At 40.9% G+C, this 122,622-nt stretch overlaps 2 protein-coding genes across 4 annotated transcripts; both read left to right on the top strand.

The window, feature by feature from the left end:
* The first annotated feature begins 7,069 nt into the window (after positions 1-7,069).
* Positions 7,070-8,335, top strand: LOC128369072 (gastrotropin-like). Its single transcript, XM_053330033.1, has 4 exons — positions 7,070-7,284; positions 7,413-7,588; positions 7,718-7,807; positions 8,193-8,335. Exons 1-4 carry the CDS (start codon positions 7,218-7,220, stop codon positions 8,241-8,243), a joined length of 384 nt encoding a protein of 127 aa, XP_053186008.1. The 5' UTR covers positions 7,070-7,217; the 3' UTR covers positions 8,244-8,335.
* Positions 8,336-55,967: 47,632 nt separating this feature from the next.
* On the top strand, positions 55,968-119,996 carry zswim5 (zinc finger, SWIM-type containing 5). Of its 3 annotated transcripts, XM_053329772.1 has the most exons (17): positions 55,968-56,496; positions 103,803-103,990; positions 104,984-105,152; positions 106,626-106,774; positions 108,169-108,319; positions 109,555-109,731; positions 109,887-110,063; positions 110,764-110,910; positions 111,014-111,151; positions 112,068-112,073; positions 114,836-114,984; positions 115,648-115,750; positions 115,876-116,011; positions 116,686-116,843; positions 116,977-117,140; positions 117,736-117,817; positions 118,845-119,996. In XM_053329772.1, exons 1-17 carry the CDS (start codon positions 55,968-55,970, stop codon positions 119,705-119,707), a joined length of 3,486 nt encoding a protein of 1,161 aa, XP_053185747.1. In that variant the 3' UTR covers positions 119,708-119,996. The 3 variants fall into 3 exon arrangements, with proteins under 3 accessions (XP_053185747.1, XP_053185745.1, XP_053185746.1); XM_053329770.1 differs by lacking the exon at positions 112,068-112,073 and having other exon boundaries at positions 114,833-114,984; XM_053329771.1 differs by lacking the exon at positions 112,068-112,073.
* Positions 119,997-122,622: the final 2,626 nt, after the last annotated feature.

A 122,622-nucleotide genomic window follows, 5' to 3' on the forward strand; every position in this document is an offset into this window, starting at 1 on the left:
TTATTTCAAGGAGGATGTTTCTGCTGCATCTGTTCATTCTGCCCCTTCCTTTTCTTCATTAGCTACATTTCCATGCAAATTTGACGTAAATTTTAACCAAATGTCCCGCATATTGGTAAAAGAACAAAACGTAATTGATTTCCACTCACTGCCATTTTGCAAGAGTCGGTTCATCAAAATGCACAGCTGGTGGCGCTATTTTTTCTGTCGAGACCATTCAACCATTTTAGAAGAAGCAGGCACAGCAAAATTGTGTGATTAATAAGCGCCAGTCAAACCACAAACTGTGAAAAATAACAAACATGATGGAAATGTGACATCTCTGTCGGTTTCACGGTTTGATGAATTTATATTAAAATCTCTCACGTTTTTGTCTTAAGCTGCTCTTTGTGTCTTGAGTGGAGAGAAAACCTAAGTGAACATCTAAGTCACATGCTTCATGTACTTCATGATTTAATCCCTCTCATTTTCCACTGCGCTGCTTTTTCCTTCATCAATACACCAGTGTTTCCACGTCAGCCGAGTGTAAAAACTACAAAATTCTGATATATTTTATTTGCAATTACACTCAACTTTTTGTAATGTGCAAATTGAAAATATTAAACAGGTGGGTGGAAATGCACCTATTGTTTCTTTTTTTCTTCTTTCTCCAAGCATTGTGGAGTAAAGCAGATGATGCGCAATGTAAAATGCATGTGAAAAGCAGTGTAGCAGTCAGCACAAGAAGCTAACCTTCTCTTGTCCATCTGACAAAGTCTAAGAGACCAGATCAAAACAATTTCTTGGGTAATTGTACAGTTGTTTTGTTGGGGGACAGGGTAACTAAGTGCATGTACACTACGTTAGTGTTTCCATTTACTGCTATACTACATATCTGATGGGAATATTGTTCTTTTGTTCGACTTTTACCAGTTTCTTTGCAGATACAGGTGGTATAACACCAACATTCACCCTCCTTTTAGCTTTATTTTGGTCTCCACCAACTCCTAAGATGAAATGCTGCACTATATTCTCCTGTTACAGTGTAAAGTGAGTTTATCAGAGTGTTTTCCCAAAAGAAGCTGTTGCAGCTAAAAACAACGGTGAGGAGGGCGGTAAGACTTACTAAACAGTAAAGCTGTGGGCTGAAAAAAAACAATACAATGTGCTTACAGAAGCTGAAACCCTCTGTCAAGCTGAGTGGAAGATAATTTTCTGGGTGACACCTCTTATGTTACATTTGGTCATTTTTTCACTGATATGTGCAGCTTTCCTGCAAGTTCCTTACTTTTTATTTCCATTTAGTGCCATGTCAGCTACACTTTAGAAATAATCATTGTACTACTCCACCACAATCACCTACTTTGGAAATTGGGCAAATTCACTTACAAAAATATGAAATATGGTCCATTGTCATAGAATAGACTACACAGTGGTGTATGAAATTCTGATTACAAATCAATGCATAATAATCCAATAACATATACAAATAAAGATAACACTCTGAAAGGGGACATTGTTTAAAGTAATGCATTACTAACGACTTACTTTTGATATGGAAGTACATTTTGCAGCTAGTTATACAATTACTTGAAGTAGGGCTAGCAAAGTAGCTATTTAGTGAACTTTGTGAACTCAATTCCAAAAGCTTTCTGTATGTTAGCTGCACAGAGATGCACCACTGTGCAGAATATAATGAGATGGTACTTTAGGACACAAATCTTCACTTCAGCCATATCTACTAAAGAGATTTTACAAAAGCAGAAAAGGAAAAGCTATTGCCATTACTTGAGCAAGGACACTCTACAATATTCCTGAAAAGATAAGTGCAAAGTCAATCACGTGTTAGAATATGCACTTCTTAAAGCCTCTTTATGTGCTTTAACCCTGTAGATGCCACCTTGAGCTGAGTCTCTGTCTCTATGTCCCTCATATTATAATCATTTTGAGTTATTATAATGTACCTAATCAGACCAAGTGAGGCATCAATATCTGTTTGTGTGTGTGCGTGTATTTGTGTGTGTGTGTGTGTGTGTGTGTGTGTGTGTGAGCATACACTGCTGTTTGTCTAAAGCGCCATTCATCATACCATTACTAATGCGTTCATCAAAACGAAGTATGTGCACACACATACACAACACCACTTTTTTCCCAGGGGCACAAGCTCTCTGCACCCTCTGTTTTGCTCTCTTACTATCTCTCCTCTTACACACACACACACATACACACACACAGACACTTGTGTCGGGTGACAACAGTACGCACACGCAGACAAGGTCACAATTTGTCTCCCACATGTTTAATTCTCTATATAGAATTTTCTTCCTTTCACACGCTCACACACATAAACTCAGACGCACACATTCTCTCTCTCTCTCTCGCGCACACACATACACTCTTACACACCCACACATAGGCTACAGTTGCATCACTGGTGAATTATCATACCGTTCCGCGTTATTAAACATGACACTCGGCCCAGATAATGGAGCCTTTCTTCATCTCAATTTGGAAGGCTAATCTTATTGCTTTGATTAGCAGCAGCCTCATTTGCATATCAAGGCCTCCCCTCCTTTAATTCCTCCATCGCAAATCCCCTCTTTATAGCTGTAGATAAAAGGAATCTATCTATATGTATCTTTCTTTAGAATCTTTTCTTCCTTCCCCCTCTTCTCTTGTTCTTCGTTAACTCCTTGTTCACTTGTTCATATTCTTGTTGATTCTTTTCTTGTGTTTTTTTTTCTTGTATTCATCGTCAGCTCTTTGTCATCTTCATATCTTTTCTTCCCTCTCTGTGTACGTTGAAAGATGCCTATCATAAAACAAGAAGGGAGACGAAAGTAAAGCATGACTTCATCGACGTGTTAAAAGAAATTCTAGTTACTTATTGTTCAGAGAGGGGGAAAAAGGGAATGTTTCAGCAAAAGTTTCAATTACAGCCTACTATTAAAGTGTAACCACTAGGTTACAACATCGACAATAAAGTGACAACTGTACTTTGCACACTACTAAATGGTTCGATGGGGTTTAACCTTGAAATAAACGAGAGCCTGTATAAAACTACATTTTGATGGCTGCAGATAGATTACAAGTACATAAAAACACATCATTAATTAACAAGCATGCCAAGACATTCGGTGGCATATACAGAGAATATCGTCCTCTCATTATGTCAGATTACACTAAATTACCACACTTTTTACTCAACTTTATGCATGTTATTTCTGCATTACAAGTTATTTAAACTGAACGTAAATGGTTTAATAAAGATGATTCCAATGTGAGACACCACACGATGATCTAAGATGCATATAAGGAGTTCACAGGATGATTCAAGGCATAAATCAAACTAATCTGTTACAATTGATTTTTCCCAAAATGTTTCCACAGTGCTTTTTCTTGTGAAATACATCTTCAGCCTTCTAAAAAAACCCCACCTCATTCCTTAATTTTGAGGTGTAACACGTTAAAAAAAAGTGATAATTACATTATACACACCTTTCTAATGAGAAAAGAGGTAATTACCAAGGCTAACAGGGCCGGGCTACACCAGAAGACAAAATTGTTCATGGCTGTTCCCAAAAGCCACACTTGAAGGCAAGGTGAAAATCTGTCACGTAGCAAAGTAAGATATACTAATCATTGAAATACTGGGATAATGTCTCATATTTTCATCTGTCCTTTAAGGTATTCATAGTGGTGCACTTATTTGTACATCACATGTGACATAAATAGTGTAAAGAATAAAAAAGAGAGCTAGAAAGAGAAGTTCAAACCCTGCTCCACCATCCAATGAGCACTTCTGATGTAGCATACAATGACAATGCTGACATATAGATGTTTAGCAGATATAATATTCAGCTTGCTGGCATAACATGTTAACATGCTAACGTTTGATAATTAGCAGTAAACACAAAGTACTGCAGAGACCAACGTAACCATCCTTATTCTAATCCTAATTCGATCCATTCCTAGTTTTTAATTATTTTGTAATTTCGTGTGTTTGCTGTCCATTTTTCAGCACTTGCAGTAACTTATTATGCTCAACCTGGCTGAATTGTCTAAGAAGAGACTTGTGCCGTGCCTCAAATCACATACTTCTGTTAGTACTCTTATGTGTAGTACACTGTGTACACTACAGTATGTCCTTATTTGTGTAGTGCGCAAATTTCAATAGGTTAGTGTCTCAAATCAAACACAGTCAATCATGCACTTACTAGAAATTATGTTAGCTAGTTAGCAAGCTGGCATTAGCAAGCTAGTATTACCGTTAGCATTCTAGTTTGTAGTAAATCATTACAGATCGCTAAATTAAACCAAGAAATCTACTAATGGCTTATATGTGATATATAAGCTAGTATAGTGGTGCTTGACTGTTGAGAGCAAGAAGTGTCCATACTTTTTGACTGTTTTGAGTGCACCATCCAGGTTCTCCAAATGCACTGTTTTTTTCCATACTTCTCAGTACGAATGCACTTATGCACTCAAAATATTAAGTTTAAGTATAGAAGTATGAGATTTGAGACACAGCATTGTTCTAATCAAGATGAGTGACATGTTGTATAAAGGCAAGATATGAATAAAAATATGCTTCATCATTTATATGTAAATATAGTATATCAACTATTCATTTATAGCAAAGTATGACGGACAGAAAACTGTCAGACTCCTCAAATTAGTGTAACAATATCTGTGGAATGAGCAAGAGGAAACTTGCAGAACAAAGTCTGCATCATACAGTAACATGGACATTTTGCACTAAACGCTGCAATCGACCTCCAGAGTGTGTACTCTGCAAGGGGGTTAAAAGTCAAACTGAAATGTTGTACAACACAATTCACCCAGCTGAAGTTAAACAAACATAAATTGGAGGTTAGTGGAGGGTGTTTTCTTTTTTTTTTCAAACTGCATTTATGCCCTTCAGAACACTGACCTCCTGCGCGTGTGAGAAAGAGAGAGAGAGAGGGAGTAAAAAGAGAGATAGAGATAGTGGGTGTCTTTTATAGGATGTTGGCCAATATGATGTTTTATGTATCTATAAAGAGCTCCAAGGCCATGTTGACTTTTCATGGTTTAGAAACACTATCAGTGGTCTGTGAAAATGCTTGTATTGTGTGAGATCGAATTTAAGTGCAGCATCAAAAGCTTTTACCTATTCACAGTTTGTCAGAATTGAAAGCCTGGGGTGCTTCAGTCATGTAGTCACCTTAATGGACAATTTTCAGCCACCAATGTGTACAAGCAACATTATACTGTAATTCTGTTATGTGTGCCAGTGCTACAGTGTTTTCCTTCAAAAAGATTTAAGAAGGAGAGGGTTTTTTCCCATTTGTTTGTACTTTCACATATCCAGTGTTAGAGTTCCTTTACTTATCTGTGGGGTTAATCTATATGGTGGAGGAAATGGTTTATAAAACACAAGAAAGAACAATAAAATATCAGTAAAGTGAGGAAAATAGGAGAAATATCTAAACCACAAGCCATGAAATTGATATTAACACAGTAGTAAAACATGACCATATACAATTCATGGCACCAGGCCAGCAGAGTATACCATTAGTTCAGGCAGGCCAGTGAAAATGCTGTTTGTTGTTAGTTGATAGCATCAGCTGTTTCACTCATGCTTCAACATTATTGACAAGTAGCATCCAGTCATATTCATGAGCATTTGCAACTGACACTCATCAATACTATGTTGCTGTTACCTTCATGCTCGTGTTGTTTGCTGCCACAGCTCCCTACATCAGCATCATGTTCATCATAATGTTCATGTATGTTCTAGTTAGAAAAGTAAGGACTGATCCATCAAGCTTTCGAAACAATATGAATGCAACACACGTAACATGATCTGAAAGGAACTGATGTTTTTCTCATGATTTTGTGCCTCTGCTGCTTCACTCAAATGATTAATTAGGGCCTATCTATGGTTAGTACACATGGTTTGATGACTATTGAGTGTGGACTTATGGTGTATATTTTTTTAAATATGCGCACTTCTCAGGATATTCATATATTATATACTTGGTGTGTGTCTGTTGTATATCATACCTTTGTGTTTAATTGAGCCGTGTATGACCACATGAATTTCCCCTCGTGGGATAATAAAGTTAACCTTGACCTTTATTCCCTTTTAGAGTACTTGACACAACCTGTTGTACTTGTAGACTCTTAATTTGAGCTGTTCATTTTTGACTGTGAAATACAGTTAAAGTTCCAAAAAGCAAGTAAGTGGACCTTTGAGTTGCATACATACTGTGATTTTTGAACACAGCATTGCAGATTTTATGATTCAAATGGTCAAATTTTGAGTTAAGAGTGACAGTATATGTTCTTTCAAAGTGATGATTAGTTGTGGCAACTTTTAAGCCTTTTTTTTTTTTTTTTTTTACAAAAAAAGTATATATCCATGACCTGCTTTTATTGTTTATGCCCACAGTAGAAACAAATGGGTTTGGGATCGAAAACTATAGACAGGGTGACTATAGACAGGTTTTTTTCTGGTCTTTATGGGATTCAGAGACAACAGAAATATATAGCGTTTTTATTAAAACACAACATTATTTAGGAATACATACCATGTGAACACTATAAACACTACGTAATTAAAGTTTTAGAATTCGATTATTTTCCAAGGCAAATAATAATTTACCCCAAACTAGTAAAAATTACTATCGTTTTTATAATTATCATATAATGGCTCATGTTGTAGAGTACTCATAAAATACTGTAAGTGAATCTGATACGTTTTAGATGCTAGTCTACAATAAAAACCTTGAATAAGTATGCAGTGATCTCATTTACACACTAGAACAACTTCCTTTATAGAGATAACAATCTACTTCAAATAGATAGATTGTATGTGAAAACAAAGCCTTTCTTTGATTTTAGAATCCACTGTAGTAAAAGTAGAATGCGTGATCATAAAGCCATTGCAGGAGAGTTCGTTGACCTGAAGGTGAAATACCAGCTTGCCCTGGTGAGCAGTCAGCGTTTTACCTGCTGCTTGGGGACTCTATAAACCTTTCATTTATGTGGGTTATTGCCCCTCTTCCCCCTTGCCTGTTGTAGTCATCATCTTCAGCTGTGATTGCACTCTTGTGACATCACATGCAAATGAGGCAGGTGGCGAGAGGTGTTAAGTATATAAGCAGGGAAGCGTCTTGGTCTCAGCACCTTGCTCTTCCTTCAGCTTGCCTCAGCATCTCTGCTCTCACACCTCCACCTGCAACACCACCACAATGGCATTCGCTGGAAAATGGGAAACTGAAACCCAGGAGGGATACGACGATTTCTGCAAGGTTCTCGGTGAGACTAAAAAAAAAAAATTAAATAAAACATGCAGTTTACTTCCATATTACTTCATCTTTGAATGGCTAAACTGGAATTGATCTCTCATAAACACCTTTCTCTAATCACCTTTTTTCCCACTCCAGGTATCCCCGCTGACATCATTGAGAAGGGCCGTGACTACAAGCTGATCACAGAGGTGACCCAGGATGGTGATAACTTCACCTGGACCCAGATCTACCCCACAAACGCCAAGGTCTCCAACTCATTCACCATCGGCAAGGAGTGCGACATGGAGACCATCGGAGGAAAGAAATTCAAGGTAGGAGGGAAGGAGTCCAAAACTGTATGAAACGTGAAGGTGCTTACAAATCCAGCAGAAAGTAAGAGAGACATAGATGGATCCATGCTCCTTGCTACCTTGACTGATTTATAACTTGTGTGTTTTCAGGCCACAGTGAAGATGGACGGAGGCAAGCTGACCACAACCTTCCCCAACTACGAACACATCACTGAGATCAGCGGAGGCAAGCTCGTCGAGGTAAAAATGTTTACTCACTTTAGCTTTTAGCGCTGAGACCCAGACGCAATGACAGCAGTTATTACACGCAACACCCTGCAGGGATCATTACACTCATTAATGTTATATTTCTGTAGCCGGGGATAAGCATTTTCTTATAAGACGTAACTCTCACACAGAGTAGTGAAAAAGAGGCTGATCTTTACAAGCAATTCAGTCACATATTAATGTCATTTATAAATACCAGATAGTGGGAACTATTATAGTCACCATTTACATTTGACTCACACTGTTATGTAATATAGGATTTCACTTAGGAGAATAAATATATTTTGATTGACATATTACATTGTTGTATAACAAAGCACTGGAATAATGTATTTCCTTTGTTTAAATCTCTCTTTAGACCTCCAAAGCCGGGTCTGCAGTGCTGAAGAGAACCAGCAAGAAGCTCTAACTGCTGACTGACTATAAACATCTTTAACAGTTACAATGGAGACCTCAGAACTACAGCTACTGCAAAAAAAATAAATGAATACTATAATTCTACATGAACCATTGTGTGCCTGTGTGTATCTTATTGTGGTGCAATACTTTAAAGGATCATGTGTGATTTTTAGATATAAACCAGCCACCTGATTTTAAACAATATGAGTTTATGCAGGGAAAGACAGTTGATTAGTACCAAAGCTTAAAGGGAGTCAGGCGATCCAGTCTTGCAGGGACTGGCAACAGGAGTACTTATATAGTCTAAACATTTAGATTATATAAAATGAAGTCTGCTGTACTAATTAGCAACAAAATGTACATGTAAAGTGTCTAAAGTAGAACAAATAGGCAGTATTCACATGGAAATAAACCTTTCCCATGTAGACAACAACAGGAGTTTAAATAGTAACATACAGGAGATCGAACTGAGGGAAAAATGAGACAAGCTGTCTATTGTCATTTGTAATAGACACAAGAGAAAAAGAGGGATCATCAAATGTATTTTGTCGGCAATGGACCATGATTCAAGGCCATCATACAAGGTCAGGTTCTTGTTGCTTTCAGCCATCTGAGCAATTGCAGATAGGGAAACGTGATGTCATGGTGGTGTACAGTAGCAAAATAACATTCATTAACTCAAACCTAGAGAGGTGTTTTCCAATAAAATGTATACAAACCATGTAGAAAATCAAAAGGTAGCACATGATTTCTTCCTCACTAGAGTGGTGCTTAGCTGCAGTGCTGCCACTGCCCTGACTGAAATATATCAACAAATGTTGGATGGATGCCATGAAATTGACATTCATGGTGTCCAGCAGGCCCTGTACTAGAGGAAATCAATAGGCTGGGCATTTGATTTTCATGAGAGGACACACAAAATCACCCATAATAATAATAATAATAATCATAATAATAGATTCAAGCAACCCCCTGAAACCCTGAACAGGAAACAGCAGCAACCTGCAGCAGACATGATGAATATTAAACTAGTTCTCTCACCCTCGATGTTGCTCCTTAAGCCTAATATAGCTGGAGATGGTGTTTGCCTGCAGAATTGAACCCTCAGCAAAATAGTCTTGACTAGTACAGATGTTTTTCAATGCTTCTCACATATGGCAGAGGTGGCCCTACATTTTTAAGCAGATTTAAGTGCTATTAAGACACTTGGCATTGCCTTGAGTGTTTTCATGTGTGTGTAGAGAAACTGTCAGGCAACAGCATATTCAGCATCCTCAGGTTTGATGCTGGTCAACTCCAATAGAGATCTCAGTGAATTGAAGAGCACACTGGCCATTACTCCGAACACCATAAAACAGTCTCTGTTGCTCGGTGGTATGTAGTCGTTCCCACTGATTATTGAATAACATACTCTTGAATATGCGTGGTAGTTGTTGTGCATCTTTTTTTGCTTTGAGAACTGTCAGCATCAGCACTGATCCCATAGCTCGCTAAACACTGTGTCACTTTGGGGACGCTAAACACATTCTGAGGCAGAATGCACCAGTTTGACGGCTGTCAGGGGATCCATGTCCTGGGACTACAGCAGTCTGTTAGGTGGCTCAAGTAACAACAAAGTCTTGTTCACCAGCAGTGCAATAAACCTGAAACTAGGTTTTGAAATAGCACACTGCAATCCCACGGCATCTACCATCACATCTGCTGGAAATGAGCCCGATCGTTCAACCTGACTCAGCAGTTCAGATGTGTCGTGATGAAATTTCATTACAACCTGCACAGTGGCCAAGTGCCCAGTTCAGCGTAGGTCATGCAGATGTTTTAGTGTTTCCCCTTTATAATGAACTGCAACCACATGCTTTCTTATGAACAGCCCAGTCTGGCCCACCCCCAATGTTGGTTCTAGTGCCTAGAAGATGATTAGCAATAACCTTGGTGATCCCCTGAGCTTTCCTCTAGTGCCACCATGAGGTTGATGTGTATGATTTTGAAAGAAATGTCTCAACAACAGTAAGATGGATTGCATTACATTCAGCCCCAATACTGATATTGCTTGACAAATAATGAGACCGTGTAATATGTAGATGCTGGCCTTGAAGTTATGGACTAATCTTTTTTTCTTTTTCTTAACACATCTTCTTCTCATTTCTCTTTTGTACCTTCCTCATTTCTCTCCTTTCACTTGTGTTTACTCCCATTCTCCTCTGTCCTTTCACTTCATGTCCGCTCTTTTCCTCTCCTTCTTGTCTCTCTCTACATCTATCCTATTTCTCTCTGGCTTCCAGCCAAGCAAACAATCAGTTAATTAACCAGCTCAGTCCCAGGATCATTGTAGAAGCTCTCAGAGGAGCACTGTAAAGGCTCTCATGTCTCTAAATTTACAGCTTCATTAAGTGGACTGGAGTAAGGTACAAATCTTTTGAATAAAATTGCCAGACTACAGCGTCGTTTTGTGTGTGCGTGTGTGTGTGTGTATGTGTGTGTGCTGGCCTTGACTTGAGAGATGGTGACTCAATAGCTCCCTAATGAAAACAAAATCTCTGTTTTTGCCTCTGAGGTGGCGATTGTTTTGGTGTAATAATGAGACGTCCTCTGTTGCCAGCGCCGATGCAATCAAGATCTCACACTCCTGGAAAATTAGGGTTGGAAGGCAACAAGCAAAGGTGCCATTTTTGTGTATCTCAGTGCTGGTGCAATCACTCGGCAATATCACTTCCTTTGTCCTCACAGACAAACAAGCGTAATTGGCTATTTCCAAGGCTACTGTTTGTGATTGGCCATTCTGCCACTTTCTGATTGGTTTCCATCGAGGCAACCAGGAGTGGAGACAAAATGGCTTGTTAACATCTCTATATATATTTCTGCCCCTTCAAACAGACTTTGGTCCAAAGCAAAGATATTGCATTTCCCAGAAACCTACTACTAAAATAAATGATGTGTCTGCTGTTACTCACAGTGGTCCGAACCACTATTGTATTTCTATCTTTCATTTTAGTAACATCCCTTTAGTAACTCTACTTTTGCAAACACTGTATTTTCTCATTTAAGGCCAGCACAGCATTGCAGTGGGTAGCAGTGTCACATCACAGCAGGGAGGTCCTGGGTTAAATTTGTTGACTTGACACTATGGCTGCCTTCTTTTCCTCTGGATGCTCCAGTCCACCCCCCACCCCCAGTAGTAGTCCAGATACATTTGTTGAATAAGTTTGTTTACTTTGATTTGTACTTGCTACAGATCTGAACACAGCAATTATACTTTGGTGCAGACCAAAACAACTGCACTGAGACACTTTGAGGAGTCTGGTCACCAATAATTTCTGGATCATTTGTGATGGAATGTGATCCAACTTCAATCTGACTCATCCACGGATTTAAACCATTGGCTGTCTATACTGTATATATGTTACTGTGTATGTTACATGCAAAGTTAATAGAAAGACAAATTGACACAAAGATGTGTCTACACGTGTTGAACATTTTGTGCAAAAAGGTGTGCATATCCCAGGGCTTTATGGACTTACCTTATAAATGTATACCACAAAAAGTAAACGAAGAGACTGCAGGAATATAACAGAAAGAACTGGGCGGTCTAGTTCTGAATTCAGTCAGAGGCTGAGCTGAACACACTGCCACACTCCAGTAGACATGGTAGGTGTGTCTGATACTACTTAATCTACAACTAAAATACAGTTGGTATTTTAGCTGTTTGTTGGGGTAAATAAACACAATAAACTGTCCAGCAGTGAAATACACACACATAGGGCTCGACATCATCAAATGCAAATGCATACCAATTATTTTACATGATTATTTTATTTAACATAAATTACTTTTGAGAGTTGTAACATTTACTGTTTCACTGCTGTGCCATGAAATTTGTCTTGCAGCCTGGTAAAATATAGGACACGCAGATATAAAACATGTATACAGTTTAAAATCTAGAGTCTGTTTAGCCATCGCCATTCAATCAGACACCTGCTGCAGATCTGATCATTTCCTGTTATGCAGCATGTGTGGAAACTACATATGTTCAGTTGGCGGAAGTCTTGTGGTCATGGTTAAGGTAGTACACACACACATACACATACCTCAACTTCCTCTGTAAGAACATCACACTACTTTATATGCTGGCCGTGACTGACAACAAAGCTTGTTCTGAATTGTTTCAACAAATGATCGATTTCTGGAGAGGAGAATATCACATGTCAAAATTAGGCGTTTTAGTTTTATTGGCTAAGTAACTGGCTAGTCATGCTAATTACATATCATCTCCACATATCACCACTATACTGTATATATTTTTTACTACAATAAGCACACGTTTCCTGCCTGTTTTGACACTGGACTGAAAGATTCATAAAAATGTGATGCTTTACACATTTGACTACAAATCAAGATGTAGCAACGTTGTAAAGTGGACCCAGGAATTATCATGTTTTTGAAAAAAAGAAAGGAAAAAAAGATGTTCTATTTTTCTATTTGTTACCATTAAGTACATCCATCTACCCCAAAATCCAGTTTCAATCACAGCAGCTCAAATAACAGTGCTTTGGAAAATGCTTTGGACTAAAGCACTAAGACAAAAAAAAGAAAGAGATTCATTGGGGATGAGTGAGGGATTGAGACAATAATAAAAACTAGACATGGCAAGGGAGAGAAAATACTCTGAGTCTGATAATGAAGGGGTGATGCACAACAGTGTGATTGGCATGTTAGGCATTAATAACCTGGAATTACCTGTAATAACCATGGTAACACTGGCAATTTGCTTGAAGTTCTACTGTCTTAGTGAAAGGTGGTTGGTCCTGCTGGATGGAGAAGAAAACCTGGGAGATGTGTCTGCACAGCTCAACTTAGTATTAAGTGTGCGCATTGTCAGCTTATAGCCATAGCCTGTGACAAAAGAACCACCAGCCGCTATCTCATCTCACTATGGCTCCATTGTTTTATGGAAGCTGCTCCCCCACTATCATTTTCTCTGCCTCTTTCTCTTAGTTTCTTTTCTAAATCACTCTTTCGGATGCCCATAAACTCTAAAAGTGTATATTTATGCCCACTTCTGAGAGATTGTTCCCCTTTTCCCTTACGTACACAGTTTTCCACACGTAATGTACTGGGCCAAAGCAAACATGAAAGTTTAGCAAATCAGCAGGTAAGAAAGAACAAAGGAAAAAAAAATCTCTGGCTTTTATTAAGTCAGCTACAATTTGGAATATTAAAAGCACTACAGAACACTATGAAAGTGGATTAACTTCATAAATTAACTTCATAGACATTAACTAAGTGAACTAAATGAATACATTTTCATGAGGACTAAATTACCATATCTCATCTAACAGTGGCCTTTATCAGAAGTAAGCTTATATAAGGGAAAGGCCTCTATTTCTAATTCCCTCTGTTTGATAAGCCTCCTTGTTTTCTGATCTGATCTTGTTTTCTTAAGACATGGAAGATGGAACTGTGTCTTGAGACTGGGACGTTTGTGTTGTGGTTTGGGTTTCAGTTTCAGAACCATACACTTCTATCAGTGTTCATTTCTTAAAGGTTGCTTCCAAAGTCAAGTCCACACAAATGTATTGGAAAGAACAGTTAATGGTGCGCCTATCTCTAAGGAATAGGAATAAGGTCTTGGAGTACAGGAGTTTCAACAGGTGTGTGGAATAGAAGCACTCTTCATTCATGTTAATAGAAGTTAGTTGATATGTTCAGATATCTGATCAGGATGCCACCCTGTGGAGGTGTTCGAGGCATGCCAAAGTGGGAGGCATGTCTAGCTCCCACTTCGACCTTTAAGTCACAACTTTATGTCTTTTTGCTTTGATATTCATGTAAGAAGAGTCAGCAACAGACTACTGCTAGCTGGGTGAATTTTTACATGGCAGACTTCAACAAAACAGAAAAAGGGCCATTGGGGCATCCAGGTGATCGAACAATAGTGTGTCAGGGTGGTAAGATGAAGACTGAGATGGCTGAGAACTACACCAGGCTGGTCAGCTCACTCAACTGGGCTGATCATCAATTTTTCACTACGCCATCGGCACAATTGCCATAGCAACCCACTGGGAAAAGTCTTTGTACCATCCTCGGATACAGTTCTTCGCCCTACTCACAGTGTATGGCTTTTAAGTTGGCAATGTCAGTCCACTTTAAAAACCCAACAATTATTTCATTGATTGCCACTAAAAAATTCAGACATTTATGGTCCTCAGAGGATAAATGATTCTGACTTCAGTGATAGCCTGGCTTTCATTCAGCAGCACAACATTTTCACTTACCCAGTGCAATATCTCAACATTGTTGCAAAGTTTTGTACAGACACTCATGGTCCCACAAGGATCAATCCCACCAACTTTGATGTTCCTTTGCCTTTTCCTCTATTTCCACCTTGAGGATGGCATTTGTGGTTTTGAGTGAAACATGGAACCAAAGAGAAGAATACTCTCGTCTACTCTTGTTCCTCTTTTGGACTAAAAAAGGACATTTTGGCAGGAAATATGGTTGAGCGGATGCATATCTTTTAAAAGGCCAGGGGCATCTAATTCCCTGGTTGGCTAAGTTCATTTTATTCTTGTGTAAAACATATTTGGTTTCGTAACATTGCAGGCCAAAGTCAGTCAAGTCATCACAGGGCAATAATACCGAAGGTCAGTGTTTTTAAAAAGTTCTATTTTGTCAGTAAAAGACACAAGACTGTTTTCAAAAAGATTTTATTTGCTGTAGGTGGAAGGCCAAAATGGGGAAATAGGATAAAATTATTTTGGATATGATTCACCACAATCTAAAACTCACTCCCTCAACCTACGCAACCCACCTTCAACACAACTGCTTTTAACCCCACCAACCCAGTCCACATCTCTGAGGTGGTCTGACCCAGAGCTGTTGGCTATAAAGGACATTTAACTATTGCTGTCAAGGGTGCTGGATTTAGAACAGCCTATCTCTTAACATCAGATTAGCCCCAAGAATTGAAATCTGAGTTGAAACTTCCCCCACTGAAAACAAATTCCTGATATGTCACACCATGTTTTCTGTATCTGTGTATCTTGTACTTGCACATCTGAGTTTATAACCTTTCATTCAAGATTGTTAAAGCACTTTGGCAGCTTGTGTTGCTTTTAAATTGACTTTTTAAAATGAAATGACTTGACCTGACTTGACTGACAACCTGTACCTGCAACCCTTAACAGGATAAGCATTTTAGAAATTCAATGGGCACACGATTTCAATGTATTTTACAGTGTTACAAACAATACTTTTCTTAAAGAACATTTGACATTTCGGTACATTAAATGTACCGAAATGTGTGTTTACACAATTGTGTGACTGAATGCAGGGCTGAAAGCATGACGATTAATGCGGGGCTGTACTGTATGGAGGACTGAATGTAGGAGTGAATGCAGAACTGAAAGCTCGAGTGAATGTACAACTCAATGTAAGGTTGAATGCTGCAGAAGTGAATGCAGGGCTGAATAGCACAATTGTGCCAACACACTTACTGTCAGTTTGACAGTACACTCCTTTATTCTGGAAACACCCACCACCCTTGCTGCCAGCACACTCTTCTTTACCATACTGCTGTGCTTGTAAAAGGCATCTGAATTTTTATGATTAATTCTGATTATTAAGGTATTATGCAACAGGGAAAATGGAAAGAGGTATGCAGAGTGGGATAAATGAAATACAAATATATGAGTGGTGGCAATGGTTTATGGAGGCAAAGTAACTGTGGAGGTTGAAATAACTCCTGATTTCATCTAGAGTTTATTAGAAACTGGTAAGATCAACATTTGTGACTATTCATGCTGACAGAAGCTGAGATGAAAGTAGATAATAACAGTAAAAGAGGAAAAACTTCTCTGCATAAGCCAGGACATTTTAAAAGGATGTAAAATGGGCCAATTAGTCCTTTTCTTGGGGCTCCTTTTTACTTGATTGAGCAATCAAAATGGTATTGGTCAACTTGTGATAATTTGTTGTACCATTTTGGTGTTTTTTCTCCAACAAAAGTTAGGTAATTTTTGTGAATTGGTCCCTCCTTTTCTCCAATTAGTAAAAACATCATTGAAATTTACAGGTCAACTGTGAGTTTAATAGGGTTGACATGCAGTGACTAATTTGACAGACAAAACCAAGTAAGTTTTGTTTTATAATGAGGAAGACACTGTCATGCAAATACTTTTGTAGAGTCTTTTGTCTCACTCAGAACCCACCCAACATGTTCTGTGGCTGAATACAAAGACTAAATAACATCCTCCCAATTGAAATACATTAGTTTGAAAGATGTGCCATAAGAGTGTCCATACAAAAATGGAAAATTAATGTCCATGTCTAAACTATAGATTACATTTTGTGACTATTTCATGAATGCAGAAAGCAGCTTGACAGTGTTTGCCTGATAAGATGCCAACTGCACCTAATGGGGTCCACCAACATTGACTCAATAAAATAAATCGGTGATAACTTCCTGAACCTACAAGTAGACCAGTAGACCCATACTAGCCCATTAGAGACAAATGTGTGATGATAGCACAATAGGCAATCGACAGGCTGATAATAGTCTAATCAGTCTAACCAATCCGATCCAAGTCCTTTAAGAGGAATTTCTATTAGGAGGGAGGAGGCGGAGGGGGGACAGATAACAGATTTAGCACTATAGGAGACTAGAAAATGTATTCTGCCAATCAGTGTCAGACCTTGGAGTCACTCACAGAGGTGTGCCCAAATAATTTTCCACACTGTCACATCACTAGTATATGCAGTGAAATGCTCAGACTGTGAGCTGTTGTAAAGGAGAACAGCACTGCAACACTAGCAGGCAGAGGTGATAAAACACAACAGAATACAGATAGAGATGATTGGTTTTTGAGCTGGTTTATTTTAGCTGAGCCCTATCAATTAAAACATGCCCGGGTCTGCCCTGATACTTAGATAAACAGCTCTCCATTGCTGCTAAACTAATGTAATAGTTAGTCACAGACTGACAGGACTTGATGTACCCTTTCAGATGTATTAACATGTAGTGTAATTGAGTGTTTCTTGACCATTGTTTACTAGCATTAATTGATAGGTCAATACATGGTTACTACCAGTCAAGAACAATCTTATCATTTTAAATAAAATGTTGGCACTCTTTTTTAAAGGGCTATTTACTTAACTGTATCTCTTTTATTGCATATTGATTATTCAAAGCACCATCAGATGCTGAGCCACACTCAAGCTGATTATTAAAGATCTTCAATCTGACAGAGCTTTTAGTAATGGCATGTGTGCAAAGACACAAGACGGAAATGTTCCTGAATGTATCTGCATGTGTGAATAGTGAAAATCACAAGTGGTGCCTGAAATGTTGGCTGAGTAATTTACCGGGAACTGAGTGTGAAAGAGACTTAGCAGTTAATGTTAATATGATAATTTATGAAAAGACAGATTGATTGTGGTGTTTTTTAAACACCACAATAGACATTCTTTTTAAATACCAAATTATATTTAATGACACAAGTGTATTTTCTTTTCTTTCTTATCCACATGTAATTTGGCTGACTCTGAGTTAACATGAGCTGCAGCTAATTAAATCTAAAACAGCATTGATCCTGCCCTTGATTTTATGAAGGACAGTTGGGGGCAGGGATGTCACCCTTATAAGACATTTTATATTTTATGAGGGTCACTGTTACAATGGCGCACTCTGATGCATTTGGTTTAAGCACGTCCATCCTCTGTGCACATGAAAGATTCATTTAAGATACTCATTGATTTAAAAGAGATTCTGCAAGTTTCAATTAACTACTTGAAAATACTCAAGTATGTACATGGTTTAGTCTGCTTACTAATCAGCCAGAAAGCCAGTTCTATTAATCCATCTATCCATCCATCCAGAAAGGCTGACTCCTCGTGCCCTTTAGCCCAGGACAGGGCCTCTCTCCAGGGGACAGTGGCTGGCTTTGTTCGCATCTCATGCCTCGCATTCCCCAGACCTGCCCCGGTTTCCTTACATGCCTGCTCTGTGGGCAAGAAGGCCAACCAGGCTGCGAGCCGGGAACCAGCATCCATCCATCCAGACAGCCAGTCAGACATCCATCCATCCATTCTTACAAGGAGCGACTGACTTCTTGTACCACCCTGGCCCAGAACAAGGCCTCTCTCTAGGGGACAGTAGTCAGCTTTGTTCCCCCCCAACCCTCCCCTCCATGCCTCACATTCCCCAGACCTGCCCTGGGTCCCCCCTCAAGGCACAGGGCACTGGGAGAGACGCAGGCCTCTATACGCCCCCATTTCCTTTTCTTTTTCTGATATTATCGCTCTTTTTAAACCCCCATTGCACCATCACACCCACCAAATCTCCTCTCCTTTTTCTGAGCCTTTTCTCTCTTCAGCTTTTACTGATGCCCTTTCTTGCTCTTTCTCTTTTTTTCCCTGCTTGGCCATAAAACTGACAGTTAACAACCTTGTCTCTCCTCTCTCAATCCCTTACATCCTTCCTATCTGTTTCACTCCCACACACACACACTTACACACACACACTCACACACACACACATACACACACTATCAATCCACTTTCCTATAAATCCTCTCTTTTTGGATTCAGTTTAATTGGTAGAACTCTGGTAGGGTGAGAAAAAATAAACTATCTAGAGAATATTGCACATGACTCTGATAGTTTTACTCAACACACAGTAAGAATAACCTTGCATAATTATGATCTGGGCAAGTAAATATTTACCAAAATCAAACCTACATATCATACCTCGACACTTTCTTCCCTTAGGCCCATTTTCCACGTTTTCTTTCTCTCTCTAACACTCTTAATATCCAAGTTGCCAAACCTCAGATCAGCTATTTAAGCCACTCTAAGAGGCTACCTGAACCTCTGAGCTGGTCCAGGATCAGCACCACCCACCCGCTCACCTCTTTTTAGCAGCTCTCTCAACACAAAACACCAAAACCTGATCCAGCGCCAGTGGCTGTCTGTACCTACAGCCCACTTCTATTCAGCAATGAGAAGGGTGGGGGCGTAGGCCATAATTAAAGATGGCGGCATTGCCGTCACACAATGGCTCTGCACAGAGAGGGCTTTTATTGCATGTATTTTTCCCAACAGGAGAGTGGGCAGTCTACCCTCTGTGAGCATTTAATTGGTTTAACAGCTGGAGAGGAGGAGGACGAGGAGGAGGAAGAGGAGAGGGAGGGGAAGAATCCAACAGGAGAAAGGGAAACAAAGACACAGGAGAAAAAAGTGTGAATCACTGGGATTTCAAATTTGTTGTGTCTGATGTTGATAAATTTATCAGCGGCAGACTTTAGCTATTGTGCATCAGAGTGGAAATTAATAATTTGCAGCCCTCACCTCCCATCTGCATGCACCACTCATTAGCATGCATCCTAATTCTGATTAGTGTTGCAGTTGCCTGAGCAGAAACATGCCAGGCGTGGGCTCTTTGGCAGGTAGTATTTTCCCTGTAGCACCATGGATATTATTATTATTTTAAAAAATACACTGAGATTAAGAAGAGACTGGCAGTGTTTTTTGTTTCAGGATTTTTTTAAACATATTCTACCACCCACCCACTTGTGAGGCTCTGTGTGTGAGTGTGTGCATGTGTGTGTGTGCGTGTGAGTGTGTGTACGCTTGGTTGGATGTGGATGCTGACAAGTGTCTTTGTCTGGCCTCTGCCAATAAACGAAAACTGGAGCAGAGCCTTGGGGCAAGGTGAGGCCTCGACGTTCCTCTGGAGGTTTCAACTAATGGAGATCCACTGTTGGGTTGCAGGACCAGCCCTCGGGGGCAGCGTTGGGGATTAAAAATGTAATCCGTTGCACATTACAACGTATAGGCTTGAAATTGCAATCTGGGGTGTAAGTGGCTGCATATCTGTGCCATATTCCGATGCCTTCGACCCCAAAGTTTCTTTCAGTTTTGATTAGACTTTTCCATTCTCTGTTGAAATGATGGTAAATCAAAAGTGAACATTTTAGACAATGTTGCTATCTGTACAATTGAAATTTTGTGTATGATCTATTAAACACTACATATTTTCATCACAGAGTAGATATGGCTTTATAGAAAGAAACTGTGTTTAGTACCAGATGATACTAGTGGATTAAGGTCCAGAACCAGAATTAGTTAACACACTAATTATTCAAGAGTAAAATGCAGGACATTCATACAATGTTTCAGTTTTAAGAATATGCTATATTTCTGTCTAATTTCTACTATACTCAATGTTCAGTACTCTTTTTACGAGGAAGGTAATGAAACATTTTTGCAACACTTAAGTCATTGTTCAGCAGCTGATTTCAAAAGGCTCTAAAAAATCCCCTGCTATGCTATCTGCTCAGCATCAAACAGCCCACATACACAGCTAAAGAGCTAGATAATTCCCTCAGGAGTTGTGAGAGACCAAAAGCAGAGCTAAAAGAAAGCAAATGTTGGACCTACAGTTGTTATGTTGCAAGAAACATGACTCCATATGAATGATAATGTTGGTCTGTAACAGCTAGGTGTGTAAATAAGTAGTTGTTTGCTAACATATAAGCTAGGACTGCAGTGGAGGCTAAAAACACCTAAACACCGTTTACCCTCCTCTCAAATTCTCAAGTGGCGTTTATGATTTTCCATCGCTTTACAGCTGTTAGCTCAGACTGGCATCTTAACGTGGTCTCTGTTGCAGATTCCAGGAATGATTTTTGATAAACCACTGTCTACCTATGCTACGTGGGTACTGAAACAATTGACCTCCATGCTGAAGCTAGCAGACAGAGGGCCGCTTTCATAGGAAAAATGAAAGAGTTAAGAGGATTATTTATTTTAACTGATGTGCAACATTAAATAATAATGTCAGACAAAAGACCACAAAGTAAGTTAGAAAAGTTCTTCAATGAAGTTAGAGTTTTTTAAATTGACTTTCCGTTTGGTTTATCTGGTGCTACTGCTTTACACTAGCCTAATGTAATGTTAGCTTGATAGTTTGGATAGTTTGACTGCTGATGTATTCCTACTGTGTGTCGCTTGTCCACAATTACTGTAATTAACACCATACAAGTTAAAGTTCTGCGTCATGCTCACCCACACTTTTAAAAGGAAGGCTTTTTACATTTCTAATGAGTGAATGAAGGAATTGGAAGAGAGGAGACAGAAGAAAGGAATAATTACAGGATGTAATGGTGAATGGTAACTGTTGAAGGAAAAATGAGGAGGAAGTAAAGAACTGATTCAAGAATGAAAGAAAAAGAAACAGCCCAGGCATCAGGTGATGGAGAGACATGTGCAAATTCAAATCAGGAGGTAGAGAAAATGGTTATTTACAGCTGTATATAGATGAATTACTGTTCTGGTGAATATTTTAAAGGCACAATCTATTATTCAAATGTAAACTGAAGGACATTCTAACAAACAAAAGTCAAAGTACTAGATTGAAGCCTGCTATACAAGGACTTACAGAGCTGTCAATACAGATACTATCACTACTCTCTATTAACTCTATTCACATTTTCCTAAGCTGTTAAAATGTTTACCTCAATAACTTGTAAACACAGTACAAAAATTAACATTTTCAGTTATTATAAAACACAAAATGCTGACTAACTTATAAGTCAAACTGTTGTCTTTATTTGGCTTTAAGTTCAAGCAAATTAATTCCCCAGTCAGTCAGTTTCATTTTGTTAAATTCCAAACATGTATCTATGTTAATATAGGCAGTGCAAGAATAGAGATTTGTTTTTAAGATGGAAACTGTTTGGTCCATCTAGCCATCAATGAGACCTGGCAACTGCAATAGAGAAGCTGAGGTAAGGCAGGGTTTACCTAAGCTTTTATTTACCACTATAGCTCTGCTGTCAACTATTTCAACTGAAAAAGGTCATAACATGTCAAAGTTCACAGTCAAAAAACAGTGTTGAAATCTCACATCTTTGAAATCAACAAGAGACCTTATTGAAAACAATACAAGTTGATAAATACTGCCGATACATATGATATGGAGTGTAGCTATGATATAATGTTTCCTTTTTTTTGTAGCCATTCCAAATATAAAATACAGTATGAAAGGTCTGTGTAATGACAGCAATTCACAACAGTGATCATTTCCAACACCTGTTCTTGGATAAGACATTTTACTCAACACTAATGTGCTATAGTCCAAGGATACGACTCTCACCATCCGTTTAAAAGTGAAATATAAGATACTTCCATTGAAGCAGAGTGTGTCCTTTTTTGTGTAGCATCAGTTACATACTCACACACTCCGATCAAGCTCTTGGAACGGGTCAGGATCATTTTCTCAGGCAATTAAAGATGTTTCTGCAGTAAAAACGCCAACAAACTCTTTCTACTTGTTTTCACTCATCAGTAATTTCCTCTTTGGCAAGAAAACACATTACACGAGGGTAGTAAAAAAAACACTAACTCACTAACTGTAAAAGACACTATCACTTGAAGTAACTCGCTGTAGCCTAGCAACATTAAGGCTACAATCAACCCATAGCGCAACAACCTCTGTAGGACCTGATGTTACAACATTATTCCTGATGTTGTGAATACATTAATGTCAAGTCTTGGTATATAACACCACCCCTGTAATTTTCCCAGGTATTTTCAGAACAGGTTTTATTCAGGCCAACAGGGAAAGAAGTCAATTTACGACTGATGCTGACAACAGTGAGAGCTCATGGGAAGAAGCTGTTGGGGTCTTTACAGAAAGAACAATACTTTCTTTTGTCTTCTTCATCTACTTGCTATAATGTATTCAACAGCCAATCATCTGTGGCCATTTGGAATTTAAGCTGCTACAAGAATGTTAAGATGCTGTTAATTACCAATTACTGAAGCGAGACCAGGGTGTGTCATTGTTAAGTTATTGGTTCAGGTATCACATCGCATCCACGCAACTTTCTTTCCCAACATGAGTAGTGGGCAATTCAAATATTTCATGGAAATCACTGTCTTCTATGTAACTGCATTCCCTTGTGCTGCTATGTCAAATTGAATTGAATCCCATACAGGTGGTCAGTATCATATCGTATCATGTATTGTTTTGTATCGTATCGTACCGTACCGTATCGTATCGTACCGTATCGTATCGTACCGTACCGTACCGTATCGTATCGTATCGTATCGTATCGTATCGTGTCGTACCGTATCGTATCGTACCGTACCGTACCGTACCGTACCGTATCGTATCGTATCGTATCGTGTCGTACCGTATCGTATCGTACCGTACCGTACCGTACCGTATCGTATCGTATCGTATCGTATCGTATCGTGTCGTACCGTATCGTATCGTACCGTATCATATATATGATATCTTATCCTATCTTTAGGGCTAACCCATGTCCTCTCTTCAAGGCCTTATCAGCAGATTACTGGTATACTAAAACAAGGGGGTTTATGTAGCCTTTCCCCGCTTCTCATTGGCAGTATATCCATCACATGGAGTACCCACTTTATCACCATCAAATGTTTGCTTTAGCGAAAACCTAATGGGCAATGTGGGAGGCTATAGAGCTGGAGGGATAGATGGTAAACATGTGTGATGTGTTGAGGAGGGATTTCCCACAGCTCCACTCCAGAGAGACAGAGGAGCTTATTTCACACTTCATTTCATTCTAATATCTACAACTGTATGTGAGAACACAAACACACTCACACACATCTGCTTAATATACGCCAACTGAGGAAATGCACACAGAAGCACTCAAACCAGATTTTTCTATATGAACATGGATATATGCACACATTTTTCATCACCCACACACTTAATAATATACAGGGATTAGAAGATAGAAGGAAAGAACGGTAGTAAACATTGGAAGTATCTGATCATGGCACTTATCAAGGTGTGTGTGTGTGTGTGTGTGTGTGTCAGAGATTCTGTGTTTAGCTAATCTCTGAATAAAAGTATTTGCGTGGGCTAAAAAATCAAGGCAGCAAAACTTGTAAATGGATTCATACTGAATTCCACAAAGATGAACATGTATGTGTGTGTGTGTGTGTGTGTGTGTGTGTGTGTGTGTGAGACACCTTGAATACTTCATGTTAGTAGTCATTAGTGAGAGTGCAGTGGATTATGAGAGTTGAAACCCCACTACACACACACACACACACACACACACACAATAAATCCACCCCTGTCAGTCACATTTCATTCATCCATCCGTTGCTGACAAGAGAAAAGGGTCCTATTTAAATACAATTTCACAGCTGGGCCTGATTGGATATTGTTTGTTTATTAGTTCGGTCTCACATATCACATGGCTGTAAACACACAGCTGAGAATAAATCAAAGGGTCAAATTATGTGCAAACCCACAAACGTAGAGAGAAACTATAATATGGAGAGAAAAAGCAGTCTATTTGTGCAACAATTTTAAACTAAAATTGATGTATCAAAAGTTAAAGTTTTGATCTAAAACCCTCTCAAATGTAAGTGTAATAACTACTAAAACTATAACTTTAAGTAAAATGTTTATCTTCAAATGTAAATTCGATATAATATATAAACATGAAGACTTTCATTAGTGTCAAGCCTTTGAATAAATTATTCATTTTTATTTTCGAATTCCCTTCATTTTATATTTCTTCCTAATTAAAATCTGTTATCCCAATTAGATAGATATACTGTAATTAGAAACTTTTGCTTAGAAACTGACTTCAGGTGAGAAGGCTGGCATTGATAAAGAGAGGTGATTGCAGCCACTGATGCTATGGATTTGACTGTATAGGGTAAAGGTCATGAGGTCATTGAAATGCCTGGCTTTTATTAGAAAAATACAGTAAGAAGGTAGGTCTTTTTCTATTTGCACCTTGAAGACCTAGAGCTTGGGCATCAGTGGTGTACGCAACAACAACGTCTATGGATTAAGACCCTTGTTCCACATCACCCTCCTCTCAGTCACCATAGTGGTTGGTAAAAAACAAACACGGTGTACACAAGGATCGAAAGAGTGACATTCATTCATTAAAAATCAATAATCATCCATCCTATGTGGGAAGCAGCAGTGACATACTTGAAGATGGATAAATCTTCACATCTGTATGTTTTAATTCAATCTTGTTTGAAATTTCAACGTATCATATCTGTCTGTGTCTACACAAAAGTTGATGACTCTGACCACCAGAAATCAAAGTAAGTGTGAAGTTGTAACAAAAAAACCCTGCAATCCCTACTGACATGAGATAATCCATATGATTTATCAGTGGTGATGGGAATTATGGCTCTTCAGTAAGAAGAGTCGGCTCTTTCAGCTTCCAGGCGGCTATTCATTAACTACTACTGCTGGCTTTTAAAATTCAGTCAAATGTAACAATGTTCTCACCTATGACTTCAATAATTTCCAGATTACCATTATTTTACATTATGTTTAGTATAAAAATATTAATGTTAAACACCAGACACTATTACAAGTGTATTCAACAATTTATTTATATTAAATGTTGTGAATTAGATTTTAAAAAACTATCCAAAACAAATACCACTACAAACAAATCACACTATAAATGGAACGTATAACAAAGAAAAATACATTTCAGTGTGTAACTGTTATAGCGCTGAAGCAGTGTTAGATTGTCTTTAGGGTAGACTGACATTAAGAAAGACTAGAACTAAGACCTAAGACTAGTTTCTATTTGTGGTACTCTTACAACCAATCTCAACACTGTGTGCATTGCAAGGGTACGCTGTGGTCTCATGAAGCCCTGCTATTTTGCACTTTAAGTTCTAATTGCCTCGCCTCAGTATATGCCGGCATCCGTACTCTTTACCAGTAAGTGTCATACACACATTATACCATTCACTACAAATGCTGAAAGTGCCAACCAAATAACCTTTATTTCTTTTTTTGCAAGTGGCCATCAAGCATGTTCCCAAAGATAGAGTGAGGCGCACACGTGATTTGATCTAATGTCAAACACAAATTGTTGACATTAGAAGTGTAACCTGAATGTTGAACATTTCTTGTTCTGCTGTGGATGAGCAAACCCCATGCACAGACAAGCTACCTGTTCAGTTCTGTCATTTGCATATACATTTTATAGGTAACCAAGTGCTGCCTGGATTACTTCTTTTAACAGCATAACAAGAAACTGCTTCAATTTAACCTCATTTACCATTCAACATGTATACATTTCTTTCTTTAGGTTTGCAATGGGAAGGTATTTAACATCTTTCTCTAGGTGGCCCGCCTCCTGAAGACTGAAGGTCTACCAGGACCAGTTGGACAATCTGCCGCAATATTCCCTTAGGACTGGTACACTCTGGAGCATGAGTTAATCCTGGTGGTGGAAAGACCAGCCCTCTCCCAGGACCTCTATGATTACCTCAAAAACAAGAGAAGCTACTTATCATAATGTGAGGCTAAGGTACTGAAGCTGTGTGGAGAATGTTTCTGTGTTTTTTTGTGTGGCTCATAATATTAATTTAGACACTTTTCCACTCTAAGAATCTGGAGAAAATACAGCCTTACTGGCCCTCTCAACTACTGTATGTCTACATCTCCCACTATCTCAGATGATCCTGAAGCAGATAGCGGATGCTGTTGTTGACATGCGCACCAAGGGTGTCTTTCACCAGGACATCAAGCTGGAAAACACCCTTATTCAACAGTATTCAACTAGTGCCCCAAAGTCAGGGTGATTGATTTTGGCTGTGGCAGCTTCTCAACAGAGACACCTTTCAATTCCTTCTGTGGTATGATCTCCATTAACATTTTTTTTTTTTTTTTAATAATGACTTTTCATGTTTAAAGGAAGCTTTCTATCTGTGTCTTCCTCAACACTAGTCCCTTGGGTCATGGACTATTTAACCTGCAGATCACAGTATGTGCCTACAGCACAGGGGCTCCAGGAGGCATTGTTCTGTCCCATTCCTGTTTACCCTGTACACATCAGACTTCTAGTATAACACTGACAACTGCTTTCTTTAGAAGTTCTCAGATGATTCAGCAGTTGTTGGTCTTATCAAGGGACGAGGTGAGGGGAAATACAAGGATACTGTTGGGAATTAAGTAGAATGGTGCAACCACAACCATCAACAGCTCAAAGATGGTTGTGAACTTTGGGAAGAAGATGCCCAAACCAGTCCCAGTTGCTATTCAGGTCACTGAGGTTGAACTGGTATCCACCTACAGATACCTTGGAGTGCATCTTGACCACAAGCTGGAGTGGAAATTCCACACAGAGACACTGTACAAGGGTCAAATCCAACCTGTTCTTTATAAGTAAGCAGAGATCCTTTAATATCTGCAGGCCTCTTCTGTGCACAGTCTACCAGACTGTTGTGGCCAGTGCTCTCTTCTTTGGTATTGTATGCTGAATTGATTAAAGACAAACTCCATCATTGGTACTGAACTGGACGTGATTCAGCAGGTGGCAGAGAGGAGAATGCTCTCAAAGCTGAACTCTATTATGAACAATCCAACTCACCCACTCCATGCCGTGGAAGTGGTTCAGCAGAGCACCTCCAGTCACAGGCTGATTACACTGAGGTGTTGGACTGAACGCTGCAGGAAGTCTTTACTGCTTATCTGCCATCAGCCTGTTTAATGTGCTGAAGTAATGTTTTATTTTAAACTGTGTGCAGTGTAAACAGGTTTTTTTTTTTAGATGTAATATCTTTTGGATATTTTTTAAATACTGCTGTGCATTTTTACTGGCACTTTTTGCACACTGAGTATTTTATTATTCATATATATGTGTGTGTGTGTGTGCGCGCGTGTGTGTGTGTGTGTGTGTGTGTGTGTGTGTGTGTGTGTACACATACACTTGTTTTATTAGTACAACTTTTGGGTACTTTTAGTAAAAGTGTTTTAGTTTTAGTAAACCAAGCAATTTCCTGTGAATGATCAATAAAGTATCTATCTATCTAAAAAAAGTACAAAAATATTACAGTAGACCTATCTGTGCTCCCAGTCCTGAAAAATATGTGCTGCAGGTACAAAATGTACTTCCTATTGAAATATATTGGTGTGAAAACTGAGTGACACAGCAAAATAGTCCCCGTTTGAACTAATTGAAGAAAGCAAGGAGTCGAAAAAAGCTCTGTGTGTCTCACCAACAAATAAATAACTCGATTTGAAAATCAACTTGAAAATCCAATTTTAAAAACAGAAACAAACTCAAAATTAATGAAGACAGGTAATTAAAATTCCCTTTTCCACTTCCTTTTCCATTTCATTGCTGCTTCTCCTTCTCCTGTATGCTAATTGTTTTGCGGAGTCATTTAGCTTCTCCATTTATCCTCTCCATTTCCATTTTAAAACATGTGAGCTAGACGTTAGCTTGCTAATGCTAACGTTAGCTGAATCTGCCCGTTAGCCCAGCTGTTAGCATTGCCCCAGTGTAACTTTACGTTACTCAGATAACTTTAATATCTGGCTGAAGTCAGGCTGTAATGAGAAGTTTGTCAATGTCATTGTCATATTTGGATTCATTTCAAGATTATCAAACTGAAGAAGTTTGTTTAGTTTTTATTGTTGCTGTGTGTTTGAGTCACCACAGTGGTCTGTGGAGTTATATGATCAGCTCAGAGTTATAGTGAACCGTCATGTGTTTTCATTTGTTCTTTTTTATTTTTTTATTATTTTACACTTGTTACACTTGTTTGTCTCTCACATCATATACCCATTTTAGCCATATCGTACAAATTTAAAAATTGTATTGTGCTAGTTCAATACAATTTTAAGAGACTGTGTGTGAACAGTTACATTTAAACAGCTTTTTAAGAATGTTCTGCGTGAAGTGTTTGCATTAAAATCTAATGTAAACAAGTATGAAATGGTGTGAAAATGTTTTAACGTAATTTCTCAATCTAGTCTTTTCAGTCTTTAGTGACCTACTTTTGTGGAAAATACTGTACATTTATGGGACTGATCATGGAGAGGCACTTTGTGTTCCAAAATATTTTTTTCAAGTAAATAAATGATTGAATGAACTGACCCTGTTCTCTATCACGGCTGTGATGTTAATGTTTGTGTGATATTTTTTCAGTCTACCCTGACACGGACATGAACATCGATCCCCAGAGGAGAACTCCTTTCTCAGGTCCCTCGTCATGGTGCTTCTCACCTATGAATCAGAGGAGGAAGAAGACCACTAGTTTAAGATCCTGTTAATTTATGTTTTACAATTTTGTTTTCATTTGTTTATCTTTTAATTACAGCTTTGGTTCTCTTTAAAATCATTTTCTTCAGCCACAAAGTAACAGCTAAACTCAGCAGGGTTTTAACTGCTTGAAGTATGGAAACATGATCAATTTAATCTCAAGAATATGCGTTAAATATTGTTTCAAAAACTGTTTTAATCACGTTATGACCCCTCATAGAGTTGTTAAGACTATACACAGTGGCACTCTCCAAGGTGCTGATCCTCCCCCCACAAACACAGACAGTAGTGGAAGGCTCATCCTCATTTAATCCATTATTACTGCGATTAGTAAATTTTGCTAAATATTTTGACTGTCCATTATGACATGTATTTTTCTAAAATATGTTGATGTAATCCTTTTATTTCTGCATTTTTGCATGTTTGTGTGCTGCGGCACGTATAATAAAATAGTATTAAAATCTGTTATTCTAGATATGTATACTTGAATTAAAATGTTTGCTTAGAAACTGACTTTTTTTTAGAACAAGACAGTAAGAAGGTGAGTATGTTTCCATTTGCCTGGTTTCATGCACATAATTTCAGAAATGTGAAAAAAGCTGGAATTCTGCATAAAGGTTTGGGAGTGGTGGAGAAGTTGCTACGCAGTAACATGGGCATAAGTGGTGTCTGGCACAACAACGTCCACAGATTAGGACCCTCATCCCCCTCCTCTCAGTCACCATAGTGGTCAGTAAAAACAACCACAGTGTAAGGATCGGAAGAGTGACATTCATACATTGAATCACCCATCCTATGTGGGAAGCAGCAGTCACATACCATGATATATCCAATCTTGTCACATCTGTTATTTATATTCTCATAAAGGGAGTTGATGGAAACAAAATCCATCATTTGTCTCTGAGAAATTCACCTAAAACACACACCTCAGTTGTAAGCTGGGAGGTGATGGTGTTAAATACACACATTTTTCAGAAAATATGTTGAAGGGGCATTTTAGGGATTTTTTGTAGGGATTTGCTCTCAGATAAGACCAAATATTAATACCAGTGGCAAATTGGAACTGTAGTGACTGTGCTAGGAAGAAACACACTCCAAATAGGATGAGATTAACCACCCGAATTCAAATAAAAATATAGAACTTTTGCTACATGTGTGCATTTGATCAGATTCTAATGCATTATGATGTCAGAGGCTTGAAGACGTAACATTCCAAATCTACTGCCTTCATTACAAGAATCCAAGATACACTGATGAGTACACACTCTTCAGATATCTGCAGGAGTTTGTATTGTTAAGTCTTAGAAAAACTTCAACAACTTCATATCTACAATGTCTACTCAAGAATTGATTACTCTGACCACCGAAAATCAAAGTAAGTTGCCCAAACATTAATTTTCAAGGAACAGGTCTGAGAGGCGTTGACATCTTGTATTTGCTTATTTACTTTTCTCTTGCACCTCTTGTTCATTACTGATATAATTATTAACCTCCATCACTTTAATGAGTTGCAAGTCCAATATATTTTTCTCATGTCAAATTACACAAAATATTTGTTCACAAGGTTTTTGTCATTTGTAGAAATGAACATTGAGATGGATATCAATGTGAGGAGGAGAAAGAGAGAGGACATCGATGTTCCACAGCCACCCACAAAGAAGATCAGGAGTTGCAACGTCTCAACTGAACCCAACAACAGGGTTCAGGAGGATGTCAGTGGGAGAAAGAGGAAGGCTGATAGTGAAAATGCCAGGACATCAGCGAAAAGGATGAGGTGTAGCAGCAGCACCTGCATCACTGTGTCCAGCACCACTCAATCAAGTGCTAAGGAAATCAACTCTACTCAACTCTACAGTAAATTCAGCAGTGTGGAATTCAGTGATGGAAGACATGAAGACAAGAAGGATGATGCCATCAGTGATACCATTAACAAAACCTCACAGGACGAGGAGAAAATCTTTGAGATCTCCTGCTATGGAAACACAAGCAAAGGTGGGCAGATAGTGTGAAAGAAAGAATAGTCTGTGTACTGCTATTGCTGTGTAAGCTAAGTGAAGGCACTCTGCCTGCACTTTCTACAAGAGATTACTTGTAGCCTGAGCTTTGTATTCAGGGTTATGGTTAAGAATAGATTCAGGACTGGTTAGGAGAATGCTTGGTAGTAAAAATACAAATGTCAGAAGTAAAACAAATCTCCTCTGTGTGTTTGTGTGTAGTTGAATTTGAGCAAAAGTATCTTCAGCAACAATGTATCGGTGAGGGAGGCTTCGGTTCAGTATACGCCGGAATCCGTAAAGAAGACTCTTTACCAGTAAGTATCATATTCATACACACATTATACCATTCACTGTAAACTAGTGCCAACCAAATAACCTTTATTTATTTTCTTGCAGGTGGCCATCAAGCATATTCCCAAAGATGGTGTGAGGCGCAAACAAGTGGTAAGTGATTTGATCTGATGTCAAACACAAACTGTTGAGTGTTACCTAAATGTTCAACATTTCTTTCTCAACTGTGAATTCTCACAAAACACACGCAAAACTCAGACAAGCTGTCTGTCAGTTGCAGCATAACAAGACACTGCTTCAATTGAACCTAATTTTGCAGTCAACATCGATACATTTGTTTCTTTAGGTTTGCAATGGGAGGGTGTATAATGTCCTTCTTGAGGTGGCCCTCATGCTCAAGGCTGCAGGTCTACCAGGATCAGTGGGACACTCTGCCATGATATCCCTTCTGGACTGGTGCATTCTAGAGGATGAATTAATCCTGGTTTTGGAAAGGCCAGCCAACTCCCAGGACCTCTTTGATTACCTCCAAATCAGAGGCCACCTGTCAGAACATGAGGCTCAGGTACTTAAACTGTGTGGAGGATGTTTCTGTGTGTTTGTGGCCACACGTATTCACAGCTAGCCCAATTCTCAATTCAGTTCTCCTTAAAGACAATTGAGACTGATAGTTCAGTCATAGATATATAGTTCTGAAAATTCTTGGTCCATAATGTTATTTTAGAAAGAATCTGGAGGAAATTCTGCCTTGCAGTACCTCTCAACTACCATGTCTCTCTCTATCTTAGAATATCCTGAAGCAGATGGTTGATGCTGCAATTGATATGCATGCCAAGGGTGTCTTTCACCGGGACATCAAGCTGGAAAACACCCTGATTCAGCACTCTTCAACTGATGCCCCAAGAGTAAGGGTGATTGATTTTGGCTGTGGCAGCTTCTCAACAGAGACACCTTTCAATTCCTTCTGTGGTATGATCTCCATTATCCAGTTTTTAAAATGACGACTTTTCATGTTTAAAGGAACCTTGGCTCTCTTCTTATTCTTGCTCACTTTCTGTCTTTGTCTGCCACCATTGCTATACTGTCATGTGTTCTAGGTACCCTTGTACACGCCCCTCCAGAGTGGTTTGATGATCAATCCCAATCAGCGTGTCCCACCACAGTTTGGCAGTTGGGTGCACTCTTCTTTAATTTGCTGCATGAAAAGGACTTTTCGACTATGGCGTTCATGAAGAACCACATTCACTTTAGCAGGGCACTGTCCCAAGGTAAGAGTCTCATACCAGACAGTATCTCCTTCTAAAAACCATATTTTTCCCTTCACAAAAAACAGTAGCTGTCCCCTCAAACTTTGATCTGCTTTCACTCTTACTTTTTAGACACCAAGACTTTGTTGAACATGTGCCTGGCCAGAGACCCAAAGAATCGTGCCACATTAGAGGAGCTACAGCGCTGCCTCAACTCTAATACGCCACCATCTGCCCTCCACCCACCAAAGGTCCCGTAAGTTCTCCCATAAAGCCTTCTGGTATGTTCCTCCCTCCATCCCACATTGTCACAGTCAGGGCAGCATCACACACAATCGCTACAGTTACCATAGAAGTGTCATTTATCCCTTGCTTTCTTTGCATGGTTTCTCTTTCTTCCGAGATGTGCTGGAGCCCACCTGTCCTGCATTGCTGTCTGCCATGTGCCCTGCTGGATCCATGGAAATGGAACATCAATACGAGGGAGGAACCTGGAAAAAGCACAGCTACAGCAATCAAAATGGACCCTGTAGAACACCCAGCCATCCGTGTAGAGGGGATCTCTCCTTGAATTGCCTCTTCCGAGGTTTCTTCCCAAAGTTCAGAAACAGACTAAGAGTTTTGGGAAGTTTTTCCTCGTCTTCTTGGAGAGCTTGGGCTGGGTCAGGAACTGTAGCTGATGTTTAATCTACAAATAAATCCATCTTTACTTGATGTAGTGATGTTAATTTCTTGAGTATAGGCTCATTGTACTCACGTAGAAACAATAGTGCATCACGACCACTTATGGTTAAGCACATCTTGTCTAGAAAAAAGTCACACTTTATGTTTTTTAAACAAATCACAATGGCAAACGATATTGTTGGAATCACTTTCAGAGGAATTTCATGAACCATAATGTACAACAGAATCTCCATCCTGCTGGACATTTCCCGTAAAACTTAAAAACCTGCATATGTCAGCTTCATTATGGAAACTGGCAGATGACTTTATTTATGATAAGGTGGCTTTGCTCCTCTCTCACCACTGACTGATAAACTGTAAATTGGAGCAGAATGACACCCAGAGGTCATCCTAAGTTTCTTTTGACCGAATGCGCAGAACAAAGTTGTACTATAGTTTGTTGTACAACTCAGTTATACTATATGCTGACCACAACCCACTCCACTTTTTGAACTGCCTGCAGAAATCAGAGGCTCATGTGCTTCTCTGGGTTTTTTCAGCCATACAACTTGGACATCTGACACAAAAGGGAGTCCACACATGAAATAAAGAATCAAAATTATTAGCAAATTATTTTAACTTGAAAGTAAATAATGGTTAAATCATTTAAGTAGAAATTAGGTCACACTAAACAGATAAAAAGGTAAACTTAGATAAAAATAAACCAAAAGTATGTATGAAATGTAATGTTCAGGGTAAGTCATGTATGCAGTATATGGATGAGTGGAGTATGTTGTGAAGTGTTGAATGCAGGAGGAAATAATACTAAGGCTACATTCACACCGCAGTTAAAAGTGACCTGAATCCGATTTGTTCGCTCAAATGTGAACCATATCTGATTTGTTTCATACTGTGCTGAAGCATGAATGTCCCCCCTCCCCTGTCCCCACTATACCTCAAACCCAAGTGTACTCAAGCACGGTTGCCTCCGAACACATACGTTGCAAAAAAACATATAGACAGTTTACTCTCATAAAACACGTACAGGTGTATGTTCGCGTGCTGTGCGCCGGTAAAACACAACACAGCTGATTAATTAACACAATGCACTATGATTAAAAAGTGCAAGCATGTTCTTCTGAGTCATGCCTGTGTAGTATGCAGTACTACAGATACTTGTGTAAAAAAGACTCCAGTAAAAGCAGACGTACTGATTCAACTCTTTACTCCAGTAAAAGTAAGACTTAGTTTAATGACTTAGAAGTCACCAAATGACTTACTTTAACGAATTTCGTCGAAGCTTGATAAGCGCAGTTTCAGGAGCGGGAACACACACCAATTACACCCCTTCCGGCTCCTATATAAACAGACCTAACAGCTTCCCCCTCATTCATTCTCGCTTTCGAGTTTCCCTCCCCCCCGCCCTCTCTTCTGTTCTTCTCTCCTCTCTTATAGGTTCCTGGGGGTTCGTCACTGCCCGGGCGCAGCGGCGGATCCTTCGTCCGACCTCCCCACACCGCATCAAGAATCACCGTATAAAGAATCGTTCCGCATCAAGAATACACAATTCATTCAAATTCTGTCAATAAAGCTGTTAAAACGTATCTCGTTGGTGATGTGTTCCTTGCTCGTGAATTAGTTTATATAATGCAGATTTGTAAAATATTACTTTTATGAGGGTCACAGACAATGAACTTAGCATTTCATAATTGTGGTAGCAGCAGTGCAGCAGATGTAACGAAGTCCACGCAGCATGCTGCGTGCAAACTAATTAAGCCTATAGCCTATTCATTATAATGTCCATGGACATAAATTGAGTTATTTTGCCTTAATAATGATAAAATAATACACAAAAAATTATCGGATTGGGAACCCATATGCATAATGTCTCTGCGTAGCATTTAGTGTTGCTTGAAATGACCAGGGCTCAGCTAATGTTGTCTTTTAAAAATCATCGATTTCCTTTTCCCGGGATTTAAAATGTCTTATTTTCGGGAAAAATATGAATCCCTAGCACAAGCATACCTCTTCCAAGCGTACCGTGCCAGGGCAATGTACCATACTCAAGCACGGTACACTTGCACTCACACTAGACAAATAATCCAGACTTTAGGGGGCAAACATGCTTGGGCACGGTACAATTGCCTAGTGTGAGTGCGCCCTCAGTCTGGAGGCAGCAAGAGAGACAACAAATGGTTAGACAGCCCTTAAATCCCCAGTTCCCCATACATCCACAGGTGAGGCAAATTGGCCCGATGACCTGTCCCAACCTCCACCCAGGGAAGTCACACAGCCAATGAGCAGACAGAGGGGCAGGCCATCACACCCTTTCTCTTGAATTGCTCTCACTTCTCGAGTGTTTAGGCCAAGCACTTCTTGTCCTTAAACTGTAAGTGTCCGTTTTGTTTATAAAATAATTATTGCAGTAAAAAAGTTGTAGTGGTTAAGGTCGATGGTATGAGCCCTGTCTTATGGAGGAAATTGTAATAGTCTCAGATTTGACTCCATCTTGTCTTCCCTTTTTGGCTTTTCCCTTTGTTTCGGGAGGTTGATGGGTGGTGCTGAGACCTTGTCAGAGATGCCACACACCTGAGTAGGCTGGGCTCAGAAGTCTATAAATCAGACCTGCAAGATCCTCTTTAAACCTGTCACAGTCTGAAATGAGTGTATAGAGGCCCTGCAAGCAAATAGCATAAGGTTGGAACAGTATTTTCCTGTTGAACACACTGCTTCCCTCAATAAAAGCATGTTTAGTGTTTCTATTCCAACTTTCAACCAGAACAAGTATACATTTGTTTATATTGGTTTAACCTTTCAGAGCAAACACAGCAGACAGACCACCACACATGAACACAGTGCCACACTGAATCTATGATTTGCTGCACAGTACAATCTATACACACACACACACACACACACACACACACACACACACACACACACACACACACAAGGCCTCCTATTTAGGGTCGCAGAGATACCTCCCCAGATCAAGTGCTAGCCATCTGGTGCTACACTTACCACACCATGGACTCATATGGAGCAGGCGTGTTTGTACATATGTGTGTGTATGTGTGTTTGTTTGTATAGTAGGTGGGGCATAGAGAATGTGGCCCCACCCAGGGTTACTTTGTTGTGTGCAGTGGTCTGGAACCTATGGATCACCACATTTACACCCCACCTCCCAGTCACACACACACACACACACACACACACACACACTGAAGGGACAAGTCAAGATCCCTTTCAGAGTGTGTGATGGTTAGCTGCATTAACAGCACAGTGAGGGGGAGTGGGGGAAGTATGGGAGGACACTGGGTGGGGATGATGGAGTGCATCGAGTGAGGTGGAGCAGAGGGAGACAGAGTAAAGTGATGGCTCAGAGCAATGAAGATGGAAGTGGTGGCTGAGGTGAAGAAGAGAGCGCAGCCAGGCGATGATGCAGAGTTTAAAGCTGGATTTTCACCTTTATGACATGCTCGACAACCTCTGAAACGTGAGCTGCGTTTCATCAGCTCAAATCATTTTACTTAGTTCAGCTTCTTCTTGCGATGGCTTACTTAACAAAACACTCAACAAAGACGGTAAACTGAAAGTAGATTTTGTTTTTTTATTGCTAATGTTATGTAATATGGGGTGTATTGTCAAGAGATTTGTATGATATTTTGTTTTCTGTGTGTTCTATTCATAGACAACTACAGTCTAAGGTCAAGCTCACAAGGGGGGGGAAATAGATTCAAGACATTTGGCGGTGATTTTCCCTGCTTAAAAGAAACAAACTTTTTATTTTTGGGAGCTTTTTTTTGGCTTGTATGCCTTTTTCCCATCCTTTAACAAGCCTGTGGGTGCTATCAAACTGCTTCAGCATGAACTTTTCTCTAGATTATGATTATGGTTATTATCAAGACACTGAGAAGAGATATCTTGTGTGTCAAATTCCATTCTTGCATGATATTTTCATGTAAGCACCAGTAGGCATTTAAGATATTTTCTATTTGATGTTGAACTTCATTTTTTTGAAGATCATGTAGTGATAAGGCAAGAGAAAAGAGGGTGTGTGTAAGATAATAAGATAGATAATGTGTTATCAGCATGACTATTTACAGCAGGTGTCCATGACCTACTGAGGTGGACACACAAACACTGTCTTCTCATGCAAGCAGATGCAACTACGCGTTTATGCAGTACACAGAGAAGCACCCATGCACACATTTTCTCTGCTTGTCAGATTTCATTGTCCAGATGGCAAAACAGGAAGCATAAATTTCACGGCTCTGATTTGTTAATTACTTTCTGTTTATATGTGTTCATTTGTCTGTCATTAGAAATCCCCACATTACCTTGAGGCAAAATGACAGTCCACTGACCTGCACTGAGATGTCACAATGCTGCTGGAAGTTTGTTCTGCCAGTTTCATAGCTATGGATGAGAATGAGTAATTGTCTTAAAAGAGAATGTCACCAATTTTACACAGAAGCCCTTTTCAGACTTAAAATACATAACACTGCTGGCTTCATCTGTCCGTTAAAGTCATGGCTTTTTGTCATTTAAACAGAGGTGTGTTTTACATTAACAGTCCTTAACGCTTTATTCAGACATGACAGGATATTTTGGAAAAGAGTCAACACTCTCCTGGTGCAGAAGAAGGAGCAGTGAAAGATAGAATGGTAAGATAAAAAAATACCTTGATGAGGAGGAGACAACTAGATGAAACCCCCCCAAAAAAATTCCCTCACTAAACGAATGAGGGTATTGGGAACAGGTGATTAGACACAAGTGCAAGCTGGAAGCAATTGGCTGGGAAAGACAGAGCAGAGCTAACCATGAAGATGCAGGGTAGTGTGGAGGGGAAAGTAGAATGAAGACAGACACACCCACACCAAAAAACAGTAAGACACAGGACAGATCAACCAATAAAAGGCAACCAAAGTAACACTTCAGTCCCTCCAAAAAGTGTTACTCAATATAAGCCCTCTCCTACACAGCAAGCAAAGACAACCTCAAGAGTCAGATAGAACCATGACAGCTTATTCAGACATGACACTGACTCATTAAGTTGTCATCAGATTAATGTAAAGGGGTGCATGTCTGAAAAGGGGCTCTAACAGTCAGTTATCTCTTTTTTTAGTTTGGAAGCACAGTACTTAATGTGTGACGTACCCTCTATATGACTATTTAGTGATTCCACAGTCGATTTGCACACAAAACGTCATGGAAAAAGGTTAGCAGTGAAAATGGCTTTGGGGCTAGACATATGCTTTATATTATTTATTTGACAAAAGATTAGTTAGCCTCATTATTAACTTTAATCACCATCATCAGAAGCATAAAAACAAAAGTAGCTCAAGCTGACTGATCATAGCTTTCATGGTCTCCACATGGTACCATATATTCATAGATGAAGCCATGCTACATTTTTTGAGAAAGGGCCCATCAGCTCAACTAGTGCCTCGAGCTACCAATACCTTGATGTCCAGCTTCAGTTTGGTCACATGTATACATATAAATACACACACACACACACACACACACACACACACACACACACACACACACACACACACAAGGTCCTTCAGTGACACAACAAAGACGTTAAATGGCTGACAGCTAGCTTCCCTTCTCTTCGTTATCTAATCTGCAATGCTAATCTACCGTATTTGTCTCCTGTCAAAGAACTGTTTATTGCCGAATCTCTCAATACACTTTATCCTGTTTGAATATGCAAATTAGAGATTGACAAGCAACACAGACATATACACATATAAATTATCACAACATACACACACAAACAGAACAGAAGGATGCATTCATGTAAACAGCACGACCACTAATGTGAAGATTGTACTGCACACTCATACACACTGAGTGCAAGGAGAACAATGTCTTCGACTCACACAAGCCATTTGGCCAATATGGTGGCTGATGAGACCATAAGGCTGCTGGGTGTGAAATCAACTCCTAATGCACACACACACACACAGTTCAAATCACCCCCCTAGCACCATTAGAGACATCACAGAAACACACACAAACACACTCCAATCAGGGCCCAATGAGCCCATACAGAGCGAGAAATGGGCAGAGGAGGAACACGTTGGTGGTTGGAAGAAAGAAAAACAAGATAGAAGACAGACGGTTTGATTTCTGTAGCTTTGAAGTAATGTCCACAATTTCAAATATAACTGTGATTTGATGGGAGTCCATTTTGTTTGAGTGAAAAGAAGCGAGCACAGGGCTGGAATCGGACATAAAAAATATGCTTGGTGTGATGTTTTATGTTCTCCTTCAGCTTTTATACCTTTTGGTTTCACGTCTCCTTTTTATCTCTGCAATATTGTCTCGTCAGTTGATTTACCATGACGCTGGCTTTAATGCCTTTGTGACTGGAGTAATTACAGGGCCTCTTCAGTAATCGTAGCTACTCATTGTGGCCACTTCTATCTGCAGTGTCACTCGTCTGGTCACTACTGAAAAAAAATGGAAATTTTTGTTGCAACCAAATGAAATGAGTTTCCTGTGCAGGGTGTCTGCAGTACCATTTACAGTCCTTTCATGATAGTAAGGGCTATTTATATTATAATGAGGAATACAATGCAATGAAATTACAATTTTAAAAGCACAACATGTAATTACTGCCACTAGGGGTCTCTCAATGGAAACGAGAACAAAAGACGGAGTTTGATGACATTGTGAAGTAGCGTTAGAAGTTTGTATCATTTGAAACTATAGAAGTATCCATTCTTCTTTTGAGGCAACAATTATGTAACCATGGAACCACATTGTCAGACATAATTGGACAATTCTACAAAACGTAGTATCGCTCAACAGGAATTAAAGGGAGGCAAGAGGAAAATCCAGCCAGTGGTGATGTAACACTAAAAGCAGACTACTCAACATTGTATCAACATATGAAAGCCAAAGTATTGCAGCAAGATGTTTTGATGCCTCGTATCACCACGCCCAGAAATCAGGTGACGACCCCAAATGCCTCATTATGTCACACTTGTATCAGTGAGGTGTGGCGTTGGTTGGAGTCTACTTCTTAAACTGCTACAATATCTAAAAACAGTTTTACAGTTGTAGAGTCTGTTTTAAAGTGTTCTGTTGTAATAATATAGACTTTATTGAAAATATTGAAAATAAAGAAAGTATTAATACCACTTATAATCTCACTAACTGTTTCATCCCAGTCTCAGATTCATCTAAAGTAGCACAATATCAAAAGTTGCCCAGCAGATGTTGGGATTTTGACTGTATCATAAGCTTCAAGACAGTGAACCATTTCCAACTGCTTTATATTGTTTCAGTGCTTCAGAAAGTTTAATTTCCCCATCACTACCAATCTGCTCTTTTATACTACTGCCACCTCTGTAATGTGTATGCAGTTTCTTGAAGAGGTTAGGTAAATTGTCCAGAAACTCTCTCTGCTCTCCTCCACACATCTCAAAGGTGTTCCTCATTATCCCACTTCCCCTTCCTTCTAGAAGGAAAAGGACACTGCTGCTCTTTTGTCCTTAAACCCTTTCTACCACAAAACATTACATTCATTGATTTTTTTTTGGTTCACTTGGGGGCAACATAACAAACGGTAAACACACCATTGATATATTGTCACCATATGTCTACATGGCACGTAGAATATAGACATAAAGTTGTCATGGTGAGCCTGAAAGCAAACAAAGTTACCTATTAACTCAGTCACAGAGCCAAGTTTGCCTTCTTTTAGAGATGTGGCATATATTTTATTTTAGCTCCATTTTGCTTTCTAACAACTCCTGAACAAAACATATGTGCCCCATGATGTTTACTAACCAGCTGCTAACTTTGCCTGTCATATGTTGCCGGGCAGGGAGCGTATAGTGGGTTTATCAGAGTTTCTTTGCAGAGTTAAGAGACACAAAGGATTCATCACTATAATTGACTGCTTTCACATCTCTCTATAAACTAAAGCACTTGCTATATATTACCTACTCATCATGGTTCCAGTCTCCTGCTTGTAGTTCTACATACCCATATGTTCCACACTTCTACATAAGGGACACTGAGCCTTTGGTTATGAGTATGAATAGAATTAACGGGGGGGGGGACTGGACTGAACCATGGCATAACACCTGTCTTTTCATTGACCTTTTTGAGCTCAGCCAGATGCCCAGGAGGCCACTTTGTATTTTACCACACTGACATTTCATGGTATTTATAGTTTACCTCTTTGCTTATACATCCATACAATTCATAAAATTCAATGAGTCCACACTTGGCACTTTCCCAGCTAACATGCTGGACTCTATAAGGGGTAAATGATGCCTAGGAACAGGCTAAAACTGGATTCACAGTGTGATGTCCATATGGGTCCAACAACATGAATTCGACGTGGCGTGTAGACACGAGCTGACTGTATGGGCCCCTTATGGCATATCTTGTTGGCAATGGAAAATTCAGCTAAAGGATGCTTTCAATAGCTTATTGGAACCATAGTTAATCAAGTTGGACTTCTTAAACAGAAGCAGCATGTAAGTAATGGGTATAATATATACCTCAAATCAAACAATTTAATCAAATTTGTATTTCTTTGTAAAGAAAAGAAAAAGCTAAAGTATAATTCTAGCAGGAACTACCAGGTTATGAGCCAACATGTCCACCTGGGCAGTTTGTCTTTCTCATGGTACTCTCTTCCATCCCTCTTTTCTTACCACTCCTTTCCTCCTTCTCTCCTTAAATTCTTTTCCTTTTCTTCCCCCTCCCTCCCTCGCCCCAGAGTTTGTTTTGCAGCTCTTTCTCCTGCTGGATGTCCCACTGGGGCCTGAGAGCCTCCACAAAGCCCTGACACCCAGAGTGAAGGAGAAAAGGGCTGCGAAAAGAGAAAAGGGGAGAGAGAAAGGCAAAGGGAAAATAGAGGGTGAGAGGTCGTAGAGAAGGAGAGGAGGTAGAAGAAGAAGAGCGCTGTAAAGAGAACAGAGAATAGGGGACAGAGAAAGAGCGAGGGGAAGACTTAAGAAGACGAAGGATATTGAGAAAAGGACGCGGAGAAAAGGGGGGAGTGAGAGAGACGGTCTGCGGTGAAAGAGATAGAACAAGAGGAGAAAAGAGGCAGGAGAGAGGATAATGGTAAAAAGACAAAGATCCAAGGACGAGCAGAGAGAGAGAGAGATAGAAGCTAGGGAGGGAAAGAGGGATTGGATTTGACACAAACAAGAGTATCCAGCAGAGTAGAAAGGTGGAGATGAGAAAAGGGGAAGAGACAGACTTGATGAAAAGAAATTGAGCTTTGAATAAGGAGGGAGGCAGAGTGTCCGTTGCCTGGAGCCTGTGTGTGAGTGTGTATTGTAGGGGATGGAGGGTCATAAGTAGCTGCTAAAAGGCTTGTGCCACCTCTGCTAAGGAGGAACCCTTCAGAAAACATCTCATCTGCTGAATGTGTGTGTGTGTGTGTGTGTGTGTGTGTGTGTGTGTGTGTGTCAGCGTGCAATTTGGAGAGGAAGTGTTGTCAGGCGCAAACAGCATGCTCATGAGTTTGCCATAGGTTAGGTGATTGCACACCTCCCCTCCCCTTTGACACACAGGCAAATACACATACACACACACTGTCTGGCCAATCCACAGCCTGTTGACACCTCAGTCTTAATCATCACCTCAGTGTCAGGCTGACAAAATGTTCTGCTCTGATCTGGCTCTGTCACACACTCACTGCGTTTACATGCACTTAAAGAAATCTGATTATTCTCGGCTCTCGGCAGTAACCTAATTTCAGAAATGCCATGTAAATGAGAAATCTGGTTTCCTTAACAAGGTTAAGAGATTAAGGGATTAACAGAGGTAGGTTTCAGCAGTAAAAACATGGTTATTTGTTCATGTCTACCCTTAACTGCTGGCTACTAAAAGTTTCGTACCATTAATGCATCTCCATGACAGGTAAACAAGTAATCAAGTTGTGAATGCAAATAATTTAGTTATTTGTACTTGTACAGCTTAATTTGTGCTAACGCCATGAAAAAGTGTCAAGCTAACATAGCAGTATCGCCTGAAGTTGTGTGGTCAGCTAGGGGGGAGCAGCTAGTAAAATAGTAGCTGTGTGACGAAAACACAAAAATTAGTTGATTTGTCAATTTGTTCATCAACAGAAAATTATAGGGATACATTTTATTTAAAGTAGTTTATCAGGCCTTTAGCTATGTTAGCTATTGGCTGCAGTCATACTGTGCACTAATCAACATGCTAACATGCTCACAATGCGTAACATTTACTTGCACCCAAGAAACCAGGTTACTTAACTGAGCTAGCACACTTGTAAGAAAGGTCTATGTGTTGAATTTGTTAGCTTACAAAGCTCCATTATGACCTGGTTGATCGGTTGATTCTGAAAATGAGTCTGGGCCACCTGAATCAGCTGTCTGATTATGCTTTGAATCTGTAGTTCTGTGTTTGTGTTATGCTGAGAACATTTTTTGCAAAATCAGCTCTGAGAGGACAGTAGGCTAATTGTTGTTTTCTGATTAGGGCTGGGTTGTGGTCCTTGATACCTTTAAGGTATCGGCCGAAATAAATTGATACCAAGTAGTATCAAAAAATCTCCTGTCATCTAGTACCTGCAATCAATCCTTTTTGCACCCAGAGCTAGAAAATATGACTATTTGTATGGACTTGCTCACAGCCAACTAATGCAAGCGTTTTTAATTTAATACGACATGTGATTGGCCCACTGCCACAGCAGCTACATCCCATCTGTGGTGGTGAAGTCGCAATTTAATGCTCAATTGGTGTCAGTATCACTTTATGGGTACTTGGATTGGAACTGGTATCATTTTTTAAATGATACCCAGCCCTATTTCTGAGCCATTGTGAAGCAACCATGTAGATTATATGTTTCCATACATACCACAACTTTCAGCTTTTCCTCTATCTAGTTTTAAGCTATTTCCTGTCGTGGATTGGACTAATTGGACTGTGTCCCTTCCATGTGTGTTGAGCCTTTCTCAACTTTCCCCTGTTGCTTGGCGCTTTTTGAATCACTTTAGCTCAGTAGAGCGCTTCAAAACCAGGTCTCATTCACAATGAATAGTAGCCCAACACTGTCACAGCTTTTCAGTCCATGTGTGAACAGCCTGTTAAGCAGGTAGTATCATTATGTAACAGTTTTTTTACCTCATCCAATACAAGGACCCAACTATGGATTGTCTGTATGTAAATAGACCAGTTTGTGTTTTTGTCGGGAGTGTAATAACTGCAATGTTAATGCTACAGAAAACTCAAACTTGTTATCACTAAAGAGGTGTTAACTTGCTATCAGCTCTAAACAATGTTGACAGTTCCTCTTTTCTGTTCCATTACTGTATTTTTTGGGGTTAAAAGTTCAATAATCAATTTTCCAAATATAAAATACTTAAACAGACGTCCCTTTTTCAATTGACAGAAGATACATCTGAAACACCAGCTTCTGAAGCAACATTTCAAGGACATGGACAAAGGCTGCATTGCTTTTAATAAAGATGTGGCGAAAGAAATCAGTTCCATTAACACAGTAGGATGTAAGGAGCCAGTGTAACATGAAAGACAACTTTGAAGTTGTGACAAAATTGGATGTCAAGAAAAATCTGTATATTATTGAAAAAGATAAGCCTACAGCAGATAACACAGTGTTCTTCACACATGTAGTACCTGCATGATAAGAACTCCCTAAGAAAAAGATGTTGAAATTTGTTGACTTTAGATCTTTCTCATAGTGAATTTAACAAGTTGGAACATTTGATGCTATTCAGTGGTTTCAGATTTCTCTATTGAGAATAATGTCTGAGTTTTCTATTTGTATTTTTCACACAGAACTTTGATGGTTGAATTCAGCACTGCCAAAATCTTGCCACACAGCAGTAGTTTCAACTAATTCCTGCAAATACCTCTGTCCACCTTAACATGCTGAAAAGGTTAATTCCCTTACTGCTGGTCAGGCACAGAGAGATAGAAAAGCAAGCAAAAGCCAGCAAAGAAGAACGAAATACTATTCCTATTTATGCTGTAGCTTTCTAACATTTCGTTTATTGCAAGCAGATCACACAAATGTCAGCAAGAGAAAGGTGGTGGTATGTAGGTATGTGGTAGAACAATACTTCACATGAAGCCAACCGCCATTGTTCTTGTTATTATTCGTGTTTCTTCTCCTTCTTCTTCTAATTAAATGCCAATGAAGAAGAAGGAAACACTGTGCTACTATCACCATCTCTTTTGTCACTGATACAAAACTCAATTTTCCCCATACACACTACATCACCAAGTCTGCGTTTTCAGATTTACACAAAAAATGCTCGCTTTTCAGGGGAGTCTGGACGGAAGGCCAAAAAAGAGAGAAAAAGATGCATGGCTTAGTGTGAACATGGTCTGACCAGAGTGACAAAAGTCTGCTGTCATAACATCCTCATAGCCTGAATTTGTTGTCTGTAATGTAGTCTCAACACAACAAACCGTACCGGTCAAGATAAGGGAGCACACTTTCAAGCACAATGTCCTTGGAGGCATTCATGGTGCACTTGGTTGTACTCACAAAGAGCAATTGCTATTGCACCTCTGTACACCTCACCAGTCACCACATGAAGTGGGCATGCTTTTGGAATTGTGTCTTGCTTTCTTTATTGAATGGCACATACAAGTGTATGTGGTGGGAGGATTCAGACCCCGTAGTAGTGGAGGGAAGTCAAATCATACTACAAAATTGTACTCCATTGATTTGGCATTGCACCCATTTCACCTCTTTAACAGTCATACTTATAATGGGAAGTAAAAAAAAAGATACAGCAGAACCAGGGCTATCATCTTTTCAATCCCACGCATTCTTCTTCATTGTCAAAACGGGGTGCCTACATTATCCACGGTGCAACTTGCCCACAGTATCCTTAAGCAGAGATGAAGAATGGGCTATAGAAATCTGGCAACCTCACTTCTTCCCAACTTCACAACCCCATTTTTCTTCATTTTTAAACTTTGTAGTCCTCTATTCATGATGAAATGTAAGGTAGTGCTTACAATACAAAGCAGCTGGATTCGCAAGATCATGACATATTCATGTGAGAACCCATCTTGTCAGGCTTCAAGTTATGGGCTTTTGTTTGGTTCAGACCAATGAGCGTCCTATGGAGATTCTTGCATGATCTTACAGGTCCAGCTGCCTCGCAAGGTAAGATGGTGATAGATAGTTTATCCAATCACATGACAAGTAACTTTTGAAAGTGCCTGCCCTTTTCCAAACAATTTCAAAGGACGACTTCTAAGATGGTTAACCCTAGCCCTAACCCTGACTCTAACCCTTACACACCGTATAACAAACCATCTAGCACATCAGGTTAAGGTGGTCCAGGAAACCTCAGTCTAGATTTTCTGCATTGATGATGCTTGCCATTTGAACTCTGTTATATACAATAATAAGCAATAGAATTAACACAATATATTTTAGTGGTTTTGACACAGGTCCAGGTCAAAGTCAAGTCCAACATTCACTGGGCTTTTATTTAAAATCCAGTCAGTAGTTTATGGGACCTTGCATGTGACCAACACCCCAACATGCAGACACAGATCTATTCTCCCTGCTGCCACTTAATCTGAAGCCTTTATATCAATGAACAATGAAGCAGTCGAGCTAAGAAGGACAAAACTGCTGTAGGAAATAAATTGAAGTGATTATAGCCATCGGTGCGGGGAAAGAGAGAGAAAAGACAGACAAAAGGAGAGGAAGAAAGGTGGATATTTTTGCTCTATTGTCCCCCAATGATGAACCGCTCAAGTGGAGTGTTTACGGTGTGGAAAGGTCCGGAGCTGTCAGCCCTTTGGTTAGCAAGACTTTGTGAAACAAAAGGTGTGTATGCGTGTGGTTGTGTGTCAAGGCCAATAAACACACACACACACACACAAACACACACACACACACACACACACACACACACACACACACTCACTCACACATTGTATGTCTATTGAGGTTCGTTTTTCTTCCTGCTTTCACTGGACACAAAGAGATCTATTTCTATTTCTCTCTCACTCTTCAGGACATGACTTGTATTCCTGGAGGAGTGAGTGTGTGTGTGAGTGTGTGTGTGTGTGTGTGTGTGTGTGTGTGTGTGTGTGTGTGTGTGTGTGTGTGTGTGGGTAGGAATGTGTGTGAATGGTACTTGGATATTGTGCAGTATTGTACAGCTTCTCTTTTTGTGTTTGTTCAAACATAAGAAAAATGTATGACTAAAATTAAAAGATGAATTATGTAACAGTTAACAAAATTCAACCATTTAGCTTGAATTGCATAGCTCTCTTTCCTTTTTTGTTTCCTTATATCTGAAAATATTAAAGCAATTTGTAAAAAAATCTACATAAAGTTAATAATGTATAAAAAGGGGCAACTTACAAATTGCGATGGGAGGGTTTTTGCATTCAAGTTCCATTTGAGAAAATACTATCATAGTGTAAATGTCTGTTATAGTAGACTAGACATTATGACTTGTCAAAATAAGGAGGGCACAGGTGTTACTTATAACATTAACAATGGCTCTTTTCTATTTAGGTGTCCCAGTAAGCCATCAATGACAGGGTGACTATGATCCAGCATGAACAATAGCAGGACCTTGAAACTGAAGCAGCTAAATGGAATTCAGCCATCGTTCATTGTATGATTTACGCCTCTGCTTTTCCTACTGTGACATGTCAAATTGTCTGCTGTGAAATGGGCCTATTGTCCAACATAGAGGTTGTTATCAAGCCTCAATACTTTATTGGAACCAAAATTGCCACCTTGAGTTTCCACCACTCGTCACTTCTGCTTTAAGCAAAAATCCAAATTTGAACACTTTTTGCTGCCTCAAATGACAAAAGGCTGGCTTACCAAACAGACCATCACAGTTTTTGTCTACACTCATCTGCATGCAGACTCTTTCTTCAATTTTTCACATATAGTTTGCACATAGTTCTCACATGAATGAATATGTTTTAGTAGTGATGTCATTTAGCAGTTACAGTTAATTTGGTTTAATTTGCTATCATTTTTAGCCTTAATTAACTCCTTAATTGCCTAATCAGTATAGAGCACACTGTATGGTCACTATTTTATGTTAGTTATTTGTTTGTTTTGTTAGTGGTTGGCCTTAAACCATTGTATCATGAGCAGAAAGATGCAGTGACATAATCTCAGCATTCATGAAGAGAGTTTTATGGAAGTAATGATAATAATGGTTGCTTGTGATTTAGGCAACAGTTAATAGCCTTTTCCTTTGAATGTCATCATCATTCATGTTTATAGTGGGATTTCATATCATATATTATCTTCTCTTTTATAGATCACACACACACACACACACACACACACACACACACACACACACACACACACACACACACACACACACACACACACACACACATATACAGGTACATCAAAATATAGATCCTGCAACGTGCGACTTAAATAAAATCCCTTCGCCTGAGGATCCTCTCTTCTGCCCTGATTCTTTGATCAGAATCATATCCATATCTGTCAACCCAAACCAGTCAAATCTTCTCAATGCCCCAGCCTTTATTATACCGAAAACTGACCCTCAGGGGTTTCAAAGGCCCCAGGTTCACTGCACTGCAATTAGTTCACAGTAATTGGATTAATGGATTAATAGTAACTGAAATGGAAATTTTTAATGAAAAAAAAATGTAATTGACAATGTGTTTAATCAAACTAAGTTAGGGAACATGGGGGGCTCAATAGTGGCCCATAACTCTTTTTTTTTACCCTGAGCCTATTAGCAGGTAAATCTGACCCTGGTGTGACATTTCACCCATCCATGAGCTAATCTAACATTTACACATAGACTGTATTTAAAGTCTGTTTTATTAACTATACAGAGACTAAACATTCTCACAATTATCAACGTTTCCATGCTTCATGTTCATCTCTTTCCTCATATGTGCTTCCTGAGCCGCCCTGCACCAAACACAGTGAACAAATTTTGGCAGCTGAACCGACACGATGCAGCAAACTGGGAGTTGGTTGCCTTGCTCAAGGGCGGGCTGATAGTGGCGGTTAACGGACAGATTCAAATTTTCATCCTTCTCAACTAGAATTTTTATATAATCTAGCCTCTGGATCCTTACCTGTGACTTTCTAATCACAAACCAGCCTCTGTAACCTCAAGGCTCCTCCACAACCTGAAAACACATCAATACAGACACACTGCGTATTTACGTCCCATGGACACTGCCTGCGTGTGTGTGTGTGTGTGTGTGTGTGTGTGTGTGTGTGTGTGTGTGTGTGTGTGTGTGTGTGTGTGTGTGTGTGTGTGTGTGTGTCTCAGTGCCTCACACAGGGGTACCTCTACCCTTTATTGCACCTCCTCTCACCAAGTGATAATGAGAGGAATTATACACAATGGATCCACTTTTTGCTTTGGAGTCAGGTGAGGGAACTAGTGTGGAGGGGAGACAGAGAGAAAACAGGATATGGGCGGGAATAGGGGCTAATACAAGGGAAAAGAAAGAGAGAAGAGGGAGTTACTGCAAGAGCAGGAGGGAGTGATTGCCTATTGACTTGATGAGAGAAAGGATGCATCATTATATAATTGTAAATCCCAGAAAGATAGGATGTAATAGGGCTTTCTCTCCTCCCACTGCTGCTCTAGTAATTTATCCCTCTCTCCTTCCCATCCCTTTCTATCTCTCTCTTTCACCCTGTCACCCATCAATCTTTTTCCAATTACCTGCTCTGTCTATCCACAAATCCATCATAATCATTTCCATGGAAACGAGTTGCATCCTCCATTGGCTTTGGCCTATTGTTTGGTATAATTGCATGCCAAAAAGCAGTCTTTAGAAGAGGGAAGGGGATACACAGAGACAGGGATCTGGATATTGTCTCCGTGTTCAGCCACTAATGTTTCTCCCATGTCTCCAAAAGAGTCAACTTCAGAGGAGAGAGTCAGCTTAATTTCAACCGTAGCGTCCATTCATCAGACGTTTTAGTAGCCATTATGAGTAGATTGGCTTTGTCCCAGGCTGATGAAACATAGTCTCCGCCCGCACAATTGTCAATTATTGTGAAAATGAAAAAGCATAGCTGCCCATACGAGGTCAGCGAAGATCAAAAATGATATGTATTTGTCAGGAATCAATGGGAGCCAACGCATTACGAAAATCTATTTAGGTGGTTTTATTTTATTTGGCCGGTTATAATTGTGAGTTAATGGATACGCCCCGGGTCTCACTCTATTCCACATAATTCCCAGAGCGGCCTTTTTTTCACCTTTAAAGACCAGCAGGTTATTGGTCCATTGACTTGGTACCAATTATCCAGATAGTTCACTTGCTCTCTCAATGCACACACACACAGACATCATATGCTAAGTGGTAGTAGGTGCACTATGCAAAGTAAAGAGTATTTTTATGTTTGTTTGTTTGTTCATTCTCTGTTTCAGTTTTGACAGAATGGTAAAATAGCAATGTACAGTTATTATTTTGTTCTAAACCAATACATACTCCAAATTAAATAACCAATTACATTGTTTCTAACTGACCTTTAGAACAACACATAGAAGCGTTTTCTTATCTGATGCTCCTAGAAAGTGACAATGCTAAGGTCTGGTTAGGTTTATTGGTACTTTATTAGGGAGGGATTGTTGTTAAAGCAGGTTTAGTTGTGATATTCAAGGTCTTTTATGAAAGAGAAAAAAAAATCCAAAAAAGACAGTTGGAGGTCAAGCTGGTTGGTTGGATGCTCTGATTTTGATTTGTGAGGCATCTTTGTACTTTCTGTGTACTGCTGACACTCATGGTCATTGCTTTTAACCATGAGGGTAATCATTCCCTCATCTTAACCATGTGTTTATTATTGTAGCCATGACAACGAAGGTTCCACAACTTTAACACAGTTGTAATTTTACCTCAAACCAAGATCTTTCCCTATTCTACAAATGTATCAATCCTCTGTAACTCCTTGTGTTTTGTGAACAGCTGTCCAAATGACACAAAATCTGTTTGTTGAGAACTTATTAGCTGTGTATAATAATGGAATGAAGCCACCGGTTTCACTGTGGTGGGCCGTAGGCAAAGATACAAGAGTTAATAAATTAAAACAATGCTCTTTTCTTCCTGTATACTTCTCATAGAGCCGACTTGAAACTGTTATGTCTACTGAATTTCTCATTTTACACCCGGCCGAGGGAGGTTTGTCCAGCTGCAGGCGAATAATACTGCTGAACACTTAATGCTGCTGCTGTGTTCTGTCTAGTGTGTACTTGAGGTTTGTAGGATACAACATAGTGTGTTAGAAAATACAACTGGTGCCAACAATCAAACTGGAAAATCATGAGTTTTATGCATGAAAGCTCCACAGCTAACTCTGATGCCGGTGGAGATTGTTGATAGCAAAGACAACATGGAGAAAATTGAAGAAAGTCTCATTTATATCTCATTAGTAACATCACACATATGTTGTGATCAAGTAAAACAATGTTTGCTGGTCACATTGTTCTCTGTAAAGTGAATAAAAGGAATCTGGTTTAGTCTGGCTGCTTTAAAGATGACATGAAAATAGTTCCATCTGTACCTTAATAGTTAGCTGGACAAGGCGAAGGTTCTTATTGTCATGCTGCATGATAACATGAATAAAATGACATGTTATTGTGTGAATGGAAAACCAAAAAAAAAAAGATTTCAAATGTAATGCATTAGGTTGGACACGACCTCAGACAGACATCATTATATACAGTAGGGTTTTTTTTCCCCCAACAGCACACTCTGAACTCAGAACATGAGATGAGATGATCAAATCACATCACAGTGTGGTGCACAGGCTTTAAAACATCTTGTCCAGCTGTAAATTACCTCCTGTACCTATCTATCTATCTATCAATCACTCTTTATTAGCTCTTCATTGCTGAGCTACTTGATCAGTTTGATAACCTCACAAAAAAGCCTGTACTCTTTGGTGTTGGAGGCCAAGAAGCACAACAGTCAGTGCATTAGTGCTACTATTACATGTACACTATGTATGTTAATGTTAATATAAGATATTCCTTTATTTGTCCCACAGTATGAAATGTAGAGTATTGCAGCAGCAAGTGCATAGCAAAACTAGAAAGAGCATCAATAAAAAAAGAATAAATAATAATAACACAGTACACAAGCAAACAACAACAATATCAATCAAACTTTATTTATATAGCACCTTTCATACAGGTTAATGTAGTTCAAGGTGCTTTACAGTTGGCTGATAAACTGACAATAAGACAGAGCAGAGCAAGTGAAGACATAAAGAACAGGAATAAAAACTATGAGAGAATAAAAACAAAGAACAAATTAAAAGACCTAAATGGTAGTAAAGAATATAGTAACATTGGTTTCTTTTGTGTCTGATCATACATGTTTGAATTAGTAAGCTCAAGATAATTTACAATTTAATTAAAGAGGGATTCAGTCTCTATAAATACACACAAACACTGGTACATACATTACAAATAACCGTTACACATGTTACCATTTATAATTAATTTTAGGGTTTTCAACATCCAACAGTGTAGACTGAGCATATTGTTCTGTGAAATAAGCCTTTAGCCTGAGTACTAAAGTTGCTGGTTGGGCTCTGAACTCACTGTGTCCTGCTGTGGAGAAACAGACAGAAGTGTGTGCTGCACCCATTCAAATGAATGTGTATTTACTGACCTGGAGTAATTGATATGTATAGGGCACATAATGGTGTGAATTTAATTTGCAAAACAGTAACTTTGTTATTCATGGGGATGAGCTGAGATCGTTATCTGCCTCAATGTAAAATGCGCACATGTCAAGGACTTTGCTGCCATGTCAGAAGGAAGAGCACAGGAGTGAGAAAGTGATTTGATTGGGTTTTTAAGAACAGCTAATGATCTTAAAATACATTTTACAGCATTAACAAATTACAGGAAAATTACAATAGGACTATTGTATGTATGTAAGCAATATATCCCATTTTTTCATTTTCACTGTTACTCATTCGCCTTGTTTTCACCTTGTTTTTGTGCACCGTGTCATCTGATTGTTTGTGCATCAATGGCTAGTATGCTTTCACATAAATAATATAGCATTGTTTGAACGTAAGAGAGCTGGGATGTCACGCTGATCAGAGACTGGAGGGTTTTGTTATTGTGTGGGTTAGTGATGTGTAACATCTTCCACCTCCTATCAATCTTCTCTCTCTCTCTCTCTGTCTCTCTCTGCTGCTCTCTCTTCCTGTTCAGCTGCATCAAGGCACACAATCATATAGCAGAAGAGACAGGAAATTAACACATTTGGTTTTTAAAATAAAAGACTCAACATTACCATAAGTGTTTTTCCACAGACTGAGTACACGGCACCAACGGATGGCTGCACATTTTAGACATTGTGTAAATGAGATAGTTTCAGTATGTATAAAATACATTTGTCAGTTTAACATCAGCTACCACTTGGGACCACGTTTGTCTTTAAAAATGCTTTTATCCTCAGCCAGACTGTCTGTAGGGACACAGTGAAGCTTTCCTGAGGGCTCCTGAGTACAAGAAGTCTATTGTGATAATAGCAGCAGAAAAAGACATTGCTGCCATTTTCTTAAAGGCCCAAATGGACTTTGAGGAAGAAAATGGCAGCTATAGTTTCTGCAGCTGGAAAATCAGGCTGTGGGGACACAGGGAGATGAAGCTAGAAGGAGATGAGCCAGAACAGGCCCACACTAGAATGATGAAATATCTGCGGCAGTGTGTGGAGCTCACAGGCCTCGGAGGAACAACTGGTAGCACCATTAAAGAGCGAAGTGGCCACAGAGGCTGAAAAGGATCAAGACGCGACTGAATCCGACCTTATTGTTGACTTTTCATTCTGCGCGTCATCTCCGAAGCGTCGTCTGATTTCTGCAACAGAGGGGAAAGAGGAGAAACACAAGGGGAAAGGCAAGCACTTGAAGTAGCAATGAAATATTCAAGAGTTTGTTTTTTTCCATTAAAGAAATGACAGTGGCAGGAATAAAGAAATATGAAGCTGATTGTGTATCAGCAACGTCCAACTACAGCATGTCACTAAAATATGATGTTCATTTTCAGTAAACATGTCAAATGTATTAGTATAGAACATTTAAAACCACCACAAACCAACAAAGAACAATAAACAATAATAATAATAAATACACACATACACATACATGTACATACGTACATGCATACAAACGCATACAAGGTCACAGATGAATAGAGGTCACAAAAGCTGAACTCTTGAACGTTATATATCAACACTGCATCATACACCATGCTCTTTGTATATATTTCCTCCCTTGAGGCTGAATAAAGAAGCACAGCAAGAGACAGATGAAAGATTGATAGAAAAGAAAGAAAGACACAGAGGAGGATTATTGTTAATGTTTGTGGGTTTTGCTACAGTTTGAAAATGATGTTTTGCATCGTTTTTTAACTACTTATTGTGGCATTAACCAAAGAAAGAGGAGTTCAATCTTTATTCTGGCCTAAATTACCAACAAAATTATGTTTATGATTTAAATCAATTTCTAGGAAGCATGCTTGAGGATCTGTCATTAAATAAAGTGGCTTTAAGTTGTAACTGTATCCTTTTTAAGTAAGGGCAGCAGCTGCAGCCCATGCTTATTAAACTCCTACATCTACTATAACCATGAGTAAACTAGCAAAGTGTGAGTGCTGCTGCTCTTGTTAACACTACGCTGTATACAACAGATATTATATCATATTTTAATATCATCTTCAAATGTATTTTATTCAATTAACAGGTAAATTAATTCTGAAATAAAAAATAGTGTGATAGTCAGTGTGAATGAGGTTGTTTATTCACATCTAGTTCAACAAACTTATACATCAGATATTTAGAAGTGTGATCAAAGTGTATTGGTGAAATAAAAAAATACTGAGAATATACCAAAGTAGGTATTTGAATTAACACTCATATTTATAATGCACAAGTAATATGAATGTGAGGTATAAAAACATATGAATTACAGAATTATGCATGCAGTGCAGAACCGACTTATTACAAAGTCACTTTCAAGTGAGATTTCAGATTTCAGACATCTTCTTCTGGTAGACTTGTTAATGCAATTTCTTCAAACAGCAAACAAACAACATTCATCCTTTCCTCACATGAAGCAAACAAACAGATAATTGTGAACGAGGCTTCTTGCTTCTGGATATTTGGCCTCAGTTTTCCAGTCTTATGTCAGTCACACTCTTACTAGTAGCCATCAGCAGTTTACACGATTGCAAATAACCGATTTAATTTTGAAATCTGTGATCGGAAGTCTAGCCTGAGATCCTGTCTGCTTTGACACTGGCTTCTCAATGTGTGTGTGTGTGTGTGTATTTGTGTGTGTGTAAGTGTGTGTGTGTGTGTGTGTGTGTGTAGTCGGCTTCCTGCTGCTGCTCGGTGTCCGCACACCGTCCGTGTAGTCAGTGTTGATCGGCTCGCCATGGCGGAAGGACGCAGAGAACAGCCGCATCCTCTCCTCTCCTTACCACCGGCCAGCAAGCGACCCTGCCTGCGCCCTGCTCCCCGTGGTCCCGGCCCGGGGCCCGGCCACGGCAGTGGGTTGCCCAGCTCCCGGTATCGTTCCCCGGAGTCCCTTCTGGACTGCGCCGCTAAGGCAGTAGCGGAAAAGTGGGCCTTCGAGAGAGTGGAGGAGCGCTTCGAGCGGATCCCGGAGCCTGTCCAACGCCGCATCGTCTACTGGTCTTTTCCCCGCAACGAAAAGGAGATATGCATGTACTCTTCGTTTCAGTGCCGAGTGGCCGGCGAGGAGGGTCCGTCGGCGGCTACCGGCGGGGCTGGAGGTACGGGGTCCGGAGCTACAACCACCGGTGGTGGCGGAGGATCTACCGCCGGTACGGCTGCTGCTACCGCGGGGGCAGCCGGAGCGGTGGGAACGGGAGACGGACTGCCTTTCCGCCGCGGTATCAGGCTGCTGGAGACCGGCTGTGTGGAAAACGTTTTACAAGTCGGTAAGTGGAATAAAAGAGAAAAAACACTATCAAAGCAGTTTGTACTTGAACCAGGTGGACTGTTTGAGAGTGTCGCTGCTGCTGCTGGAGCTTCACTCAGATGATTGATGGAAGTTTTCTCTGCTATCGTGGAAAGTATGCAAAGCATCTGTCTTCGGTTTATTTATGACAACACTCGGGTGTCTGCTTGTGTGTGCGTGTTTTTTTGTAGTTGTGTGAGCTCAGAAGGAAACATTTGTCACATTTTTTTTAGCTTCCACTAGCCTTGCCCTGGTAAAGGGGAAGCAAAGAGAAGGTCGCTCTCTATTAGTAGAGCGGCTGCTGTTTAAAAATTAAAGGGCTATTCTGTTCTGGGTAGCTCTACCGCTGGGTACTGCGTCTTTGCACAGTTTTTTTCCTCTTATTGAAGCCTTAACTCATTGTCTACGGGGTTGTAAAACACAGGAAGCCGCGTTTGAGCGACTATCAGCACTTTTCTCCCTCTCCGGAGCTCTTCGTCGACGGCCGGAGCTGGCTGTAGCCGTAGCCCGGAGAGAGGCAGGGGGAGGCGGGGAGGAGGAGGGCTGACAGACGCGGGTACAATAGGAGCCAGCGTTACAAGCGCAGGGGCTTTATTTTTGTTTGTGCGAATTCCCCCGTTGCAAAAGTCGTTTTTTTCCGAACTCGCCATCGGTTGGGGGTGGCTTAGGCAAAGAACAAAGGCGGTTATTGGGTCTCTTATTATGATTAATCCAACGTTAATCCGGAAAAAAATCCCCCACAGCTTTTTGTTTATTTGCTGCTGCTGGTCGGACCGGACAAAGAGCGCAGTCGCCACCAACGTGGAAAATACATGTTGGTAGTGTGCGTTTGTGTTGTGTGTTGTGTTTTTCTACTATTAAAGTGAGTCGCATACAACATTTAAATCGCCTTTTATGTGTGCGTTTTGCCCGCAGCCTCTCAGTCGCTTGCAAACACAAAAGGCTTCCAGTTTGAAATGATCGATAAGCGTCTCGCGTTTCCAGCGCTGCAGAGAGGCTGTTTCCAAACAAAGGGCCATTCCGCAAAAGCTCCATCTCCACTCACATTCTCATTAGCTTCATACCCCCGGCTCCGCACGGCCGCAAATTGAGCTCAGACATCAGGGAAATTGATGAGATGAAACCGATGGATAGTCCCCCAAAAAAAGAAAAAGAAAAAGCCTTTTATGGTGACTGGGGGGATTTTTCTCAGGCCATATGGTGTAAGAGCCACTGGAGCTTGTCTGGGGTTTCATGTTGCTCCAAGGTATCTAGGGGGGTTGGGGGGGTTGCAAACTGTGGCTAGTGCATTTCTGTGAGGCTGCTGTATCTAATTGCATCTTATAAATGCCCATCGATTCCACCCCCATAACTAAATGAAATGTGAGACGCATGATTACGAAAGTGAGATTTGTTGCAGTCTGGGCTTGATAAGTTTGCGTCTGTCTCAGAGAGTTGATGTATTAAAGCTGAAGTCAGAATAAGTCTTTGATTGTAGTTTTGTTGAAGGTTGTTAAAGGCCTTAAATTATGCATCATATTCAAGGATTGTTTGTAAAACTTAATTTGAGGGAGTGATGACCTACTTTTAACACTTCCTGTCATTACAAACACATCAACTTGGTACTTTTGTATAAACGGATATTAAAAAAAAAAGAAGATTTTGTAACAGGTCTGCCACGTAACAGAGGCGTATAGATGAATAATACGTGATTAAACAAGCTGCATCCCGTCAGGTATAAACTAGTTGGAAATATAAACGGTCAAAGCCTGCAAGCAAACACTTCCAGTCTTACCTGCCTCACCAGCGAATCATTTCCATTTCCCCTCCACCCCTCTCTTCAAGGTCAGTCACAGCAGACAGGCACATGGTTTTGTCTTTCTGTCAACAAAACACAAGACAGGCTTAAATAGCTGTGTGACAATCAAGATAAGATTTGGCTTGTTCTTCAGTTTGCGGGCTCTGGGAACCGGTTGCTGTGGAAGGTTTACCGACTGACTTAACAGAACAATTGTTCAGTTGGGAGTTTTTTTTTCACGGTTGGATTTAGAGCGACTACACTCACGCACAATGCATTCATTATGGATCTTGTTACACACCTGTAAATGATAGTCTTAGGATTGCTTTCACCTGACTTGACATAATATAATCAGCCCTTTAAAGTAGTGGCAGTGCTTGTTTGTAAGGCGGCGAGATGGACATGCCTCATGTACTTTGTAATAGGAATTTGCAGGGGAGCGATTAGTAAGGAGACGAGGCTGCGTGCTGACACATGAGCGGTTTGAAATATGGTCTTTATCTCAGGGTATGGCACTGTGGAAAAGTGCTGTTAAACGTGATATAAATTGTTATAGTCAGGGCTGGAAGCTACATTTATACACCAGAACAAACTTCCCTTTTTTCGGTGTAAATATACCTTTTTTATTGCTTTGTAGCCCAGATAGCCCTCATCCATCTGCTTCAGTGTAAAGTTGAGGTGAGTGCTGTTGTAGTTTCAGCCAGCTCTTAACCATGACTGTGACTTTTAGGGAAATAACACATTTCTATCTTTAAGGTTAACCAGTTGGACAAATCAGGCACTTAAATTACACAACCGTGATATAAAAAAGAACACAGAAAACACTAAAGTGATGAATTCACAAGCCAGGATATCATGAGATTACTTTTTTTGTGTGTTTTTCCTCACAGCTATCACAAGCACAGCAGGAGCTCCTGTTTCTATAAACTCATGCTCATCTTTAGACTCATATCAGTCCTGGTTTCTCTGAATTGTTGTGCCTAGAGCGAGCGAGATCAGGAATTGCGTCTGGTTTTTTTGTTTTGTTCCTCTCAGGTAATTACTAATGGGATCTGGTGTTAGGGAAGGGAGATTTGTGATCTACTTTGCTACTCTGCGGGATTTCACAAATTCAGTGTCCGGGTCACAGAAAGTTTAAGGCCAGACTAGGAGAGGAGGATGAGGATGAGGAGGAGGAGGACAACCGTTGCCGTCTGTTGCAACAACGAAAAAAACATGAATGTGACCAACCCAAGGGTCTCGCCTACCATAAAAGTGGTTGGATAAATGCGTCATTTGAGTTTTTTCTAATGAGTAAAAAGGTTGAGGAAGTTGCATCAGCGCTGATACTTTAAATACAGAATCATCTTCTATGCAGGGAATATTTGAATTTTAGACAGTGGTCTATGGTCGGGGTCCAAGCAGTCAGAGCGAAAATTGCAACATTTAACATTAGTTTTCAATTTGACCAACCTGAACACCATTTGAAACATATGATATCTAGTAACATCACACCTTGGCACCAGACTGGATTCGAACCAGTGACCGTCCGGTTACAGGACCTGTTTTTAGACCACTAGACGATCAGGACAACACAAGTCAACACTAAACATTAACTTCGTTGTGCATACGATAAGTGATGTACTGCACTGAAGTCAATGAGAGTGAATAACTTAATGATCTGTAACATTTAACCATGATTAGATATTTTGCTGTTGATCAATTTTGTAAAATGGTGGGTTATTTTAGCAGCCTCCGATGGCTTTAACTCCCAGGGTACAGCAGGGGACCTAACCAGCTACGGGTAGTTTTCTGACACCCTCTTGAACCCTGGCCACTGACTCCTGAGTTGTACATACAGTACAAATTACATCACTACAGACTCAAAGTCATTTTTGTACTGAACGCCAAATTGATAATGCAGAAGTGTTTTTTTAATGAGTCAACTGGTTTGTCCCATATATGCCCCCCCCCCCCCCCAACCCGCCCTCTCCCCTTGTCCATTACAAGTAAAGGCCTTTGTCTGTCCGCCACCCTTAACGGTAACACTGACGGATTGGAAGGACGTGAGCTCATCAGCAACTCATCAGCCCATGTGTTCATAATAATCTACTTCTAGCTCCAAGTCATAATTAGAATAATCAAAGCTAAGCGTGCTTGTATTTGTAACCCCCTCCCCTCCCCATAAACACACCACACACACACACACACACACACAAGCAAACCAAAAGCCCCCTTATAAAGTCCTCAGAGAGCGGGAGGAAGGGATATAAGTGGAGGGAGGGAAGAGGGGGTGTTATTTAGTTTTGAGTCAAGCTTTGGGATTATTGGGTCATGCTTTGTTACCCAGCTGTAGAAAACCCCTTGTTCACAGAAAGGGGGGTGGTGGAGAGGGTGGTGGGGGGGTGCATACACATGTATGTGTGTGTGTGCGAGCGCGTGCGTTCCGTGCACGCCCCTGTCTCCGCGACGTTACATAAAGCTGTAATGGGTCCCCGACGCCTTTTGAAGCACTGGTGACTCTGACAAAGCGAGGCAGCAGAGTTGAACAGGATTAAACAGTGTGGGACAGCCAGTCAGCGGGCTGAAAACACTGTGGGGCGTCTTCACTCCAAACGTTTGAGGCCCCCAAGATGTCTAAAAGATCCTAAAACAGGTCCTTTTAGTAAGAGCTAGGTATCGGAGGCGGGCGCTTTTTTTGATGGCAACGTTTTGAAACGTGACGAAAATGGAAATATCAAACACCTGGTCAGTTTCGTATTCATTCTATGATCAGACACTAACAGATTTGAATCAAAAATTTGCCAATGTTAGACATTTTTATAGCCAAACTCAGTTAAAGTTTAAAAAAGTATAATAATATAATGTCCAGTCCCCCTTTTAATGACCATATAGTGACGGTTCATGTTCAGTGTGTAACTTCAATACAGATTAACATGTTTTGTGTCAATGCTGAACAGGATTTCCCTTGTAAATGACCAGGAAACCAAGCAGAGACCAAACAAACCATTACATCATTGCACATTTTCTATTTAGGGCTGCAACTACTGATTACCGTTGATTACTTATTAATCAGTTTATTGTTGTTTCCATTCATAGATCAAACTTTTAGTCAGTAAAACAAGGGGGTTACAAGTTTCCAGAGGTGGCGGTGAAGCCTTTTTAAATGACTAATTTTGTCCAACCATAACCTGTAAGCTATTTGATTGTTTATTTTGATTCCCCGTTACGTAAAACCGTTATAGGTTGGCGTTTCTGAGGAGTTCCTACTTGTTTAGTTCATTGCTGTGTATTTACTCCGTTCCAGTTCATTTATAGTTGTCAGTTTTGACTCAGAGAATGTTTGTATGAGTGTGTGTGGAGGGAGGTGTTTTGCCAGTACTTTCTCAGATGTAATTTCCTGGCAGTGTGGCCGTGGGGGTTCCTCGTTGTGGAAAAGCTCACGAGCCTCTGGTGTAAATCTTCGGTTGCTCAAGAGCGTTGCGATAAAAGACAGAAGAAGGCGGTGAGCTCATCCTCGCCTTGCTTCATCTCCCGTCTTTCTTTCTTTCTTTCTTCCTCGCCTGGCTCTCAGGAGCGGGTCGCACTGACGCAGATCTGTATTTCGTCTTCACTTCTCCATCCCGTCCTTACCTTTTCGTCCCCTTTGTGTTTTCTTATCTAATATCTTTATCTCCTTTTCACTCAGCTTAGACGCAAGTCCTACATCTGCTTTCTATCTTTCATGCTCTTTTAAGTTCTCCACTCACACACTCCCTCCCTCCCTCTCTCTCTCTCTCTCTCTCTCCGTTTCTGTAACTTGCATCATTAAAAGATGACTTGCTCTTTAATCATATTCTGTCTGTAGGCTCTCGTATGGTAAAGGGCTGTTAGTCGGCCAAAGCGAGATCTTAAAAGTTTTTTATTTCTACCTCCCTCCTTCCCTTCTGCCTCCTCCAGGGTTGGTGTGAGAGGCTGCTGCCGGTTGAGGAAGTGTTAGTGGTTTTGACAGTCGGAGTTGGTGGTGGTTTGGAGGGAGTGGGGGGGAGGGGGCTGGCGAAGCTGGAAAGAGTCAGTCACGATGGTGTTGAGTGACAAAGAGGTCAGACAGTAGACGGCGACGCTTTGGGCACACGCGCCTCTCTGCTGCTGCTGCTGTTTCCACTCTAACGGGATGTTGTCTCATGTACTTCTGGGTAAACCATGAGTAATTTTACAGAGTTCAGACCCCTGTGTGAGGTAGATGATGGTGTGTGTGTGTGTGTGTGTGTGTGTGTGTGTGTGTGTGTGTGTGTGTGTGTGTGTGTGTACAGAGGAGAGATGATGTGTATGTGAGGGTTTAATTGTTGGCCCTCAGAAACGGAAAAGTATCCTCTGGGTCACAGTTTTTCTCTGTTTTTTTATTCATGATGATGTACTATGTAAGTATGTATGTAACATGTAAACAATAACCTGTAATATGAAACGTATTGCTTGTAGTAACAGAATTTTTACCGGACAGCTTTTTTAGTGTCTTTCAGCTCTTTGTTTTGGTTGTGTGGCCTGCAGCTGTACTGTTTTGCTTCACTCTCACCACTCTCATCTTTCCCAGCAGCAGCCAGCAGGTGTTTGTACACTAGCTGCCAGGTCATGAATGCTAATGTTGCTCCAACATACCAACAAGCTTGATATGTGTTTCTCTTGCACTTTTTCAATGATACAACGGCTCCAGTGATGTGATTTAGAGATTTTTTTGGATGAACACTCATCTCTGTAATATTTTGAGTGTCAAGCTACTCATTCTGTCTAACAACAGAAATGTGGCTGAGCGGTTTGTAAGCCGTTAGGAAGGTGCCGCTTATTCGCAAACTGCACTTCAGAAAGCGGAAAACGGAACCGAAACAGACCAAACATCACTGTGGTTCATCAATATGACTATTTTTCTACGTATCTAAAGGCCTCCGCGATGTCTGCAACCATCAGTGTGCGTACTCGCTCTCTACAGAATGCATGCTCTTGCTTTTCTTTTTCAAATTTGCTCCTTCGTTTTTCTTGTCTTTTAAAAATTCTTTGCAGTTGCTGGTGTGTTTTGAACCCTATCAATCAATGGTGTAAATGGCCACAGGCTGCCATGTTAGAAATTTGCTGAGGTTTGAGGGTGCACGCTCAAGATTGCAAACATAGCTGACCTAAAGTTCTCAGTATGCTTAAAGCAAACTAGTTTGTACAATGTGGTAACGCCAAAAAAAAGTGCTTATACCTGCACTGAATGACATGCAAGTAGAATAGAGAGGGGAAATACGTAATCAATCAATACTAATAGAAATGGCTGTCATGGAAACATACAGATTGTCAGAGTTCAGTCAGTTGTCTCACAAGCACTCCACTTGAAGCATACTGAGGGCGTAAAGGCCAGTGAATGCTTAAAAAAAGACCCAGTATGACGTGGCTGAAGGCCTCTTCAGGTGACAAGCATCACCTCTTCTACAAAGACGTCTCCATGAAGCAAATAAAAAAGCTTTCATGAACTCTATATAAATGTTTTCAGCACTGTGTGAAAAAATAGATAATTATAACTTGAAACCTTGGAAAATATGACTTAATTTAATGATGCTTGCTGTTAAACAGATTTCTACCCCTGTTTTGCTTCAGTATCTCCAGCATGGTTTCCATTGTGTGTGTGTGTGTGTGTGTGTGTGTGTGTGTGTGTGTGTATATGTGTGTGTTTTCCCCTGACATGCGCTCTGTTTACACCTGGCCTCAGGTGTCTCAGCCACATTTTTTTTTTGCTGTGATCTTCAGCTATGCCATTTCCACTCCGGACTTGTTTGCAGTAGCAAGCGAAAATGGCATACTTTGCCGTTGGTACTGTTTGCTCAGCTCCATCCCTCAACAACAGCTCCTTTTCTTTTCTTTTTTTTTTTTTTTTTTTTTTTACAGTTGTGTAACAGTTATAACCAGTGTGTGTGTGTGTGTGTATGTATGTATGAAGGTTGTGTATATCTGTACATGTGCTAAGATAAACCTAAGAGCAAACACATTTTTACTACTCCTATCCTGTTTTCATTCGTCTGTGTGTGTTTTCCTCCACCTTTAGTGCTTTTACCTTGGGTGGTGGGTGTGCAATTATCAGCCGAGATCAATGGCAGCCTTGTCCTTTTAGCTTTTGAAGCTGACAGCCTGCTGTATTCAGTTATTGCACTGTCCCCACACCTGTCTTTTATTGCCTTTGTGTGTGTTTACCATTGGAAGTTGTACACATTTGTCCCCCTGTGCTGTCTTGTGGACAGACACAGAGAGGCTGCACTTGAAAGAGAAGGCTGAGGCCGGCAGACTGGACTATTATGTCCTCGTTTGGTTGTAATTGCCTAACAAATGTCGGAGAAGACATGGACAAACGCAGAGGGGAAAGAAGTATTTGAAATGCAAAACAGACCCAAATCGAACTCCGTCTTATTGGTCAGGTTGCTTGTATAGTATGCTGGTAGAACTACTATACTACTTTTCCCTGTAATATAATCTCATTACTCATCCCACATGAGATACAGAGAGGCATTTCCATAAAAATAGAAGCAGAGCCCATGGCGTGGAGCACAGCAGGAGGGGAAATCCAGGATGACTTCAGCGGGGGAGGAAAGCAGTGACAGGTAGCATTGTTGTAAAAAAACAAAAAGGTAAATCTCTTGGGGGTAGACCTATTTGGAGAGGAAGTGAGTCTTTATATGGACATGTTCCAGTCTCAGCCTCCTCACTAGTCACATGTAAGGTTTAAGTCTGGAACTTGAAGAACTTCAGCCGTCAACCGTCTTGCCAATGGAGTCATTTTACCCCAGATTGAAACTTAAAACCTGCCTTCATTTTAACTGACCCACAACATTTTCCTTTCCTTCCTTCCTTTTTTTTCTTTTTTTAGAAGGAAAGAGTGAGAGGAAAATAAGCAGCATCACTCTCTTCATATTGATTACTTGATGGTTGGATAGAAGTCATTCGAGCAGAACTCTCGTTCGAGCCTCGAGTCCGGATCTGTGTGTGTCTTCTCTTTATCTTCAAGTATTACACCGAGGAACTAATAAAGCTTAAAGGGATAGTTCAGGGTTTTTTGTAGTGGACGTTAGTTCAGGCTGTAGATCGTGTGGGTGGAAGTGTCAGAGAGTGTCTGCCACTTGCCAGACTGAAAGAAACAGCAGCAAATGAGGCCGGTTAGCAGAAAAACCACAACACAACAATCCAAAAAGTCGACCAATATACATATTGTGTAATCCTTAAAGTGTTCTGTCATGTTGTCAATATACAAGAGTTTATTGATGGGCTAAACCTGAGAACATGGAACAATGTTTAATAAATAGGTCAACATTATAAGTACTTTTATTCGTTTTTTTGCAGAGTTAGACGAGAAGATAAACACCACACTCAAGGGTATATAAATGGAAAGCTATAGGTATCAGGTTATTATCTTAGCTTAGCATAACAATGGTAACAGGTAGCCTGGCTAATTGCTGCAACTGTAATATGACATGCTAATTAGTAGCATTTAAAGGTGCTGAAAGACAGGTCTATAAACTTTGGACACCGCCAAGCTAACTGCTTCCCTTTTCTTCCAGTCTTTATGCTAAGCTAAGCTCATTACCTGCTGGCTTTAGCTTCATATATCATTAGCTTTTAAAGTGTCTTGCTGCTCCTTTAACTCAAGTGTTTTGATGTCTTTCTATCTTACAGGCTTTTGTTGTGCGCTGAGAGAGCAGTCACAGAGAGTAAAGCGTAACATTGAAGGGAGATCAGGGATTCTCAGAGCCAATTAGATTTGACCTTTTTACACCGCACAGCATCATCAGCTGTGGTCACATCTCATTTTGATCAGTGCGGCAGAGCAAATACCCTGGAACCAGCTTTGGGGATCCTTTACTGTGAACACTGTTTTACACACATACTGTATCAAGACACAGCAGCACACACGAATACTGTACACAACATTCTGTACAGCAACCACTTAAGAGAGTCTTAAAGTAATGTGATTATCTTTTTTTTTTTAAAGTACCGCAACTCCCTTTCACTTCTAATGGAAATCCATCCTCTCTCTGCTCCCATAATGCACTGCTTTGTGTTAGACAGTCGTGATGCTTTCCATCTTTCCTTTGGGTGCTTTATTGTGTCACCCATCTCCTCTTGAGGTGGTAGATCATAGATATCAAGCACAGATAGTTTCTTCCACTCCTGTTTTGAACACACACACACACACACGGTTGTGTATTGCACTGAGTGGCTGTATCCTATGTGCTTTCCCAATCTCAGCAGCACTCAAAAGCCCCCTCACAACAACAGTGCTATTACTGCCAACCAGACAGGCGAGGGCCCATAGGAGGCTATTGTGTGTGAGGCATCCATTATAGCTGGATTAGACTATTTCCATACATTTGGTCGACTTTGATCTGCAGAAATGGGAGCCCACAACCATGGTACATGTCTTTTTTTTCTCTCTCACTGGGTGTGCAGCATGGTATTATCATGGCCTTCAGATGATAGCACTGTCATGTTCTTTCCACATGAAAACATTTTCCCGCCTGCTGTATTTAACAGTTAATATGTAATTCATCAGCACTGACCTCTTCAAAAGATTTGATCTGTTTCGTCTCTCGCTCTTTCTCTCTCTCTGGTCTTCTTGTGCTTTTCATCACTCTCTTTTTTTTTCTCTGGCTCTCCATCTCTCCCTCTGCCCAAATGTGTGGATAAGGTTTTAAAGGAACCACTTAGTGCTAAAACTACGAATAATTATATCACTTAGAGACCAAGTCCCCTATTATGGTGATTCAGACTGTCAGTGTGCATTAGCAAATGGGCCAGAGCCTCCTGTGTGGCTGAATTATTCTGAGTCGTTTGCTGTGTGAATCTGAAATGTGACCAGCCACACCACTTGTAACCCCCCCCCCCCCCCCCCCCCCCCCCCCAAAGGTCCTTCAGAAAATTTGAACCACTCCAGTTTTTCTTTGTCTTCTTTGTTCTTTATCACTGTGTCTCCATATGTTGATATACAGCAGCAATTGAGGTTACCTGAGGAAATACAGGTAATATTTAAATATTACTTCTAAAACTTTATTAGTCTAGGAAAAAGCATACATAGTCTTTACTGTATCAAAATGTGCCAACTCACCTCCATTCAACGATAATGCAGATCAGCATCCGATCAGCTCTGTCCATTTTGTTGAGTCATTGTGGACACACAATTCTTAGTCCACCCATATTCAAACTAATTCCTGCATAAGTATGAATATTTCTAACTTTTAGGCATCATTCCTGTTGATAATAACATTGTACTCATAAATTTAAAGCTGCATTGTCTGATATTTGTTTGGCGGATGAGCTATTAACGCAACATTGACATATTACGCGTTAGCAAACAGTTGCTTAGTCACGTTTAGCAGACACGGAGCAACTTTAGCATTAATCTGTTTCTGGCCACCTGATGAATGTAACTAATCTAAATATTCACTTTTATTTTACTCTGCTATAGTTTCCTGAGGGAAATATTTGGCTAATTAGCAGCTAAACGCTCCACTATGATCTCCAGCTACACAAAATGAAATGGTAGTAATTAGATGGTCATACAGGCTTTAAACAAACCCTCGGGTTAGCCACAGTGAACAGTAATATTATTCCCCAAATTGTTCAACACACTGGCTTGCTGGTTTAACATATTTTACCGTACTTGCTGTAGTCTGCGCCTGCAATAACTGCAGTACAACAATAGATTATTATTATTATAGACATTTTGAGTGTGTTTACGTTGTGTTTACTTGAAAATAACGTGATTCCCGTGTTTCTTTGTTCACAATTATATCATGTTTCGTGACTTTTCAGATGTACTTGTCGCAATGTTGCTCTTCTCATAGATATCCACTTTCAATATTATGTTTCAGTTAACTTAAAGGCCAGTGTAACCATAACTGGCAGATATAGTCTAAGTTATAAAAAATATATTGTTCTCTTATGAGAAACCAACACACCTAACAAAACACATAAAATTTAGTGGAACTCAGTTTTATTTGTGAACATGCGTCACTTTTATGTGGTTAAAAATTGATGAGTTTGGCTTTACTTTAAATGTTACAGACCGGTTTTTCAGTTTTGTTGCATCTATTCAGGCAAAACTGACTCACCTATCTTCCCTGGAAGAGATTGTCAGGTCATGCTGATCTATTGAAGGCCTCTTCCTCTTTAAACAAGCAAGTATGGATACGAAATGACTATCATGTATGGAGAGGAAGATTGCCACATCAGCACTTCTCTGTTGAATGCCGTCACCTCAGCTTACCTTTTTCTTGCCCCCTGTCTTTCCTGTACATTATTCAGCTATATTCTCCACTTTTCTTTTTTTTTGCCTCCCTTTTCCCTCCTCCTTCCTCTGTTTTCTCTTTCTCTCCCCTGCCTGCTAATATCAGCACTCTGTGTGGGTTTTTTTAGTGGATGGCCTGCTATGGCCCATTAGGCTGCAGTCTCACCGACAAATGAATGGTACGATGACTGCAGAGAGGAGGAGGAGGAGGAAGACAGGAGTGCGAGGATGAAAAAGGACCCAGGCAGAGATGGGCTGGGACGGGTGAGAAAAGAGATGAGGAGGAGGGAGAGGGGAAGGAGACAGGAGAGAGAGAGAGACAGAGAGAGAGAGAGAGAGCGAGAGGTGTGAAGGGAAGAGGAAGAAGGGAGAGGAGGCAGGAAGAGGAGAGCTGAAAGGCAAATGTAGAAGTACACAACCAACCTGTCACCTCTGGCTCTCCCATCCCCCTTCACACACAACACACACACACTCCGCAGTCACCAAAAAAGCCAAAGGGGAGGGAGGGACCTCATTAGGCTCTCAGCAGTCCATCACACACAGGGAGAGAGAGGGAGAGAGACTACAGAGCTCTATAGTGGGGGGATGGGAATGCCCTGAGAAAAAGAAGGGAGCAGAGGGAGGAATGAAATTGAATTGATAGGAGCAGTCAAGTGCAGCAACACACACACACACATACACACACCAATTCTCTCTATGCAACATGATTAATGTGGTCAACAGCCGTGAGGATCAGTCTGGTCGAGACCTCTCACCCTCTTACACGCATGCACACACACACATAAATGTCGCCCTCCTCCACTTCAAGCCTTTCCATGCCCCGTTCACACAGCCTCCTCCTCGCCCCCCCCCGACACAGCCTCCTCTTACCCTACCCTCGCACCCAAACAAAGATGGAGGAGACAGACACATTATATTAGACTGCTAAAAGCTCTTGGCATCTTTTCCATTTCATTCTCGAGCCCCATTATGTATGAAATTAGATCATCTACATGGACTCAGCATTTGTTGATTCCTCGATATTATAAAAAGGCTCTGATGCTCATTTCAGGAGGAACAAGTTTCTGTAATAGTCACCGAAACAAAAAAATACAGATTCATTAGTGAAGCAAACAGTGACATAAGATTTGAATGCATAATACATGACTTTTAATTAATCTGCAGGTTGTTTTATCGATGCTGTAAAATATCAGAAAATAGTGTAAAATTTACCAGAATGTAATCTAATGTAATGCAAGATTAAAAAGAAAAGAAAACCCTTCACAATAGTCAATTTACTCTCCTAGAAATCAAAGAAAATCAGCTCATCTTTATTTCGTGAAGCTGGAGTTTCATACTATATTCTGCCGTAGTTTACACATTTCGAAGGCTTGTTCATGATTCAATACATCAGATAAAAATGCACCTATGTCACCTCTCCTATTGAGAATGTCCTGCATACTTTTGCCTTTTCACCAAAGCCTACCAACCGTGAACGCCTCCATTGACAAGTGATTAAGCCGATTATGTGAAGTATTTGTAACAATGTACGTATTAATGGTCACTTGCTGGTTGACATGATTACGTAAAAGTTTCCAGACTGGTATGGAGCCTTTGGAAATATTACAGCATGGCCTTTTAACCTGCTCGCAATCAGCCTTAAATCAAGACTTCAATCCCTTCTTAAGCCATCTGTTGGGATTTTGTAGATTTCAAAAGAATCAGCCTTCCGTTGCTACAGTGAAGGGACATTTATCTGAGCCTATACAAGTACTGCACACACATTACTGTTAAAGGAAGGGAGCATGACTTGCACTTTACTGGCATCTGACCTATTTTGATATGTATTGTTATGAGGAATAATTATCAAGAGTAGAACAATACAGCCTTGTTGACGTGTGTGTGTTATCCAGCCAGTGGTCAGAGTGACTGTAAAAACATTCAAACAGTCATTTCTGCTCTTGAAACCTGAGTTTTTTTAATTATTTTTTTTTTAAGTTGAATTTTAGAATAGAAATTTGGAAAAGCAGGCTGACTGACCTGCACTGACACTGACAGCATACTCTGTCATCCTTGCAGCCAACCAGCAAACACGCTGTTAGACAGACAGAATCACAGCTGTAAATATGACATAATGAACAAATGGATCCCGCTAATGCAGCATTACCTTTTGTAAAGATGACCTCAAGACGTTTGAACCCAAACCACTTAAACTGTCAGTTGAGATAAGGCCGGTAAAGTGTCTGTTACTGAAAGCACATTACAGGTCACTAAATGTCCACTTTAAGGCTGTGAATGATTTCCTGCTCCTTTGCTACGTGTTCGTTCCTGTGTGTGTGTGTGTGTGTGTTCAGATGTTCATTTGTTCAACAAGTCCACAGTTCGGTTTGTATTACGGTTTTGGTTTTGGTTCAGTTTGTTTGGCATGTTACAGAGAAGAAAAGCATTTCTCGTTAGCAACTTCTTTTCAAAAGTAATGTGTTCTTCTATTTAGAGACTTGATATAATATATTAAAATCAACAAATATTCTTTCAAAAGCAAAATGTGACCTAGCCTGTTTAAAACAACATATTTACAGTATTAGCTCCATTCTTCATGTTTTTGCCTTATTAACAGAAATAACCCTTTAAATGTGAACATAAGTAAAATAATACTTGAATAAACTGTCACATTATCTATTCTAAAACACTTTACTACTTTAAAATAAACATAACATACTTTTTACTACTTTAAAATAAACACAACATACTTTTTACTGTTCAGCAAATGCTACCGTTAATGCGTCATCATGTTAGCTGTAATAACGTTAGCATACCTGACGTGTCTAGCAGTGCTAACAGTCAGTCTCTCTTTCACCCCCTCCCTGTTGTATCCAATGTTGATCCAAAATATTCTTACACAGCTGAATTTAAAAGACAAAAGTACACCCTCAAACGTTACATTTTATCCTCCACATACCATCTCTACACTGTATCGTTACCTCTTAGCTTCTCTTTCGTTTCTCTCTCTACACTTCCATCTACATGACCCCTCAATGTGTGTGTGTGTGTGTGTGTATCAGTGAATAAAGGGTTTCTAGTTGCCTTTCAACACATGATCATTTAGTGGGTGTGGGTGTGGGTGTCTCTGTTTTAAAATTCTTGACAAAAACTTAAAAGTAGGATTTATACTGGAGGTGGATATTAGTCTATTTAATGGTGCAAAGTTCAAGTTGTTTTTGCTTTTTTTTGCTTTCATTTTCTATCTTGACCTTGACAGAGAAAAGATGAATTTAAGAAAAAGATCCAGCCTCATATCTGAAATTCTCCTCCCTTCACCCCCCACTCCATTTTAACTCTCACTTCCTCTCTCTAAGGCACACACACACACACACACACACACACACACACACACACACACACACACCAAGCCTGATCTGTATATTCTTTCTTGTATTTTAAAGTCTAATTTTCACCTAGTTAAATTTTGCCTCAAAAAAGGGAGCATGTGGCACGCTAAGCACTTTTTCTGCCATGGCAGCAGAAAGGAAATCTTAGTGTGTGTGTGTGTGTGTGTACATACATACCGCGTGTGTGTAAATCAGCGTTCAAAGTGTTGTGAGTTATCAGTGGGATGAAACACCACTGCTGTAACAATGGGATTAAAGCGGTGCTTATGAAGGAAGCAATTAAATGGTATCTTATCTCATCTGCTTCTAACACCAAAAAAGCACTTTCATATTTTTCAATTTTTTTTTTTTTCCTCCCGTCCTCTTCCCCGGAGGCCATCTGCAGGTTCCCAGCAGACGCCGCTGATTGGTGAATGGTCGAACAGTCCTTTCATCTGATTGGTTTGGTGCACTTGTCTAAAGTAGGCTAAATGTGCCACGCAACTTTCTACTCTCTAATTTTGCGTGCTGGATAATTAGAAGATTTTCATAGAAGTAAATGGGCAAATTGTGCAGCACGTACTTCACTATCATGTAATAATAAGTCAACTTGCAGCTATTATAGTTGCTGGTGCTTGCTAGTTGTCCATTGAGATTTCCCAGCTTTAACTTTTTTGTAAAACGGACCAATTAATTTCAAATGTGAGGTGAGGTAACAAACGAGCTGATGTCAGAGGCTTTTAAAACTGCGTATATACATTAGTCATCGACAACAATAAACCGACAATAATGTCCACCTTCTTCATTCTCACCTTCTCCACCCCATGCCCCCCTCCTCTCCACCCTTTTCCAATGGAGGAAAAAAAACTGCAATATTCACAGCCATTACCTTTTTAATCATCTTTCATCTCTTCATTCTGAGTGCTTTGGAAAGAGACAGATGAGAGAAAAGCAAAGAGATGTAGCGGGTGGGGGAGGGTGGGGGGGGTTGATGGCTGTGTGATTGAAGAGGGTTTGTCAGGATAATTCTCTCTGATTGGAGTCTCTGTCTTCTCTCTTGGTGGTGGCAGGCGTCAGAGCTGCTACTTAGCCTTGACTTGGCCTCTTTGTCCTCTGTTTGTTCCCCTCCCTCCCTTCCTCCTTTCTTTCTCTCTTTATTTCCTGCCTCTGTCCTTCGAGGCCAGCAGGAGTGTAGCTTTCAAAGTACGGCGGTGACTGGGCAAGAAAGGTGTTCAAAGAAAGAGGAAGTGAGGGGAAAAAACCACCAAACTTCGGATGTTTCAGCCAACTTTTACTTGTTATGATTCAGGTTTTAGGTTAAGATGAGATTTAATAATAAGTCAGGGTGAAGCAGGAATATTAAAAGTCATTTTAGAGAGAACGTACCATTGAACAGTATGTAAAGACTGAGCTAACTGGAAGCACAGCAGCTGATTGCAGTCGGTTTTCAGCACAGAGCTCTTTGCAGTTGGAGCGTCTCCCAGAGCAATGCAGATTGTGTTTCACTGACCTGACCTGATAGACTCTTGGTGAAAGGACTTATTAAATTGAATTTGAGTCCAGCTGTTTTACCATTTTGAATCTGTTGAGAAGGGAAGCTGTTTTAAATGACCGTGGCAGAATTTGAGTACTGTGTTATCCTTTTTTTTTTTTGGCTCCCCTTTAGTCTTGCCAGTGGCAAACTTTATGTGATTACTTATTCTTTCATCACTTCGTAGGTGTCTCCATGGTTGAGCATTATCTGCTTTTGGATGTGAGACAGAACACTTGCCTGTTTGGTCCGGCTTTGCAAAAAACATAAGATGTGTGTATTGAAGTTGTTGAGTTTCTGAAGTGTCTTTTTGGGCCCACTACAAACCACCAGAACAGCTTCAGTGCTTCTTGACAGATTCTTCAAGTGTGGAACTTGTGGGAAACATTCTTGTAAAGATATTCCCCTATTTGGTGCAATGGAGAATGCTGTCTTAATCGTCTAGTGTTGATATTATGTAATTGACTAATTCAAGCAGGTTTGACCTATCTATCAGACACAGCAACACTAGCATACACAATATGTAATTGCAATGTTGGGGGTATAATGGTTCACAAAATTCACGGTTCAGTACGATCTCAGTACTGCTGTAAAAAAAAAGAAAGGTACACAACATATTGGTTCTTTTATTTTGAAAAATGTAAGCATCCGACAATGGCTCATTGGCGATAACTGTTACTGACTCAGTTTAGTTGCTGCAGTGGAAAAGGACAACAACATTTATACTTCCTGCAAGTATTCAGGACACCTGCTGACAGCTGTTCTATGCTGATTTATGGTCTGATTGTATATGAAGATGTTGAAACCAGCTCCACCTCCAGCAGCTACAACAGTAACATGCTGATGATGTCATATATAATAATATATCAGTCAGAGGGACCAAACCACTACTTTTACTGCAATGCTTTTTAACTACATTTTTGAACATAGAAACATCCAAATATCCATCAGTATTAATGTGCAGCAGCTGTGCAGTGAGGAGGTGTTTCCTTGATTTTTGGGGGTCATGAGAGAGAAAACAGCAGAGGCCTCACAGTAACAGATGCCTGTTCACATTCATGACTATTAGCTGCTTCCCCCTGTGACTGCCACGCCATCCAGATATCGGCAACGACACGCACACACACACTCATAAACATGCTCGCACACACACACACACACACACCACTCTGCAGATTTGATGCAGTCTCAATGTTGTCCGTGTGCACTGGCAGTATTTAACTGCACACACAGTCCCACACTAACTGACCCTGGCCTACACCCCTAGGGGGGTTCCCATGCTATTTAACCACAGCCTTTGTTGCAGAGGTCTATAGCCGAGCCTGGCACACCTTTTAACTTACAAAGACCAGTTCAGTTGGAAGCCAGCGGTGACTGAGGCCCAGGGGCAGTGTGTGAAAACCAAAAAAAGTCTATGATCAGACCCCCCTCAATTGTCCAGCCCCTGCTCTTTTCTTTTCCTTTCCTCCTCCTTCTCCCCATCTTTCTGCTCAAACTAAACTAACTCCAATCAAAATGTTCTTTATTCTCGCCTGTTGCAGTGTCCAGTTTGTCCCCCTCAGAGGTTTTTTATCGTAATCTGAAGAATTATGCGAATCAGTGCAACTAAAAGCTGCCCACTGCGGTGTTGTGAATCAGGGTTGCTATGCACGCTAGTTAGGGTGAACACTCAGTAGTCTGACTCGGTGTATAGAATCGCCGAGGTGAAACCGGGCACTAGGTTTTAGCGTGTTGCCAGGTGACTGATTCAGCTGGCTCAATAGACAGGCAGCACAACGGTAGCTGACTGATGAGGAGAAGAATGCTTTTGATATCAAATACCACAAAGCCAGGAAAGAGTCATTTTTCTAAAAGTCGAAGCAAGTCCACGCAGGGCCTGCCAGGACCAGCTCTAAATGCTGCTGGCACTGGCTGAAAAAAACCCTGTTACTTTTATTATTATGGGAAGCTACATTTGCCATAGCAACAGGATACAGAGATGAATCCCGTAAAGGATATGAAATCTTTTGAAATCCAGAGGCGCGGCCCTCCTGGCCATCAAGGCTAAAGACCAAAGGCTGATATTCAGTGTGAGGCTGGCAGAATCCTACTTTAAAACCTCTGTTATTAAACTGTCTAATTCATTTAGAGGCTGATCACTTACATATTTGCTCCAACTAAAAACAAAAAGCATCACTTTCATCTCATGTAGCCTTGGCCAAACAAAGTTATTCAGCATCTTCACATGCACTCTAATCATTTGACTGTAATCAGATTAAGGCGACACTCTGACTATGGGAATTGTTATGTAAAGGACTTGGTCAGATTAGTTTCTTAACTGCATTAAGCTTGATTATCGCCATCAACATAACCTGATTACCACACCTCATTTTTTTTCTCACTAATTAGATTTCTTTCATAGAAGGACATCAAATTGCACTGAAGTGATTACTCAATTAATAAATTAGCCAATAAAGGATTTTTCTTGTTTTCACATGGTTGTAAATGAAGTATATTTACATGTATTTGCTGGCCAGACAAAAACAAGCAAAATATTGCCATTTTTTTTCATAAACTAAACAATTAAATGTATAATCAACAGATTAATCATAATGAAAAGAATTTTTGGTTGCAGCCCTGTGTCACCTGATATGTTGTTTCCAATTTAAAGGCACAGTGTGTAGGATGAAGTGGCACCTAGTGGTGATGTTGAAGATTGCAACCATCTGAATACCCGTCCCCTCTCCTCCTCCAAGTGTGTAGGAGAACCTATAGTGGTTGCGAGACTCTCTAAAAAGGTGTAGTGTTTGGTTTGTCTGTTCCAGGCTACTGTAGAAACATGGCGGTGCAACTTTATAGAAGAGGATCCACTCCCTCTGTATCGATGATAAAAAGATGATGTACATTTGTAGGTGATTATATAATATTTAAATCACACTCATGAATATTACCCTCCATTTCTGCTGAGTGTGTTTCACTGGATGTTTCTAAATTATACACACTGCACCTTTAAAACCGCTCTTATGAGTATTTGTATGTAAACAATTGATCAAATATCCTGGTGTAATATGTCTGTAGTTCCCCTCAGTTCTATGGAGCATTGTAGCATCTTTCAGTTTCTTGTTTTGGTTGCCAAAAGCATGACTCTGAATGAATGCCAGTGTTGCTTCCTGTCTGTGGGATGTGTAAGTAGGCAAATATTCGCTAAAACAGGCTCTGGAACTACATGGTCATAATATGTCTATGTGCTATAAGGGTCACTGAGGTCGCTTTCTGCCCTGCTGTGCATCTGCATCTATTTTGGAGAATACCAGGGACTTCATTCAAATGGAAAGCAGCATTTATGAGCACAAGTAGCGTCGCTGTTAGCAGGTGTTTAGGGAGAAAAAGCAAACTAGACGGCGATATTGAAACAGGTTTAAATGTTTCCTTTTAAAATTAAGACAGACAGAAAGTGAAAATCTGATTAGTGTAGACTTAAATCAAATTATAAACTCAATCTGGTTATTTAGATTAATCTAATTACTGCCAGGATGTTCATGTGTAATCCAGAATGATGAACCACTCGTATAAGACGCATAAATGTTCTGTCTTTATTTTGGCCTCTTTCTGTCTTTGTAGTCTCATCTCCCTCTCTGCTCCCCGCAGTATTGTGCCACGGCTGTCTGCTGACTTAAGGGGGAGTTCCCCCATTCGTCTGTCTCTTCTCCCTCAGGTCCTCAATGTGAAAGGACCTTATGTGTGTGTGTGTGTGTGTGTGTGTGCATGTGTGCGTGTGTGCAAGGACAGGCTGCTGTGACATTTCTATTGAGTTCAAAGCAGAGAGAGGGAGTGTTTATGACACTAGAAAGCTACTATAAGATCTCAGTGTCTGAATTTGTCACTAGTTCTCTCTCTCTCTCTCTCACACACACACACACACACACACACACACACACACATACACTCAATGAATCTGACTCACCCCCAAGCTTGAAAACTTAGAGCTTTTCTTTGTGGTCCATCTGCATTGGATAGTATTTCATTTCCAGCTAACCATCACTGCATTTACTTCCTATAATAGAAACACAGTCAATGGGCTTTTTTTCTGTAATAAAAATACAACAGAAGATATTTGAGCTGCAAACAGGGCTGGGTTTACACACACACACACACACACATACACTCAAAGAACACACAATGTGTATTGTCAGCACGATCAGACGTTTGTTGCCCGTGGGTTCAAAGTGAGACAGGGCTGTTTTTGTGTCAAGTGAAAGGTATTTTCATTCATACCGGGGCAGTTTCGGAGCGTTGTGGTGATAGCAGCTATGCACGAACACACACTGAAGTCTGGTCAGCTATTGTGTGTGTACGTGCATGCGCGCGTGCATTCTCTTTGATGATTGTACGAGAACAGAAAAAATCCACCCCATCATCAAATCCTTCTTTTAATATCTAGTCAGGGGGCTTACTCTCATTATCCTCGTCTTCTATTTTACTCTTGTCTGTTCTTTTTATTTAACCATTGAGAGGTCCTGAAAGTCCTGACGGGCATTTTCCCAGGTCAGTCTGTGCTAGCGAATTTGATCCATCGGCCTGTTACGTGTGTGTAGATTTACAGGTTTCCATCTCTCAGTGCGTGTGTGTGTGTTTTTGTTACTGTACTAGTTCATAGTCTATGGAGCTGTCAATTTAAAGGGACAATGCACTCAAATAAGTTCTTGAAGTGCCAACAAAACAGATTGAGAAGGAACCTGTTTACACCCACAAATACTAGAAGTGATTGCATTCGTTGGCACATAACTATACACCAGCAGTACCAGTTTAAAGAGCCCCAAGCTTTAAAATACCTACTAAGTATAAATTGTTGCATGTATTCGATAAGCCACCACACTGTGACATCTGATAATGTGACACTTGGCTGCAGCAAGGATTGAGTCAAGATCAACTTTTTTTATGGACGACACTGTGTTCTCTTAGTAAGTCTGCATCACCCATGCTGTGTCAAAGCCCACCATGTTCATGAATCTGGATGAGTCTGTGTTTGACTCAGTGCTGATATTAGCCTGATCTGATTAAATTCACATGAACTGAGCAGACGCCATTCCCCTGAACCAGTAGGTTTATCTTCATCATGATAAAAGCACAGACCTAAACAGCATGTTAAAGTGCACAAAAATCCATATAAAGACTTCTGTGCTCTTAAAGACTAGTTCTCTGTGGACTTTGCCTTTCCACAAGCTCTCCATAATCTCCACTAGGAGCCTGATGAGATGAAACTTTAATGGCCCCTGTGGGGAAAGTGGGTCTGATCACAGATTTACCCTACACACCACCGCACATTACATTACATTTAGCATTTAGTTGAGGCTCTTACCCAGGGGGACCTATAACACTGTTTCTAGTTTGTCACTGTCAAATTAAGTGTTGTCCCTTTTTCCAGATTCTGACAGCACAGCTCTGACATCGTCTCATTTCTTTTTGAAATGAGGAGAGAAAGCAACATATCCATGGCGGGAGAATCCTCCCAGTGTTTTCTGCTTATTTAAGTGAGAGCAGGCAGAGCCTGTGAGCTCACTGGCCTCCATGCAGGGCCGTCGCCGAGCACTCTGCACTGTCTTTCCAAGCTCTATTCATTAATTCATTTCTTATTGGGACGGAGATAACAGGATTAGTGCTCCAAGCATCCAGGAGTCAGCAGGGAGGGAGGGGGACCCTTTAACCCTCTTCCCTCCTGCAGACAATGGCTATGTGTGTGTGCGTGTGTGTGATTGTGTGACTTTGTGATTGTGTGGGTGTGTGTTTGTGTCCTTGCCAGATGGGACCAGTGCTTCTTCCAACTAAGAAAATCAGCAACATACACACACACACACACACACACACACACACACACACACACACACACACACACACACACACACAGAGATACATATTACATTCTCCAGCTCTTATCCTCCTCCTCCTGGTTTATGTCCAATCCACCACTTCACTCTATTGTCTGCTGGCTTCCAGCAGAGCTATATTTGTAAAGCCAAATATCACAAAGTTTTTGCCCAAACACTAAACCTTAATATTCATTATTGTTGATATAATGGGGGGAAAAGTAGATGAAGGGAAATGATTAACCTCTTGTGTATGATAACCAAACAGAAGCAGTCATAGTTCATTTAATTCTAACAGTCGAGTAGCTCAGAAAGCATGAACTGTAATGTAGCCTTTATGCCCAGGAACTATCACAATATTACATCTGGGCCATTATATCACCATATCAAAGTTTTATGGATACATCATCAGGCTTAAGCTTCCAGTAACTTCTTGTAATAAACCTTATATTACTACCTATTAATATCCACAATTCAACTGAAGAACTATCAGTACAACAGATGAGCAACTATGTTTTAAAAAGTCAGCGTGTAGATACAAATGTGAAGAGACAAGGAAAAGGGGATAATTGACCTAATAATTGATCCTCTATTGTGTTCAAGGTCAGTGCTTACAGATGTTAAGGAATACAGACAATATACAGAAGTCATGTTTAACTCTTACTTGCATTGTTTTGTAGTCTTGCAAACTTTACAAGGCTGCGTGGCTTCAAAGGTTAGCGTGATAGATACATATATATATATATATATAGTCACTTGTGTACGTCTGCAGGGTCTGTGTGCTGCCCACAATGTGACGTACATCCCAACAACTGTGTGAACAATTCCACCTATGCAGGCACCATGTGTAACCAAACCACATGAACGTCTGCTGTCCTCTCATTTTGCTGTACATCCGGCCCTTTAGCATCCAGAGCGCGCTCATTATCTGTATTTAAGTTATGCTGTGCTGCCGTTTTAATTGCTAATACATGTGTAACGAGACCTAGTTTTAACGGCGATGAACAAATGAGAACATTTTTGGTGATCATTAGCAGTCCCATCCCATACAAGATGCTTGTACAGAATAAAGACTGTAAAGCAGAAATCTAGGCACGCAACACAAAATAAGCTGTAGAGGATGGTGGATGATCAGTAATGTTATGATACTACATGCAGGCACCTTTTTAAAATGAATAGGTCATGGCATAAAAGCACTGCTCTGTCTCTCTTTTTCGATCTCTTCCTCACTCCGCTCCCGAAGCAGCGTTTCGTTCCCTCTTGCTCGTCCTCCGTTCCCTCCCACCCTCCCTGTGTTGAGACAGAGTCTATTGCCTCCTCTCACTGTTACTGTGGAGAAACCGGCAGCATGCGTCCCAGGAATGCAAGCATACACACATTCCAACGCACACACACTCACACACACACACACATACACACGCAGCCACCCTGTGCCCTGCCAGCTTTGCGGGTCATTGTGTTTGGCACGTGGCCACTATCTCCCCTACGTTGCAGACACACACACACACAAATCACACACTCGCCCCCTGCCTGACTCCTGCCTTGGCAGACAGCTCCTGCTGAGTGAGGAGGCCTGCGCTCACTTTCTTTTCCCCCCTCTCCCTCTCTCACTTTCTCTCTTTTTGTACCACTAGTTTCTTTTCAGACTTCTCAGCCATCTCTCTTTATGTCCACACAGTAGCCTCATTTCATCTCTTCCCACATATTTAACACATCCTAAACGCGCCAGAGAATAAGTCAACCCAAGGCACTCCCTATTCCACCCATTTTCCGACGCCAACCCCCGTCCTATCAAATCCCTCAAAAGGTTTTTTTTATTTTTTTTTCACCGTCGGCCGTATTGCAGCACGGCTAAGCTTCACCGCATGCTTTGGAGTTGACACGTTGTAACTGGATGTGAAGATTTAACATTGGCCATTAGTCATGTCTTCATTCTGCTGCTGGCAGTAATGTCTCAACAACTAAGAATTAGAGGTGGGGCGTCAGGGATTGAGGCAGCTACTCTGAGCCTTAAGCTATAGACGATGTTTCACAATGGCAGGTAGTGTATGGCCGGGCTTGCCCAATCCCCTTCACAGTGACTCACACGTAAATTACGGACTTAGGACGCTGCAAAAAACAAAAAAGTATAGCTTTAGATGAACAAGGGCGCAACTTGAACCTACAGACACTTGCTTAAGCACAGATTTAGTCGCACCTCGGTTGCTGTGTCAGCATACTTTGACCATTGTTCATTCTAATAATTTCAGCCTACACAAAATAACTCGTCACACGTGCTGACTGTTGATTATAGGATATGTACATTGAGTGACGTCTGAGTCACTGGACCAAATGTTAAGCTGTTTGCTCCCAGTAACCTGACAATGACTACTATTCTGTAAGCCATATAGATAATAACAATATTTAGGACCTAGTGAAGTTTTTACAGCCTCAGTGCCCTGTCTGAGCTAATTGCACCCACTCACCCAGATAGCAAGGTCCTCCTGGTATGAGAAATATTGTGAAAACTCCCGCTCAGCTCATTATGTAATGCAGTTTTTGGAATGATGGAGGAGGAAGTATTGCATATTATGGGGCTAAATAACTTGACCTTATGTTTTGTGTATCTGTGGTTCTTTATTGAGGTAACGTCAAAAAAGCAAACATGGTGCATCTGTTGAAGATAGTAGTTGCTCTAAATTGCCTTTAATGGAGGTGCTTTGAACACAGGCAATTGCTGGAACCAGGCCTGTCATTGGATTGTTGAACTTTTAAAGGTCTAATTAATTAACTTGTTTCCTGCACATCTTTATCCTGGGATGGAACAGTTCCAGGTGTACATACATTTGTCTGTGTTGCTTGAGAGACACAAACAGACAGATCCTTGTATATGTTGACATACTTGGGCAATGAATCTGATTCTGATTAATCAAACCGCTACTGGAGGCTCAACACCTGGTTGTGGCTTTGGTCTCGTCCCCTGGCATAATTTACGATTTCCTACCTGGTAACAAAGTTGTGTAATTGTGTCTGGTGCCTTGAACTTTGAAGCGTTGTGGCTTGTGCTTGCACTGACGCCACATGGCTTGTTGCAGATGATTGGCTTCTGGTTGCTCTGAGTAACTATTTGGAGCATTTGGTGGTTACACCAGTATTGAAAAGAATATTTATTTTATCTAGGGAATTTGCATGTGGTTTCATGCTGCAGACACTGCACTATGTGGCATCCATTTTGCCTGGGGTTCTGCTTCATAGTGGGTAGTAACATAGAAGATACTGTACGTAGAACAGAGATCGATATGTATGCTGGTTACATTGTGTTAAATGTCTGATCTTCTAGTTTCAAGGAATGCCATGTTGCTTTTTAGACACTAATCAAGTCAAGTTCAGAATCAGTTGGAATACCTGGTCTCATATTGACCTTCCTGGTTACTTTCCAGAACATGGCCTGTGAAGATTCTCCGTTAGCCAGGTCATCTGGAAGAGCTGAGTCAGGGTAACTGGAGTTGTTTTAGATTCTTGAAGACATTAGTCAGTCAGTGGTGAAGAAACCTTTTGTCTGAGAGGCAAAACATCTTCAAGAAATTGGGGTCAGATCACGTTCCCACCACAACCGAACCACTCCACAATTTGTTTGGGACTGGACCAAGGCCACTTTCTCAAACAGTTTCGGTAAAGTTGTTTTGGTCTGCACTTGAGTATAATTGCTATGTTTTTTTATCCACCCAAACAAACAACACCAAGGGAGACAACAAACTAGAATCTGATTCAACCAGGTAAAACAAGATAGGTTTGAAAACGCCCGAAAGGGAACCGATCCGAAAATGGATCGTGACCATAGAATGTTTTTGCGCTATCGAGTGTTTATCCTCCTCCAGCTTTAATATACGAGACCTTGACTCACAAGTTCAAGTCAGTTTTCTGAGACCATAAACACTACCCAGCACTGTACTTGAGGTGAAAGCCTGTCCCAAATATTTGTCCAGCTCCCTCCACAGCCGCCAGCTGAGTCCCGTTCAAGTTCTTGTGTGTCTCTTTGCCTACACTTGTTATAAAGATGAAAAGAGGTGTTTCTGTGGTGGAGGCCGACAGCCTCTTCTTACTGGGATCTGACGAACACAACCTGTTTTAAGTGTTGAGCCTTTCTACCGCTTTTCTTTCTTACCTGAGAAGCTGTGTGTGTGTGTGTGTGTGTGTACATAAGCGTGTGTCTTTACACGCGCATGTCTACGTGTGTGTGTTTCATTGTCATGCCAAGGACAAGCGGGCTTGTCCCGTGCCAAGTGGTGCCAAGCCAGCTGGCTGTCGCTCATGCTTTTGTTTTGTGCTATGCTCTGTATTCAGCCCACGACACACATTGTTGTGAAGAGCCTTTCACTCGCTCTCCCTCCCTCACCCTCTTTGTGTGTGTGTGTGTGTGTGTGTGTGTGTCTTTTATGGCAGTGACCTTGATATGGGGAGAAAACTAGAAACATGAGTGGGCCAATAGAGAAAATGAGAAATTAAATGCTGCTGCATGTAATTACCTACTTAATATTCACTGGTGTTTGACTTTGGGCGTACAGTAACTCTGGTTTTCGCCTGTCGTTACACCAGAGAGGTGAAGGGTCACTACTTCACTCTGCAGACAGATACAATTCAACTTTTGCATAGATTTATATTTGTAGCAAGGCTGAATGCACAATTTGTCCTCCAAATATGTTGATGCTACTAAACTAAACTGTAAAGAGGTCAGTGTGCCTCAAATGAAGTGCTTGTATGATTGTTGAACATTATCTGAGCCACTTTGACTTCAGAACTTCAGAATTGAAGGAGCTGCATCTGACAATTTCGACTTTAGAAAACGGACAATTTGACAACCAATGTTTCAGCCACGTGTGACGAGATGAGAAAGTAATGTAGGAGATGAACTCCTCTCAAAAGCTTCCTTCTGGGGACGTGCTTGTGCTACTCAGACACAGTCCAAGCTACTTTGTCATTTTTTGTGCCCAGGATTGTACATCATTTCATTGAACAGAAAGTTGCTGGAAGGATATAAAAGCTTCTTCTGTCAAGCTTTCTAACTGACAGCTAGCAATGCCAACAGGACAGTAAGTTCACACAGTTTATTCAAAAGGCATATTCATACCATTAAGTCCTGTCTGCAAACCAGATGTGTGGAGCGGTTAGTACTCTCACAGAGGAGGTTAGATAAAGAGGGACGGTGCAACACAACCAATAAGCTACCAATAGTTTCCTCCATTTTCCTACAGACTTTGTTCATCCCTGCAAGCAAATCCACTGTTTTCTGTGATGCCATTGAAATTAATTGATTTCCCAGTGAGTGCTGTGATCGGGCGTTTAAAGAATGACTAAAAAGACAAGAAGCCTCTTGTAGTGCTTTCACCCCATTAAATCCTGGATTCAACAAATAAGAGAGCTGACTCTCTGTTGACTGAGATTCAAGAGCTAAAGGTCAGCCTGAAATACTCTCAAGAAGATATTAATGAAATAAACGATGATCAGACCAAGTATTCTACTGAGGCTAAGGATCTTGGAAAACAGACTAGACAAATCAAATCAAAGCCATCGGATTTGAAAGACAATTCCGAGAGGCTGGGTTACTTGGAGAACCAAACCCAGAAGAACAATGTAGTTATTGAGACTTACAAAGATGATGAGACCTGGGCTGAGACTGAGACCACGGTCAGAGCTCAAACTGGATGCAGGAACTATAGAGACAGGTTACATATATGAACGGTACATTTAGGGCCAAGATCAGTTCACTTTAAGTCAAACTCAAAAACACTTTGGTGTATATAAATGAAGACTTTTTATCAATAAACTTGCAAGTTTCATGGTTTTGTTTAAATTATATTAGTTTTTTGTCATGTTTCTACTGTTTACTGTTTAATAATAATAATAATTTATACTGATTACATTTAGGTGGGGCATAAGTTATGAAATTGTAATGTTATACACATGTATATGAAAGCATATGTATGCAATTGTGTTCTAAAAGGGGACCACAGAAAGTGCAGCTCGTACCTTGGTAACAACTAATGGATGTCCAAATAAACAATAAAAGGATACAGCCAGCCTGTGGTGCACATGACAGAGGTAGTGTTTGAAAGGAAACTGGTTTTATTTACTTTTGAATGTGACAGACAAAGGCAGATCTTTGCTGTTCTGGAGTAGCCTTCTCTTTTTGTTCAATTGTATTTTAAAAGCTTTGGCTGAGCTGTTTTTAACATTCGTGCCAATAAAATAGACCAACTGGACCGACTTGAACAGCGGTGGCAGAAAGAGAATTTCTCAAAAGAAGTTGATTGGCCGATTTTCCCCCTGTGGTGACCCATGAGAGGATGTTTAAAGTGTTTATTCATAAATATTCATGAAAAGAGTTCAAACCCCTCAACCCAACCACCCACCCCCCTCCTCCTCCTCCTCCTCCTCCTCCACCTCCTGCTGCCTCATGTGTCCAAAGCTGTTTTTAAATCTACATAATTTCGGTTGAAGTGCCATTCAGGTGGCCTTCCCTGTTCTGACACTTTCCGGAAACAAGGGAGAGACACACTTATTAATCAGGCTCGCATTGTGTGTGTGTGTGTGTGTCTGTCTGTGTGTGTGTTTGTGTATGTGTGTGGTGGAAAGAAAGAGAGAGACAGAGAGACAGAGATACTGCGAATTGCTGCAAAGGGACACCCACAATAGTCGAGAGAGAAGTGGTGAGAATGGAAAGAAAGTGGCACAGAGGGAAGAGTGTGCACCAAACAGACCGAACAAGACGAGGGGGAGTCATGCTGCATTCACAGTGGTGGATTAAAAAAAAAAAAAAAAAAAAAGCTAAACCAGTTGGTGTGGTGAGATGTTGGTCAGCCACAACAGCAAACTGCCACGGCGGTTTTGATAAACAAGATGTTCAACTATTTAATGTACAAGCATGAAATTAAAAGCATTCACTTGTCGTTACTATTCTCAGAGAAACAGTTTGAGTGCTTTGTCTGCGCTAGAGGAGGACACAAGGAGAACAAGAGAAAGGACACTCTCTTGTGTTAGAATTCAATGACTGTCACCCTGCCCTGTCTGCAAATCAGCCATGGTGGAGTTTAAGCATCATTCTCCTGTTGAAAAGCATTAAGATTGCCATTAACATTGCCACGTACTCCACACTGGCACAATGTGAATATACCATCTGGCATGAAATGAGTCTACACAATGTACCCTGGGAAAGGCTTTCTCTTTCTTTGTCAATGTGAAGAATATTGAGTGTAGAACTCCATGTCACGATGTGTTTTCTCACCTTGACTATCAAATTTGTGCTAAAAGGCCAGTTGTCTGCTTTAGTTTGGCTGATCAGGGGCAAATATACAATTGGATTCTAGGTTGTTTTTTTTGTAGTCTGATCAATAAGAGTATGGTAATGCCAAGGAGGTCTGGATGGAAGTCAAACAGCAGCTCCACTGGAAGCCTCCAGAGAGAAGAGGGTCTGAATACAACTTCATCAGACCCCATTCACCAACAGTCATGAATTTAATAAGGTGCATGGACGTCAGATATGTCCAATCAAATCAATCTTTCATGTAATCAAGCATGTATTAAGAAGATGGGGACACATGGGGCCAGCCATACAAAAATCATATCATCAAAAGACACATCAAGGTTACTAGCTTGGAGCTTCATGTCCAGACACAGCTTATCATTCTGGGACTTTCCTGCAGTAAATCTGTATGTAATCTTTGCTTAGTTGCAGAAAACTTGATGATGTAGAAATGCAGCCAACAAATACATTACTGAACAGCTATGAAAATCAATCCGTGTACATTAAAGGGTAAACTAAAAAGGGACCTAGAACAGAACCCTGGGGAATCCCACATTACACTGACGTTAGCAGAGAAATGGTCTTTCATCTATTTAATAACATATATTACAGTAAGTATATCAATGGCAGAACTCATATTTGAAAGTACTAAAATTAAAAGATTCACGTTCACGCTCGGGTCACACACAGAGCTTTAGCCGAGGCAGTCCTGTTGCTTTGGTGATCACGAAACACACATGCACATTTAAGCTTTGTGAAACACAGGTATAATTAAGGTAGGCCTTAGCTGTTGAGGTCTTTCAGCCATTTTGCTGAAAGAAATCACTGAAGCGTTAAAGAATGTAGGACTAGGTTGCTTTTTCTTTAACAGGTTTCACAATAGCACCTTTCAGTTGCCAGGGGGGGAAATACCAGGAAATAGGGAATGACTGACGAAAGCTGGCGCCTCATCCTCTCAACAACTGAACATACTTAAGAGGTGGTTGGTTTGGAGGTCAGATATGCAGGTTAAGGACTTATGTTTTTCTTTGTCATTTATTTGATTCTTTTTACTAGTTTGAAGAAAAAGACAACTTGTTTGACTAATCAGTAATTGTTTCAGTATATCTTTTTTAATTGTTAATTTAGTCAATACAACTTTCTACACCTTGAGACATCATTTTTCTGAATATCTTCTGTAACAAAAGTAGGTGTCAAAACCAGAGTTGGGTAATCATTTGGTAGCCTTGTGTTTGAATGAGAAAGCCAGCACACACACACACACACACACACACACACACACACACACACATATACAGTACACACTCACACTTATACAACTGTAGCCCCAGGGTTGTTGTTACTAGCCCTTCATTGTCCATACAGAAGGGGTTTGGAAGGCTTGCATCACTGTTGGTTCAGTCTCAAGCCGTCCCCTGCACTGTGTGAATCCAGGCTATTGTGATGGGATGTGATGTGTGCACCAGTTTGTGTGTGTGTGTGTGTGTGTGTGTGTGTGTGTGTGTGTGTGTGTGTGTGGTGCCGTACTGAGTCCAGGCCCTCGAGTGCAGCCCGATCCCTCCTATCTGTCCTATATTACCGACTCAGTGATTAACGACGGAGATGCTCATAATGAAGAAAGCACAGGACAGAAAGTAAAAATTCATCCAGGAAAATGGTTTATTTTAAAATGCATTAAAGATGTACAGAGAAGGGGGAAAGAGGGAAAAGAGCAATTGAATGACTGAATAGAGTAAGTGAGTGAATGTCTGCCTGGCATTGTGTGTCTCCTAGTGCATGTCGTAAAGGTCTCTCCCTCTCTCTCACCCCAGCTGTGTGTGTGTGTGTGTGTGTGTGTGTGTGTGTGTGTGTGTGTGTGTGTGTGTCTGAATGAATGTCTAGCGATTGGAAACCTTTTTCTTTTGTAAACTCAAGTCTCTGCCAGGGAGCATTGTGCAGCATTGTTTACCAGCCTCCCCTCCTTTGTTCTGCCACCGTGTGTGTGTGTGCACATGCACGCATTATTTTCTGTGTCCTTGTGTGACAGTTGACATTATCAGATGATTGCTCCCACGACTCATCTGTGTGTGTGTGTGTGCGCATGCACACGCATGCCGGTGTGTGGTTATGTACATAACAGCTGACATTATTGGATCGCCACTATTGTGTATGTGTGTGTGTGTGTGTCTGTGTCTGTGTCCATCCCCACGTGTTTGTGTGTGACAGTTGACATTATTGGATGATTGCTTGTGTGTGCGTATGTGTGTGTGTACTTCATCATTTTCCATTCAAATGTGGCTTGTGGTCCGTCAACAAGATGCTCCATTATGTTTAAAGCAGCATTGCACTGCTGCCTGTCACAGTAAGCGCAACCATGTGTGTCACATCTTCATTCAACATGCTAAACTGAGCTAAACAAACTCAGTGGCATCACACTGCAGGTAAACATGTTTTAGTTTTGCAGGGTGCTGCTGAAACCTCTGTGGCAGCTTGTGTGGATGTCCTTGTTGTTGCGTGACTGTCATTGCTCTTTTCTTCCAGCGTTCAAAACTGGATCATATTTGGAGGTGCAGGAGAGGTTACAAGCTATACATTACATCATCAGTAGATGGAATCTATCTGATCAGGTTCAACAGATTGCTACTATAGGATATACTCCAAAACTGTAATGGACAGGCATGCATGCAGTTCTGTTTCTATGCCAGGATCCTGTATAGTGGGACTTGGTGCAAATACTCCGTGAAGTTAAACATTTCATTCTGCGCACACCGTCACAAACATGGGCACACACCCTCACAGCTACACCGATGCAGAAAGCATCATTTGAGCTTTAGCGGATGTTAAGACGAAAATAGTGCTGCATTTAAAATGGGCGTCTGTTGGTGTGGGTGCATTGATACATGCTGGTGAGAGAAGAAAGTCCATTAATAGATCCTTAATGCCTCATCAGAGCTCTAAACCCTGCACATTTATCATACTATGACACATGATTTTACTACTCTGAAGAGTCATCACTGCAGTGCTGATTTTATCCACACTTTCAATGCTCGCCAGGTAAACGTTGAACAGCTTTGATCATGTTACAAAGTATTTAGCAATAAGTAAGTAAGCTGTAGCAAAAGCTGAGCTAGGTTCAACTTTTACCTGTACTTTCTGCACTGACTCCCCCACTGTGTCAACACAGTGGTCTGATTGAAATAAACACTGTTTTTTTTTTAACTGGAGCGCTAATGTCGGCCTGAACACGTCTTTACTGTAAATCCCGTAGTGAAAACGGAGCTTATGATGCAGTCTGGCTGCAGTGACAGATGCTTCTGTTTGAAATAAATAAATGAAGCACCACCAGAGAATAAAGCTCACTTTATTAAGCTTGATCCCAGCTTCAGACGGCAGGCTCTGTAGAGTAACACAGCCTGTGTCCCGTATGATGCTTTAGTAGCTTTGTGATCTGAGCTCACACAGACTTAGAGTTTGTTAATCTGTGTCGCTTCTACGAAGTTATCCTGCATTTTCATCATATAGTCAGTTCAGTTTCTGGTGCTAAGTCTTTTGTATTTCAATGCATATTCATTTCAGTAGCTACTCTGCTCCCTTTCCCCTGGCTTCCTCCACAAGGCCTTCTGGCTGCTGCCTGCCTGCCAGCCGCCTCTCACCCATTGTGGGCTAACAATGGCAGGCGAGGCCCCAGCCTCAAGGCCTGCAGCCTGGGTCTTAGAGGGGGTGTCGGGGTGGGCGGCGCTTAGGGAGAGAGGGGGGGGGTATGTGTGCTTGCCCGTGAAAGGCTGACTCTATGGGGGCAGCCAGTAGGGGAGGGAAGCCGGGGGGAAGCCAAGAAAAAGCAGGTCACGCCCAGATTAAAATTCAATGTATGCCCCATGTACGACTGTCTGCCTACGTCAGCAAGCTGGCCTCGGATCGGTGTGTGTGTGTGTGTGTGTGTGTGTGTGTGTGTGTGTGTGTGTGTGTGTGTGAGCAGGCAGGCAGGCAGGCAGGGGGTGCAGGGAGTGGAGATACTTTGGATTTTCAGGGTGCCTCGCTGGCTCGCCAGTTAATATGGAGAGAGGAAGGGGAGGAAGACGAGGCTAGAAATTAGAGAGGGAGGAATAAAGACTCAATGGGGGGGGGGCAGAGGAGAAATGTGTGTGTGCATAGGGAAAAGGAGGAGGTAGTAATCAGAGTGTCTGGCAATCGTCATTGCACTGCTTCAGCTGTTTTGAGCCCAACACACCTTCAGGGTGTGTGTGTGTGTGTGTGTGTTGGTAGGGGGGTCTTCTTAATGGGGCTGCAGTAGCGTCATAATGCATGCAAGACAAAGCTGATTTGGTGATGCATGCTTCCTTTGTGTTGGTGTTGCATTTGGGGGGGGGTTCTGTAATACACACACATGCACACACACAATCAAATCCCCCTCTGTTTTGGGCCCCATCCCCATATGGTGGCTAGGCTTGATGAGAACTTGATGAAGTCAACCAGAAGTCCCCCACCCTTCTCCGTGTGTGTGTGTGTGTGTGTGTGTGTGTGTGTGTGTGTGTGTGTGTGTGTGTGTGTGTGTGTGCGCGCACTTTGCGCAAATCTGTGATTGCTTTTCAGCTAATGGATAAATGAGAGTTTCACCCTCGCAGAGTTATTGTGTGTGTGCGTGTGTGTGTGTGTGTGTGCGTGTGTTTGTGTAGGAGGGCATGTGTGGATCGTCAGCTTGTATATTGGCTTGCAAGCTGTTTTCATTATATTTCATTATTCATGTTTCATGCATGATTGTGCAAGGCGAGCAGTGATCAGCTCTGTAGGGGTGGAGGCTAATCAGGGGGTGGAAAGGTTTCTAAACTCAGACATGCAGACGGTCCAACAAAATCACAAATGTCACGACCTTTGCATCAGACTAAATATTTCCCAGAATGAATCGAAGAAAATAACTTGTGGAAGCAGAACCAAAACATCACATAAAGCCTAAAGATACATTTTTGTTTTCATGTTTGCAGATAACTAAAGCATCAGCAGGGAGTCTAGCTCTAAATTTCCAGCTCTTTTCTTCAATATGAAATTTGGTAAATGAGCAACCAGATTCACCAGTAAACTAGCAGCATTTATTATTATTTCCCTGTGTGTGCTTCCATTTTTAGCATCTAAAATTATCTGGGGTTATTATCTTTAAATGTGTTTCTGTCAGGAATAAAGCTGAAGCAGATCATCTGTCATGCAAAATTGTCGACATGCTGTATTCAAGCCACTTTCAGTCACTTCAAAACATGAAAAAGTTTTCTTAATTATTCATCCAGTGTGTATTTTTTGCTAATTTTGTATGCCCGCCTTCCTTCACAAGCTCTGTGAGAGCGTGTCATCCGCTTGACAAGTCTAGGTCAATATTCACTTATTTTGAAATGTCCTTGAAGTTACTTTTGTTCAGCCTTCAGACATTGATTTGGCTGCTTTCATCAGATGGTGGCTTTTAGCCGTACAATAAACACAAACGCTGATTAATAAAGCTGGATTTGTATATCAAATGTTCAGCTTTGTGCTCAATTGTGCTTGTGCACAAACTACAAATGCTCGGCTTTGTGCCTCCTTTTCTGTGTGTGTGTACACAAACGGCGTCAGAGCAAGCTTTTGCTTTTCTTTATGTTTTTTTGTTGCCACCTCGCCATTCCTTGTGTTGTGTCCGCCAACTCAGAATGGAGCCATTTTGTCTCCTTCAGTTCCTGAAATGAAATATAAGCCTCTTAAATGCATACTTATCTTGCCCTGCAGACTGCGCTTGAAGAACTAACGCACACATGCATGCAGGCACACACACACACACACACACACACACACACACACACACACACACACACAAACTAAAGAGGCATTGTGATGCCAGCCCTTGTTGTTCCTAAGACGGCGGCTGCATGCATATGGCAGATGGTTGTTCTTTTGCTTTGCATGCCGCCATATTAAACAAAAACCATGGCTAAGGCCACGGCTGGTTTAGGAAAAGGGCAAAGTGCGAGAGAGAGAGAAGGAAGAGACAAAAGAGCAACAGAGGGAGAGACAGAGACAACAGGCCTGGCATACATCAACACAAGCAGGAAATCCTTGTGTGTAAATGTGCATATGTGTGTGCATAACCACATTACCGTTGCATGCCTTGCTTACACAGATGCATACGGACAGACACAAACACACACACACACACACACACACACATTCTGCTAAGTGAACACACAAAGATAGCCAGGATACACACACATTCCAGATGAATGGTTTGCTGCAGGGAAGGATCTATACATGTTGCAGATATCATGTGTGTGTGTGTGTGTGTGTGTGTGTGTGTGTGTGTGTGTGATTTCATGTGTACGGGTGGTTACGCTAACTGAAAAAAATTGGTGTTGCATGTGTAAATGAGTATGTGTGTGTGCATGTCTTTGGTAAGCTGATGTATCAGTAATTGGAGGGTAAATCCAGCGCGGTGACCTTTTGCAGCTGTCGGCTCCTTTCATATGCTTACATGTTGGTGTGTGTCTTGTTAGAGTGTGTGTGTGTGTGTGTGTGTTCGTGCGCGTGCTTGTGTGTGTATGTATGTCCATATCATGTAATGGTTGTGTGAAAGGCAGCGTTTTAAGAGTTGGGGTCATTTTCAGTTAGTCTTCTGTGCTTGTCCCACTTTTAGACCCAGTTTTGCTTCCAGCACTGATATAGGAGGAGTGAAAAAAGCTTTTGTTACCTTCCCTAATTAATATATATATATATATATATATATATTAGTGGTAAAGAAGAAATAACACACAGCTGCCAACAAATGTTTGAGATGATGATCAAAAAACTGTAGTGTTTAACAAAATGTAAAAGTTTTTGCTAAAAAGGCCTTTGTTATGCTAACACACTTACTCTAACTGCTATGGCAACAAATTCCCATGACGTCTTTCAGCCATAAATAAGAGACAGAAGGGAATATTGTATCAAAAGACAATGAAAAGAGACATCCCAAATTAGCACACACTCTCAATGGCATATCCATGTAACAAATTAGCAAACACATTAGCATTCACTTGTACTAAACCTCCTCAGTTTTAAAGTGGAAAACACAAAGACACACACAGTGTTCCCAGCTGTTCATGCTAGCTTGTTGGTTATAGTCACAAACAGTTGGTTGTGTAGTTCTGTAGCATTTTTAAAAAGATACATTTCAGTGGCTAACTGGTGTTAAATATGTTACCAGACAGTTATATTAGATTGTTGGTTGCTTGGTCTGTGGCTATGTCGTGGCTGGTTAGCATTTTGCTAACGTTACCAGTAACTCATTTGTGTCAGTCAGTAGGTTGTGCAGTTATCTGACAGGTAAACAGTAACAGTAAACACGTAACATTTTACATCATCTCATGCTAATAAAAGCTAGTTTTTCGTGACGTGAGCACATATATCACACAAGTGTATAGCAACTTTTTTTAATGATAATTAGCTGCCCATACCATAAAATTGACAAATTGTAATTAAGCAGTCATATTAGCTTTTCTGTGTATTTATAACACATATTGCAACCAGAAACAAGCTGTTAGGTAAACAGATGGGGCAACATGTACATTTTAAAAACAGCTAACTCCTTTATCTCATGTTAAAGAAAGCTAGTTCTGTGAGCACGTTGTCTCATGTGTGTTAGTGATGCATAAGCAGTTTTCTGTTTTGTTAGATTTATTGCTAGTTAGCAGCCTATAGAGTAATATTGACATTTCAACATGCCTGCTAATAGGACACAACATAATATCACATAATAATATCATGTTTACTTCCATGACTTGTCCGTGTGTTCACACATACAAAGAGAGGTGTGGGCTGTTTCTTGCCTTTCGCTGAATCTGTAGCTTCAAGGCATATTAGCACTATTTGGTTTGAGCATGTTATTTACACATTCAGCTCTGATTGGGCAACTGGGAATCAACACAAGTGCTTTTGTTTCACACAAGGTGTCGTCCTGTGTCGCAGGGACATTTGCATAAAGGTAATCTTTACAGTCAGCCTTGCATCTTTGTCACTGACTGAGCTTTACATTGATATCTCACTGCTTCCTGTCTTTTTTTTAATTAATTTTTTATTGTTAAATGGTTTGCTTCAAGAGTTCTACATAATAGACACTGCCAAGTCTTATCCACAGTCAAAATAATAGAAGAAAAGTTGAAACTGGAGGTCCAAGTTTTCCAGCAGACAGTGAATAAAGGCTTTATCACCTACAGGGGAGTGACATGAGTCTGTCTGCGAGTGCTTGCAGCTCCATAAATTGCTTTTGCTCGCTTCTTTTTAAGTGTGTCCAGACAAGGCCGCAGCACAATAACGCCTCTACACTGAAAACAGAGCAAAGAACAGCCCAGAATAAAAAAATCACGGCCTTCTTATCTCAAATTTAGCCTTGGATGAACAGGGGCTGTACACGCATCAGAGACACACACAAGTACCAAGGCCCTTTAACTCTGCGTCACCTCAACCCAGCTTGAGTTTTGTGTTGCATATAGTGGTGGTGTTTGGGTTTTTTTGCGTTGGTCTGCGAGCATTTCCACTCTCGGCACTCTCAGGGTTTCTGTCGTTTATTCTCCGGCGAGCTGAAAGCAGCATTTATGGCTTTTCTCCTCTCAAAGTAACCTTCATTCTAGTGTGGCGCTCGCTCACAATGGCTTGAATCGACCAAGTGACTCTCCATTAGCGGCAGAATGTATGCGGGTCTTGAATTGGATCACTTTGGCTTTCAGGTTGTTATAGCTTGCTTTCAGATTAGACGGATAAAGTCAATGATTGAATTTCAGACGCTGAGAAGGAAAAGGATGCCGTCCATCCGTCCATCCATCCATCAATCCATCCCTGGCTACTGTTCAGAGGCTGCGGCTTTTATCTTGAGCTTTTATCTTCATTCTCATGGTTTAGATCAGTCTCTGTCCATCTCTTTATCTCTCTTTTTTTTAAGCACATTTTGATCTCTTCCTCTGCTTCCCTCCCTTTTGATCTCTCCTGTCCCCTTCTCCTCTCCACATGCTCCATCAGGTTGGGAACTCGGGGACCGACGAGTCAGCCTTTTCGCAGATTTCCCGCCACTTTTCCTTGTCGTTGTTTTTTACAGTGAAATATATGAGCTGAAAGGGACTTGATTAAACCCCATCTTTTTCTCTCTCTTCCTCCCTTTCCCTGTCTCTCTGTTATCCCCCCCCCCCCCACACACACACACACACCCTCCCTACTACCCCTCACCCATCGCAACAGAATGGAGCAAATCAGGGAATCAATTCAATGTAATCATGACAAATGAGTCCCGGTGGTTAGCGAGGATTTTTTTTTTTGTGCATTAGTATATGTGTGTGTGTGTGTGTTTGGGACAGGGCTGCTGGGAAATCACAAATGAATCAATCAGCTGTTATCGCATCAGCAAACACTGCAGGAGGGGAGGGATGGAAGGATAGATGGATGGATGGATGGATGAATTGGCAGAGGGGAGGCGAAGGATTCAGTGTGCATGTACATTCACGTCTGTTGTGCAGAGATAGATGGCTGATTGAATACAGGGCCATGTGGGTGTCTCTCTCTCTCTGTGTGTGTGTGTGTGTGTGTGTGTGTGTGTGTGTGTGTGTGTGTGTGAATGAGTGCAAGCAGGGGGGTGCTGCGTTAACCTTGGAGCTGTCAGAACAGATGGGAGATGGGAAGGGCCGCAGGCTGCGAGGGATGTGTGGGCTGCTGGAGGAGGATGAATCCCAGGCTACTTCTGGAAAGGGACAGTGAGATTACAGGAGAAAAAGAAAAAAGACACATAACACACAGCAGAGGGCAGATTTGACAGGGAAATTATACGTTTACATGTTTTGTTGTATTCTGTGTCCAAATAAGTGTTGGTGTTAAATAAAAAAACCTAGAAAATCAGTCTGAATTTGATGTTTCTAGATGTCTAACACAACAGTCAAGAGAGAAAAAGCACAAGAAGCATCATCTGCCTGCAATGATTGACAGTAGCAGTGATATCTGTGAAATGCAGTGCAAAAAAAAGAGATTGTGAGAACCACAGTAGCCTGAATAAACACATAGATAAGACACCATATTACAAAAGTAGTCTTCTTGAAAAAGTTTCCCCAAGATACTCTCAGCCTGTTAGAATTAGTGACACGTGAAATACTAATTTATTCTCTTTATCAGTCACACACTCAGACGCTCCCAAGCACTGAATGTTTTTTTTCCCCAGCTTTTAAATGTCTCATTTTTATGGCAAACAGAAACAAATATGCTATATTAGAGATAATACGGTACTTGATGATGAAATCTACAAGGAGATGAGAAGAGCATATTTATTGTCCTCGCTTTTTGGGTTCTTTTTTCCTCAGTCTGGCTCCAGATGATTTGACTGATTGTGAAAAATGCCAAAACCCACAGAAATTCAACTTAGAATCATGTTAAACAGAGAAGAGCAGCAAATCAACTGTTGATAATAGACAAATAATACATTTCCAGAATCTATTGATCAGCTGATCGGTCAACTTGACTATTAGTTTCATCACTATGAGACATAGATGATTTCTGAGTGAATACGGTGATTTTATCCGGTTTTATTGGACTCTCTTCTAAACTGCAGCTCCAATTCCTGGCATAGACGGAGAACTTTGAGCGTGAAATCAGCAGCAAAGTTGAGTTCGAGGTCTCATCTACACATTCCCACTGTTCTATTAGGGTTGCGCAGGTAATAGCGATCGTAGTAGGTGGGATGCGAGTGTCAAATGAGCCATGTTGCAAATATATTTCTGTACCAAGTGGGGGATGCAGCGTGATCCTGTGTGGGTGGTGAAATAAAGGAGTGGCTGTTGGCAGAGTGTGTGAGGTGTAGGAGCAGTGCTGTGTGCAAAGTAGATGAATGGAATTAAAGATCTTCTCTGCCTTAAAACTTTTTTTTAAAAATCCACTGTAAGGAGAGGGTAGGGTTTGTCTGAGGAGTTGAATAAGACTGTGGTTTATTTGTGTGTGTGTGTGTGTGTGTGTGTGTGTTAATGTGTGTGTATGTGTGCACATTTTGGCTCACCGCCCGGCTCCCATCTCCCCAGCTGATTAGGGGTTAATGGCCTATGAGCGTGGGGATCATTCCGCCTGCCGATTGGCTGCCTAGCTGCTGTGTGGGCGGGGTTGCCAGCGAGTGACAGATGGCGGCAGAGTGTGTGTGTGTATATATGTGTGTGTGTGTGTGTATATGGTAGTGAGGGGGAGGTCTCTAATTACAATGGCGAGATGTACAATGGTGGTCGTCTTTTCTCCTCTCTTCATTGTTTCTTCACACTTTTTTGTGGTTTTTCTCACACACACACACACACACACACACACACACACTAAAATAGACAGAAGTGTGAAGCAGGATTTCACCTGCCTACAGATGCCTCCACAAACAGACGCCTACATCATACTGTCAATAGTGAAGTCTAACCTACATGCATTACTACACTGTATTGATTTGAAAACAAATCCACACACAAAAATCTGAATTCTCTGATGCGGCGAGAAAAAAGACGTGCTTCGTTTTGTTCTTTCTTTTACTAAAAAGAATCAGACTGTGGATTATAGCTGAGGTTTGAATGCACACAGCTCTATAAGTAGCTCTAAATGATGTGCAGCTCACACAATGAACATGTCATTGTTAATACCGCAAATGACACACATACAATACACATTTCTTTCCATTTTGAGAGTTGAGACAGTATGTGTGTGTGTGTGTGTGTGTGTGGGTTTCAGGGCAGGCATGCATACCTGCATCACAACAGACAAGAAAACAAGATGCACACACAAACACACACAGACACACATTGGGCCATGTGACGTTCCCTGAGGATTAGACCAGATCTTTATACTTGGCAACACTCCCAGTTTACATACATCGCACTCCTAATTCACCTTTGTTAGAAATTCATCTGTTCAGCTCAACCAGCCCTGTAGCTTGGTATAAAGCAGCATTAGGTGTGTGTGTGTGTGTGTGTGTGTGTGTGTGTGTGTGTGTGTGTGTGTGTGTGTGAGACACAGAGAGAGAGAGAAAAGCTCAGTGATATCTACTGTGAATATCACTGACTAGTTTACGTTGTTTCATCTGCACGCTCGCCATGGCATTAAGAACAAAAGCAGACAGGCTTTGAAAAGGTCGTTTTGTTGGTTGTGTTTGCACGTGTGTTTGTGTGTGTGTGTGTGTGTGTGTGTGTGTGTGTGTGCACGCTTGCAGACTGTCTGATGCAGCGTCTTTTTATCAAGTGTCATTGCATCCCCATCTGCTAAAGACACACTGTCTCCCTCAGCCTTTATACACGCACACACACACACACACACACACAGCACACAGCACACAGTGTAAGTGAGAGCGGTCATTGAAACATTGAATACTTACATTGTGAAGAGATACACATAATATTTAAGAAACGGCATATAATGCTTTGGAAATACGTCCAGTATATTTTTGGCTTTGATATAGTTAAGTTCTCCAACTTTCTTTATGAATTTAACTTTTTTATGATTTTATCCATGAAGGATTTTTCTCAGCATCATTCATGGATAAAATAGTTCCTGCATTCTTATGGATGTTCAGTAAAAAGACTAGTTTGACATTTTGGGAATAGTTTTTTTGCCGAGAGTTACATGAGAAGATTGATACCACACTAGAGAGCGCCATCAATCGTCTCCTTGTCTCAGCCAGAAAGCAAACAACTGTATTCCCCAAAATATTGAACTACTCCTTTATCATTTGACGAGCGAGCCAGTCACAACAAACTCACAAAAAAGTTGTTTTTCTACACACAATCCTGCAGCACCCCGTCTCAAGAGCCAGGCACCAAATCTGTGGCCTAATCTGTTCGGAAAGGCCAAGTTGTGTGGGAGGTATGAACGCCAAGAGCTGCTAACTTACCCGGATAATTAAACCCAGCAATGTCACGGGTTTCATGTGTGAAACTGGCAAAAGGATAGAGGGGAAGGGGGGGGGGGGGTGCCAGACAGACGGACTGTGAACTGCGTCTGAGCCATTTTCGACTTGATTGAAAGTGAAAAGAGCAGCGGTGTCACCGTCACATTCATCCCTGTGGCCCGAGCAACAAAAGGCTTTAACCTAACAGACACAGACAAGAAAGAGAAGGAGGGAGGTAGGGGGCTGGAGGGGGCGACATCCGAAGCCAAAAGAGAATCAAGAGAGCCGCACTCCCAGCTGTGGGAAAGTCTCTGTGCTTAATATCATCTGCAACCATAACTCCTAAAGTCATCTGAAATGCTAGACTGCAGTTTTTAGAGACAAGTGCAGCCGTGAATGATGACTGACGAGACATTATTTAGACAGCTTGGATGGAAGATAGCTCTCAAATGTTCCCCTGATGCTTTTAAGAAATGCACTCCCCCTCCAGATTGTTGCCTGATCTTTTGCTCTCCGCTGCGATGATTTCAGCACTGGAAGATCAAATTTGGACTCCCTCATGCTAAGCTGTGGTTAGTGCAAATTGGCTCTACAGGTATATCCATTATAGAGACAGAGGGAAGGACTGGAAAGCCTTTTTCTTGACATTTATGATATTACCATGTGCTGCCAGACACGAAAATCGGTTGGACAGGCGGACTTGGTTGGAGGGAGAGATTTTCAACAGTTTGGAGGACTCTTTATGTCCAACACTCCCCCTCTGCAGTCTGTTCTCTCAAAGTGTCTCTCTCCGGCTCGTCCTTAACAACTGTCATGGTCAGATGTCCTGCCTGGCTCAGCAGACCGTTCGTCACTTTCTTTCGGAAGCTGATCGATTCGTCAGTCAGCAGTTCGTCAGGTGGTCGGCGTTGATCTGTAGGTTTGTCGGCAGGTTGTAGAGTATGTGAGCGAGTTGATGTGGTTGGCTGACATAAGGCCAACTATTGCAGTTTGTCAGTATGTCGTTCAGTAGATCAGTCAGTGGTGTACATGTGGTCGCTGTATCAGTTGGTATGTGGGTATGGTAGTCTGTTGGTGGGTAGTTCAGATGGTTTGGCCACATGCAGACTGAAAATAACACAGTGTTACAAGGTCTCTCGGGGGGGGGGATTTTTTAGGACGGGTGTGTTACTGCAGGCACTAATGCTGAAAGGAAATATAATCCAGGAAGTCCACAAGACACGGCGCAGTGGTTCGTACCACTACGAGACAAGATTATACCTCCCAGAAAAGTTATCAGAGGTTGAATGTGCTGACTCAAAGTCCTTTTTGGACTAAAGGCATGTGCAAAGTAAATAAGTGTTACGTTATCACTGAAGCAATCATTATATTTAGTATTCAGCAGAATGAGCTCATTCTATTCATACTAGAAGGTATTGAAAGGTCACCTTTTCGCCAGATGACCCTTAGCTTTATTTGTCTCATGAAAACGCAGCAATGTAGCACCGTTGTTCAGTTGTCAGTCAAAACATTTCAACCTGGCTGAACCTTTGCTATCATCAGCATCTGGTAAGCTTCGTTGGCTTATCAAAAGTTTGCATTCCTGGCCTAGTGCGTTTCTGTCCATCTTTGAGACAGAGGATAAAAGATTGGGGCAAGGAATAACGTTGTAGAGTTAGAAAATCTTGCCTCATGACATAATAAACCACACGGTGTTAGTGCCTGGCAAGCAGTCACACTACCAGTCCCATACACTGTCATTGATATTGTTACCAATACTGACCTTACCAAGTAGATCTTAAGCATAAATAAAGTTACTTTCTTTGTCAACATCATTATCAGTCACATTCATTAAGTCATGGCTGTTGGATGGATGTTTTATCACTACAGCAATCTGTGGCTTCATGTACCATGCATACAAATGGTTCCAATGAGTTCCACACAGTTAATTTTACTCATTTTAAATTCGGATGAGAGAGCGCACTGGTGTAGAAGAAGAATCTGAATAGGTATTGCTATAGAGGAAAAGTTCGATCCCTGCTTCACTTTTTCATCAGTGTATTACAGCCTGGAATTCCTCCATCATATTTCCTCATCTTACCTGTACCTGCAGCAGCACCCCCACACTAACGTAGGCAGGCCTTTTTTTTATGGTTCTCAGTAGTTGTTACATCTGTAGGTCTATATGGTGGCAGTGTGTGTGGTAGGTTGAGATGTCCATCTGAACAGCAGGCAGTCAGTACGCCGAACCGACAAGTTTGGTCTTGGTTCAGATTGTGCGAATGGTGTGCACGTGTTCCTTTCAAGCCTTCACTTGCTCTTCTCTCTTACTCTCCTGTAGCTCTTTATCTTTCTTTGTCATAGTGAAAGCAGCTTGCAGTTGATTGGATCTCAGCGTGTGTGTGTGCGTGTGTGTGTGTGTGTGTGTGTGTGTGTGTGTGCTCACAACATTTGGTTTGGAAAAGCCTATTGTGGGATTTTGCCAGGGAGATGGCTTAACACGCGCTTATTAGGCAGCTCTACCATGCTGGCCCATACCCCAGAAATTAATTGTTCATGTCTGTGTGTGTCTGTGTGTGTGTGTGTGTGTGTTTGCATTAGTGTTTGTTGGTTTGTGAAAGCTTTAGACGTGTACTTTCCCTCCCTCACCCCCTTCCACCCTCCAACCCCACCCCCCCAAACCAGGCCCAAAATAGCCATATCATTGCTTTCCAGTTAGCTTGCTCATCCTCCCTTTATGTGTCTCTCTCTCTCTCTCTCTCTCTCTCTCTCTCTCTCTCTCTCTCTCTCTCTCTCTCTCTCTCTCTCTCTCTCTCTCTCTCTCTCTCTCTCTCTCTCTCTCTCTCTCCTGTCTTTCTAGCTGTGAATGCAGCAGTGGGGTTGCTATGGTTCGGTGCGATACAGTAATCCAATGTGTACACACACACTCACGCACACACACACCTCACCTCATAAATAATTGACCTGTCACAGTGAGACGACAGGACAGACCAGATACACTCTTCCCTCCTCTATTCTCTGTTCTCCTCTCACATTTCTTCCTCCTATCTCGTCCCCCTTTTATCCTCAGTTTCCTCACTCGCCATTCTTTTCTTCTGCCATTTTCTTTTCTTTTTTTTCTTTTTTTTTTGTTCTACCTGTACCTTTTTCTTTCTCTTTAGTTCTCAGCTCCTCACAACATCACAGTTTTTTGTTAGCACCTGGACAATAAGGCCTCTATAGAGACTCCCTGCAGCTGAAGATATTGGAATAAAAAGGTTTACAAGGTTACATGGAGATCAGGAGCATTACAAAATGTCACTTTGTGTTTCTGCTGTATATTTATTCATTCAAGTGAATTTCAGTAGATTTCAAGTACTTTTTTTTCTTGCTTTCACAGCCCCCTTTAATCAACCTTGCATTCAGACCCAAAGCATAATCATAAGCTTCTGTGTACTTACTGGTCTCTGAAAGGAGTCAGAAATTGTAGACAACCTTTTAAAAGGGACACAATGCATCTTTAGATTTTCTAGCGTCAAGTGTTATGTAGGGTCATTTTTCATTCGGAGATAAATTAAAAGCATCTTTCTACAAGATATCGATCTGTCACGAATCAGGCTCAAGTTTTAGCAGCGGATTGCTCTAAAAAGCAGCCTGTAAGCTTCAAGGAAGAGGAAGTGAGGTCAGATTGTTTTTTTTGATGTGTGTGTGTGTGAGAGGGTCTGTGTTCAACATGCCAAATTCTGCTTGCAAGTGCCAACAAGAGCCAATGGTGCCTGACCAAAAGCCCAACCGATGGTCGGCTCAGCGTGTGAGGGAAGTAAAAATTAACTATGCAAAGCAGAGTTAAGTTTCTCTCTACAGACAACCACTCAACCACATGAATGAAACCCATGTAGTCAACACACAGCAACAGGAAGTGGTCAAAGTCTAGCAACCCCCTTTTGCACTGCACCCACACACACACACAAACACACACACACACATACACATACACACACACACACACACACATACATACATACACACACACACATACACACACACACACACACACACACACACACACAAGTGGATAGAGACATAAGGAGAGAGTATCAGATGGCGCAGTGCCTTGTTGGAGACATCTCAATAAGATGTGTGTGTGTGTGTGTTTTGTACTGAAGCTTCACTCTGTATGTTTGTAGAGGCTCACGTTACCACAGATGCTCGCTCTCTGCTTCTTTTGTGCTTCTTTTTCTCCTTGGTCGCCCGCACATGAGATGCAGGTAAAAGCTGAAACAAAGCAAACAGTCAGAAAATTAGAAGGAGGTTAGCCCACTGGAGTGTAATCGTATTACTTTTGTCCTGTCCTTTTTGTGTTTTTTTTTCATTACAGTGAGTGATGAAGCCAATTAAAGCTCACTCTTTCCTTCTCCTTCCTCCTTCCTGTCTTTGCAGGCTTTCACCTCAGCGGCACAGTAACTGAACCCGCCACCTCATCGGAGCCAGAGGTCACCCACAAGGTGGCCATCAGCTTCGACCGCTGCAAGATCACCTCCGTCACCTGCGGCTGCGGAAACCGAGACATTTTCTACTGCGCTCACGTGGTGGCACTCTCTCTTTACCGGATTCGCAAGCCAGAACAGGTACGAACCACCACATACATACACAACATGTATTTATGTCTATAGAAGGATTTCACCCCTTCTTCTTAGGGTCTTAATTCAGTCAGTCACTTCTATAAGCCATGTATTTTTTAAAAAGCGAACTCCTTACCTCCGGTCTTTTTCTTGGGTATCAAAAGTAATCCAGTTATTTGTCTGTATCCATGGTTACGGAGCAAACATGATATTTTTATTTGCACACATGTACAACAATATAAAAACCAGATCATAGAAATGAAACAGATGTGACCAAAGAAGTTAAGAAGCCACAGACTTACACAATCCCTCCCTTCAAATTAAGAGAAAAAACAACTAAGCTAGTAAATGCATGATTCAACAAAATACAAAGAAAAATAAATGTCAATAAGAAATATATAATAAATGAACAGAGGAGTATACCAATCACCATACAATCATTTTATAAAAACTAAGAAATATACACATGAAACGTTTTATTTTGCAACTTTTTATTGTGCCGATTTTTTTTGTGCAGATTTATCAAGATTTAGTATTTACATATCATAATAGGAACCAAACTCATGCAAAAAAAAAAAGTCGTTGGCTAACATACTAACAAACTGTAAAACAAATACATCACAAATGTAAATAAGAAAATAGAAGTGATAAAAATCTACCAGTACATTTCCTGACAATGCTACAGCAGATCAACATGACTGAACCCTCTGTTAGAAATAACAATACACATTATTCTGAGCTAAGACATGTAGTGACTGCACCACAAGCCTGTAAATAAAGGTTGTAGCTGATGGTTAATAGGCCAAAGTTGATCAAGTTAAATGTATATGATAATTCTTGAAGCAGAAGGTAAATTATAAAAGGGTTTGCATTTGTTTGTATTCACTGAACATGCAAAACAAAAACACAAACTAAAAAGTCACAGAACAACAGTTGACATGAGTGAAACACATGTAGTCCACACACCAACATTTATATGTGTGTGTGTGTGTGTTGCAGGTGAAGCTGCGGTTGCCTATCTCAGAGACGTTGTTCCAGATGAACAGAGACCAGCTGCAGAAGCTGGTGCAGTATCTGATAACAGCCCACCACACAGAGGTGCTGCCCACCGCTCAGAAACTGGCCGACGAGATCCTCTCCTCCAACTCTGAGATCAACCAGGTCCACGGTGAGAGCGCGACCTTTTCAAACCACGTTTTCTACTTAAGTGAAAATACACGTGACTTGTGATCATGTTCAACCTATGCATTTAAAATCTGCTTTTTTAATGTCAGAAATTTGCCACAGTCAGTAGCGCGCATCTTAATTGTGAGAAAGTCAGCTCTGTGGAGATGCTGTCCATCCCTTCGCGGTGATATCTTCACAGCAACAGGCCAGACTTAAAAGCTTCCAGACTTAAAACATCCAGCACACCAGCCCAGAGGCTGTCATACGTCAGAGCCCTGATTACTCCAGCAAGGCTGCAAGCCAGGCTTCAAATGGCTCCTTTGATTTCTTAGTTCCCACTCTCCAGTCGCTACCTCCTCGCAGTGGCATCATGGGTTTGGTAAAGAAAGCAGAGGAAAAAAGGGGAGCTGAATGATGAAATAGATGCAGGGAAAAGATGGAGAGAGAGAGAGCAAGATGTGTGGAAAGGAAAGGGACACTAAGAGGAAGAGACTGGAGAAACTCACTCAGGGAAACAAGACAGAGAGAGGAGACGGGAAAGGAGAGGAGAGATGAAAGGGCCGCAGAAAAGTACTGAGATGAAAAAGAAAGAGAAGAGGGGGAACCACTGTGGACCTGCATCAGGCGGGGGGAAAAGGACAAACTAGACACATCCTTTCACAAAACAAAACTCTTTATCTTCTTTCTCTATTTCATCCTCCTCGCTTAATGTTGACATTCTTCAGCTCTCCTGTCCAGGAAGCCCCATGCAGTGTTTCCCGTCTGTGTTTGACAAGGGGGATCATGGGGGTTGAAGTTCAGTCGATCCAGGAGCGAGGCTTTGATGGAGGAATGTGGCTTGTTTGCTGTTTTGCGTAGCCGCAGCCAGTTGGAAACACATCTCTGGGCTTTCCTCGGCTCGCTTCCTGCTAGATCAAAGTGGCTTCCCCCCTCATGAGCATATCTACATTTCCCCGTAGTATTACTCAGACACACACACACACAGTCGGCACTGAACAGACGAAAAATATGGCCTCTTGTTCCCCTCAGTGCACCATTAGCCTAATTTGAGCAGCTTTTGTGAATCGTCACGTAAGTGAGCTGTAAGTTAAACGCAAAGCAAATAGGTGTAAGAATAAGCGTGCTGATTGGTGAGAAATCAAATAAATTCAGCATTTGTTCAGTATTTGTTCCCAGAATTAAGGAAATCTTCCGTAAAATGTTAGGACTGAGCAAATAAACATGATGTTTTCACAGGTGAGGCTTTCATAAAGTAAACTCTATTTCCCATGACCACCCTCTGTTTGTTGCAGTGAAGTGAGAACAGGAGGGAATGAAGTGAAAATACAGATTTTACTGTTTACTGCAGCTTTGATGTGGAGAGAAGGATGTTAATGTTACACTGAAATTGTAGTCTTCTGTTCAGTTTTTGTGTGCTTCCCTCGCAATTGTGTGTGCCTGTCATTTAATTGTGTGTGTGTGTGTGTATTCCCAGGTGCTCCCGACCCAACCGCAGGTGCCAGCATTGACGATGACAACTGCTGGCATCTGGACGAGGATCAAGTCAGGGAGCAAGTCAAACAGTTTCTCTCCCAGGGAGGATACTATGGCTCTGGGAAGCAACTCAACTCCATGTTCGCTAAGGTACACATCACCAACACACAGCTGGCGTTCACTGATCATTTTAATTATTCTATAATAGGCATGAAGCATCAGAAGTTTAAAGAAAAATCTGTACAGCTTTATTTGAAATTCTTTAACTTTATATTGTTTTGAGGAGATTCCTCTCTAAAGCAGATTTACTGGAAATTAAATAGACCTGTTTGAAGGTGATAGGCCTACTCCATTTTTAAATGTTGCATTGCTATAAAGTTTTGGGACTCATAACAGACAGTTTTTAAAAAGTAGAGTGAAAATCGATACAGCAGAAGCAAAAATATCCTGACTTTTTGTCCCTAGAATGGATCAGTTGTCAAAAACACTGGATCCTATATTTCCCATAATGCAACTCAATATTGTCTTTTAATAGACTTCTGCTGCTTGGCAAATGCCAAAAGTGATAAGTCTCTTAAAAACAGTTTTATCCTGATATATGAGTTAGAATTTATCATAACTTCATCCTTACTACACACTGAACCTCCTGCTTATTCTCTGCTGTCAAAGGACAAAGTGACAGGAAATGAAATTTAAACTCTACACTTTAGCGTCGAACATTTTGCAGTGAAACAGTAGAGTTCCCCACAGAGAAAATGGCATCAACACAAAGGGCGTCCGCAGGATTTGAGAACATCTTAATTTCCCTTAACTGTATTGTTCAAACTCAAGGCAATAAAATGTCTTGAATATGGTTAAATACAGCTTTTGCACATTGTCAAAATCAACATAGATGCTTTAGAAATGCACTTTCTTACTTTTTTCTGACTGTGTGAAACAAGTCCACTTAGCTCACACCTATCTTTGTTCTGACAAGGCTGTGACTTTCACTTTATTGCTAAACTATTTCTTTAATTTATCTCTTAGTGGCATTCAAATGTTTTGCTTAACATCTTAAACTCTTGAATCTTGTCTGCTCTTGATGATTAGCTTATTGCCTGAGCTCATGCTACACCTTTTCCATTCATTCTGATTTCAAATTCGATGTTGTCAAGTGTCATATCTACATTATAAACACATACTATGGCCATGTAGTTGTATTCAAGTAATAGTCTGACATTTTTGGAAATAGATATGTTCACTTTCTTGACAAAAGTGTGATGAAAAGGTCAATAAACATACATACATACATACATACATATAAACAAACTCATATCTGCCTAGTAAATATACGTTAGCATACAACTAGCAAATGATTAGCTTAGCCTAGCATAAACACTGGATTTAGCAGCCTAAATTGTCCTCTTTTTGATATACCTGCATCTTTGTGTTCATTTCTAACCTCTAGAGAAGATTTAGCCAATTCTATCTTGAGTTTTCCTCTCTCCTGAAAAACATTCAGAAACCATAATGTGACTAAACTTGAACTCTGTGGGTCATTCCAGGTGCGGGAGATGCTACGAATGCGAGACTCCAACGGTGCTCGGATGCTGACGCTCATAACGGAGCAGTTTATGGCCGACCCTCGGCTGTCGCTATGGAGACAGCAGGGCACGGGCATGACGGACAAGTGTCGGCAGCTTTGGGATGAGCTGGGTAAGAAAAAACACTATCAAAAAAGGACTTATTTGTGTATCTTTGTGTCCAGTTCATCAGTTTACTCTGACAAACCGGCAGTCACCCCGTCGGGTAAACGTTCATCCAGTCAGCAGCCTCTCCTGCTGCTCGAGCTTCTCCTCTCCTCTCTCCTCTCTGCTCCCTGCACACAGTGAATGTTAAAGGCTGCCGATCAATATGGCTGCTTAGCTTCTCTGCAATCAATCTCAGCATTTAGGAGGTCAATAAGAACACTTCCTGGGTGAGCGAGGGAGATCATGACACAGACAGAAATAACAGCCAGACAGTCTGAGTTTGACGCCTGATCATTTATTTCTCACGGGTGCAGACAAACCAGCTGCAGGTTCGTGAATTTAGCAGAGAAACCAACAGGCTGCCAGTTGTTATTACCAATATAATTTTGATTTATAAAAAGTAACATCTCTAGCTTTTCTTAATATATAATTTATGAAACTTAGAGTAGTTGTCAGCCGACCTTTTTGAGGTCTTTATAATGGAAGTGAAGTGATTTAAAATGATGTTATAGTGATTTACTGAAGCCTTCAGAGAACTACCTACCTGAATATAATAACATGCTTGTGATGATTTATTTTTATAGGTTTTTTATTATTTTATGTTTGTTCACACCTTTCAGACATAAATCATCACTCAATTCATGTCATCTTTTCTTGTTTTTCTACTACATTAATATCAATGTTAAGTGTATGATTCAGACTATAAAGGCTTTTAAAGGCCAGTACTGTATTTTTGTGGAATGAAGCGGTCAAGTATCAGTATTTTATTTTATTTTCTTTCATGTAGTTTATGATTTACTGTTAAGTTAATGTATGATTTTAAATTTGAGTATTATTTCAATATAAAAATACTGTATTATTATAGCTTTCATTAATTTTAAGGATGCTCTCTAAAGCAGTATCTCCCTGAGGGAAACGTAGCATAGCATTATGCATAAAGAGAGGTAACAAAGACCTTTGTTTTAGACAGGATAGAAGTAAGATGCCAGAGAATTATTGAATGCTTTTATCCTTCACTCCCATAAAGAATGATATATAAAGGCTCCATGTTTCTGAAGCACCTTTTTCTTTCTTCTTCAGCACTTAGACAGGCCTGGGTCAGTCCACTCAGTTAGCACCACACTCTTAAACAGCACTCCAAAACCTCTGCTATTTCCTTTGCATCCCGACCTCTGACCGCTATCCTTCCCCCCCTTACAGGTGCATTGTGGGTATGCGTGGTGCTCAACCCCCACTGCAAGAGCGAGGAAAAGACCGGCTGGCTGAAGCAGCTCAAGAAATGGGGCGACATGGACGTGTGCCCGCTGGAGGACGGCAACTACGGCAGCGAGCTTCCCAACATCACCAACGCTCTGCCACAGAGCAACCTCGCACAGGGTCAGTGCTAAAACACACACACACACACACACACACACACACACACACACACACACACACACACACACACACACTGTAATCAGTATATAAAACACGACTGGAATCAATCTGAACTTGAATGTCACTGATCAATGCGTGTGCGTCGTCTGTCTCAGATTCTCTATCCAGGCCGCGGAGGACAGTATTCAGCCGGGCGGTGGAGGCCTGTGACCTCCACTGGCAGGACAGCCACCTTCAGAGGATCATTAGCAGCGACTTCTACATGTCTCCATCCTACCAGAGAGAGGGAGAGAGCTTGCTGTTTAACCCACAGGGTCTGCCGCTCTGGCTAGGTAAACACACATCAGCTCTCTGATGTCATAGTGGGAAAAGTCAACTGTCCTATTTTCACTGGTTTAGTGTGAGAAAACATTAATTTCATTGAAATTGAAAGAGTAATTAATGACTAATCTCCAGGAAAATGGATTCTTCACATTGAGAAGTGTGAGCGCACACATTCGTTATGAGTTTATTAAGCTGCAAACACACACTGAGCAATACTCACTCTCTGTGCATTACAAGAGTGTAAAGAAACCTCATTTACAGGAGGAGAGACACTGTTTCTGTGGCACTTTCATATACACACAATCTCTAATTCCACTGCAAGCCAACCTAACACACACACACACACACACACACACACACACACACACACACACACACACACACACACACACACACACACACAGTAATTCTGCTGATATTGAGGCCAGTATCTGCAGTAAGCAGCTTCCAGCTAAGATCTGTCAGATTCTGCAACTTAAGCCAGCTATCAGACACACACTAGTGTTCTGCTGAGCCTGCAGTGTGTGTGTGTGTGTGTCTGTGTGTCTGTGTCTCTGTGAGTCTGTGTGTGTGTGTTGGAAGAAAAATGTATGTCTGTGTGAAGTAGTAGTTTTTGTTGGTGCATGTTCTTTTAGTTCAGTGTGTGTGTGTGTGTGCATGTGTGTGAAGCCGTCCTAACCCCACCTCATCGCTCTGTCAAACACACAGACCACGTCCCGACGGCATGCGCTCGTGTCGACGCTCTGCGTTCTCACGGATACTCCAGGGAAGCCCTGCGATTGGCTGTTGCCATCATCAACACACTCAGACTCCAACAGCAGAGACAGATGGACATCTACAAACACCAAAAGAAAGGTAACACACACACATACACACACACATACATATTTAGTGCTTTCTATGCATTCATTCTAATATTGGTGGTCGTCACCCATTTTCCTCTTCTTTTTCCTCACAGAGCTTCTCCAGAGGGGCGTCACCTCTACCACCAACCTGGAAGGCTGGGTTGGTCATCCCTTAGACCCGATTGGTTGTCTGTTTACCACACTCACAGAAACCTGCCGTGTGGACGACGACAACACCATGGACACCGGAGGTATGAAAACAAAAACATAGCTCTTTCTATGGGAGTTACCATGAAAAACACGTTGAGCACAGTAAGAGTTATTTTAAGCCTCTTATAGGCTGTTATGAAGGTTCATATTAGTAACTGGCAAAAAGGCGGACATGATTCATTATTTTCGTTTACAAACTTAACCGCAGTTCCCATGATTGTAATTGTCTTTTACGTAAAGACTTAATCTTTATAAAAAGAAAATAGTATTTTAGAGTTTGATTACTTTTAAGGTCATCAGTAGAGCTAATGGGACTTGTGGTAAATGGGTACTCTTGATGTTGGTAGTGGTGAAAGGGAGGGTAGGTACATCATCAAGTGGGCACCCTCCATCTTTGAGGTTTCATTTCAAAGTCCACAACAGCTCCAGAGGGCTGATCGGTGAAACCAATCCCCTGCATCCCACTTCTTTACAGAAAATCTTGGTCTTCCAACCATTCTGGGCAGCTTCAATTGCCAGTTCAGAGTACTTCCTCTCAAAAGCTTCTTCAACACCATCTTCCCATGGTACTGTCAGTTCCACAGCGTATGCCAGCTTGGCTACGGTGGACCACAGGAACATGTCTGGCCGTAGTGTTCTAGCTGCTATGTCTGGAGGAAACACAAGCTTTTTTTTACCCAAGTCCAAGTCTGTGTTCCAATCCCCAACTCCTTTGATGTTATATGGTGCTCTGGAGGCTGGCCTGCTGGTACAAATGGTGTGAAGTGGATGTATCCTGCCGATGTTTGTGGGAAAGCGTTTGTGGAGGTTCGCCCCTGTTCCAAAATTGATACCAGCTGTCTGAGAACTCAGTTATGCCGCCAAGCGTAACGCCCTTGGGCTAGGCTTGTAGTGCATCCTGTTAAAATGTGCCTGAGTGATGCAGGTGCTTGACAAAGGGAGCAACCACTGCTTCAGATTCTGGTGATGTGGGTAGGAGGTCATGAGTGGCTTTGATGACTAAACTTAGCCAAGATCCCACCGTCTCACCACAAGGACTTACATAATGAAACAATTAGCTAAACAATAGAGTAGCTGATCAACAGAAAAGTATTCAGCAACAATTCTGATAATCAGTTAACTATTTGAAGTCATGTATGAGTCAAAAAACCCACATATTTTCTGGTTCTGGCTTCTCAAATGTGAGGGTCTTTTTTTTGCTCGAGTTTTCGTCACATTTTCTCTATTTCCTGACATTTTATAATTAATATTGAACTGATACTTAGTAATTAATGTGTAAAGGTGTTACCACCAAACTCGTTCACCCTCTGCGTTGTGCACTGTTTAGTCTGCTGCACCGCCGTCGACATGGTTCTAAGCTAACCTACTCTCCACTAAACCTACAAATACACACACTCATCCCTCAATCTGCTCCTGGGCTTCTCGCACAACAATACGTTAGTCAGAGAGCTTATTTGCCAAACACAAGGTATAATTCCTCGCGCACTCGAACAGCTGATGCACTGTAATCCTGAGCAGAGGTGATCAGGCTCATCAGCAGTGACTCATCAGACAACAGGCTCCATGTTCTTATATTGAGGACCAGGCACTATTGTGCTGCAGCCATAAACTATCAGGGCATGAATGGATCAGGCTGCAACACCCTGCTCATTTAGACCACACTGCGGTTGTGCGTGTGTGAGTGTGTGTGTGTGTGTGTGTGTGTGTGTGTGTGTGGTATGTATAGAATCCATCACCATTTGCATTTTTCACCCTCCCTAGACTTTTTTTTTTTTTTTTGCACCAGCGGCTATTGCAACAGAGCAGAATAGGGGTTAGGTTTTCCCATTGTTAACAGGCTACAGGGAACTATTGTCAATTCAAACAATACTGACCACTGGCACACTCACTGTGTGTGTGTGTGTGTGTGTGTGTGTGTGTGTGTGTGTGTGTGTGTGTGTGTGTGTGTGTGTGTGTGTGTGTGTGTGTGTGTCTGTGTGTGTGTGTGTGTGAGAGAGAGAATTGGAGATAGAGTGAATGATTGTCTTATGATGTTTTGGGAATTTGAGGAGAGTGGTATGAATTTTTTGTGTGTCTGTGTGTATAGCTTGGTTACCATGCTTCCTTCCCCTCTGGAAGACAGCTGGGAACATCTGTTCAAAGGGTGACAAACTCACATAATGTGTCAACCAATCAGAATGCACTTCTTCTCTCTGGTCTTTTCAAACCAGCCAACAGAAAGCACCCGCGGACCAAAAAAAACAAACACTGCACTGAGGTTTAGTCTGTAAAACATGGTTTACACTTTTCCCTAGATTTCTGCACACACACACACACACACACTTGCACACATACTGGATCCCTGGAATAAACAGGATTGAGGGGATCTATTGCTCAGAAGGGATTTAAGAAGGATGGTGGGGTGGAGGGGGATCAAGAGAGAACAAATGGGCACCAATCAACAGCTGAGACTCTCGTGGCATCTGTTCTTGGTTATAGCTGTCAAGCTGTAGAGTGGAATCAGCGGCCATCTTAGATTAGAGAATGTGGTCCACCATGTACACCAGTTTCATATTAAGTTATACCCCGGCTTTAATCCAACATGTGCACAAGTCATGTCGAGTTATTTTTTTCCCCTGGGAATTGTAGTTTTTCAGACTAGAAGAATAGATGTGCATTTTTCTTATTTTAATATAATCCATATACTTCTCAAATTGACCCCTTCAACTGCACTTTAAGAAACCGAGGGCAACAAAAATGCAGTGAAGCTAATATGCTTTAGCCATCTGAGTTAGCCAAATCAAGTGTCTTTTTAAGGATTCTAAAGTTAGTCTTTTTACTAAAACTACTACTACTTTAGTGTATCCACGATATTATCTCTCTCTAAGCAGTGGGTGAAGAACACAACCTGGTAGTTATATGTATTGTAGCTTTGACTACCAGGACGAAGATAGCTATTTCATTTGGCTAGCTGAGGCTCAATGAGGCTACATTTTATTTAACTGTGTGGGTAAAATTTGTGCATTTCACTCAGTTCTGAGAGACGCTGAGTTTAGTAGGATTAGCTTGACACGCAATGACTACTATGTGACAACCGAGGGAACAAAATATTACTAGATTTTGTTACTTTTTCTCCTGTTAAGATTAGCACTCAGTCGTAGCTTTGTGGTAAAACACTTGAATCTGTTCATATAAGTAAGACATTTAATGTAACTTAAGACTTGGAAGAGATCTTTTGTTCAATTTTTTCCGTCCTAAACTTACACTAATAATAAAAGAGATTACCAGAAGCAGACTCTTTATTTTTCTTGCACTCATATTCAGCTACAGCACCAATTATATGGACAAAACCCCAGATTCTAAAGCTGGGTTAGAAAGGACTGATTGCTGGCACTAATATCTCTCTCAACTTACATATGTGCATGCAAGTATTGAATAAAAGTAGACTTTCAAAATGTATCCTTTAATGGATGTGGCTGGACATTCTCTTGATTTTTTTGTAGTCTTGAACACATCTTTCTATGCTGTGGTATGACATGACAGTTGTCTTTGTTTTAAACAGTTAAACAGATGTCTGATTCTTTGTTTTGCAGTCTTTTTGTTTCTCTGAGGTTTTCTTACTCTTTATGCTACCAGTACAGATGATATAAATGAACTAAAAGATTGAAGTAGAATTCATCTGCCAGTCAGCACCAAACATTAACACGTTTTCTTTCTTTCTTTGCTTCCTTCCCATCTCTCAGAAGATGACTCCAGGCCTCCAGTCTACCATCATGTACCTGTGTGGGGCAGTCATAATGGGGGGGAGTCCTACCTGACTCTGGCCTTAGAGGTGGCTCTGATGGGTATGGGCCAGCAGAGGATAATGCCTGAGGGCCTGTATGCTCAGGATAAGGTACGCAAGTCCTGAAGTACCCACTGTCACATGCTTTTATATCAATTACATATGCATTTTAACACAATCGAGGTTTTCAGGTGTTTAATTTCATCCCTTCATAGATAATACCGTAATGATAGGTTTTTAGTCTTGCTAGTTAATTCTGGCAGTGAGCAAATGAACTGAGTCTATTTGCTGCATATTTTTAAAATGGTGTGAATGTGCTGGCTTCCACACGTTGCCATGATAGAAAATCACTGTAATTAAACGTCTGTGTAAAGCAATTGCCGTGCACAAAGAGAGAAAAGGTCACAGCATTTTGTTTCCTGAACAACTAGCAGAAAGTCATAGCGCTGAAGTCCATTTTGAATTAGAATAAATCTGAGGAACATTTCTGTGTTTAAATGGTAATCTCCTTTAGAGTGCAGACATGGCCACCTTTCTTAATGTCATTACAATCAGAAAAGGTTTCTTTTATAAGTCTCTCATTGACGTTGTTAATACAAATTTCCGTAGTGTATCGGAAACATTTAGAATTGCCCATAAAAATAATCTGAACAAGGACTGTTCTTTGTGTTTTGGATTTTTTGGGGGTTATTTTTCTCTCAGTTGTTATTGAAACTAAACCGAACATTTCCTGTATGATCACAGTGAATAATACATGTGTCATGTGTTGTATAGGTGTGTCGTAATGAGGAGCAGATTGTGGCAAAGCTCCAGGAACTGGAACTGGATGAACTTCTGGTTCAGACCCTTCGGAAACAGGCCATACAGCTATTAGAAGGTACAACTCCAACATGCTCTCAGAACACTAGATTGCTGTTGTTTTTCTGTTCCGTATAAATTACATTTTAGATGTGACACTCACACCTAAAATCTGAACATTATTTTGTGTTTCTCCTGATGTAGCTGGTCCATTCAGCGGTCTAGGTGAGGTCATCCACAGGGAGAGTGTTCCCATGCACACCTTCGCAAAGTACCTTTTCTCAGCCCTGCTGCCACACGACGCAGACCTGGCATATAAAGTGGCTCTTCGTGCCATGAGGTCAGACTCCTGATTCACTTCTATATTAAACTGTTGTGTTTTATATGTAAAGAATAATAAACATTTACTGTAACAATGAACTTCCTGTGGAATCTGCTACAGTGGCACAGTCCAAGCTAATACTAATACAGTCTAATACAATAGTCGTGAAATATATCCTACTTTCATTAAGGTTATAATGCTCTGAATATTTTTATAGAGATGAACTTGTACTGAGAGGTAAAGTCGGGCAATATTGACAAATCAAATATCACGATATTTTTGATCAAATACCTTGATATCGATATTACGATAATATTGTGATGCTTTCACAAACTATTTACACAATGAGATGTTTGATAAATAATCATTGGTAATGTTGATATGACGACTAAGTGGGTAAAGGCAAATAGAATAGCTAGAACAGTATTGTAAGTTCAGAAAATTCTTGTGTAAAATTTTATACCAAAACTTGAACCATATGACTTTCATGATTTAATAATGTAATAAACTAGCGACTCTTGTTTCAGGCATTTGCAGTAACATGTCTAAATTAGCAGTAGCATGACCTGTTACAGCAAGTTAAACTGCCACATGAATTACCTTTTAAGTAGTATCAATAAACAAGATATTTTTGGATATTCTGATGTAAATTTCATTCTAAGAGTGTAACACGTGCTGCTTGTTTCTATCAGGTTGCCAGTGTTGGAGTCATCGGGAGGCTCCGGGGATGTGGGCCACCCTCATCACGGCATCTCAATAGTTCCGAGCAGATATCCACGCTGGTTCACACTCGGACACCTGGAGTCACAGCAGTGTGAGCTAGCTTCCACCATGCTCACTGCTGCTAAAGGTACCACACATCAGCACCTCGGCATAATCACAGCTGTCTCCGTCTTTTCAGATGTGCCTCTAACAGTGAGAGCTCGTTAATGATGTATTCCTGTAACAAAGCTGTAATTTGCGCTCTCTCCCTTTGCCTGCAGGTGACATGTTGAGGTTGCGGACGGTGCTGGAAGCCATCCAGAAAAACATCCACTCCTCTTCCTTAATCTTCAAACTGGCCCAGGATGCCTTCAAGATAGCCACACCCGCAGACAACCCGCCTGATATAACTCTGCTCAACGTGGCACTGGAGCTAGGACTGCAGGTACTGAAAGCATGCATGTGAGAGAAAGAGAGCTGGCGAGGTATGAGGGCAAATCTGTAATTATCATAAATCATCACATCAGGAAAAAAAAATCAGGGCACCGGTCACCAGTCAAAACATGCAACAGTTTCCCTAAACTTGTAATTTTTGCAGGCCTCCACAGCCTCGCTACAAATTAACAGAGAAAACATCACACAGCGTCTCACCGCTGTTGATGAGGAGAAACCACATAATTAAGCCTTTTGGGTTCCACTGTAAACAGAGGAAAAACTCCTCAGATCATCAAGGCAACAGTGTCCTTGTGGTTTTACACGCCTCTTTTTTCTGCTGGAACTTAGCATCGGCTGAATTCCTGTCAGCATAACTGCTAATAAAGAGTTTAAAATGGAAGGGTCACAATTACTCATCTGGGTAATTATCAGCACATTTTGGATACGTCTGTCATCGCCATGTGGTATTGCACAACCCTTCATATGATGAAACTTCTACCAGTTTATGTGTGGAAGACTGGCAGATTTTTCTAAACTAATCATCATTTGCAAAGTTTCAGGGGAAAAAATAGAGAGTTTCATGAGTGGGATCGTGTGTTTTGCAGGTGATGAGGATGACTCTGTCTACTCTGAACTGGAGGAGGAGAGAGATGGTTCGCTGGCTGGTAACCTGCGCCACTGAAGTCGGTACGTAACACCTTTTTTCCGTCCTCTCGCAGCACTCAGACAATGGTCTAATTATGTCCTCCAGAGAGTGTTAAGATCTCTTCTCTGTGCTTCACTGTAGTTCATTTTTATTCAGTTTGAATGAGGGCACGGGGCTTCAGTATTTAAAGAGACACTCCTCCAACAGTTTTACATGTCAAAGTCGGTTTATTAGTCTTGAGGAGGACTACTCAGCCTGTGGAAGCGGTTGATGATGTCGACCCAGATGATGTCATCAAGGTTGCGTTACAAACTAGGGAAATGGAATTTAAAGGATGAGGCAATTTACCAGAAAGAGGGAGTCTAACAAGAAACTGGAAGTAAGAAACTGTAGGAACCAATGTTTTTGGAGCCAATATTTCAGCTAAATTGGACTTTTCACAACTAATAGTATACTTTTAAAGCATGCTAAACTTGTTTTACACTGAGTAATAGTTGATGTGTAGTACTCTAGTTTTGGCCAACAAACATTTGTGGCTGTAGAGACCAAAGTAAAGTGTATGTTTAAATGTACCTGTATAAAAATGTTCAAGAACAGCTCCTCAAACTGCCTTAGATGCAATGTACACAATATGTGACAGGGCTTTAAAAGTAAGTAAAAAGCAACGTAAACCCTGCCACATTTATCTGTGCTACTGGATTGAATGCATTATCTTGAATTATTACTTTAGAGGCTGGTCCAGACATGATGAAACTGATGCATAAATAATCACGTCTGTCTCAGGGTGAGAGACAAAAGGCTCTTTTGTGGAAGTAAAACAGAAACACGTTGCCAACACGACATGCTGATCAAAGCTCTTATCCTGTTCAAAAATGACACTCTGCAACTTCAGGGTTTTTTTTCTGCATCAGGCTGCAGAAAATCTGAGTATATTGTATAAAGAGATCATGTATCTCTAGAGAATTCCTGGTTAGATAAAGGTTAAATTAAAAAATAAATACAAGAAAAAGAACAAATTGCTCATAAGAGTGTAATCACATCTTTATTATTCTTTCTCTTCCTGCTCAGGTCTGCGGGCGCTAGTGAGCATCTTACAGAGCTGGTACACTCTCTTCACGCCAACCGAGGCCACCAGCATCGTGGCGGCCACCGTCATGTCCCACAACACCATCCTGCGCCTCAGCCTCGACTACCCGCAGCGAGAGGAGCTGGCCAGCTGTGCGAGGACCCTGGCTCTCCAGTGCGCCATGAAGGACCCCCAGAACTGCGCCCTGTCGGCTCTGACGCTCTGCGAGAAGGACCACATCGCCTTCGAGACAGCTTACCAGATTGTGATTGACGCAGCGAGTACGGGGATGACGTACTCCCAGCTGTTCACCATCGCCAGGTACATGGAACATAGAGGATACCCACTGCGGTCGTTCAAGTTGGCCTCCCTCGCCATGACCCACCTTAACCTGGCTTATAACCAGGACACACACCCAGCTATTAATGACGTGCTCTGGGCCTGTGCGCTCAGCCACTCTCTGGGTAAAAATGAGCTCGCAGCCATTATTCCCCTGGTGGTGAAGAGCGTGCACTGCGCCACGGTGCTGTCTGACATCCTGCGGCGGTGCACCATGACAGCACCAGGTCTCGCCGGCATTCCCGGGAGAAGGAACTCTGGGAAGCTTATGTCAACAGACAAGGCGCCATTGCGGCAGCTCCTGGACGCCACAATCTCGGCGTACATCAACACCACGCACTCTCGACTGACGCACATCAGTCCGCGGCACTACGGAGAGTTCATAGAGTTCCTGAGCAAAGCGCGGGAGACTTTCTTGTTGGCACAGGACGGCCATATTCAGTTTGCCCAGTTCATAGACAACCTGAAACAGATCTACAAGGGCAAGAAGAAACTAATGATGTTGGTCAGGGAGCGCTTCGGCTGACCTTTGACCTCACTGACCTTAACCCCATCCCCTCCCCCCGTCACAGGGACCCTCTTCTTGGGAAGTAGTTTGACTTATTTGTTTCTATTTAAGGTTTTTGGATTTCTTGTATTTTTACTTCTTATGTTGAGCCATTTGTTGACTAAGTCTTAAGTTTTTGTCCTGTTTTGTTGTTTTGTTTCTTGAATGTGAACCAGGAAGTGTTCGCAGTACATTGCTCTACTTCATTGAGACTGCAAAAAGGGGGAAAACTTGATATGTCAAAGAACCAACAACTAAAACGCAGCAATTTCCCCTCCAACTTAATGTTAAATCTAGTATGAAAAAGTAAAAAGATTGTGATGACAAAAAGCAAAAGGAACTTTTGTTGTTTAGGTGGCGCATCATGATATGAAAAACCAAAAGATTTTGTTGGACGGGGTACTACGAGCCAGAAGACGCTTTCAGCTGGGGTTAAGAAAAAAAAAAGAAGTGGTTTTCAAAGTGGAGGAAACGTGATTCCAAAAAAAAGGAACCCACCGAGGTTGAAAACACACATAGTGTTACTGTCATACCTCAACTGTATTATTTGTCAGCTTTAACTTCTCTATCAGAAATGGCCCCTTGTTTCATTCAGGGCATCTTAGAGTAGAGAGTGTAGAATACAGACATGTGTGGTCTTTCTGTAGAAGTCAGTACCAACAGGTTTAAAAATTAGACTAAAGCCACTGCAGACTAGCTCCTACCCTCTCCACCTGCTGGTCAGTGCTTCTCCTTCACAATATCTTTAGAGGAAGAACCATGTTGCTTCACAGTGCATGTTTTCAAATGCAGAAGCCTGGGAGTGATATTCAGGCTGTTCTAGCTAAGGTAGAGTAGTTGAGGCTCCATGGGCACATACATATATATATACAGTTTATCATGTATATCCTCCTATAAGCTTATTAACAGTGACAAAAGACAACTGTGATGAACGGTTGGGTCACAAGCACTCCCATTTCAAGAGACACCACTGCACTGCTGTACAGCTATTTATGGCCAAAACCTTCTAACTCTATAAGACTCCAATGGTCACTTTTCACACATTATATCAAGATTTAGCTAATAAGCAATACAAGTCAAGCCTCTTATTCATTTCACCCTCTGTTAGAAAGCTTTGGAACATTTGGGACCTTGCTGATTTTAGTGACTGTTAGTTTGTTAACTCTGCCTCTAGCTAAAGTCCCTTTTCCATCACAAGAGCATTTGTTGGAACTTTTTTCTGAACTCCAAAACATTACCCCTTTATAATTTGGTTCCAATTTTAGTTCCTTAGTCATATCCCCCCCAAAAAAGCCCCAGCAGCCCAGGCAGTACTTCTCAAAAGGATCGTTGATTTGTTGGGGTGAAGTGCTGACTGCTAAAATACAAGCTTCAAGTTACCCAAGCACTATTTAACAGCCAGTTTTATTTCAAATTATAGTAGCAGGAAAAGGAGATGAAAGCTAAATAAGCGCTACCTTTGTATATTTTTCAAATGAAGAGATTGACAGAGATTTATCATGAAAAAACCCTATAAAAAGCCTATAAAAGGATTGTCTATGCATTTATAGTAGAGCTAAGCATTATGCCGCTTTTCAAATGGCTAATTTCGTGTGATGTGAAAGAATTAGCATGTAGTTAGCTCTGTGACACTTTTAGCATCATTTAGCTAGTTGTTTTGGTTTTCTTACCCATAAATTTACCATTAGGTTCAATCATACTGCTCTCATTATACTTATTCCTAGCCACAGCAATGTTTTTTTGTGTGACAAAGGACTGTACTCTGTCTGCCTAGCCACAAACAGCAGACAACGTTAGCTAGCTAATAAACATAGCAGAGCTTTTAGCTGCTGAAGAGCCAGATATTAAAACGGAGCTCAACATCTGCTAGTCGTCTGTTTGCTAACACGTTAATCATGGCTACCTTGTAAAGCTAATGTCAGTTTTGTGTTCAAAGCTTGTTCTGCTTCCCCCAAAAAAATCATTGAATGCAGTTTTAAGTATAGTTTGGATACATAAAACAAAAATGGCTGATATTTCAAATATTAAACACTGGTAGCAATTGCACTTCTCTTGACATGGCTAATGCAGAAACATGCTAAGGAAACTTTTTGTGGTTTCAAATTTTTTTTATTTCTATTGAATTTTTACATTCCTCCAGTTCCTTGATCTTGTGATGGAAAAAGGTCTTAAGCTAAAAGCTAGTTGTTACCTGTGAATGCTACTGGACTGTGAAGACGAGTGGCCTTGTCTTACTCAAAAGGGTTGCAGACACAGTGCAAATACAAAAGATACTGTAGCTATATTTTATGACTTGATGACTTACACCGCATCCTGACATACAGCGAGTGAGTGAACCAGCAATGAAATCTCGCACGAAACTGTCCTGATATGCAGCGTGACAATTTTATTTCGAGTATATTCCAAACCAATCAAATTATTGAGGGGCTAGCTAGCTTGTTAACAGGAAGCAGCGTCTACATTTCAACCAATAAAGAAGTGTTAAGGGGCAGGACATGGCTGCAAAATTTCGTCCAGATAGAGACAGAGCGGGCAATTTTTTTGAGGGGTGGACGTCATCACTGGACAGGGCGATTTCGCTCGCGGCATGTCAGGAAAGGCTAATTGAAAACTCATGCATTTTAATCACTTTTTCTCGCTTGCTCGCGTCGCTGTATGTCAAGATGCGGTGTCAGTCGTACACATTTGAGACCACATGCCTTGGCACAGGAAGTTTTCTTTTTTTCTCTCTCTCATTACAGGGAATGTTCACGCTCCCTTTTTCTTACCCAGTGGCAAAGTGTTGTTGTTAATGGCAGTATACAGTACAGCAAGAGCTTGAATCTTTACTGGTCGGACTAAACGTCGCCGTACAAGCACTTCACACAAATACCTCTTCAGTACGTTCCTGCCTG

This window comes from Scomber japonicus, chromosome 12 (genome assembly GCF_027409825.1).
Source record: "Scomber japonicus isolate fScoJap1 chromosome 12, fScoJap1.pri, whole genome shotgun sequence".
NCBI classification, from domain to species: Eukaryota; Metazoa; Chordata; class Actinopteri; order Scombriformes; family Scombridae; genus Scomber; species Scomber japonicus.

Excerpts from the sequence above, each read along its gene's own strand:
- LOC128369072 (XM_053330033.1), top strand. The coding sequence starts at position 7,218 with ATGGCATTCGCTGGAAAATGGGAAACTGAAACCCAGGAGGGATACGAC. Across the intron at positions 7,285-7,412 it reads CGATTTCTGCAAGGTTCTCG|GTATCCCCGCTGACATCATT; the intron begins GTGAGACTAAAA and ends TTCCCACTCCAG. Across the intron at positions 7,589-7,717 it reads TCGGAGGAAAGAAATTCAAG|GCCACAGTGAAGATGGACGG; the intron begins GTAGGAGGGAAG and ends GTGTGTTTTCAG.
- zswim5 (XM_053329772.1), top strand. The coding sequence starts at position 55,968 with ATGGCGGAAGGACGCAGAGAACAGCCGCATCCTCTCCTCTCCTTACCA. Across the intron at positions 105,153-106,625 it reads TGAGATCAACCAGGTCCACG|GTGCTCCCGACCCAACCGCA; the intron begins GTGAGAGCGCGA and ends GTGTATTCCCAG. Across the intron at positions 115,751-115,875 it reads GGCCATACAGCTATTAGAAG|CTGGTCCATTCAGCGGTCTA; the intron begins GTACAACTCCAA and ends CTCCTGATGTAG.